This window comes from Castanea sativa, chromosome 6 (genome assembly GCF_040712315.1).
Source record: "Castanea sativa cultivar Marrone di Chiusa Pesio chromosome 6, ASM4071231v1".
Classification (NCBI taxonomy): Eukaryota; Viridiplantae; Streptophyta; class Magnoliopsida; order Fagales; family Fagaceae; genus Castanea; species Castanea sativa.
The window spans coordinates 49,635,458-49,756,406 of record NC_134018.1 but is presented as its reverse complement, the minus strand read 5'-3'; the positions used below and the strand labels follow the sequence as shown (position 1 = coordinate 49,756,406).

Genomic DNA, 120,949 nt, shown 5'->3' with positions numbered 1-120,949 from the left:
TATACTACCTCAACAAAGGTAGAAAATTTTGTGTTTCCACTTTCCAATACCCGGCAATGTCTCATTTGTCATGCCCCATCCGCATCCTGTCAGATATCTAAGGAATCATTGTCATTCTTAACCCAGTTCGTTTTGTCTTCAGTTAACACGCACCCTAATGACATTTTGTGTACACTGATATTTTAAAAAAGAAGAAGAATGTTGGTTATAGAAAATTGATATGAAAAAAACAGACTGATATATGGTAATGTGTTTTCTCCAGGTCATCATGCTCCAGAGGCCTGTGTGGTTTGTGGAAAACGTTTCGTCTCCAAAAAAGCTCTGGGTGGTCACATGAAGCAGCATCCCGAGCGTTCATGGCGGGGCCTGCTTCCCCCAACTGGTGAGCCTGCTGCTGCAAGGAATGGAAACACTACTGCTCCTTTGCTGATTGATTTGAATCAGCCTGCTCCTGGGGAATAGATATTGGCAATGATTACTATGGGATCTGTCTACTATAGTACTACTGCCTTTTTTGGTTGTTTTATGGTTTGGTTTTCTCTTCTACTTATGTGTAGGCTATATGAATAAAAAACTCTCACATTGTGTGTTGTTTAGCTTCGTCAAAAGATTGTATCCCCTAGTAAAAGGACCTGTTATGTAATGCTTGCGATTATCATAGTGGTATGATTATTAAGAAAATTGCAACATGATTATTAATGGCACGGTTGGGTGTGTTTCTATTTTTTTTTTTTTTTGGTGACAAAGCAACTGGGAATTGAGTAAGGATCTGTTATATAATTCTTGTGATTATCTTGATGGTATGATTATCAAGAAAATTGCAGCATGATTATTAATGGCATGGTCGGGTGCGGTTTTACCTTTTCGGTGATAAAGCAACTGGGAGTTAGGTATACTCCAAAGTCAGAAAGTTTCACCCCTCTTTGTTCTATCAATGGTACATTTTTTTTAAATTATGCTTCTTAGTGACGCCCATGTTTGAACCCTGAGAAAGTGTGTAGGAAATGGGGAAAGATCGTGAAAGTGTAAAAATCTCGTGCAGGCCTATTTACATCGTCAAGGGACAAATATTTCTCAAAAATTCTTAAGCAGTAGCACTAGTATATATATATATTAGCTTGTCAACAAGAAGACAAGTTTACATTCTCACCGCAACACTTTCATTTCATAATGGGTCCAACTTCATAGTACAATTTTTTTTTTCCAGGTCCTTTGTTATGGCCCTAGATTTATCCTTTTTTTGCACTACTTTGCCAACTAGGACTGGGGAAAAAAAATGATACTAAATAGGACTTTGAAAGGAAAAAAAAAAAACTTTAAAAAACTAATGTTTATGTGCCTACTTTACCTCCTCAACAGTTGGTTTCCGAATTTTACCAATTTCAAAAAGTAAAAATGACTACATGAAATTTTAGAAGCATTCATGGCATTGAGTTGTAAATAGCTGTATACAATTTCATGTGTATTGTTATAATCTTAATAATTTTACATTACTTTATTTTTCTAATTTATTTTAAAGATTCAAATTACATGTTTAAATTGTGTGTATTTAGATTAATCCCTTGATTTAATTGTTATTAGCTATGAATTGATAATTATTATTTTTACTTTAATGCTATGAAATATATATTTATAGTTAATTGAGATTATGGAGAAACCCGAGCTCGTATAAAGTTACATTTTATATTAGATTGTGTATGACAATTACTTTAGCCAATAGTCATTTATTTATTTTGTTATTAGGATCAATTAATATTTCTTAACTTAATTATATCTTTTAATCTTGCCCCCAACTTGAAATCCTGACTTTGCCAATATATATATAGATTGGCTTATATACATATAATATATATCATCCATATCAAGTGAGGTATGCTTGACACCAGCATATTGAAGCATAGCATCAATTAATTGCATTCTTTTAATCATTTAGAGAAATGTTCATGGCGCAAAAAGGCAAACCATCAAGATCTAAATGAAGAAAGCTCTTCATCATCAAGAAATACTGAAACTGCTGTCAGTTTGTCAAGAACTTGCTTCATATTCTGGAAGTAGACATCAATGGTTTATGTACCTTTAATTTACTTATGAAGGCTCATCACAAACAATCTTGGCGAAAGGTCCAATAAAGGAGTATTGCCAATGGTGCTATATCATGGTGAAGTGCAAGGTTCAAATAAACAAGAATGTGGAGGCTGATTCTCATAGATGAGTGTGCAAGGTTGACACGTGATTTCCATGGATGGCGTACAAGAGGCCCATGGATGACATGTTGGTTATGGAAGAAGCCCATAAGGTAAGGGGGGGCAAATAAGACTTTATCAAAGCTCACATAGAGGCAGAAACTCACACATGAAGGAGAAATTGTTGGGAATATAAGTGTGAGTGAAGTTTTACATTGGATAATAATGAGACTGGAGAGTGGTTAATCTATTAATACTAAATAACCAAAACCATTGACTTTTTGTTGACTTCATGAAAGCTTGCCACATCAGTTTTGCAAAAATTTGAATGGAAGGGACATGTCGTGGGAGATAATCCTGGAGTCAGGTTTAAGGTTGTGAAGGTATCCAGTGTGTTTCTGCTTGCTCTCTTTATTTAAATGATACTTGTAGGCTGTAGCAGCTATTCAGTAAGATTGAATTTTGTGAGCAAGTCTTTATTAGCTACTGTAGAACCTGGTTCTGTTTGTCCTAAAGACATGAAATTTTGGAAAGTTAGGGTGGTAATATTTTTAACCGAGGCTTTTTCCCTATGGTTCTCATGTTGCTCAACTTGGGATACTTTGTCATTTAATGTTTTTACTTTGGCATGATAACGATATGTTCTTATTTCAAATGGGTTGCCAGCTTATCATCCTTAGTACAATTTGAATGGAACTTCATTTTTATATTTTATAAAATTTCCACTTTGGATCTAAAAAATTTGGTTATATAATGCTGCCCAAAGTTGTGGCCAGTTGCAGGTGACATTGTTTTAAAGCTGTAGATATTTATATTAGGAGAAATTATACAGTACTCGTACTGGACCATGTCACTTGTTCATCATTCCACTAAAAGACTCCCACCTGTTTAATTAAAATTGCTAAATTAATAATTAGTTTCTTTTTAATTTTTTTTTCTAACTTAACAATTTAATATATGTGGGAATTTTTAAGTAAAATGGTGAATAAATGACATGATCCACTATGAAGATGTTATAATTTCTCCTATTTTAGTGGGCTTTCTTGTCGCAATTTTGGGATTAATTTTGGGATTTGCAATATGCTAGTATGACAATTCTCTTTAGAAAAATAAGACTAAAATGTTAAGTGCCTATTGATGGGGATCAATTAAGTGTAACCCATCCTTAGTTGTTGTCCATGACCTGACCACGTCCAAAGAAAGCCATCTAAGAATGACAGAATGCATGAACAATGCCCATCCGTTAATAACTATGTGATCCAATTTGAAGGAAGTTCTCCATAAAGGACTATATCCATAGATGATTAGATCCATAGAAGACCAGATTATACTTTGTCAATTCTACAAAAAATCCTCCAAATGTTCCGCATAAACAAATCACGACACATTGCTCTTAATACATGGAAGGAATTCCTTGTACTTCGCTCCACATACCCCATTTTCTCCATTAACCACCAACATCACCCACGATGGTGGTGGATCCAAACAAGTAGACCGACGTCTAACTCTCTATAAAAGGGGCAAATCTCATTCACCCAAGGTAAGTTCTAACCATTCACTATTTTCTATCCTTGTGTTCTAGAGAGAAAACTAACTTAATTATTAGAGAGCTTTTGGCCGGGTTACACCGGTCACCTTTGACCATTCTTTCTTTCTTTTCAGGACTTACAGCCATTATCGTAACCCGAAGTATTTCAGCCTACTGATTTTTTTGTATCATCACCTATAATTTTTCAAAATGTAATTACAACTTCTCATTTTGATTTTGATATATGTTTAATATCTACCTTCCATCCATTCACGTCAATAATGAGAAAACTCCTCAGAATTTGTAGTCTTCTTGGTAATAGTCGGCGTTGTTTCAGTACCTGAGATTATTATACTTAGCCTCTTTCCAATCTCTGTTGCCCCCTAACACCATTTTCCTCCCCTAAAATCAAGACCCCAAACAAGATGTCGATTGACAAAATTGTCTTTGAGAACTCAATCACTACAAACCTCATCAGCACCAGGTATTATCATTACAAAAACCCAAATCTTCAAGGTCATGATTCACATTTAGCAAAATCCCAAAATTTTCCTTATCTTTGATTGCAAATGATTCCAGCTCTCACAAACGATTTGCTCTTCCATAGCAGGACATGGTGGATGGATCGAAGGGTTCACCCCTTTCCCATCCAAAAAGTTTTTATATTTGTTGAGTTTTACTTTACAAATGATGTGTGTGTTAACATTTACAGCTTGATTGGGAGAGAGAAATAAGAGAGAATGGGATGCAAATGAAAGAATTTATAAGCCCATTTTTAAGCATTTAAAATTAAGAGGAATTAGAGAAAATGTAACGCATATTAATGAATTTTTTTACTGAAGTCACTGTAATATCTTTTCTTCATCTTCTTTTTGTTTTTGTTTTTTTTAAGTAGATACTTAAAATTAATTTAGGGATGACAATTTTGTCCCGCCCCGCTGAATCTACCCCTCCTCGCTTTGCCCCGTGGGGGTTTTCCCCGCCCCGCAAAGGTGGTGGGGTGGGGATAGACAAGATTTTAGTCTCGCACCACAGGGTGGGGTGAGGATGAGTTTAGAGTTTTTAGACCCACCTCACTTGCCCCGCCCCCGCCTTGTGTTGCTAAGGGTTATAATTGTAAATTATTCATACTCTAAAACCCTCCTATTTAAACAAACAAATCAATATTAACTTATTTTATTCTATCTAATGTGGTTCTCTGCCTTATTTTGTTATGTGTTATACTATGCGGGTTATTTTTTATTTTTTATTGTCTTGTTAAACACTTAGATATATTATTCAATTTTTTCCTAAAATTAAATTGATTTGATGGGATAAATTTAGTTGTAATTTCAAGTATATTTTTATTAATGAAATAGGTTTCATTAAAAAAATTGTATTAGTTGTAGGGTAAATTAACATAAAGTAGAGTTTTACGAGGTGAGGTGAGGTGAGGTGAGGATTCCTGGGGCCCCAAGGGGTAAGGATAAGGTGAGAAAGTTTTTCCCGTCATGCGGGGCTAGGCGAGGATGGGACAAGACAAAACCATGCGGGGCGAGGACGAAGACTCCATCCTTCGGCCATACCCCACCCCATTGCTATCCCTAAAAATTATAATTCTATTTTCAAAAAATGGCAAAGTGATAATGTTGTTATAAAAAGATGGTTTGGAACATTGTTGATTTCTAAAGCTTACCTATTGAGCATTTTTAGTCTATAATGTTTCAAACGAGCATTATCAGTCTCTAACCTAAATCTAGGCCTGTCCACCCAGACCCGGACCTGATCTAACTGACCAGACTCGACCCACCCGCGACCGACCCGTGAGCTTTGATGGTTAGCGGCGGGTTACAAATCCCAAGAACCGAGTCCGGCAGGTCGGTTGGCGAGTTCTCTCCTCTAAAACCCGCCTCAACCAACCTAATAGAAGACTTACAAAAATTTGTCGCTTCAAGGATTTTTCGGCACATCTTTGGTCAAATTACTCTAGATCTAACGAGAGTTATGCCGGATTAGGGGAGATCTTAGCCAGATGTAGTGGATATCTCACCGGATCTGGCAAATTTTCACCTGAAAAAATCAATTTTGACGGATTTTTCCACTGTGGACGACTTGACTGGAACTAACTACTTTCCAATGCCGATCCGACCGCTCCTATCCAACTCTCTCGCTGGTCGGCGGCAGGTTGGAACGTCCTCCACCCGCTTCTGTCGGGTCGGTTGCGGGTTAGGCACAAACCCGACCCGAACTGACTTGTAGATATAGAGTCTGTTTGGATAGAACTTATTGCTGAAAACTGAAAATTGAAAACTGAAAACACTGTACAAAAATAATTTTTTAATGTGTAAAAATTACTGTTCATCCCAAAAAGTACTGTTCATTGGCCTAAAATCACTGTTCATGGCCAATGAACAGTGACACATGCGCGTGGAAAAAAAAAAAAAAAAAAAACGGCCAGACGTGGACGCAACTGTGCTATCCAAACGCCCTCATAGACTATATCTAAAACAATGAGCATTTAGTTTTTAAAAAATAAACTTACAAAATATCGTATCGAAGCCTATGTATGTTTAGCTCTTTTACGCAGTTTAAACCCATATATATCATAGATATAGAAAATAGTAATTTCTACTACTCAAATTGATATTCATCAATCTAAAAACAACAAGCTAAAAAAATATTATTATTATTATGCAATGAAGTAACTAAGTATAATTAGAGTAACTTACAATTTATATCCCTAAAATTCAAGACTGTTTAGATTTTACACTTTGAAATTTCATAATTTAAATTTTATTTCCTACATTTTAGAGATATTTGGATTTTACTTCCTAAAATTTGAAGTTATTTGAATTTTATACCTTAAATTAAAGGGTATAATTTGCAATTTACCCTTATAATTTGTCAATTTTTTTCTTTAAAAAAAAAAATCCTTAACTCTTAACATTTTTTTTTTATTAAAAAAATAATAATAATATCAGGGAGGGAGAAATTGACAAGTTTGCCCCGTACCCAGTCGCAGGCGTTGATTTGTGAATCTATTGGGATTGGGATTGGGATTGGGATTGGCTGAGTTTAGTGATTACTCTCAAATCTCAATTCTCTTTTCCCAGTGCAAGCTATAAGCAGACTAGCAGTGAGAGTGTGTCTGTGTGTGTGTAAGGACTAAGGAGAAAGCATGAGTGGAGAAGAGGCGGCGGGGCCCCCAGGCCCAAAGGCCCTACGTCTGCTGTATTTCGTTGGCGCTGGATGTAACCAATTTCTCATTTTCCCTTTTATCTTACATTTATATATTTAGGAGTAATGAAATTGCTGTTGTTTGTGTTTTTTTGATGAAATTGTTTTTACTTTCAGTCATATGCACGGCTGCAATCAACAAGTGGCGAGAGCTGGAGCGAAAGGCAATCCTAAAGAAAGAGCAGCAATTGCCTCCTACTCCAATTTCTCCTGATACGGTACAAAAAGCCGTCGATTAATCATCCCAACTCTTGTCTTTTTTTTTTGGGTTGTGGTTTCGGGATCTAATAATAGTTCACAATTTCAATTTATGTCTTTTCACCGTTGTATTCTGATTATAACATATGATTATGATGATGAACTGATTTGAGTATTTTACTTATTAGTCAACATTTGTAGCTTTTTTTTTTTGCTGTTTCCTTAGCGTAGAGGACACTGTGTGGCAGTGTCTCCGAGGTTAGCTCTTATTCTATTTTTGTAACGATCAAAGGAAAAGAGCTTGCCATATCTGCCTTATATTCAAAAGGATACTCAATTAAGGTTCTTTGTTTTTGTTTATAAAACTCATATCAACCCGCTATATAGCCAATGGTCTAGAACACTGAACACACAACACACAGCTCAACCAATTCATTCAATATTTTATCAATCTAGGAGTAGGAATCACACTTACCGTTATAATTATTGGCTTCACTTTTTTGGTTAATAATAGTAATAAGAACAGCTAATGAGCTATTAGCTGAAAGCCTAGATGTGAGGAAAGAAAGACACTTACCCTAGATGTATTAAAAATCTAAACTTTATCTTTAAAAAAAAAAAAATGAAGTTTTCCCTGTTTCTAGTTAAAAACAATGTCAAACATTAACAACTAGAATGAAAATTTTTAGAAATCTATGACAACTCCAAACATAAGGGATTTGCATTTTACATCCTAGGACAACTCCAAACATGATTCCATAATAAAACCACAAGCAACCATGCTAAGATCTCAAACTATACACGAGTAATATGAAGAACTGAGACATATCTGTGAGATTTAGGATGGAATTTTCCAATATAGCCATTTTCAAACACAAATGGACAGCAAACATCTCTGGTTACAGCTTTTGAGAGAACTAAAAAATGTCTATACTAAAAAGTAATTATTGTCCCTTCAAAAAAGAAAAAGAGAGAGTAATAACTGTTGTAAAAAAGATAAGCTGCAAAGGCTTTGCCAGTTCCTTCTAGTCCTACAAAACAAAAATTGGTGCCTACTCTACCAGACTACCCACCTTCTGAATTGTTGACTTTGTTGGCCACTCAAATCTACTTCTATTGCAAACGAAATCTATGGCAGTCAAGGAGAACTTGTGCTCTGCACAATCTCAGCAAAGTGAAAATGAATTCAGACAATCCTTATATTATAGTCATAATCAATAAAGACAATGTCATCCAAGAAAAATAAAGATACCAATGGTTATTGATGCTGAAGAGGGAATGAGAGGTCCCTTTTCTTCGTAAGGTCTATCACCACGTCACGGTAGAGATCAGTGGCTCCAATATGTCTCCTATAAGTATCAACTCGATTCCTGACACCACATAAGTTTTCCTTTTCATCTTCATGAAGTATATGCAAATTTGTTTCCGCAGATTTTGTACTGGCATCTTCATGCTTTCTTGAAGATTGCTTGTTTCTTTTCATAAATCCTTGGATTCCTTTGTCTTCTGCCTTTGAAGTAGACAGGAGACCAAGTTCTGCTGCTTGATGCCTCTCATTACCCACTTTCTTAGGCTTCAAGCAATCCTTGGTCCTTATTCTGTAGGGTGAATTATTCTGAGCTCTGAAAGTTGTGGCAAAACAATCTTTCATGGGACCAGGAAAAGTAGATACTTCAAGGAATTTATTTCCTGCTTCCTCAAACTGCACTGGATTTGAAGACCTGATGAGTAAAGCAGGACTCGACGCTCTAATTTGCTCAGAACCAATCTTCATGTTCTTATTAGTCCCCCTTAATGTTCTTGGAGATTGAAGCTTGCCATATCTTGATCTCTGTAAAGCTCCATCAGGGTTATTACCAGTTCCACCTTTAGTCAAAGTACTTTGTAGACCTGAATGAAACTGTTGACCTTGATTCATCATTGGCATCATTTGAGTTTCCTGTCAATTAAAAACAAAAGAAATCTAAAAAACATAGCATATCTTTTTTAAAAATGACTAGTTCAAAGAGAAACTCAAAATGATATCCACTGTAATCAGTACCAAAAAAAAGCAAAAACTAACCGCATCAAAGAATCCAATCTTTGGTGATGGCCTTCTAAGACCCGAAGGCCTAGTCTTTCTCGAAACATCTGAAGGATCAGAGTTAATTTCTGCTAAAATTTTCTTGGCTTGAATTGAGGGACTTTCTTCCTGACCTTTATATGCAGCATGGGGTTCATCAGGTTGATGAGTCTCCATGCCTGATGCGTGAAAGGTATTACTGTCAAATAATACCTCTCTACAAGTAGTATCAAAACTTGCGTTGGAGGTATTTGGTCCTTGATTCACAGGGATTGACAATGATTCCAAGGAGGAACCCTCAATGGAGCTAGCAGGTGATGTACAAGAGGAAGAATTTGACATGGATAACAAGCAAGTAGGGTAATTGGAATATTCCAGCTCAGTTTTGTTTGTTGTGGTATATTTTGGAGGAGTTTTGTAGGTAGAACCAGTGGCCACCAAATTGACATTAATATTACCAGTTGTCCTCAAAGATTTTGGAGGAGGTGTAATAGATCGACGTAAACTAATTGATGATTTGCCCAAAGGAGGCTTTTTTGTACGAGTCAAACAGTGCCCTGTAACAAATCCATGAACTTTTACTTCCAAATCAAAGCCAATGAAAAAGTCAATTCAGTTTTGAACAATGTGATATTGCTGGTAATCCTCACCAGATGTGGCTTCCACAGATTGAGTTTTCAATTTGTCATGGTTTGCACCCAAAGAAGCCCTTGAAATTTGGCTACCCCGCTCTGATATCTTTGGGGGCTTAAGAGATGATGATAGATGCAGTTCTTTACTTCTAGCAGCATGCTTTGGATTGAATTCTCCACTCCCAGCACCATGCTTTAATTAATTAAAGTCAGTTCTATAATATTTTTTTTTTCAAAAAAATTGTTCTTGGTTAATACTATTGCATGTTCACCTATGCATCATCCGAGGTCAAGGGTCACCACCTGCAGATCCCTTCAATGACTGCAAAACTTACCATTAGCATCAGCTATTGCCCATTTTGTTCTAAACTTCTCAGATAATGCATAGGTGAGTAGCATATGCAACAGTATGAAAAATGAAACTAATTCAATCTAAACAACTAATACATACCTGAACTTGTAGGGGAACAGAAGACTCACTTGTGACCCTCTCTAATCCATGCCTGGTGATGCTTTTTCCTCTGGAAGGCAGCGTGGGTTTCACCTGAAAATATCAAATACAATATGTCCTCAAAGATAAAGTTTACCATCATCATATGCATGACTATAATGACAATAACTTACCCGAATTTGAGAAGAAGCATCCACTTTTGTTGAGGCTGAAAAGAATCAGTTAGCAGAAGCATATTTTTAGTTTTTACTATTATCAATGGACAAAATAAGAAGGCAAATATATTCTAAACAGAAAACTAGTGACAACCAAACAACGCAGTTCAAGTACAGAGAATGAGGATTAACTATGTAATGCACACATGCTCTAGTTCAAGTACAAGTGGCAGGAACAAATACTTTTTTACAAAATTCTCACCAAGCATGTACAAATATTGGCCTATGAGCTTTAGCTTAAGATGCACCTCCTCCTCTTGTATGTTCTAAGTGGAGGGTGAGGTCCGTGGATTGAAACTCATTGGGTGCATGTGTAATGTATCAATAGAAAAAAGGAATAAAAACTGCAGTTTACTTACAGTGGACATTTTTCACGCGTCTTCCTCTTTGTAAATTGGAACTAGAAGTTGCTACATTGGATACTTGAGTTGATATTTGTGCAGATGCTCTTATATCTTCAAACAGATCAATCTCAAGGCTTGTTAGAGGGGAACCATCACTTTCTACTGTAGAGTTTGATTCAACAGACCTCCACATTTCTTCAATCCTAGGCGTTGGGTGTGACTCATGAGGCTTCTTAAATCCCTTATTCATCATAGACAACTCCTCTGGCTCCAGAACTCCTAATCATCCATAAAATAACATTCTTAAGCAAAGATACTCAATAAACCAGAAATATATACTGCAAGGCAATATTGATAGAAAGTTTATATAATCATTTCTCTTCTAGAAATTAAGTCTACCTGCACTAGTGAAAAATGCACTATCCCAAGCCAAACTTTTGCGCAGGTTACATTCACCAGTTCTACATGTCTTTTCAGCTTCCAAGGACTCAGAAGGCACAACCTTTTGTTCCCCATTCCCAATTGTGTCAAGTGAATTTCCCATATCACTTAATTTAAGAGTCTGAAACAACTCTTCCGGATCCAGAACTCCTGAGCATGTAGAGAACATGTCTATATCTTTTTTTATTTTTTTGGGTGCAGAATATACAGGATAATCTTCACCAATAGTACTCAAAAACCAGTTTTTTCATCTTTGTAAACATACCTGGACTAGTGAAAAAGGCACTATCCCATGCCAAACTTTTGCGTAAATTTAACTTGGTGTTTGGTTGTGAAGATTCCTGGTCTTTAGGACTCCCGGTCTTAAACCCCATAAAGCCATCAACTTTCTGTCTAGCATCTGGAGCTGCTGCTAATTTTTTGAGTTCAAGCAAAAATTGGTTTCCAGTTTCAACAGAAGGAGAAATATGGAGGCAGGATTGACAAATAGATAGTATAAGAGCAATAATGAATTACTGACTATCACGAAAACTTTCTCTGTCCTTTCAACTAAGCCATGTTGGGCACCTATTTTTTCATTCAGCAAACAGACCCTCATGCAATAATACAATAATCAAAGGAAAAGGCACCGGGAATTAGAAAGTTGTCCCAACATATATTACTAATCAACCATAGCTGTAATTCTTGTTGCTCTTGTCAAAGCTAATCAGCTAAATGTTAAACTCACATAATTAGCCAAAAATATTGAAAACCCAAGTTAGCCGCATTTGATAGATTCAATATTTTACACAAAACTATGATGAAAACTACCACCATTATCAAACTAGTGATTAGTTACAGAGAAAGGTTTAATGAAAGAAAATAAATTGAATAGAATTTCCATTGTTTGGACTTTGGACCTGATATACCTGATATATGAATATGACACACACACACAAAACAAAGCAGATTAATAAGAAAGAAAGAGAGAAAGAAAATTGTATACAGCAGAAAGTAGATACCATAATATCCAAAGGCCCTTTAAAATCAAAAGAAAGATGGAAAGAAAGAACCACATATGGTTCTTTTCCTTTATGATTGTGTGTGTAAGAGTGAGTGAGGTAGAGAGAGAATGAGACCTGGGAATTGACGTTCTTGATAACTATTTTCTAATGCCATAACAAATAATTGGAGTTCTTCTTCTGCTTCAAGATTCTTCTATTCTTGAAAACTATCCATTGAGATTTGAGAGTGACATAGAGACATTAAAAAAAAAAAAAATTGTGGGTTGAGAGGGAAAATTTTAAATTTTTAGTCAAAGCAAAGTTGTAATTTTGGTAATAGAAATTAATGAATTGAGAGTGATTAGTGGAGAGGTATGAAACGGCTATTATGAATTTATGAATGATATATACGTATTTGTCGTTTCTTCTAAAACTAATGAGTGGCGGGTAAGCTCAAGTATTTGGAGCTTGAATTGAATTATGGGAAACGTTTTCGCAGAAAAAAAAGTGACACATATAGTCAACACATAAATAGTGACTATGGAGTATGGTCTACAGCTCTACTTGTATCGTTGTGAAATGTTTTCAGATGGAAAATATTTTCATCATGACTAAAATGAAACGGATACTGTTCACGTTTTTTTTTTTTTTTTTATTTATAAATTGGGCCAGTTGTATTAATATTGCAGGGATTGTATAATGTTCAAATCTTCCATGTGAATTGGGACTATAGTACGAGAAAATCTAAACCTTCTTACATGCACTAATTCATATATTATTATTTTTAGACTTTTGCGTTGTTTGGTACGAAAAAATAACACAAATCAACCAAACCGTTTTCAGTTTTAATGGAAAACAATAGAATTAATATTACATCCTTATAGACCATCACAAATAAATTCCATAACGCAAAAAGCTCTTCTATATGCAATTTCTCTCTTTGACCACTCTATCCACTAAACAACCACTGAATGTTATAAATTGGTCGTTGATTTTTTTTTTCAAATGACATTTTTAACTCAAATCAATTGTTTTCCCACTTAAGTTTTGCTTATATTTTGAATTTGGGAGACTAATTTTCAATTTAAGGCTTTCAAATTGTTCAAAAAAAATTGTTTTCCAATTTGGGGTGTTTTCGTGAATGAAAGTCTTTGTTCATGTAATTATTTGGAATTATAAAAAATATTATGCTCTGTTTGGAATCTTTGGATGTAGGGGGAAAGAGAGTGAGTAGAGTAGAAAGAGACAGAGTAAGTTAAACTTCCTTATTTGGATGTTTTTTAAGGAATGAGGGGGAGAGATTTAGAGGAGTTTTAACTACTTCTAACCCCTCATTTTTAATTCCCCCCATTTGGAAAGTTTGGAGGGAGAGTAGAGTACAAAAATTATTGACCACATGAATTATCCAATTTACTCTTACCATGTTAACAAAATTACAAACTATGTTCAAACAAAAAAATGGACAATAGGATATTTTGATAATCTAATTGCTGAATTGCATGTTCTTTACGCTCTTAATACATATGTCAAATTTTATGTCAATAGGATATTATTTACTATATAATCTATAAACGTATATTTTATGCATAATTTTAAATTACAAAAACTTTCAATTTAAAAATGTATTGATGACATAGCTATTGATTTTTAATTTTTTTGAAATTTTGCAAACATGGAGGATATAAGAAGAAAATGTAATCTAATAATGGATTTGTCAAAATTCACCTTCAATAAAAAGATATTGAGTGAGTTTGTAGCCTAAGGCTACAACCGATTTTGTAGCTAAACTTTGTCCTAAAAAAATTCTGTAAAACATTATTTCTCTCAAATTTCTCTCAACTCTGAAGGCTTCGCTAGCTCTCTCTCTTTTTCATATGATTTCTTCCTTCTCAATAGTCTCTCAACTCTTCACGCTGGCTCTCTTTCTCACACACACACACACACAACTTCTTCACTCTCAATTGTCTCTCACACCTAGCTTTCTCTTTCAGAGGTAAACTCCGTTTTTCTTTATGTTTCATGGGTTTCTTTTGAGTTGAGTCAAATAACTATGTTCTTTAAATTGTGATTTTATTGGGTAATTTCTTATTAATTGTGATTTTATGGGGGTAATAACATATTAACATGTTATTTTGTAGGTGGGTTTCGGATTTGAGGACTTTTTTTACTTAAATTTTAAAGTTTCAAAGTGTTGCTCATAACGTGTTTGATAAAGTGTTTGAGTGAGTCTAGATTGTGAACTTGCAAAAATTTGTATATTGTAGCCATATATGGATCTATGTTTCTTGTTTATTTTTATCTAAACACTTGCAATCCTATTAGTTCGTGATATATGGATAAACTATGGTTAAACCTAGGCTTTGTGATTATTTTATGGTTAGGTTTTTTATTATTGGTTTGTGTTTGTGATTTTTATTGCATAATTTCTTGTTATTTGTGAATGGGTTTCTGATTTGGGTTTTTTTTTTTTGATAGAATTTTAAAGTTTCAAAGAGTTGCTCACAATGAGTTTTGATAAATTGCTTGTTTGATTGTGCATAATCAAACTCACATGAGTTTGTGCAGCGATTGGTTTCTAAAAGTGTGTTTATATTATGATTTTAATGTTAAATATTCTTTCTATTTTTAATTTTTTCATAGTTTATATTGTGATTCATAGGGAACATGGTTTGTCAATTAGTAATGGTGATACTTTTATTTGTCTCGTAAAATTGTTGATTCTGGATATAGTACATACTGCACAGTTGAGTTTCTTTGATTGTGTGCATATTCTAGCATGTGCACACACACATGCATTCAACATGTCTCTGTGTTTGCATGTTCTTCGTTGCTTGATTTTAGTTTCAATCATTACTATAACCATGAAGTGGCATTTCACTAGCAAGCCAAATACTTTCTAAGCTTTCTTTTCTCTATTCTTATATAATAGATTACACACTTTGTACTTAGAATCAATGAGTCATTAATAAAGCAAAGCAGAATTTATCTACTATATTATTCATTAACTTTCCGAAATGCCTTCAAGTTCTTTAATTATTCATCATTAGTTCTTATATCTTCAATTACATCTAAATATGGCTATGATGAAAATTTTGGAAAATTAAAAAAATCTGTAAATAGACTAGTATTTTTGACAAAACACTTTGAATTGTAATAACTTTGCTGTCATGGGAAAATTTTATTAAATGGACAGACAAGAGAATAAAAAGAGATGTGTATTGCAAATTTGGGAATGGAGATGTGGATTATGGGATTGGAAATGAAGACGTCTAATGGCAGTTGCTTATGTAGGTTGTCTTGTAACCTATTGGTTAATACTTCGAAGGAGGCCTCAAAGGAGGCAAGTAACTTACTCAATTAGTAGTTTGAGGTTAGAAAGACAAAGCGTTTGTAACAAACTAATGAGAGAGTTAATTGGAAATAAAATGCAAAATATATTGGCATGGATGTTGTTTTCTCTTGTTTTTTAAAATGCAAAATATCTTGTCCTCTTGGCCAGGTAAATGTTGGACTAGAATGTGGAATTGGGATGGAAGATTATAATGATTGGGAGGTGGGAGATGTTCTCGAGGCCTTCAGTTCAAATGAGAAGAAGCGAACACCTGTAAAGGTATCAGCTTCCATGACAGCTGAATTTGAAGGAGTAGGAATGGAAGAGTAGAAAATCTTGTGGCCATAATATTGGTTTCTAAGGCTTGGTTTGGATACAGCTAAACGCGTCCAGCGTTCAGAGTTTTCTAACCTTTTTTTTCATTTTTTTTTTCTACCGCGTTCCAGACAAAACGCACTGTATGCACTGTGCGCACACTGTTCATGCACTTTTCAACAATTTTTTATTAAAAATAAGTCCTGCAGTACTATTCATATATTTAAAAGTTATTTTGCTACAGGATTTTCAGTTTTCAGTTGTATCCAAATAGACCCTAAATATTTTTTCTTGAGGAATCAAGTGTTTTCTACCTCGAATGGTCCGATCAGTGAGTTGACACTTAGCTGATATGAATTTGGATAAATCCTACTGTTAGGATTAGTGTCCTTAAATCCTATTATATGATGCTATGTATGATGTTATGTATGACATTATGTATGATTTAATATTGTGATTGATAAAGCTATTTTATTATTATCTAAAATAATGGTAACATGAATATGGGACATTATCATATAGTCCATGAGATGCATTGTATGTGATTTATGTGAAAAGTCACAGAAGATGTAAATCACAAGTTCTTTGTAAACTCAGAATTTATAGTTCGTAATCAGTGATAAAATTGGGCATTTTATCTGCGAAGACTATAACGTATCAACTAAGATGATTTGTCTTGATCATGGAAATGGAGACTTCTAGTTGATATGTTGATATGTTTTAAGAGTTAAGACATATTGAACAGGACCGCTGTGAGATTTATTATTCTCCTAACGACTGTCAAATGAATAATAAATCTCACGACTTCTATTTACATGAACTCTTAATCCTGAGAGAATAATGGACCTGATCATGAGGTGTAAGTTGCTTTGATATATCATGAGTGAGATCTAAAGTAACGATCAAAACCTCAGTATGTTGGGCAGCCACATTTAGTGTTGATGGATATATTCCCAAGATGAAATCCATAGTCTCTTGATGGAGATATAAAATATTCCCTTGAAATAAGTTTAATGGGTTCAATTATTCAGAGAGTTAGGTCTAACCACTTTAGTAAAAAATTACTAAAGTATATATTTATGAAATTGGATTTCATAAATATATAATGAATAACTTTAAAGGATTGAACCTGATACTCAAGAATAAGATGTAGTAATTTACAAAGTAGCAGTCCACATTTATGACTTTGTGCTACTACGAATATTTTATGAAAGGGTTGCATGTATAATAAAGTCTTTGGATATAATTTATTAATAAGGCCTAGAGTGCAATTATATTTATATAATAGTATTAAATATAATTAATGGTAACTTTGGACTTGTCAAGAGTTGACGGAAAAGCCCAAGGCCCATTGGAGCTAATGTCTTATTGGTCCCTTTTGGTCCCACTCCAAGCCACACTAAAGCCCAATTGGAAAGGCCCAATAGGTCAGCCCAATTAGATAATCAGTTAGTTATAAATGGAGAAATATACAGAATTTTTCATTAGAAAAATAAGAAACGGTATGTGAGAGAGTGTGAGACACACTTTCATTCTCCCCTTGAAAACTAATTGAGAGACCACACATCTTGGGCGTAAAGTGGAATTGAAGTGAAGATTAAAAGTGTTCCCAAATGCTTCTAATCTTTGTTTTGAATTTCTCCACACCAAGGTATGTCATCTTGTTCTTAAATTCTGAAATTTACATAGTGCACGTTATCAATCATGAATGAAATAGATCCTTATTTGTTACTTCTGCTATGTGTTTTGTATGAGACACAAAACCAGAATTTTTCCTTCACCCACTACTTGCAATTGACTGGAATATTGATGGCAAGGACTCAACCTTATAGTGATTTGGTTTTCGTTTGTATGCTATCATGTTGTACATAACACTAGATTTCAGCTTCTTTTTTGTAAAGAGGGAACATTATTAATTCAAGTTGTAAAATTTCGATGTGAATGAAACATGTAACAACTATGTTGGAAAAAAAAAAAAAAAGTTATAAGATTCATTTTGATGCTCTTAAGCTGATGCATCATTTTTCACTCAGGTCCAAGCAATTGTTCAAAGTGTTTTAAGTGAAAGAAAATATTGTCCAGTTTCAATGTAACATAATACATTAGCTATATTTTGATGATTTTCAATATAAAAACTAAAAGGTGTACTCCATTTGTTTTATTTTGTTTATTGGTTTATGTTTGGCCCAAGTTAACCCAATTTCCTCTTGATTTTTTAAGTAAAAAAACACTCAAAATACTTTTTTTTTTTCTTATTTTAATTATTATCAATTAAGGATGGTTTTTTTTAGTATAAATATATATATATATATATATATATATATATATATATATTTTTTTTTTTTAAACATAGACCAATGTTGATTATTTAATTCGAATTAGGAAAAAAATATCCAAAAAAAAAAAAAATTGCACGTTATACTCATAATTATTTAATTTAACAAATTAATCATAGACCAAATTTTTTTTTTTTTTTTGGGTCTAAAGGAAATATATATTAAAGCTAACTGAAGGAAGGAAAGATAGGACAAAGCCTGTTACAACAAGAACCCATAGAATCTGCCTCAACCAAGGAGATCAACTCCAATGGAGGGTTAGAATGAACAATAAAATCCAAAGATTGACACAATCCTAAATTAGCTAAACAATCCGCACATCTATTAGGTTTCTGGTAAATATGCTTCACGCGAACCTCAGGGATCTGGCTAATTAAGAGACCACAATCATCTAGCAAAGGAAAGATCATAAGATTGCGATATGAAAGGCTGTTAAGGACATCCAATGCCTTCACATCAAGCCCTATCATGACAACATGAAAATTCATTTGGTGGCAAAGCTGAAGACCATCACGGAGAGCCCATATTTCAGCAACAAAACTATCAGCTCTTCCAATTTGCCTTGAGAATCCTATCACCCAATTACCAACCTCATCCCTTATCAAGCCACCCCCAGTTGCTGCACCTGCCGAGCCCCTTGATGACCCATCAGTATTAAGTTTCACCCAACCCGGATCTAGATATTCTCATCTGATTTGTTTGACCACCAAGTGATTACTACGAATTGTTTTCAAGGCATAGAAAATAAATTCCTTAGCTTGCATGGTTATTACCTTGGGTAGGAACGGATTAGCCCTCTTGTTGGCAAAAATAGCTTGATTTCTCTGTTTCCAAATCATCCACATTGCAAACGGAAAAAGAAAGTTCCAAGGAATACCAACTGCATTTTGGGAAGACTTAAGGTTAGAGTTAGAAATCAACCAATCTCTAATGCCCTGAGAGAAAAAAGAAGGGTTCAGACAATTGGTTCCAAGTTTCTACCATATCAGTTTAACCAAGGTACAGTCCCGGAGCGCATGAGTGAGGGATTCTGAGGCAGCCTGGCACATCGGGCAGGTGGTGTCAAGAGGAATTCCTCTTTTTGCTAAAACCTTCTTGACAGCAATACTCTCATTAATGCATCTCCATATGAAAATTTGAATTCTAGGCAATTCCAAATCCAAGAACCAGCAAAAGTGCCAGCTTCCACCAGGTTTTCAACAATGAGGTAAGCATTTCTCATGTCAAAGCTCCCTCTTGGAGAAAACTTCCAAGCCAACTTATCATTGTTTCTTGCTATAAGAGGAATTGGAATTGCTTGAATTACATCTCTGATCTCCGAAGGGATATTGAAAGGAATCTTTGACCAGTCCCATCTCCCCAGCGAAATCACATCTTTCAGCTTAAGATTGGTCGAGTCTTGAGGAAGGGGACCCTGAATGTGGGCTCTAATAGGGCCAAGATTAGACCAGCAGTCAAACCAGAAATTAAGTTTGCTCTCATGGCCTAGAATCCACTTTATCCTTTTCTTAAAAGTGTCCTCACCTTTCTTTATAGCTTTTCAAATAGGGGAACTTGAGAGTCTAGCTTCATTCCTCGAATTGATTCTCTGAACCTTGGCCCAATGAGCATCTTTCTCCTTGTGAAGCCTCCAATTTAGTTTGGCTAGGAGGGTTATATTCCTTCCCTTAGCCGATTGCAACCCAAGGCCTCCCATCTCCTTAGGCTTAGTTACAACATCTCATTTAACCCAATGCATTTTCCTCACATGGTCCGAAGATCCCCACAAAAAATTCCTATTAACCCTATCTATGCCCTTAAGAATCTTATCTAGAAGCGAAGCCTACTGCATGACATAGTTAGGTATGGTGGAGGAAGAAGCATGAATAAGCACCAACCGGCCAACCATGGAGAAAAGATTAGCTTTCCACCCCGCCAACTTTTTCTTAACTTTGTCAAGCACACAATCAAAGTCATGCTTACGAACCCCTGTATGCTTCAATGGGAAGCCCAAATACTTGCCAAGATTGGATGTAGGATTGAAACCAAGAATGCTTGACAAATGGTCTCTTTGATCAGGATCCACATTAGGCAAGAAAAACACACGAGATTTTGCTTCACTAACCTTCTGCCCGGATCAAGAACACAACTCATGATGAGATCAATACGCTTGTCTGGAAAATTGAACTTGAAGAGCATTTCCTTGATAAAACTCCACTCAATCCTATCATAGGCTTTCTCTAGATCAATCTTGATAGCCATATACCCCTTCTTGCCCTTTGCTCAACCAATGGTGTGAATTAGCTCTTGAATTATGATAACATTATCCGTTCCTCTTCTACCCGGAATCAACTCTGTTTGGAGGGGCGAGACTGTTCTCGAAGTGAGGTCTAAGCCGAGAAACAATGACTTTGGAGATGATCTTGTAAATAGAATTACAAAGACTAATAGGCCTATAGTTCCCAAAAAACTCCAGACCTTGGACTTTGGGAATAAGAACAATAAGGGTTTTATTGAGATAATCTGAAACTTTTCTTTCAAGAAAAACTTTCATTACTTCCTTTTTTCACTGAATCCCCCACTATGAGCCAAAACCGCTAGTAAAAACCAGCATGCAATCCGTCCGGACCCGGGGATTTTTAAGGCTTCATAGACTAAAGAGCTTCTTTAATTTCCTCCACAGTAACCGTGGCATCCAAAGTAAGCTTTACTTCCTCAAACAGACACCCTTGCCACTGGTTTACATGACTTGGGACCCTCGCTGCCTCCAGAAGGGAAGTGGTATATAAGGAAACAAAACCCTTCCTAAAATGCTTCCTCACTTCTCTCCCATCTGTGATCCACAACCCTCTCTCATCTTTAATTGAAGTTATAAGATTTCTTTTCCTCCTGGCAAGAGTGAATACATAGTAGAAGGAGGTATTGCGGTCCCCTTGGATCATCCAGTTAATCCTAGACTTCAAAATCCAAAGGTCTCTCTCTTGATCAAGGATAGAATTAAGCTCAAGATGCAATTGATTTTCCAAATTGATTAGGGAGGAGCTCAGGAAGTTGGAAAGGGCTTTCTGGACCTCATAGATTCTAGCTAAAACTCTCCTTTTTTTGTGATGAATGTTGCCAAAATGATTCCTATACCACAATGTAGCCTCTTTGGAAAAAATATCTATAGAATCCACTAAGCTTCTATTACTACTCCAAGCCTTAGAAACAACACTGGGAAAAGACAAGTCAGACAGCCAGAACTCTTGAAATCTAAAGGGCTTGTTAGGAACCTAAACCCTAGCAGGAAGGGCTTCCATGAGCACAATGCAGTGGTCATAGTGGCAATGGGGAAGGTGGGTAACTTTTGCATCCTGGTGCAGCACACACCAATCCGGGTTCATAAAAAATTTGTCTATTCTTTCCAAAATAAGATTACTAATATCTCTCTTATTAGTCCATATATATCTAGGGCCAGTAAAACCCATGTTAACCATATTACAATCATCAAGACAGTCTTTGAAGGCCAGAGAACGATTAACATTGACTCCCCTACCTCCAAATTTATCTTCATCAATCAGAGGCTCATTAAAATCACCAGCCATAACCTATGGCTTATATGAAGTTCGGCAACCTTTGAAAGGTTATTCCACAAAATACCTCTTTTTTCACTCTTAGGACTAGCATAAATAGCAGAAAAAGTCCAAGAAAGGTTAGAAGCACGCACCTTCTCTTCAACATGAATTTCCTGCTCTGTTCTGGCTAGCTCCTCCACCAATACAATATCAGTATTCCACAGTAACCAAAGACCACCCGAGAGACCAATAGTTTCTGTGTGAATTACCCCATCAAAAGTAACCTATTCGTGATCTCTTTTGCTCTAATTCCTCCCAACTTCGCTTCCATGATCACAAAAATGGCTAGATCATGCCTCTGAGTAAGCTCATGAATGTAATTTTGAAAGGCAGGCTTCAGTGCCCCTCTACAATTCCAAATTAAAAAATTCACGGTGGACGAGCAAAAGAGAAAAGACCAAAAATCAATCAGATGAGGGAACTTCAGACCCATCCTCCAAATCCATACAAGCAACTTCCACCTCCTCACAGCCTGACCCCTCACTGACACAAGGGAAGGAGGGAGCTCCAAACCTATCGTCACCATCCTCTAATTTGGTGAGAGCAACGAGCTTAGCTGAAGAACACAAAGACTTCCCCACTGTTTCTACACTGATATCGGCTTTAAGAGCACTGCCTTTGTCACCGTGAAGCTCTAATCCAGCTGTGGATGAAGCCGTGAACTCGAAGGAGTTTGAAGGCCCAATAGTATCACGGTTGGGAGAAGAGACACAGTCAGAGGAGAGAGAGGTGATATTCACAGCAAGAAGTTTTGACAATGGGTTGTCGACGTTACTAGTTTTTGCTTTAGATGGAGAGCCTCTAGCTAAAGCTTTCTTACCCTTCACTGAGGACGGCATATTCTTACTCGCATGGCCTGATGGGCTTGGGCTTGTGCCACTAAATTGGGTTGAGCTTGTAATTTTTTACTTAACATTCCCCAACTTGTTACTAGACGGGCCCGAGTTAGAACCTCCCACATACCCGCTGGGTTTTAAAGCCCATTTTGCTAACCCCTTCTTGGAATACCCTCCATCATTAATGTTGACATCTTTCTGTGGCATACCCTGAGTACCCGTGGGACCACTGCTCGACGTGTTCACCCAGTCCAGACTTCTTGGAGGTGGTTGAAGTGAGGAATGCCAGGTGGCTTTCCTTGTGCTATCCATACTAATACCTGGCTTGGTCCCCTTCCTCCCGTACATCCTTTTTCCCACCACCATCCACGGACCATACGACCCATCCACCTTTGGTGACTCACCCACATCCACCACAACATGCACTTGAGAAGATGGCTGAGCATCATGTGAATCTCGTGGCATGTTAGAACACATGGTCTAAGCTTCCTCCATCGGGATTGGTGGCTCTCTTTCCTTTCGAATGGTGTACAGACACCCATTCACCTTATGCCCAAGCCTTCCACAAGAAAAACAGAGACTGTGAATACCTTTGTAGGTCACTCACTACCCACTCGAAGTGTCCAATACAGATAGTATTCACCAACGGTTTATTGACATCAACTTGAATGCAAAGCCTTGCATATTTACCACGAGCTTCCATGGCCGTGTGGGAGTCAATCCTTAAGACCTTACCAATAGACTCCCCAATCTGCTTCAAAACCTCTGCATCGTAAAGCTCAATGGGTAATTCACAAAGACGGATCCAGACAGTAATGACAGACACATTTGCCATCGACGACTTGAAAAAAGGCTCCCATGGTCTTATAGAAAGAAAGTGGTCTCCTATAAACCACAAACCTTTCATAAGAACTGCATCAAGGTCCTCATTAGAAAAGAATCTGACCAGAAAGAAACCAAACCCAAAATCCACACAATCCATTCTTTCCGATAGTCTCCACAGTTGGCTAAGTTTAGATTTTAAGTAAGCAAAACCCACTAACCTACCGATGAGCTTGACAATGATGGCTCTCGACCAAGGACCTCTAATACGCAGCTTCGTTTCCTTAGAAAGCCTAACATTCACCTACCCAACCCGATTCCGATTAGCATCCTCCTCATTCTCACCATCAGACTCCACATCTTCATCCATAAGACTCTCAAACTCAAAAGCTTTCACATACGCTCCTGGTATATCACCTACGAGCTTATCCTTGAAGGTACCTTCGAAGAAAGTTCTTGTGTTATGGAATCCTGGAAAGGGAGAACCCTCCCTAGATCCATTATTGAAATCAGCGTGGTGAATATCCTTCACCTTTTTATTACTTCAGGCCAGCTCCACTTCCTCTTCTCTAGAGAGCAAACATGGTTTCATATTGCTCATTTCCATCATAGAACAATGTTACAAGTCCATTTTCAAATAAGGGTAAATTTGTCTAATATTTAATCATTTCCTCTTCTTTCCATCATAATTTTTAAAACATTCAAATAAGAGGAAAAGCTAATTATTTCTCCTCTTACTTAATTTTAAAAACATCCAAACAATGTGTAGGATAACAATTCCTCTCTACTCTCCTCCCAACTACACTCCTCCCCTCTACTCTCCAAACTTTCAAATATAGCATTAATGTTTTAGATGGGATTTACAAGACTGGAAGAGAAAAAGTATTTAACTATTTATTACAAGAGATGCCTTCTTTTTTTGATAAATCAAGAGATACCTTATTGAGAGTTACATTTGGGGAAACTAGAATAAACTGATTGTGACCTGTCTTGTAATGACTAATGAGAGAAGTTCTGATAATTGCAAAAGAGAGGAATCTGAAGAAGGTGGTCATCCTCCACTTGTATGAGGAAAAGGAGCCATGATACGTAGAAGAATTAGTCACGCTGATTGGACAGCCAAAGCTGTGATGCACTATGCCAGGACTAAGATCAACAAATTGCACAAGGTTTACTAGCATATGTTGCTCAGTAACTATAACATGGAACTTTTAATTTTGGTTAATTTTCTTATCTGACTCCGGAAAAATGCTTGTATAAAAAAAGTGAATAAAAAATAAGGTAGGTGTTGATCATATGTCACTTGGATCTCTAATTTATACTGACATTTATTTTTTTGGGGGGTTTAGTCATTATAATGTTTACATGCCCCGTCAATACACATAAATGTTTAAGGCTTTAGGTAGAAAAGGTTTGGGCCTAAAAATAAATTACTGCTTTGTTTGGACGAACTCATTTCACCTCCAGCGAGAATGTACAACTTTTTATAACACTGCATTTTTAAGGTGCAGTTATACAACTAATACTCATTCACAATAAGCAAATTAGGCTAAGAATATATGATCAAGGATGAGAAGATCTTCCCTCAATTAAGTTTATCGTTTCAGGGCCAATCAGATATTGTAATGAAGTACTATTTCCACAAAATTGACTGTAGTACAATTGTCACATATAATAGAGAAGAAAAAGAGGATTTAACTTACCAAGTTGTTATCATGAAAATGCTATCTGATTACATAAAACACCTAGAATATAATTTACATACTTCTCTAATCTATTTTTGCAGTAACTAATGTTATTATAACACTTTCAAGATAAACATAAAATCTCATGAAAGCATCAAATTCAGTGTGACGGGCTCTCACTGTGATCCATCAAATATCCCAAAGCAATGCTGATGCTTGAAAAGCTAAGCTCAGCGACAAAACCAAGTTATCTTCACCATGGTTTTGACAGTGATAATTGTAATATAAAGAGAAATATGAGACCTGTTTGATAATAAGAGGACATGACCCATACCCAAATCTTATAGCCGCCAAGGATAACAATCATTTGGAAAGGTCAGTTAACATTTCTGTACAATGATTACATCATTACATGGATCATGCAAAAGCTTACAGAGCAAAGCAAAATTACTCATCTTGGATAAAAACAAAACAAGAAGAAACCAGAGCAGAATAATTAAGAGATAACCACATGAATTAACAGTCTGGGTTACCTTCTTCAGCAGCTCATTCAGATAATTATGCGCTATGCATCATCATCATCAATATCATTACATCCACCTTTTCTTTTCGGCATCTTCACTTCCCCTATAATAAAATTTATTTCAATAGGTATGTAAACATATAGAAAACCACGTCTAAAAGTTATAGAAGATAAGAAATTAGATATGAAAGTGCACCACATGGTAGAATTCAGTCCAAAAAAGCAGCAGATTTCAGAAGCTCATTAGCTCATCATTCTCTACATCATGATAATAATGTGACTAAATTTTATGCTCGCAATCAATGTATCACAACCCTTCTCCATTTTCCAGGTTTGGGACCAACCATGAACAAAAAATGACACTAAAAACACAAGCAGAGTTGGTGTCTAGGCTCATAAATTGGTGCACCACCACACCCCCCCCCCCCCCCCAAAAAAAAGAGGGAAAAAAAAAACCAAGAAAAAGTAACAAAATGTAAGGAAGTTAAGCAAAAGGCAATAGTAATCACAGAAGTCTATTCAAGCACTGATCGCATTCTCAATGGTTATAGTAACAGTGTAACAGCCACCAAAGAGACCCCCTTAAGAGCATTCTCATAAGAGTTGTAAAAATTTTAGCATTTAGCATCTAAAAACCTAACTTTATTGCATTTAACACATCACTTTACAATAACCCTTAAATCAAAACTTCTATTTTTTTTACCATTTGATTTAAATATTCTTTTTTATTCTCTCTCTCTCTCTCTCTCTCAGTTGAAGAAAACATTAAAAAATTATAACATCTTGCTACAGTGCGCTTTCAAAAATGAAAGATCACCATAGCAAGATGTCAAATTTTTTAGCAGATGACATCTTTATTGTAGGTATGTTTTTATGATTTAAGGTGTTAAAAATGCTAAAAAATAGCATTTAGCATTTTTAACACCTTTGATGAGAATGCTCTAATTATATAAATTTCTCCATCACATAAAGAACAGCCTATCCAAATTGTCCGGAGATCCTTTTTCCTTTCACTTTTGTTCCAACTGTTACAAGGTATAAAATGATCTCTTTCCTCTCTCCCAATTTAAACACTTTCAACTAATACCCACTCGAGTCTAAGTCTAGCGGACAGCTATATGGAGTTATTATTAGCTTTCACCCTTTCAGAATTGAAAATGATAACCAGTGGTACTTAAGCAAACATGGGAGAAATCCAAAACATCATTGATATCAAAATCTGATTCAGATGTAGATATATACCTGAAACTTTCAAACTAGATTAACTTCAAGAGAGGCAAGATCAAGTTGCATCTCATGGTCCTGGGATGTGTCCATTGGAGAAGCTTTGAAGAGAGCAGATGGAGTATAGTTAAGCTGGTAATTTACTACCGTTGATCCAAAAATGTTGAACCTTCCAGCACTACTATAAGCAATTTCTGCATCAGAAGACTTCTTAAAAACCACTCTAGCACGGCTCATATCACGATCAACTTCTGTTTCAGATAACTTTAAGGGTCCAAACCGCCTAAACATCTTGTTCAGGTTAGTTTCTGAAGGAACAGAGTTCACCTCGGAGAAGTTCATAAGAATTTCAGCCGGTGAGTTCTCATCCACATAGCCAACAGGTTTCTCAGCTGCCGCAGCATCGTAACCTTCTGAATATCGCTTCCTGGAATATGGCCTACGGTTCACTTGAATGGGTTTAAGTTCAACAGGGACAATTTGATACTCTCTCTTTTTGTTTTTACGTGAAGGCTGCTCTTCAGAACCATTTTGGATGACCCTGTCTGTCCAGTAAGTATCGCTCATATCCTCAAACTCAAATGTTTCAGGTGACCCAGCAACAGCATGAGATGCTTTTTTTCTTTTACCGCTGACTTTATCAGTAGCCAACAACTCCCTCTCAGAATATTGGCCTGATACTATCGAATTCCTAAAATCAGAGAAGAAACTAACAATAACATTCAAGAAACCGTATCCTTTCAGGGGATCTTGTGCAGCCATCTGAAGTTGTGATAGCAAATCATCTAGTGATGAATACTCTGTTGAAACAATCATCCTCCCTCTTTGGGCATCCTCAGAATCTTGGAAGGAAACATCAGCTTCATCCCCAGCAGTTATATCATAGTTTCCATCTAGCTTCTGGAACTTCTCACTGTTACACTTCAGGATAGAAGAAGACCCAGTCAGTTGGCTTGCAACTCTCCGGATACAGTCACCAATTTTAAAGGATGGCTTGGGGAAAGGAGGTGGTGTCGTATTTGAAACTCTTGCAAAGGAAATAGTTTTTCTCCCTTCTTGTGGCCCATAGTCATCATGGTAATCTAAAACCTTCCGTTTTTTGCCAGAGGATGGTGAAACCATAGTACCAGTGGTGTTTTCATCCAACAAATTATCATCATCTGGAGAATCTATCGCCCCACTCATTAACTCTGACAAGCTTCTCTCTTTCTTTTTGTAAAATACACCATCCTTCAAATTATGTTTACGTTTATTGGAAGGGCTGTTACGGCTTTTCAAAATTTCCTGTCCAGAGGAAGTTAGCTCATCATCCTTATAAAGAGTAGTGGCATGCTCAATCACATTACTCGAATGCATTCTCTCCTCAGAAACTGAAGTATCTGTGTCATTTTCCAACAACTGTCCACAAAATTGGAATTCAGGCAAACTACAGTATCCCTTTAAACGATAGAAGGCCAGCAACTGAGCCTTGGCTATCATGAGCTCCAACCGATCACTGCCTCCAGATGGGAAATGTGCCAAGGCTTTTGTGTATTCAATTAATTTATCAGGTTCAAAGAAATCAGCACTTGCAGATCTGTCCACTCCATCTCTTGTACTTGATTCTTGCCGGATCCCAGTGTTCTCAACAACCTGGAATTTAATATTGTCATATGCATCTTTTGGTATGCAAGAGCATGCTAGCCCAAACTCTACTCGTCTTGAGACTTCTTCCAAAGCACAATCAACAGCATGCTGAAATGATTCTGAATTGCTCTGCTTCTCTATGTGGGAGAAATGTGTTCGAAAGGGCTTTAACTGAGATGCTTCATTCCAAGCAAATGTTCGATCCCCAAAATATGCTACCAAAAAACAGTCCTTTTTCTGATGTTTCAATGCCTTCTCAGATGAATCCGATGGATCAAATATTTGCCCGGGCCACCATGGATGACTCCTCACTTTACCCCAGACTAAATCTGATACAACAAACTCACCTTCATTTTCTGGTGGCAGCTGATAAGTAGCTTGATGAACTGTAACAGTACCTCCTAGATTCAGAGCTGTAGGTTTAACAAATTTCTCATCATCGCCTTTTGACTGTTCAGTATCAGTATTGTCTTCCTCATCTTCAATTTCCTGCTCTCCATGAAAACCAACATGTTCAGCTTCCATCACTTGACCTTCAACTCCAACCTGAGGCCCAGGTTTTGAGTCAACCTGAGCAAGATCACCAGCCATGCTCCTATTTAAGCACTCTTCAAACTCTACAGATCCCGGTACTTCAATGTTAGAATTTAAAACCTCCTCAGTGTCCAATGGAGCAATGACTTGGGTATCTGTTTCAACATTTGGATTAAAAATAATATTTCCATCCAATGCTGCCACTTCAGCATCAGCTTCAGCAACTACTTGAGTTTCCTGGTCTGAGGATGTTGCATCAGCACATCCCATGCTCCTGTCTAAGCACTCTTCAAACTCCACAGATCCTGGTACCTCATTGTTGGAATTTATTACCTCCTCAGTGTCCATTGGAGCAATATCCCCTCTGTCAATGACTTGGGTATCTGTTTCAACATTTGGGTTTAAAAGAACATTTCCATCCACTGCTGCCACTTCAGCTACTACTTGAGTTGGCTGGTCTGAGGATGTTGCATCTGCACATTCCATGCTCCTGTCTAAGCACTCTTCAAACCCCAAAGATCCTCCTACTTCAACGTTGGAATTTGAAATTTCCTCAGTGTCCGTTGGAACAGTTTCCCCTCTGTCAATGACTTGGATATCCATTTCAACATTTGGATTTAGAAGAACATTTCCATCCACTGCTGCCACGTCAGCTTCAACTTCAGTGACTACTTGAGTTGGCTGGTCTGAGGATGCCACATCTGCACATTCAGCATTGGCAACCTGTTTTTTAACTTCAGTCTCTGGCCCTACATCAGAATCAAGCTGAGAAAGACCACCAGCCACACCCTGTTCTAAGCATTCTTCAGACTCCAATGGTTTATCTTTTTCAGCAGACCCTGGAACTTCAACATTGGAATCTTGGACTGCTTCACAGTCCACCAGAGCAGTTTCTGAGCAAGACGATTTCATCTCAACGGTGTTTGGAACTTCAACATTTGGAACTGAAACCTTGTCATCCTTAGCAACAGAATCCACAACAATAACTACTTGAGTTGATGTTGAATCTGAAGATACATTCCCATGACTTGCAGTGCTCATACAAATTGTCTCAACCTTTACTGAATGTTCAACTTTTTCTAATCCTGCATGTAAACAAACTGGCGCAGAATCAATACCATATTTGTCAACTTCCATCTCTTGCCCTATATTTGAATTAACTTGAGCAGAGCTTTTGTCTATGCATTCTTCAAGCTTAAAGTGCTGGTCTGATTCAGAGTTCAAGGGACCCTTATCTTCACCTCTAACAACTACTTGATTTGACAGATGTGAAGATACTGGATCAGAAGATACATGGCTGTGATTTTTAAAGCTCCCACCCACTTTTTCAACCTTTTTCTGCTGTTCCTCCACTGAACAAGTAGATTTTTTGTCAATAGCAACAGTTTCCATTCCTTCAACTTTAGAATGCAAGACATCTTCTTTATATATTCCTACAACTTCACCTGTAGCAGAACCTTTGCTTTCTTCATCCAATGATTTGAGATTTGCAACATCTTTTTCTGTTCCTCCACAGGTTGTCCTTACCATTGAACTTTGATCTCTTCCAGAACTAGAAACAACACCTTCCAGATCACTAGTGCCAGAAGCATCAACTTTGGGATTCAATCCCTCCACACTGACTGCCACTGAGGATTTTTCCTCAACAACTTGGGTCTGTAAACTTGAATTTTTCACAATTGTTGAAGTACATATAACATTAGCATTAATTCCAGGATTCCAAACTTCATCACCCAAAACACCAACTTTTTGTTTCTTCAATTTATTGGTTGCATCAACCCCATCCTCAGCCAACTCCCCACCTTGCTCAGCACCATCCACAACCAATCCTCTCTCTATATCCACAGCAACAGAAGAATCCCCAACACCATTTTCAATTATAATAGCATTCCTTGGTTTATCATCCGAAACCCCAACTTCCTGTGAACTCCTATCCTCAATAGAATCACCTCCATCACCAACTGCTTCCCTACCTGTATCTGCACCCTTCTCAGCCATTTCTTGCTCTAAACCCTCCTCCCTGGCAACCACAACAATTTCCCCTACATGAACAACTTTTGTTTCTTCACATGTGGAACCCACAACTGGCAAAGAACCACTAACCCCACTTACAATTCCACCATTTCGATCTTTGTCATCCAAAGCTCCGACATCCCGTGATGTCACATCATCAATTCCATTATCACTCCCACCCATTTCCTTCCCTCTTTCTACAGCACCCTTGACTGCTCCTCCCTCTATATTTCCCTCCTCCCTCACCACAACCCCAACCTCCTCCACTGTGTCAACTGGGGTTCTTTCCTCTATGGACTCCACTACCCCTGAAGACCCTTCAACCTTAGTCTTGCTTCCAACATTTGACACTTCCTCACCCTTTAAACCCAATTCACTAACTACACCATCTCCCTCCAATGATTTAACACCTCCCTCTAAGCCCGTCTCTTCCTCGACCACCCCGCCCCGTGCTGCCTCCCCATCAGTACAAACACCATCTACATACACATCAGAACCCAAAACCCCCACCATAATATCATCATCCCCATTGCAACCCCCACCATCCTCTACCCCCTCAGACAAAGAACCCTCAACTAGTTTCCCACTAGCTACATGCTCACTAACTATCACAGTAGTAGCAGACTCAGAAACACTTTTCACACAAACATCCATGTCCTTGTTCTCATCCATAAAAAAAGTATCTGGGTCAATTTCAAAACCATCAAAAACAGCTTCTTTGACAACAAAATTTTTAAAATTTTTCACAAACTCATAAACCCTAATGACAGAAATGTACAAATCTAATCATACAATCAACAAAGATGATAGATTACGTAAAGCTTAGCATAAAGATTCAAACTTTATCAGAAAACAAAACTAGTTGAAGGGTTAAGATTGTTTTAAGTACCTTGTCAGATCCTCTGGAAATGAAAACTCACTGGGTTTGGGGTTTAAACAGAGATAAAAGAGTTCGGAGAGAGAGAGAGTACTGGGCAAAGGTGGGTGTACTTTCTCACACAGAGAGAAAGAGAGAGAGAGAGAGAGAGAGAGATCTAAAAAATAAATAATAAAAAATATAGTAATAGTAAAAGAGGCCGAATATAATGCGTCCTTGTCCTTTTCTCTTTCCAGTGATTGGTCAGCACTTACAGCTTTGTTAAATTTTCAAGGGAAGTGCAGAGGGGGATACTTTGTGTTTCACAAACAATAGATGACAGTCCAATAGTGTGAGACCACGTTTTGGGCACCAACCTTTGCAAGGGAAAATGGCTGTCTTGTTTTGCCAACGTGGCATGAAGTCAATGGGTTTCAATAAGACTTAGCTACGTGTCAAGTTAGAAGACTTATGTCTTTACCTGGGGTAAATTTTCAAGTGTGCCGAGAGGAGTTTATCCAAGACCATAACTTTTACGGTTTTACCTTATTACTTTCGCACATACCTAAGTCATGTTAACGGCTGTGTTTAATGCAATGGTTAACCGTTAACAATTTATTTTTAAAAAGTTTTAACATTACTTTTATGGCAAATAAAAAAAAATTAGTTTTAAAATATTAATTATTTTTTTTCCATCAAAAATTTCTTTAAATAGATTATTAACTATTATTTTAAGAGTATTTGTTCTGTAATTATATATATTTTTTCTACCATTTTTCCTTTATCATTTATAGTTTTTTTTTTTTGGGTGGGGGGAAGTGGGTAAACTTATCATTTACAATTTCTTACATTAGAGTTATGGCATAAAAAAGTTGTGGTCTTACATTTTCTAATTTCTTGAGATTAAAAACTTCTATCTAGTTCCTTTGTAAGATATGTATCATGCTTGTGTTGTCTCTCATGCATAAAAGCACTAAAAACAAGCCAAACTCATCCCATAGAGTAACTACATACCATGCAACATGTGATTAATTTACAGGGGAGCAATTGCATAAGATAATTTTCATTAGTTGAAGAAGTGATATAGCCTGTTGTAGCATCTTGCCCCTGCTTGTTAGTTTGTTATTGAATGCTAGTCACAAAATAAAAGGCATACTTAGGTATGACAATTGAAAATCAAATTAATCACCTCCCTTTCACTTATGGCATCTTTAATCTTATTGCACTTCAAGTGTCACTACTTCATTAATAACTTGATTTGGAAGAATTCTAAATAGGTTTATTTGTTTTTATCAAACGCAAATTGATATAGCTATTTAGAGACACATTTGCCACACACTTTAACACAACTTGCACATCTGTTAATTTATGTTTGGATTACATCAACTTCACATGAAGACCACCACTGATACTTGTGAAAATTAATTCAATCACCATTTAATACATGTACTAGTTATGATAAGGTGTGTACAAGAGTGTGTGTCTCTGAATGTTTTTCAAAAGCCACAAGTGCATATGGATAGCAGGTTCCATGTGACATTCCATCCATTGAAGCACACTAGCCACTTTTGCTTTCACGTTACTTGCAGCATCATGTATGACTAGTGGATGCCATCAATCAAGCCATAGACGTATGTTCTTGCCAACACCCATCATAAAACATAGAAGGGACCTTGCTAAATTTATGAGTTTACTCCATCCCCTGAGTGCAACTTAGGTGAATTCTTACATTCTACAAGCTCCTTCTTTTCAATGAACTTTGCTTCATTTAAAGTTATCCAAATTCAGCTCACTTGTGTAAAAATATTCCATATATGTTTCATTATGACTACCTTATTCTAATCCTCAATCCTTTTCAACCTAAACCATCGTTTTTTCTCCTAGAATATGCACTAGATTCAATGCCACTTTTATTTTCTACCAGCGGGTGTTCAATACCAATCCAAAGGAACTATTAGTCTATTACGCTTCAGTTAAATGGCTATGACCTTTAGAAATACCAGTTAAATGGCTATGATCTTCTTTAGAAATATGCAAAAGAGTACAAATAAATTAAGATGCTATATAATTATGAGGAAACCAATTAAACCCTCCTAGTAAAAGGAGAGGGTAGATCAGAAGACTACCTCTCATACCACATGGAGTACACACATATTATGAGAAAGTAGTCTTATGAAAACGTTTTATAAGATAATTTTCTCAACAAAATATACGCGAGTTAATTCTAAAAGTGATATTCTGTAGTAAGAAATTACAAGCTTATGCACTTAATCTTCCTAAAACAATTGGTACACCCAAGTACCTTATTGGTAGAGCGCTTTCATTGAATTTTAGAATTATAATCGGTTTCTTCCCATTTGGTGATACTGTAGCATTAAAACTTACTCTTTTTAGGATTTGCAACTAAACCATAAAGTTTTTTTTTTTTTAAATTAAAAAAACCATAAAGTTTTTTAAACTCTTCTTGAACTTTACTTCTAAAAACTGAAAAATGAAATATCACAAAAACTTGCTTAATTTTTGCTACAACCGGTCGTGTGGTGAGTTATGAGTCACCACTCACAACTCACCACATGGCTAGTTGTGACAAAAATTATGTAAGTTTTTGTGGTCTTAGTATGACTCATTGCTCCTAAAACCTTGATAGAAGATTTGTCACCACCTAAAAATATCTATCAATCCTCAACAAGACAACAACACACAAATTTATTGGGCACAAAATCCTTCTAATTATGGTATTAATCTGCTGGAAAATATTTTCATATTGCATTTATAAACTACATTAAAACAAGATTGGGCTCTAAACTACCTCATAGAATGAGGATTTCGAATGACTCTATTTTTGCTAAGTAATATATATACTGGCATACTGCTTTTACATGTTGGTAATTATCAAATTAAATTAAATCGCTTGGCCATGTATGTGAAAGAAATTACCTTTCTAATCCATATAGGCTATAATCTGTTTTTTGAGAAAAGTTTAAAATTGTACCAAAATGAGCAATTGGGCTAAGTTTTTCTCTCAAAAGGGTGGACTCTCCTTTGGACCCAACTTTTTTTTGGGTAGTGCCACCAAACCTAATTGAGTGTATTTAACATTAAGATTGTGAAAACCAGGTTGGGCCTAAGATCCAGCCCATTTGTGAAATTAGATGGGCTGTAGGATTTGCATAAGGTTCACCAGTGGAAAATTGTGGCTTTGAGGCTGAGCCCTGGGATGGCCTTTCAGGGCCTTGAACTTGCTTAAGTGAAAGGGTTGTTCAAGAAATTGGGCCCTAATTAATTGTGTCGCTCGTAATGGTTTAAAACGTAAGGGTCTTTGACCCGTATTGTCCTCTATTTCTTGTGGTTGCCACTAATTGATGGCTACATTATTATCGAAGAGAGCTGAAAGACCGAACTGAATCACTGATGAAAATGTTAATTGATAATCCAATTTCTTGTATATCAAAGCACGAATTACAACTTTTCCTCAATTTATTCAATTTCATTTATCTTACAAATTAGTTATACGTCTAACGAATTATAAGATTTTCTTCTCCATAATTAAATGAAACAAAAATAACTAAGAATTAATACACAAATCTTAAAAAAATAAAGAGACAAGATTTTGATGTGACAATTTAACTATGATAATCGACCGTTAGTAATAGAAAAATAATAATGAATCCATGTGAAAATAATATAGCTGATCAGTCCATCTTATATTCAATTTCTAAGAGTTTTATTGCAAGTTTGTTGTAAATAGTTGATATAGTGCTTGTTGGTAGATGTGACAGTTGAATGGAACTTATGATGACAGTTTGTAAAACTCTTGATGTGTGTAGTAGCATTACAAAACATTAGGTCAAGAGTCTAATCATTCATGTCATGTCTAGCAAAATGTGAAAGTCCATCCAAATTCTACTAATTTCTGGAGCCAATCCTAGGTTAGATGATAGATATGATCATGATGAAGTATTACGGAAGCATAGTGGTCTTTGTGCTATAGTTTCAAGTGATAGGTGTCAAGCAGAATAAATACACCGAGTGCATGTATTGTGAGTGCAACTTGCCCATATAAATGTAGATTCTATGCGCAGAATCCAAAATATGAGATCTGCTTTTACTTTTATACAAGAGGAATGCATAAGGCGCTTTCAAAAAAAAAAAAGAGGAATGCATAAGGCCAATGTTTAGCTATAAAATTGGTTATAACTTAAAATTACAACTTTACTTAATAAAATAAACATTATTGCATGTTTTGAAAATTTAACCGTTAAAATGTATGTTCTTTTCACTCTTAATGTACATGTCAAATTTTATGTTAATTGGATATTATTTACTATATGATCTATAAACTTATATTTTATGAATAATTTTAAACTACAAAAACTTACAATTTAAATAGTTTATTGATGACATAACTATTTATCTTTAATTTTTAAGAAATTTTGCAAGAATAGAGAATATAAAAAGAAGATGTAATCCAGTAATGGATTTGTCAAAATTCATCTCCAATAAAAAGATATTAAGTAAAGTTGTAATCTAAAATTACAATCAATTTTATAATTAAACTTTGTCCAATATGTAATATACTAGTCTAATTTCACATAATCCATTTTGTTCTCTCCCAGATCATTGTCATATTTATCAGCTAAGTGATGGGAGGTCAACCTTCTTAACTTTGTGCTTTTTTTTTTTGATTGGATGATTAACTATTGTGTTTATTCTTACTCACCGGTCACCACAGTTATTAATTATTTCTTTACAAGGGGTTGATTCAACCACCTAAAAAACCGTTGAGCAGTCATTTCCTAGCATTTTTTTTTTCTTTCTTATCATTGTACTTATCAGAATTCTCATGGTTGTTGAGACAAGGTCATAGCTAACTCTTTTTTTTTACTCATTTTGGTTATGTTTAATTTGCACTCTTTGATATTATAAGTAGATATGATTGCACTAGATTGATTATGCCTTGATGCATGGAGTTGCTCTGTTGCAAAGAGAACATGATACTTTTTTTTTTTAATTTTTGGTATTAGGAAGAGCTGGAATACCATAACCACAAAAGTCTCCCAAAGCAATTCTATATTTCCTCAGCAAAAATTAACTAAAGTAAAGCCTAACTAGAGGAGAATTAAAAGCAATAAGTTTCGTAACCTTTTTTTTTTCCACAAAGGTTTAGATGAAAGACATCTATGTTATGATTCGTACACAATAAAGTAATATTTTTATGGTTAACACATATGATATTACACGAATCACAATTATTATCTAAAATTTTGTAGTCATGAACTTTTGTGTCTCTACGTTACTCAACTACAAATATACGAATGCTTGCAGAGTATTAGATGTGTGTGAGAGAGAGATGTAATTAATAATTATTTAAAGAAGCAGGCTTTATGTAGCAAAGTTCACTGAATCCATCAAAAGAAACCCATCAGATATGGGTAATCACAGGTACACATGGACTTAGTTACATTTTTCTTAATGGTTCACAGCTCAAGCTTAGATGTTAGAGAGAGAGAGAATGAGAATGAAAGAATCTTATAAAGCTTGCATCTAATTAGAATAAGAATAAAAAATGAAAAAAAAAAATCGGAAAGAAGAGCCACAACAGATCAGATAATAATGTTGCTCTGAGCAGCCACCACCTTCCCCTTTGTTATTGCCAACTAAGCGCCGTTTTAGCCAACCTTTTTGAAGCTCTCTCCTGCGCCAATTGTACCTATTCCACAGCCAAGCAAACTGTCCTTGTAATATCAGTTCACATTTATTGAAATACTGCCTCAAAGGCTCAAACTCAATGTGCCAGATAATCTAACATAGCAAATTAACCCCCGTTGGAAATCAAATTACCATCCCGCATTTCAAAAAATGTAATAATTATTGCGCACAAACTCATGACTTGAAATTGAAATCACGATTTTTATACACAAACTTTTTTTTTTTTGCCTAGTGCAAAAAAATGTTTGTGTGCAATAATGTGTGTAAGATAAACACTACTTCTAAGGAAATTATATTTTATTTCTTATTCTTTCAATGGTCTAAAAGAATTTGATTCATAAAATATGTAGGAGGCAAAATCCAAGAGATTTGTCCTTCATGTAAATGTGGCTAAGCTTCTATTGGTCAAATTAACCCTATAAATATATATTTTTTAATTATTATTTTATTTTTCTAGTTTCCAAATAAAAGCAAAATCCTTAAATAAAAAGACGTTTTGGTCCACTAAGCCACGTGGGTTCGTGAAGGGCCAGTTGGCAGTTGCTGAACCCAAATCAAAGACCGACAGGCTCACGTGACACCAATGATTTCTTCTTGATTTGTTTTTTAAGACATTGACTTGACCACTAGGTAGTGTTACGGTGTGGAGCAAACACAGCATAAATCAATGCGTCTTACCTGTGTTAGGAGCAATTGATGCTGGTTTTGACATGATGGCTGGGACCGTGGCAATGGGGCCCGTTGTAGTTGGCGAGAAGATGTGAGCAGGTAGGCCCATTGTCTGTGATTGATGGTAATGATAATAAGGGTACATGGGCATCAATGTGTTCGCACCTACCATAGCTTGCCCTGGATACACTTGAGAGTAATGCCCATTCATATAGGTCCCTCCATTGTAGCTTAGCTTCTGTGTACCATTAGAGACAAATTAACAACATCCCTAACATGCTCAACCCTTTAATTAACCCAAAAAAAAAAACAGCACATTAATTAGTTCTTAAAACAATAACTAGGACAATGTAGGACATTGGTGTGAGTTTCCTTCATCGATTGATTCACAAACCAAAACATTAGATATTAGGTGGTCCAAATTCAATTGTATAAGATCCACTTACATGGTTGTAATTGATATCAGTAGCAATGTATGTAGGAGAGTACCTGAAAATAAGGTAATCAAGGAAATCATAACATAAGAGATTGTCAATTTCTAAAATGTACATATAAATTATTTCACACAAAATCTAACTCACAACAGTAACTATCTCATTTATGGAATATATGCATATTATACGGGCCCACAGTATATGACTATAGAGTGACAAAATGTATATCTTATACATAAGAAACCTTCTACACAAAACCCATCCATAAGTGGACATACCCATAGAAAGGAACGGGCTGATGATGGTGATGCTGATGATGATGAAAGGGTGAAGGCGGTGTCCCCGCCGGATAGTACCACTGCACGTGATTTGCCGGTGCAGCTGACGTGGCCCTCGGTCCAACGTTTGATCCTTCATGATGTAAATCAAGCAACATTAGACCTCCATGATGGTCACATTTATAAAAAAGTGCAATTATTATTAATATTTTCCTCTTCAAACCTTGCAATTGAAAGAAGAATAGGAATGAAGTTTCCCATTTGGATTTTAGATTATCATTTTCTTATTAGTTACTCATTCTATATCACACTAGATAAAAATTGGTAAAATGACATATATTCTAATAAAACAAAATAAATATAACAATTTTTTAGAATGTTGTTAATGTCTATTCGTTTGGATTAACCTTTTTCCTAAAAATTTAAAGTTGACAAAAATACATTTATACTTTGAAAAAAAGAAACTTTAAAAATAAATTAATTAATAAAAAAAAGCTAATCCAAATAGACTGTTTTATTTTTATTTTTTTAGTTTGGGTTAAGCCAAACTTACATGTCTCATATTGATTTAGGAATTGTATGACTATTATTGAATTTTATTTTGTTTTAATAAAATGTAAAACTTTCTGACATAATGTCGAATATGACTAATGTGTAATGAATACCTTGTTGAGGAGGAGGAGGAGGAGGAGGTGGGGTGGAATTAGAAGACCTTGGGCGCCTGGCTCCAAGTGAAGCCAAGTTGCAGTTAGCTCTGCGGCCATTGATGATGGGTGTGGCCTCCTCACAAGCCTTTTTAGCTGCTTCAGGCTCCTTGAACGTAACCTACAAAAAAAAATAAAAAATAACACAGATACAATTAATACCATATATATGTGACAATGACAAGACACCACCATGCACAAGAAAAAAAAAATTAACAAAGATCTACCAAACAAACACTTACGAATCCATAGCCCTTGGATCTGCCAGTGACCTTATCAGTGATAATCACAGCCTCCAAAATCTCACCGTACTTCTCAAAGTGTTCTCTCATGGACTCCTTCGGAGTTTCCCACGCTAAACCTCCAACAAACACTTTGGTTAGTGTTGTGTCTCCAAATTGCCCCATAATATTGTTGCTCATAGTCATATTCTCTCTTCTCTACACAACCCAACAAGTGAACAAAATGACTCAAAGATTAATACCCAACAGGTGAAAAATTGTTACAGACTATGTATATATATATATATATACACAACTCAATAACTCAGCTAAACATTAGTCTCAATTGTCTGTGTTTTTTTTGAGAGTGTAAAGTTTGAATCTTTGTCTGTGTTTTTGACAGAGAGAGAACTGAGAGGCTGGTTCTGTGGGGGAGAGGAGGGAAGGTTTATAAGGGGAAGGAGTGAAAAGAAAGTACAGGGTGTGGTTGGAATAAAAAAATGAGGGAAAAACATAGAGACAGAGAGGCAGACAGATAGACTTGGCGTAAGGCTATGAGTATGACCAACGTGATCACACACACGCTTCTTCATCTTCCATTAAAAAAAAAAAAAATTTGGTCGTCAATATTTTTGTCAAAGTAATATGAAATGTCATTATATTCGTTGTATTTATTAGTCATGTTGTTTTGGATTAAGTTGCATTTGTATTTTTGAAGTGGGAGATACGGTTATAAAAAGTAATTAGCTTTTATTATAAATAAAATATTAATATGTTTCTTTTTAGTATGTGCCCCATTTAATAATATGGAAAAAATTTTAGGTACTTTCGGAGTATGAAAATATGATACTTCTTCATCTCACATTAATGGTAGACTCCGTCATGAATTTAATGAGTAGATCTCACCATGAACGTGAGAGGAGAGACTACCATTCTCCATGCTCTAGAAATACTTAAGAAATACTCCAATAACATGTTACTTGATGAAGTATAATATAATTTTATCTTATTTTATTTTATTTTAAAATCAATACATTATTAGTTGGATTAACTAAAATCTAAATTAAATTAAATTATATCTAACTAAGCATTCCGAGGTACAAGAAAGTGACAAACTCATTTTAATTGTCCATTCATTTTCCCTTTGTGTAGTTATGTGAGATTCAAATCTAAGACTTGCATGGTTTTCGTCATACTCCTACCCCACCCCTAATTGACCATTTATAAGTTCAAAACGTATCAATAATCCAGATGCCTAAAATTTATGAAGTTTTTAGGTCAATATATTTTGCTTATACATGGAAACATATAATGTTTTAACGAATTGAAAAGATCGAATCATGGAATGATTATTTTAACATGAACCCTTTTCTCTTTGATTACTTTTCATTTTCTAATGCAACCATTTAGGTTTTAGCATGAATGAGGGCTGGAAATAATATATAACATATGAGATCCCCTTGCACCTTTTGGTGATTAATATTCTACTGATGATCAGCAAAATCTTTTCTTTTTGGAAAAAAGTTAATAAATATCCTAAGAATATTAGTTTAAGTAATTTTAGAAACTTTTTATAAAAAATGCGGCTTTTTATATTTTCCATAAAAATTGTGTTAAAACTTTCTTAAAATTGTTTATTAGCAATTGTTCCAAGGGTAATTGTTGTAAGGATACCTATTAATATGACCATTTATTTTTAACAAATTTCATGTAAATTTTGTTCTTTCACTCATTTAACTTCCTTCACCTGTACATTTCCTCAATAAATTGTCACTTTCCACTTGTTTTGCTCTTAAATATGCTGAGCTAGATATTGCATCTTTTAAATTTGGCACTCATTTGCTTGTTGGTACTCCTGCACGTGCTTTGATTTTTTCTTATCGACAATTGTCATGAATTCATCATAATCTTACAAACAATGCTAACGTTTCTTATAAAGACTAATTAATCTGTGGACATTGACGTGTGGTGGCACAATGTGCCATAGTACTAATCACCAGACACTACCAAAAATATTTAAATGAATTTAAACAGAAAGAGCAGTTGCTAGCTGTGACTAGGCTGGAAATGTTTGTATTCATAGAAAAGAAATTGAAGTGTGTAAGGAAAAAAAAACTCCCAGATTTCCAAATAATTCTTCAACCATTCCCTTTCAATGGCAACAAAAATTATGAATGCAGGACTTAATTTTAGAGAATACAAAACTAAACAACTTGTGTCCAGTGCATTAGTGTACTAAACACGTTGGGATATGAATATGCATTCAAAAGTGGACATAAGTTCGAATCTTAACGTGTTCAGTGCAACTGATGCATTGAAAATGATCTCAACCCCACAAAATTAGAATAAAATTTTATTTTATTTTAAGCTAGACATTGCTAGAAGCATGCAAGCTCCATTAGTCCATTTATCTCACAAAGAAGTTAAAGAAAAAAAAAATTTAAAAGAAGCGGTAAAGAATGTATTTCCTTCATCCCAAATTTTTTGACTATTTAGAAAAAATGTAATTTTTTAAAAGCATATCATTAATATATTATCTTTTAAATCATAAAATATATAACATTTTTTCTTATAAATTGTTACAACAAATAAAGGAAAAATTATTTTAATCATGTTTCTCCTTATTAAAAAAAAAAGAAAACAAAAAAATACCACTGAGTTACATGATTCTTGACATAAAATTGATATTGTGAATTTAATCTTTCAAATAAAGAGTTATAAAATTTTAAGTAATGGCTTAAAAAAATAGTAGTATCAATATTTAGATACAAGGACAAAGTAGTAATTAACTAGACGAGTGCAGAGCAGTGGTAGACTGGTAGTAAAACCGTACATTAAAAATTTGTGGGGTCCCCAAAAATTAACGAATTTAACTTTCGCGTTGTGTAGTTTTAGAATGGTGGTCGGCGAATACGTTAACGGCCCATAGTTTCAGAAACGGCCACGCGCTGAGAAGATACCTTCTTGTGGAATATTATCAGCCCAACATCATCAACATGATTCCACTTTCATTATATAGCCAATTATGGCGTGCCACAGCATCTGTGCTGACGAGTATTTGAGGTACAAGATGACTAATATAGCCAAATGACCATCTATTCAAACAATCTAGCACACCATAGTCTTAATTTTTAAACTATATAGCCAAATAATCATCTTTTCAAACTATTTAATAAAATATTACTTTTTTTTGAATTTTAGGGTTCAAAAAATATAATAAAATTAACTGAAAATATACTAATTTTAGACTAAATTTACTCTACTCTACTCTATTCTTCATTTCTCCCTCCCTCTTCCTCAATCTAAATAGACTATTATATTAGTTACTATTAATATTGAGTTTTGCCTAATTATCGACATTAGTAATGTTAAGTTCTATGTGTATATTTACAAAACAAATTTCCCAAAGAAGTGGCAAAATAGGCATAGTTAACGTCAAGTTCCAAATTGAACTTGACATCAGTAATAATGAGTTTTAAAATATGGGTATTTTGCTACATAGTTTAAGAATTGGGCTGTTTGACTATATAGTTCAAAAATTAAGGCTAAATTGTCATTTTTCCTAGTATTTGATATAAAGTGCTTGTTTGAGATTAATTATAAGTTAACTTATTGCTTATTTTTCATATTATTTAGCAGTTTCATGTGAATCATATACTTATTTTATTTAATTTTGTTTATTTTTCCTATTATTTGAAAGTCCTTATGAATCATGTCCACAAAATTATATTTAAGTTTTATCTTTTAAACAAAAGCCAAATTATAAAGCCAATTAAGTTGTGGCATGTCTTAATGTTTTTAAGAGAGACATTTAGAGTTTTAATATTTTCTTCTCCAATTTAACTATCAAATTATAGAAAAGGATAACAAAATAAAATAAAAGAAGGGGAGAAGAAGAAAGGTATGGCAAAATATGTGTTAACAAGTAATTGTTGTTTGCAAACTGTAGTTTGTTTCCACGTTCAAGCAAATTTCTTGTATTGTATTGTAGGCAGCGAAACAGTCAAAGTCAGATTAAGATACTAGAGACTCTGAGGTGCATCATCCTCAACATTACTTACCTACCTCTGCTTGATCACGTGGACCCTACAACTCAGTGTGGTACTACTGGGTCCCACTTTGAATGTGATTTAGTGACTCAGCAACTGACATATTATACTACTGTGCGAAAAGAGTCGAACAACCAAGCGTCTGTGCCTCACGCTCCAATTTGGTCCAAATTTGGCAGTACATGCATGCATATATACCATATGGACCATTCAAATACGGCCATGGCGGGCTCAGGGTGTTCCAGAACAGTAAGGACTAGTAGTGAGTAGTGTCTGTGTCTCGCTACAAATGAACATGAGTTTAAATACATGTTTTCAGTTTTTAAATAATATGACATGTATTTTTTAACACTTTTTCACTTATATGTATTTTTTAACACTTTTTTATCAATATTATATGTATTTTTTCACTTTTTCACCGCACACCCTTGGTGCGATGGTCACCCTCCAAGTACAAGTTTTTATGGAGTGTGGGGGGTAAGGGCCGGGATTCAAGTCTCCAGGAGGGAGTTTCACACACATATACACTTAGATTAGGTTAAAGTAGAATTCTATCTTGTATAAAAAAATAAATAAAAACTATTGTTTAAACACATATACCAAACAGCCCCGAAATCATTCTCACATATTCTACACAATGCTGCTATTTCTTTAAATATTTTTGTACCTTTTAAGTTTTATAAAAGAGAGAGGAAAATAGATATGAGACTTTGTTCATGCACACATTTTGTGCAAGTAAAACTTGGGACAGTGTGGGATTAATGGCCTCAATGAATCTAAGGACTCATGAGGTACATTCAACGAAATGTTGCTATTTCTCCAATCTAATGATCTTGAGGTGATACCTAGGCGATCTTTTCTTATAATTCTTATGCTTATCTTGTATGTGTAAGATAAGAGAAATGTGCACATACATTCCAAGATGTTAAATTATTGATATTTCCAAAAATTTAAACTATTGGAATATAATAAATTTAATTATTTATCTACATACTTCTAACATTCTCCCTCATTTATGGACTTAAACTTCATTTTAATAAATGGGTTCAACACGTGGGATTTTAAATGGGAGATAGAGTATAATTCTTAAGTATTCTTAGAGCATGGTAAATAATTCTTTATCCTCTCATATTCTGGTGAGATCCACTCATTAAATTCATAGTAGGATCTACTATGAATATGAGAGGAAGAAATATTATTTCACTATATACTATGAGAATACCTAAATTTTTTTGAGTATAGAAAACAAGGATTGAACTCCAAACTTTTCACTCCGATACTATGTTAAATTACTGATTATCATAAATTCTAGACATCCATTATAATATTTTTTAAAAGATAAAAGGCTATTGAGCACAACCTATGTATTGAAGTAAGTTAAGTGAGTTCATGATAATTGCTTTTTATCAAAAAGATATTACACAAGAAATTTTTTTTTAAGGTAAGGTTCAAGCCTAAATTTCTTATTAACGACGACAACAGACTACTGAAATTATTAAATGTTTGCACCACATATGTTAAAACTTGATTTGAAATGTCATGGATATATATATCAGTAACAATTTATTACCTCTGAATTTGAAATAGTCGTGACCTTGTTTATTATCTTTAAAATATGATTGTTTGATCATAACAAGACAATATATATTGTCTATAACCACCAATTGTTTAGATATGTGCTAACTGCATTACATATGACTCTGAATTAATGTATTGTGGTAGTCATGTTAGGCAAGATAATAGAGACTTGACCTTTTGTGACTACGAGGTTGAGACTTGAGACAAAGACGATGATGGAACTATTAATTTTGCATTATACTATCTGATTTAGTTGGAGAATCTTCAATCTATAGCATGATTGGATGCACGTTATTCACTAGTTTTTTTCTTCTTCGTACCGCGTACGTGATTAATGGCTCGTTTCAAGGTTTGAACAATTTCGGGCGTAAATTAAGGAGAAAAATAATAATATTTTTCTTTTCAAACAAGATAATTGAAAGAGAAATACTATGTATATAATATTTTTACCGCAAATCTTAAGCAGCACGTTATTACTAACTGTTATAGGCGAACAAAAAAATAATAATTAAGTGGTGGATTCAAATTAGAATCAACAGCTTACCATCTAGTATTTGTTATAAAAGTATCGTAAAAATATTGTGAATGTAATAATTTTCTAATTAAAAATGCTTGCTTATTTCAAAAGAAAAGATAGTCTCATAGAAAACATTTTCTTCGCTCCAGTGAGGGGTGGGATGTCCCCTCATTCTGTGTATTAGTGTAGAAACAAGAAAAAAAATTAGAAGATAAGACCAGAGCAAACATTTCTTATTTTATGTCACACACTCTTGTGTGAGAGAAATGTGATATATCCCTGAGATATTTAATACTTTCTTCAGAGTAAGACTTTACAAGCTAGGAGTGAAATTTTTTTATGATGACCATAATTTATGTAGCATAATCTTTTAAAGTCAAAATTAAGTTATAAATGGAATAAGCCTGTACTAAAAATACACAATCTTATTACTTTTTAATGAACGGAAATTTTGAAAATCTAACTATTAAATTACACATTCTCTTTGTTGTTACCATGCAGAGAATCTTGTATTGATTATATGTGATTTACTATATGATTTATAAATCAATATTTAATGCATAGTTTTGAGTGAAACAGAAAAGTTCAAATATATTTTAGATAAAAGAGTTATTAATCACTTATTATTTTGATATATTGTAAGTTTGGATGGTATAATGAGTCAATGTAATCCTATAGTGGATTCTTCAAAATTATATCCAATAAAAAATTATTTACAAATAATGTAATGTGGATAAAAATTACACTAGTAATACAATCCAATAGTTGTAATAGCACTATTTAGGGTGTGTTTGGATACCGCTTATTTTGCTGAAACTGAAAACTTATTACTGAAAGTACTATAGATAAAGATAAAAGTTAGTTGAAAAATAATTAGGGCTGTAAACGAGCCGAGTTTTGTCAAGTAGTGAATGTTCAAGCTTGGCTCGACAGTAAAAGTAGAATGTTCAAGCTTGGCTAAAGTAGAATGTTCAAGCTTGGCTTGAGCTTGATACGAACCTACAAATAATGTTCAAGCTTGAACTTGTTATAAAGTATAAAAGCTTGAGCTCGGCTTAGCTTGGCTTAGTTCATTACTCAAGCCAAGTTCGAGCTCTATATCAAGCCCAAACTTAAACTCAATATCATATTTTTGAGCTTGTGATCCAACACAAGTATATTATCAAGCATGTATCAAGTTTATTATCTAGCCTATTTGGTTTGGATGAGTAGTCTCAACTTATAATGAATTAAAGTCTTAGAAGGATATGAGGTTGTTTGTCAAGCTCATATCAATTTTATTACCAAACTCATAAATAAGCCTAGGCTCAACTTGTTTTGTTACTTTTATATCGAACATTGGTATTCACGAGCTTGTTCATGAATAATATTTTTTACTCGGGCTCGACTCGTTTATTAAACAAGCTTAAGACTAAAACTTAAGCTTGGCTTGTTTATAAATAAACAAACATGAACAAGCTTTTTATCGAACCAAGCCCGAGTTGTTTATGAACGGTTTAGTTCGTTTACAACTTTAGTTGAAATAGTACAGTGAGATCCATGAATAATACCAAAAAATGATGAATTGTACCAAAAAGTATATAAACAGTAACATGGGACCCAACAAATTTTTAGCTAAATGCAATTTTTTTTTTCAAAACGCAATCCAAATGCCACTTAGTGTTACTTTTATAATATCCCCAAATATCATCAACTTAATGTTAAAATCAACTTAAAATAAACACACTATTTATTATTTAGTAAAAAAAAAACTTTAAATTGAGGGGATTTGACTCCTAAAGCTTTTTTTTTTTTGAGAATGATTTGGCTCCTAAAGCTAACCTCACAAATTGGAGTGAAATGCCGACCATATGGTCATTGTCAACTAATTAATTATCAATCGAAATGAATGGCCATTACATTACTTGGCAGATTCTTCAACTAAAAGACAACCGAACAGTAAAATTTTGAAATGCATACATTTTTATTTTTATTTTTTATTTTTATAATCAGGACTTTCATTAAAGAAAGAAACTAAAAAACAACATAAGAACAATCAGCCTTGCAAATATCAGCAATACCAGCAAGGAGGTCAGATTTATTACAAGAAAATGACCTTCTAAAACTATCAGCCAGCTTAACAGAAGTATGAACTACACCATTACAGTCTCTACTAATCTAACAAAATTTACAACTCATGTTATACATGAGATGTATACATGTATAACATGTGTCCACTGCTATTATATTGTTTTAGATGCGTACAGCAAATAGAAAATATTGTAGGACCTCATATGTCTACGTCTATCTCACGTGGAATTCACATGTACGAGAATAAGTTGTCCAAATAATGCAGTCACCATAATTATTTGATGAAAATGTGGTCTTATCTAACAAGCCTAAATAACAAGCCTTCTCGTACATGTGAGTTTTCACCATGTATATATATGTAAAACAGAGTAGCTATTGTTCCTGTTGTATAATCTATTGCCGTAATTTATCTGACAAGTCAAGTGTAATGTTGATGTTACTTTTTATGACCTTTATCAATTGAACAAACCCCAAATTACAACATAACAAGTTAAAAACAGTGAGAAAAACTTATAATTTTGCGATTGTGCAACACATATTACACACAGCTTAAAAGAAATCAAGAACCAGTGTGGAGAGAGGAGAAAAAGAAGTCAAAAATTTTAAATATGAAGTGTGAGTTTGGCAACCGATTAAAAAGCTAGTTTTTTATTTAAATTATTTACTGTTTACCGGTCTAAACTACTTTTTGTTTGAACTTTATTTCAAATAATATAATTTTCAATTTTTTAGGAAATAAATTAGTTAATTTTTAATTTTTTTTCTCATATTATACAAATAAGCTATTGAAAGTAATAAATTTTAAACGGACAGGAAACTTTGCACTTGTTCACTTTTTAAGCGTCTTTGACATTAATAAATTGGAATTGGTAGTAGTCATCAACTTGGTTTTATAAAACAATCTAGCTAATAAAATCCTACTTTGCTTGAAGTTTGAACAAGTGTGAGTTTGGGAAATAATTATAAGTTAGTTTTTTGGCTTATTTTATATACTTTTTTTTGCAGGTCTCATATTATTATTATTTTTTGTCTCAATTTTATTTCAAATAATCTAACTTTTAATTTTATTTTTAAATAAACTAACTTTCAACATTTTGTCTTATATTATGCAAATAAATTATCAGAAATAAACAATTCGCTAGACACTCCAATTGTACTTGTTCTCTTAAATAAACAATGTATTTATTTCACCATAACGACATAATCTCATATTTACGAAAAGGACAAAGTTTAATTACAACCTTACTCAATATCATTAATATTACTATATATTTTAAAAATCTAACCGTTGGATTGTATGTCTTTTACGCTCTTAATACATATGTCAAATTTGGTGACAATCAGATATTATTTACTATATGATCTATAAGATTATATTTTATGTATAATTTTAAATTACAAAAACTTGCAATTTAAACAATTTATTGACGACATAGCTATTAATCTTAAATTTTTTAAAAATTTTATAAGTATGGAGGATATAAGAAGAAATTGTAATCCAATTATAGATTTATCAAAATTCACCTTTAATAAAAAGATAAAGTAAAATTGTAATTTTAAGATAAAATTAATTTTGTAACTAAACTTCATAAAAATATAACAACTATAATAAAATATAATATTAAAGTGAAACAAACATTTCTGGAAAAATTCCCGTAATATTAAATAAACCAGGTAAAATAAAGACGTAAGATTTTGGTAGTAAGCGCGTGAATCGGCAGTGATATGGGGACAGCGTGAATGCATTGACGCAAGAAGAATAAAAGAGCATGGAGGTGATGCCTTTGTTGTCTCTCTTTCGAAAATGCAAATGCAATACAGTAAGCAAGAACTTTACACTTCGGGTTCAACGAATACAAGATTATATGATAGGCCACGTGAGGACTGCCAGATGTACTGGACTGAATCTCTCTCTCTCTCTCTCAACTGAAAAAACACACTCTCTCTTTCTATGGGGATTATAACGTGGCCAGCTGTTTACCAACCAGGAGTACTTTTGGTGAATACATTACATTCCAGGGTGAGAAATCAAGGAAAAAAAAAAAGAAAAATCACGTTGTGTCAAGTGGCCAGCAACACGGATACGTTGAATTGTAGATACATGTCCGTACTTTAAGGTGACTAGTGGTAATTATTACTAGATATAAGTCATTTTCAAAAAAAGTTATTGCGATGTGATAGAGTGTGAGTCGTGAAGAAAAAATAATAAATTTATAGATAAATAATATATAATTATATAATTTGTTACGTTAAAATTGTGGTAAAAAGTTGTGGCCGTAGCATCGCTCGAGATCAAAAGTAAACCATGACCAAGGTTGTTTTTTGAGTTTTGACCGAGGGAAAAAAATCAGTGCGTAGATTTTTGGCGTATTAAAGGTGTGGTGAGGTCTGGCATTCTCTGGTCCCAAACAAATGAATTTATTTAGTGTAAGTTGAGGCATCTCTAAGGGGTGCTTGTGGTATGAGCTGGACCCTCTCAGGGTATGAGCTGGCGGCCAAAGTTAGAATACATTTTCTTTTCTATTTTTTTGGTAAACAGAACACATTTTCTTGCTTGCTTGCACTTGCTTCTATTAACATGATCCATCAATAATGTCAATGTGCATCTAGTTCCTAGTAGCACCACGATTTGATATGTGTGCATTGTATAGCAGAATCATATCATATTCTTCCACTGCTTTCTGTACTGCATACTCTGTAAATGTTTGTAAAGACTTTACCGTGCAATTCAATTTCTTTTTTAATAAAAATTTTATTTTCCAAGTTTAATTAAAATACGGTTGTACAAACAGGATCATCACAACTTTCTATTTATGTCACTTTATAATGATAGAAGCATCTTATACTATACTCATTGAACCCAATTGGCCAAAACTCGTATGTATTAAAAGATTGATCTATAGGTAATCATGCATAATGACAATTTGTTAGTAGTATTATAGTTTAACTGATTGACATTCTTTAGTATTCTTACAATGGAGACATTTATGGTTGAAATTTATTATATATTCTAGATTAGTTTCTCCTGAATTTTACTTTATCTATCATTGTTGGGTTATATTTGCCATGGTGTTTTGGGGTGCCCAAAAAAAGGAGTAATTCTTTCTAGTTTCCACATGTAGAGAGGACAAAGTGGGTGGTGTTGGGGTTTGAGCTGGCCAGCTCGTGCAGGCAAGAAATGATGGTCACGTCGTGGGGGAGGGGGGGGGGGGTGTGGTTGTGTGTGAGGGAGAGAAACATAAGATAATCACAAAACATTTTCAGAGGTGTATTCATGTACTTCTTCTAATGGGATTCTTCAAATTTGATCAGAGAAAAGAAAAATGAGACCCAAAAATATGATGTGACCACCACACCCCGCTCTTTTTTGTATTATCACATAGACACGTGTGTTTGTATCGTGACAACTTCCTCACTGGCAAACTCATGAGTTTTTTCACGTGCTACTGCGTGTGCCCCTTGTGAAATATGAATAATAATAGTCCTCGACTTGATTGTGAGACTTCGTGTTTGTTTTTGAATGCGAGACAAATATTGTTAGCTGATACCTAATTCATTTGAAGTCTCTTCCAAATGGCTACAAAAAACTTGAACACAAGACTACAAGAGGTTTGCTGATTAACCAGTACAGTAGGGGTGGACCAATTTGATATTACTCAGCTAAGAGTAAAACTGTGAGTAATTTACAGCTTTGTGATATTTCAAAATAATTACAAACTTCATGCTTGTGTTGTTCGATAGCGACTATGATGAACGATGGACCATTAAGAGAGTTTTTAAAATGCACTCTCCCAAGGAAAGTCTGTGTTGCTCAAAGTCAATTTTGAATCAAAATCACTACAATCCAGAATGAGTATTTCGGTTTTCCTTGAAAGAGACAATGTTTCATGTTAAACCTTTGCTGCTTTTATGGCCCAAATCTGATGTTTTGAAATAACAACATATTTTCCGTTGTTTCTGCTGCAGCAGCTCTTATTAAACAACAACAGACGAAGGCTGAGTAAGACTCACGATTAAACTTATCGTATAATCTAGACCAGCTTTCACTCTAAAATTGGATTCTGAAATTGGATAAAAAAAAAATGCTGGGTCCTAAAATCGTTTTTTTCTCTCCCTTCCATAAAACAAGTAAATTAAAATTGCGGTCTCACTCATAAATGAACATAATCTAATCTCCAATCTCACGAGTTATCCCAGAGCTTTCAACTTTACGATGTCAAACTCAAAACGACAAAATGACACTTTTTACACCAGAACTGCCAAACGCCACAACTTGGCAAGTCTAGACTTTACTGTTCTCCGTTATTTAGTATATAAACTAGAAAGTACATAAGAAAGATTAAAAAGATTAATTTGTAGACGGTATTGTCATCCCTTGTCAATCAAATTTAGCTGTAGGATGATAAAGTATTTGTCCTGTAAATACAAGATGGTTTCTTCACCTACTTTTGAATCCCTAGCTTGGTACTTATCATACCCTTATGATGATACTATTGCAAGGAACCGAAATCAGAGACTGAAAATGCATTGATTAGCATTCATAGACCTTCAGAGGCACAATCCTACATTGCCAGAAAGAATGAAAGATAGAATGCCACTTTCTTTTATAATTTTTTTTTTGGTTTTGGTGGGGGGGAGGGTATGATAGGCAAATAGAAAACTTTATCAATCGTCCAAAACAAACAAAACATAAGGGTAGGTCCTCTCATCAAACCTCCATATATTCCAGCATTTGAAATTGTCAGGCAACTCAATTAGATAGATCCAAATTTACAGTGCTTATCAGACTATTAAATCTGTTCTGGTGATGGGACCAATCCTAAACACCCCAACAACCAAAACAGAAGCCCCAGAAATATGTAGTATTTCGAATGAGAAAGATAAATCCACTTTTTTTTTAAAAAAAGCTACTGGTGCTGAAACTAAACAATTTTACCCGCATTAGAATCTGAAAAGATAGTTCTGGAAAATCTAGAACTCACTACTCAATTCCTTGCATAGAATGAACAACCACATGTTGTCCCTGCACCTGCAACATCCCAGAAAACTGGTTATTAGAATTCAACTAGACACTGCACCGCCTAAACCCTCTAAACACCAAACAAAATGCATCATTTTAAGTTTACACATAAGGAGTTATCACAAAAATTTATAATGCCACAAATAGAATCACACTGTTTCTAAGAGAACCTATGTGAAATTGAAATAGTTTCATTTTTATGAGATATAAAATAACTTCAAAATAAAATGAAAATGAAAAAAAAATTATTTCTTGAAAGCAATAGGCACGATAGAAGCAGCCAATAAATATAGGTTTACTCGCTTACAATCTTACTTAGCAGCATATCTACCATCCTGCAAGTAGCTTTTGTTACCTATCTGAACTTTTGAAATGGCCAATATGATTTTAATAACCACGAAAAAACATTTCTACTGCCAGCTACTTCAGTAACATGCTGCGTGTTCTAATTCAAGAACAATCGTAATAAGAAATTAGCCCCTCAGATAAAAAAATAAAAAATTGGAGACTTATGCACTGAAAAAGCCATCTTCTATAAAGCATAGTTCAGTCTGCCATGGAGGTTACAGCAACAAACTAAAAATGCCCTATCAGATGATCTTCCTATCTTGATTAACAAGTCAAACAGAAGGGGAAATAAAATGGGATAATTAAGGTACTGCAAAAGGATGGTATAACCATCACCAAACAATCCCAGACAGGCTTGAGTTCAGCCAGCCAAATCCCCTCCCCCAAAAATATTACATATAGAGAGTAATCAAAATATGTTGTGTGCAAAATTATTACATTTGAGAGAAATTGTACTATGTTATGTATGTGTCAAAATATGCTATGTGTAACATAAATAGATAAGTTACAAATAAAGGTTACTTGTCATTAACGATTTTTGCCAATCAACTTAAAGCCAGAAGAAGTCATTTGAAATAATTAAATGAAACATGGATAAATCTCAGAAACAAGGAACCCAAGAAAAAAACTCATAATTCCTAATTTGCAATTAAAGGGTCCATTACCCAATATTGGTCCCGCCAAAAAAGGATGCTGGGAGGGAAGATCTGGATATGGTCCTAACCTTCAGCATCAGCAAACTGAACACAAGGGAAACATTTAAGTTATCAATTACCAATAATGATGACTTCACCACAAGTATGAAAATCAGAGGAACTAAGAAATATATTTATGTATATAACTAGAGGCCCATAGCAATGTAGTGGCATGTTATGAAGAAGAAAAAAAATAAAATGAATAAGACACAAGTCCCTCTATATACCAGTCAATGAGAAATCTTTTCAGCTAAAATGTCTGCACAAAACCCAAACCACACAATTCTAAGCCTTATGAGTCTTCTCAAAATCACATCCAACGACAGTCCCAAAATGGTACAAATCTAGAAACATTCATTTGAAACCAAAATGTACATCATTCTTCCATGCACAGAAAAATCCTTGAACTGAGACTGCAATATATACCTCATTAAATCATAAAGGACCTAATCTAGAGTTGCAGGACATAATTGCGTGGTGCTATTGTATGGATTGCCAGTGATAAACTACTACTTGTCCCAAAAACTTAAAATATTATGAAATTGTGAATTTAATTATTTTACCATTACTCTAACACTCCCCCATAATATGTGGGGTCCAATCCATGGCTTTTTAAATTTTTAAATGAGAGGTAGAGTGGTGAACTCAAGACCATCTCATTTGATGTTGTACAAATTTGCAACAATGTGAAAGAAAAGAGGATAGAGAAGATCTAAGAGTATTACATGGTTTGGCCACTTGACCAATATCTATGGAACAAGAGCTCAAAAAACTATATCTTCTTCATTCACTTAAACAGTGAAACATTAAAAAAAAAGCCCATTTTTATAATAGGAATTACATACACAAATCAATCACAATTTGATTGATTGCTTCAATCCTATAATTACCTCTAGCAATCAATTTCTTGATTTATTCCAATCTAATGATTTTCTCCAATAATCAATGCATCGATGTGTACTTCGATAATATGGAAAGTAAATAATTTGTTACATGTCCCCTCAAGTCGTGCATGGAATCCTTGATGAAATGCAAACTCACAAAAATTGATTTTTTTGGCGGAAGTACGTCTTCCAAATTTGTTTGTACTTCTCTATTGGAATACAAGAAAGGGGGACCAACAATCAGGAAGGTTTGGAATGAACAATGGCTTCTATGGCCAGAATAATTGAAGGATCCACTTGGATCAAAAACCTAAAATGTGAACATAAGAAAAAGATTTGACAATTATTTTGATTTGAAATAAAAGATCTGTTAGGAGCAGGGGGAAAAAATAGGATTTGAAAATTTGTGGTGTGGTATGAGTTTAATTTAGGTATGGGTCTTGTGATGGTGAGTATGGTTTTAGTTGTTCAGGTCTTGTTGGTTATTGTAGATAAAAATGCAAAAGCAATGACAAGAAGAAGAAAACAAAAAGGCAAGAGAAAGAAAACGGCACAAAATCAACTGACTTGTGTGAGCACTAGTTCTTTGATACCATTTTGAGAATTGTGATATTGTGGGAGACAAAAGAGAAGAGTGAAGATATGAGAGCTTTACATGGTTCGACCACTTGACCTGCATCCACGAAACAAGAGCTCAAAAGGCTATTTTTATAATGGGAATTACATGATTGGCTTCAATTGCAAAATTTTCTCTTGCAATCAATTCCTTGATTTATTCCAAGTCCATGATTTTCTCCAATAGTCAATGCCTTGATTTGTTATTCAATAATATGTAAAGTATCAACTTTCTTACAAATAACAAAATAAGTTACCACTTGTTCCAAAAGCATAAGTTGTTAGGAAATGGTGAATTTAATCATTTAACCATTACTCTAACAGCCAATAAGACTAATCATGTTAAAGAAATGCTACTGATTTATACTTTGAACTTAAAAAATTGTAGCATTAAAGGCTGGGAAGCACGGGTGCGGATTTAGGTTCGGGTGCCGGTACGGTGCAGCGACACGGCAATTTTTGAAAAAGAAGAATATGGGTGCGGCGGGATATGTTTATTAATAAATTATTAAATATATTTTTATTTTTATTTTCTTATATTGCAAAGCATATTTTTTCATATAATGGTAAACATATACCAATTTAAGAGCAATAATAGATAATAAAGTGAATACTGAATACATAACCATTACATGATGTTCAGAAATTAGAATACAAGATCGAAAGTTTGAAACTAAAACTAAATAAATACAGAGATATTTTCCTTTTGCTGGCTTTGAAATCTTGTGTTCAAAAGTTTTTATGTTAAAATGTTAAAACTGGTAGAAGATAAAGAATTGAAGGAAACGGCAGAGCTTTATCTTTTATGACAAAAGAACTAAAGCAACTAAAGCTAAAGATGACGTCAATACTCATTTGTTTAAATGAAAAGAAGCAGGAATTAGATGAAACGATGACATATAGCTTAAATGATGCACATGTTCAGCACGTGGATGATTTAAGTTGCATATATATATTAAACAATTTTTTCGGCCCATATCAGACTGATTCGGAGCCTGTTTTGGACTGAATCGGACTGTATCGGCCCGAATCGGAAAAAAAAAAAATGGCCACAGACGTGCGTGTAGCCACATCCATGGCCGCGTGGCACATCCGTGCATATCGGACTCGGGCACATCCATGCACCAGCCCAATTGGCACACCCGTGCTTCCTAGATTAATGGTTAAATCGAGGAACTAATTAACTATAACTCATGCATGACATTCCTAGAAGAGCATCACAGAAACAATGTATTAACCTACTTAAAGCATGGAAACTATTACAATAAAACCCAAGGCAATAGGGCATTCTTGTCCTCCATGACAAGGATCTCATTCTTTTTTTTTTGGTAGGTGCAACAAGGATTTCATTCATCAGCCTAAGCATGACATTGATATATACAGATGCCAAAAATTATCAAGGATAGTTATTTTCTGTTCACATCTGCCACAATTTTGCCTATTGTTGAGCTACACAATTTTCTTCTACATGCAATCTGTTGAGAAAGTTATGCCTTGTACAGTTGCATCCTTAAAATTCATTTCCTTCTCTAGAAAGCAAAAGAATAGAACAATTGTGATAATTTGAAAGCTTGTTACTGGATACCTATTCAAAATAACATCTAAAGATGCAACCCTAAACAGAAAGTTATGATCGACCCCTTTCTAGAGTTCATGCTACCACTGAAAAGAGGACAGTCTCTTAGCAGGGAAAGAAAAGAGATTGTTCTAAAAGCATTCAACTGCATATCCTACAAGAACTTTGAAGCAAATCTTTGGAAACATGACTGCACAAGCCTTTTCTGTTTCAAACACCATTTTCTTATTCAAAAAGACACTCAAATCTAATTTCTTGACCCCTAAAAACAAACACCTGTGGTTAGCGATGGCAACAGGGCAGGATGGGGCAATGTCAGATTACGGATACCCCATCTTCACCTTGTTTCCCACTTCGGAGCAAGAGAATCCTATGCGGGGTGGGAGCAGGCAGCTCTGGGGTGAGATGGGGTCAGTATACATATAAAAAAGTAAATTATATATATATCCTCACATTTGAGTAAAACCCGTCTCCCTCCCATCATCTCTTCACAGCGATGAAAACCCATAATCCCAAGCAGGGAATTTTTGTCATCCCTACTTGTGGTGCCAATAAGTTATAAATCAACTGGTACTACCTCTTTCCATAATATGCGGTGGAGGGTGAAGTTATGAATTCAAGACGCATTGAGCATGTGTAACTTACCAAATATTTTATATATAAAAAAAAAACCCCACTTATGGTGCACCTTAAACCTTTTCTCCCCTAGAGACCTTATAAACTTTGTCCTGTAGAACAGATCAAACCTCTCATGTCTTAAATCCACATTAAAAATAACATCTAGAACCACAAATGAAATAAATCTTCCCTGCCATTAACATAGCCAACCACCATCAATTGAAAAAAAAAATGAAGCAACGACAAGACAACCACATATTTCTGATAACAGAGAATCCTCAAGATCTCATTGATACAAACATCCTGTAGAACAAAGGTTGAAAAATCTCTTATTTTAGACCTTCGTAGCTAAGGGCCTCTCCTCTTTTTCTAATAAAACTCAGTATTATTTATTATAAAATAAAATTTTTAAAAAAATCAATCTGAGTCTTAGATGATATTCTAGAACCAAGATGGGATTTCTCATCCCAATTAGGGGAGGGAGGAAAGAATTCTATTACATCTATGGCATTAGAAAAGTTCTTCACTTCAGACCAAACGAAACTAAATCACCTTGAAGCACTTCCCTAAGACTAAAATGTTTGATCAACTCAGGCCAATGGTCTATAGCCTAAATGGCATTCCATGCCAGCCTATGGTGAGAGATCACGGGTTCTATTACACAAAGGGGACGTTTGGTTTGTTGTGATGTACCCTTAATGTGATGCACATTTCAATGATGTAACATTAAAGTTTTTAGTTTATTTTATTTTTTCCAACATTACCATAATCTAAGATTACAAAATATATCACATCACCTTAATTTCATCACCTTCTTAAACAGTGTAATGTTGTATTCTTGTATTGAGATTACATTAATGTAAGATTACAATAATGTAATATTACGGTGTAATGTAACATCATGGCAAACAAAATGCCCTCAAAGTGTTTGAGCCACTCCACCATGCAAAGAAGAAGAAATGTTTGATCTAGTCAGGAAAACCGTCTAATGTCTATGCCCCCCCATGCACCAGATCATTTTTGATAAATTGTTATAACAAGTGGGGGAAAAGGGGATTTGAACCACGGTTCTCCTTATAAAGGATACCAATCAACGCCGCTGAGCCACAAGGTTCTTGGCCCCCCATGCACCAGATTGTAATGAAGCTACATTCACGTTGCTGAAACAAAGACTAGCATTTGTCAGCAACTGACAGAACACAGGGCCAAAGTCAGTTTAGCTTAGTTCCCTGAAGCATTAAAATATATCTATCCAAATTAGTCATAGAAAGCAAATTACTCAAATATTTCGCCCTCAAATACACATCATTTAGAACCCTTGAAGCTCCCAAACTATTCCAAGAACATTAGGATAATAATGTCTATTAAAAAGCATGTAATCACAACATGAGAAGAGTTGACAAGATTGTAAACTTTAGTTTTGTTAGTGTAAGAACAAAATTAAATATAAACATACAGCAGAATTTATAAGATGCCTCCAGTCAAAATGGACAACAAGTGAAAATTCTTCAGAGGAGAAGATGATATAAATCAAATTTATAGTCCATTGAATTGCTAAAATGCACCAGTCCTCTTTGTAGCTCTGTAAATTGATTACATGCACCAAGTATCAAGTCATTGGTTTGAGAGCTTGTGAGAGAGTGCAACGAGAGAATTGCTAAGATGCAAATAAAAATTATGATACTAAGATGTCCTCAAATTCTTCAGCGACTCAAGAACAAAGGTCTAGAATAATGCAAGAAAGAGCGAAAATGCTGTATCTAATTCAAGCCTTTATTTACCACAAAATATGTAAACTCATATTCTATAATTCTGTTTTAGACTTGTTCACATACATTAAGGATTTCTTCCATTACTGAATCTTCAATCAACAAAAGATTCTGATATGATAATGAATAAAAACGACAATTCAAGTTTTAGGCAAAGAGGGTCCTACTTTTTTATCTATTTATAGGTAATTGTAATTTATTAAATCTAAAAAGATGTATACAGGAAGTATACAGAGGTTTAGAAAACAAAAGGAAAGGAAAGAAGGAAAGGAAAGCTATAAAGATTAGTGACTTAAGTTCAATGAGTCCAAGAACTCCATCAAAGAGGAGGCTGAGAGAGTAAAAGAGGGCACCAAACTTGAGTCAGCACAGATAGCTCCTTCCCCTCAAATTTCCACTGATTTCTTTCTCTCCAAATGCACCCAGAATACAAGCAGACCCTGCCCCCCATACAGTTCCATACCTACGGCGCCTCATCACTCCACTCCAAGAATCCAGCAATTCATTGACTGAATTCAGCATTACCCAAACATTGTATAATGTAGACTACTAAAACATTGTATAATGTAGGCTACTACATCTTCTCCGTCCACGTTTAGCTATTTCACAAGCAAGAATATGGAGATGACAAAAAAAGTTTGCCTTTCAGCCAAGGTTCCTCTTTGAATGTAAAAGAAGCTAAGCAGGAAATGTTTAATCATATATGCCAAGAAATAAACTATATCTCTGAATTCCAACCCTTATTTAAGTAATTCAATTCTGATTTTTAGAAGAACATCAAATATATGAGTTTTTTTTTTTTGGGGGGGGGGGGGGGGAGTAAGTAACGCACACACAATTACAGAGAGAGAGAGAGAGAGAGAGTTACTTGGGAGTTAATGTAGTTCAATGACGCATGATGCGCAAACTGCAATATGGGTTCACCAGCAATGCAAAAGGAGAAGACAATACAGTAAGCTAATATTCAAGAGCTTCATTTATAAGATCACATAATGCATGGACATATCAAATAAAGAAAATTCTTAAGACTACAAGTTTGTACCTGCGGATTTTGAGCAACCAGGCCTCCAACCGCATCTCTTTTTGCAGAAGAATCTCCACCCCTAGCAGACCCTTTGGAATCACCCTAATGGAATTCATAGTTAACCAATAACGTTATTCCTAATCTTACATGAAAAACTTTATAACTCAAACTTAACCAAACCTAGTGACTTCATAATTAACTGTAGAAAAGTGGGTTGACTTACTTCTAACTGTGACGCCATGATCATCCCAATCCCAATGAAATCCATCATACAAAGAATGAAAGAAAAACTCATTAGATTGAACAGACAGAGAATAACAATACATAATCAATTGGTCTCAATAATTCATATAAATAAAAGTTTTATTATATCCACGTTTCATCCATGTTTTTCGACAACTAAAACATACAAGTCAATAATTCAATTCAAATCAAATCCTTAGAATCAAACAAAATAAAAGCATATACTAAAGAAGAAAAAAAAAACCCAAAATTCATTTACCTCCCTATACCTAGCTAGGTAAACCTTAAGGGGTTCGATATAGTCCTCGAACCCTAACGTGGCCATTGCCCACAACAAATCATCACCATTAATGGTCTTCCTCTTCTCCTTCTGGCACTTATCGCTCGCTCTACACACACACACACAAATCACAACAGCAAAAAAAATTTCAAAACCCTAGAAAATCAAGCAATCACAATTCACAATTCACATCTCAATTTTCTAAACACGAAACCGAATCAAAACGACGAAAGGAACGATTTACAGACTCGCTAGTGATGAAGCTGATGAATTCAGAGACGCATTCTTGCATGGTGTCCTTGGCGTCCTTAGCGATCTTGCCATTAGCCGGCAACGCCTTCTTCATGATCCTGCTTATGTTGGCGATCGGCAAATACCGGTCCTGCTCTCGCACCCCGCCCGTCGAGCGCGGGCTCTGCTCTCCGCCGCTGTCGTGGCTCCCGCCGGCCGGACTCGTCGGAGCCTCCGCCATTCCACGCTCGCCGCAAAAATTCAAAACCCTAAAACAGATCACTGCATTCACACATTCCACACACACACACACACACACACACAACAATAAACCTCAGCAATCCGATTCTATACACAAAACACTCAGATACAAATACATAGGTGTGGAGATGTGAAACCCCTAGGTCCGCCATGGAAGGACATTTAGAGAGAGAAAGAGAGGTTAGAGAGAGAGGAGAGAGGAGAGAGAGAAAGGTACCTGAAGTGGTTTTAGTTAGTTTTGTATTTGGCGCGCGTTGAAGAGAGAGAGGAGAGGAGAGGAGGGAGGTGTTGGATTGGTGGAATTGAAATTTTATTTTATTTTTTATAAAAACAAAAGGATTTTAAGGGGGGAGAGAGTGATCAGACGCTGGAGAAGATAGATAGAGAATGAGAATGAGAATGAGAAAAGGAGACAGTTTGATCAAAGAGGGCGAGCATTTTGGCTTTATGCTTATCACTACCGTTCGTTGCTTCGCTTTTTTTTTTTTTTTTTTTTAATTTATTTAATTAAATTTATTTTCCTTTTTTGAACATGTCAAATATAGGAGAAACAACATTTAAAAAAAAAAAAATCCTATAGTTTTATTCTTTTTTTTTTTTTATGAGAATAGTTTTATTCTTAGAATACTTTAAAATGGGATACTTTAAAGTTTAAATTGTATACTTACACAAATATACAAAAAAATAAGTACGAGATTTAATATGTTCTAAGAACAAAATTATGGGTTTTTTTTAATAATGAACTTTCCCTTAAAATATATTAGTTTGTTCAATTGTTAAAGTTTTCTTAAATAATCTATAGTCTATATATATACATAAAAAAAAATCAATTGGTATTTTGATATGATAGTAAATAGCGTTATTCTATATTCAAAATTTTATATATATATATATATTAAAAAAATCAAATATACATTACTATTTTCTAATTATGCTTTCTACTAGTATCTATTTTGGAAGATTTGTATAATATTAGACTCATTATACGCACTTTGCATGTGTAATAATGTTTAAAAATGATATATAAATAACCGTGCATATATATTTTTACAAAGAAAGGGATAAGGTAACATAGAATAATATTTAAAAATGAGATAAAGATATTGTCATAAGTTTTAGGCTGAATGAAGAAGCTAAAGGAAAAAACCTAAAATTTAGGACCAATAAATTACTCTTTTAATAGTTTGTGTTTTTTTAATTTAAAATTATCTAACTAAAAGATAGGAGTATTTTAGAGAGTTTAAAATTTTGTGTAAAGATATTTTAGTACACAAAATGTTGAAATCCAAATAGAGAATCTTGTTATTAATAGTAGGTGTAATTTTATGTTAAATTTGGGTTTGTTTAAAACAAAAAAGATAGATCCTTATTGCTTTGTGAATTTTGAACCCAAATCTCTTATATATAAGAAAAGCTTTACTATTTTTTTTTTTTAGAAAAAAATGTTTTATGGAATATTAATTGAATTAACTAGAACTCACATATTGGTTCAATTTTTTATCTTTTAATATGCATGTAATATGGTAATGAAATTCAAATGACAAATGGAGGATATGATGCTTGTAATAAAAATATAAAACTCATCTGATAATAATCCTTGTAAATTGTAATTGTAAATAGGAAATTCCAACTAATAATTAGCTAATACCCATAAGAAGAGATAATGTAGCTATCTATTCAATTAGATTTATCAAAGAAGAAGAAGAAGAGATTTAACCAAGATAATGGATAGATATATCCATCACTTCGTATTAATGGAGAGTAATATGTATCATTTGATAATATATATATATATATATATATATATATATATATATATATTTTTTTTTTTTTTTGTAGTTGCACGAGGATAGTTATGGATATTCTCAGTATGATTGCTTTTAAAGATTGTGTTAATCAAATAGGCAGTACCTAATGCTAGGACACAGTTGGGGGGAGGGGGGATTCACTAAGATTGTGTTATGGATATTCTCAGTTTGATTGCTTTTTAAGATTGTGTTAATCAAATAGATATGGATTCTCACTTCGTTATTCTCAGTTTGATTGCTTCAGAGAGAGAGAGAGAGAGAGAGAGAGCATTTTTTTTTTTTTTTTGTTGAGAAAAAGAGAGAGCATTGTTGAATGAGACATCTCACTGGAATCGAATATCTAGAACAATTTTAGGACAAGTCTACACCGCCTCCCACTAACATTTGGGAAGGGTTGACACTACAAGTCTACAACCACCAATATGTAGAGTCAAGGCCACTAAGATGCTAAGCCAGAAAAGTATTGCCATGGAAACAAGAAAAAAACATTCTCAAAATTAGCATACTAAAAAATTAAAATAGAAGATTGTGATTGAGGCAAGCTTTAACTTGGGGGCAAGTAAATCTTTAAAAAAAAAAAACCCAATTCCCTTAAAATTTTAAATAAAATTATTTTGTCCTTACCCAATATCAAAGTCTCACACATCCAAAAAAAATCCCTTAAATGGCTAAGTAGTAATAGAACTAAAGGTCAAAGTCGCCGTACATAACCAACAACAAACCTTTCCTTCCTAACTCTAAGTCCTAACTCCGTCTTTGATTGTGATGGACCCATGTGTGAGTTGGCATGCTAGTTTAAAAATGTTGTGACATTTTGTTATAGGCGTAAATGCAATTTTAGTTTTTACATTTTGCATATTTTCCATTTTAGTCCCTACATTTTCATTTCACAACTTTTAGTCCCTAAATCAATTAACGCGTTCCATTTTATCGTTACTCATTTAACTGAAATTGTTGATGTGACAAAGGAAGTACACTGTTAGTTAAATGCTAACGTGACCAATAAAATAATATTAAAAAATGCCACGTCAACATAAAATAATGATTAAAAAAGACACATAAGCATCCACGTCAACTTTTGATTTTGAAAATTAATTTATCTATTTTAACAAAATAAAAAATTAAAAAACCAAAATTAAAACCTAAAATATACATGAATTCAAAAAGAACACGAAACCAAAAATATTCAATCACATGAACACGAACCCAGAAAAAATAAATTTATCAACAAAAACATAAATTTCCCATCTCAAATTTGTAATTGGTTGCCTTATCTTGTTTCCCTAGATCTCTCCAGCTATGCTCTCGTTGGACCAATCCCGCTGGAGATCACAGACTGTAAGTTCTTAAACAGCTTGATTTTGAGTAATAAATGCCTCTCCAGTTCGATTCCAGAGCACAAACCCATAACCAAACACAAACTCAAATTTAAACATTAACACAAGATCACAAAGACAAATAATCTATGGCTGTGGACGCCGGATTCATCGAGTTTTCCCATTTTTTGAGAGGAACCCATGACTTCTATACTGAAGGGTGTGTTGTTGCCTCTCAAAACCCAGATCAACAAAAACCCAAATCTACAAGGTGAAAACCTAGATCAACAAAAATTATAACCCACAAACACAGACATGGCCACAATTATAAAGACAGAATTTTGGAACCCAAACCCAAAACTCAACCCAGTTTTTTCAACAATTACAAAGAGACAAAACTCAAAGACATTCAACAATTACACAAAGACAAAACTCAAACCCAAATTTTTCCGCCCCAAACACAAAACTCAACCCAGATTATCTTAGGCTTTCTGAGAAACCAAACACAAAACTCAAAACTCAAATCCCAAATCAATGAACAAAACCCAAGATCTGAAACCACAAATAACCATGGATTTAGAAAGAGAGAGAGCTGGGTTTTTGGCCATGGGTTTAGAGAGAGCGGGCTGAGTTTTTGGCTAGAGAGAGTTGGGTTTTTGGCCAAAATTTAGAGAGAGAGAAATCTGGGTTTTCAACCATGAATTTAGAGAATTTAGAGAGAGAGAGAGAGAGAGAGTTGGGATTTCGGCCATGGATTTAGAGAGAGAGATCTCACCTTTAGTCAGCCCCTTCAGCCAAAACCACCTTCAGTCACCTCCACCTTCACCCAAAACCCACCTTCAATCACCTGTACCTTCACCTTGAGCTTGGAGAATTTTGTAGAAAGAGATAGCTTGAGATTTTCATAGAGAGAGCTTGGAGATTTTGTTTGAGATTTTAAGATTTAATAACTTTTATTGTGTTTGGTTGCCCAGAAAGTTTAATAGAATTTGATAAATTAATATTGAAAATTTTATTATGTTTTTTTTTTTTTTTTTGTAATTTTTTAATTTTTAAAATTGATAAATTTATTTTAATATTATTTTTAATGGACACGTGGATCCTGACATGACATTTTTTAATATTATTTTATTGACCACGTCAGCATTTAATGTGTCAACAGTACACTCCGTTTGCCACATCAGCAATTTCTGTTAAATGAGTAACTGTAAACCCAAAATAGAACGCGTTAATTGATTTAGGGACTAAAAATGGTGAAATGAAAATGTAGGAACTAAAATAAAAAATATGCAAAATGTAAGGACTAAAAGTACATTTACGCCTGTGTTATATCTTTGGCGTTGCTCAAGCTAGAATCCTTTGATATTAGCAAGCCACGCAGGCTCATTCACAGCCCTATCAATTTTCTCAAGCTTTATGTGGTTTTATTTGATCCACAAAGTGCAAGATATTTTAGAGCTACTCCACCTAACAAAATTTAAGAAGTGGTGGCATTAGCATTGGACTAGCGTATGAGCTACGAGAAAGTGTTTATTTCTATAGAGCGGGCCTCTCACAAGGAGGGGTGTTAAGTTAAAAAAACACATATTTCATTATCATGTTGGAAGTATACAGAGAAAATTCATACCATACATCAAAGTACTCTCACCAAACGTTCAAATATTAACCAAGGACAACTAATGGCAAATGTAAAAATCCCTGGTCCATCACAACCAGTCCCAGGACTTTCACATGTTTAGACCCTTTATAGACTTGAAATTTACATACTATTGTAGACAGTGGCAATCAAGTCACTCAGTCCTTCCTAGCAATGTGGTCCAATGTGTGCTTGAGAATATCAAAGTGTAGACAGTGGCAATCAAGTCACTCAGTCCTTCCTAGCAAGGTGGTCCAATGTGTGCTTAAGAATATCAAAAGGTAAACAATAAGGCCCCACCTTTCATACAGCATCACATACCGGAAAACCTTCTACAATTGCTCTCTCCACGATCTCTTTCTGTCCCAGAAGAAGAAGAAGGATCATTTTCATTTCCTCTCCATGTTTTTTTTTTTTTTAAAGAATAAGAAAACAAGGGCATATAGAGCTTAAATGATGATCCACAGTTCACTTTCCAGAAGGGTTTTCTTACTTATCTATCCTTGTACTGTTGTACATTCAACAGTTGCACACATAAATACATTTTTATGGACAGTGCAAGTAATGCAGAATACACATGCTCACCTGAATTAATGCGGTAATCATCCCGGGACCATCCTGCATTTAATTCAAAATAAAACAATCATGAAAAAATCAGCATCTTATAGCACCTCAAAGCTCTGAATCTAGTTAAACTCTTAGAAATTCACACCTTGAATTGCTTCTCTTCCCATGATATCTCCTCCCGAGTTTTTGATATAATTGATTCCCAAGAACTTGGAACTAATATTGTCTCCACATGTTGCAAAAGTCTCAAGCTATCTGTAATACAACAGTACATTAATAAAATGATTTCAGCAATGGTACCAAGAACTTTCTTGCAATCTACTATTACTATTGGGTATGGCTTTTGCCACAAGATTAAATTCCAGAAGAGAAAACAGCCTTCATCACATTGTAATTGAGATGGGAAACCATAAGGTATCAAACTGGTGAAAAATGTAATTGGCAGGTTTCAAGTTTTCTGACATTATGACATAAATTAATAACTTTTTCCATGCTGAAAGCAGTAAGTGGTGGTGATCCACAAGTTAGACACAACCTATAGTATAAGAGAGTGGGTTTTCTAAGGAAACACTGTCCATGCTGATAGCAGTAATGGTGATCCAAAAAGTTAGACACAACCTAGAGTATAAGAGAGTGGGTTTTCTAAGGAAAGAGCATATATGTGTTGAGGGGGTATATGAAACTAAAGAAAAATGGAAAAGTGAATCAATAGATAAGACTCATTTCTTGAAGCCATAACATAAAAATAGTATGGTTCATATGAAAATCCTGACCGTCCATTTCAACAATGTTGCACAAACTAAACAGTAAACAGCTAAGCTGTTGAAACTGCGTGATAGTGAAAAATATCAATGCACAGACTGAATGGCATTTTTAGAAAAATGCATAGTAAAATAAGTACAGATGCATTAAAGCCCTCAACTAAAATAAATTTTCTGGTCAAAGCAAAATATAAAAATTATTACAAATAAATGTCCAAATCGTCGTTCTTGGACCATAATAATCAAGCATTTGTAATTCCTATGAGATTGAAACTTGTCCTAGCAACAAGAAGAGAACAGCTGGACATTTACAGATTCTAAAAGCAAAGAAGATATGCTCTGTGCTCACTCAACTGGCAATTGCCATCCCAGGAAAAATTAAAGGAAGTTAAAAAATTTACTTGTGATGAATGCTTCTTCCCAAGTTTCATGCTTTGACCAAGAAGGTGCAACTTCCCGAAATGAGATTCCCTTGCTCAAGCATACTCTACAGAATTGTAAAATAGCAAAATCAAAAATAACAAATTCTTTTAAATAAGCATCTTATTCCCCCCTTCTTATTGATTTAGCTACCCATTAACATTGGGTGATGCAAGATGGAAACTGAACTTGGACAAGTTGAATGCCAAGATATTGCCTAGACTTATCCAAGTGCCCAATCCTCATCCCTGAATAGCACAGATGCTCACTCAACAAGAATTTAACAATGCTACTGGGAAATTTTTTTGGATGCTTCATAGTTGTAATTCTATTAAAATAAATGCGATAGAAGACTCCACTCAAGAGACAATCTGATATTTAATTTCACTCTCAACATGATCTATGGAGATTTGAGAAAGCTTCAAAGTCTTCCCTTGCAAAAAAGATGGAAACATCGACAGTGAGCAGGTTTTTGTGGACGTAAATTTGAATGAGAGATGACCACAATTTGGGACAATGGTGCCAACTGAAATCTTCGTATGTAAGACATAAATTTACAACAAAAAGTAAGTACACTTGAACACAAGAAAAGACTTACTCAATAACTATTTGGCGAATAATTCCAGGAAGGACACCATCACCAGTAGGAGCCGTTTGTACTTCAAAAGCACATGTACCATTGCGATCATTCAAGTAGTCTCCCTTAGCTTCATCAATATCCTGTAAACACCTTCCGTAAAAAAATTATAATTATAAAACTAATACCAAATAGCAGGGAACATACAAGAATACATGCAATCTTGATATTGATAAGATTCTCAAAAGTCATGAGCTATTCTAAGAATATGAAGAGAAAGCAACAGTGACAGCTAATACCAAGCCACCTTGTCATTTAAAACTTGCTTTGATGAGTATTTTTTATCTACAAGTTCCAAGTGGGAAAAGAGAGTGTCAATGTCATGGGCATAAGCATTCTTTTTTTTTTTTTTGGTTTTCCACAGTGTTTCCTCAAAACTTTCAACCAGAGACTAATCACTACTCGCGACGGGTGGGCCCATAACGGGGTAAATCGTTGGCCTAGGGAGTTTTTTTAAAGCGCTGGTGCCTGGACTTGAACTAGGGAGCTCCTAGTTAAACCCAAGACAGCCACTTTGAGACAAAGTGCCCAACCACTTGGCCAACCCCACTGGGTTGGGCATAAGCATTCTAAAAGTATTGGAACCCATGCAAAGCTCCAAAAGACAGAGTAAAGCATAAGCACCCTCTTTTTCTTATGAATAGGACTATCGCTCAAGTGCAAAGACAATATCCTAACTTTTGTACATCAGACATTCTAAGAAACAAAGGTAATCACCTTTCAATTCCCTTAATAAAAAGATTTCCCAATATATTTCCAAAATCAATGATGGTGGTTGTACAATTCCTAGGGAAGGTGGAATAAGTTGTGAGTGGTTTTTATAACTATTCAAAAATGAATTTCGAAACAAGTCAATTAGAGAATTCAAATGATTTGCAGATTATACAATAATTTGAAAAAATGCATTCATTTTTATATATATAATAGACATAGTAGGCAATTCACACTTATTTGAAAACTAGTTGCTGTTAAAATTGTTCTATATAGTCACTACACAAACCCTGATTTTCTAGTTCTTTATTGCATGCCAATTTAACTCTGTAAAAACCAACTTCTCCAACCTGAGAACAATCTCATGATAGTATTCACATAAAGTTAAGTCCAATGACAATTAAATGGTCAAATATGAACCAAAAATAGTTCAACAGCAGGGTTTTCCAATCAATAGAAATAGGAATAAATGCTACTTGGTGAACAATCTCCCACTAAAATTAAACCAAATTTCAACCGAGTTAAGCAGTCACAATTATTGAGCATATCTTAAATTCTTAGCCACTCACCTTTCGACAAACAACGAAAAAGTTTGTCACACATCCTTCAAGTATCTGATCACCATCATTTGACAGCAATAGCTCAGTCACTGAAAAAGGCCTCAACTTTTCAAGAGGCTTCCTAAGCCTGCCGAGAAAAAAAAAAAAAAAAGTGTCTTATTTTTGCATCAACAAATGCAACATAAATTTCTCTTCTTTCCCTCAATTTTCTCACCAACCACACAAAACACACAGCACACTAACCTCACCCAATCCGAGTACTTAGCATTCGCCACGTCCCTCCCGCGACCCACCAAGGCCAAACGAGCACCATTTCCTCGAACCCCAAATGCAGGAACCACATAACTCCCAACATAAACATACACATCAAGAGCTTGACAACCTCTTTCATCATCATCATCATCATCATCATCATCATAACCCACATTCCCAATTCCACTCAATCTCTCAATATTCCCACTAACAAGCGTGGTAACCGATAATTCCTCCCCATCACTCCTCTTCTCCTTCATCGCAATTGGCAACACTTTATTCATCGAATCGTTAACAAGCGCCCGAAATGACCCCATTGTAAATTGTGGCAGTGAATGCATAACCATACTATCGTTTTGTTTGAACAAAAGCTGTGGAGTCGAATTCGATAGAATTCTTATCGACTCAGCTAGCCTTTTCACGTGCCTTTCCCAGAACAAAAGGCACGAGGCATTGTTGTGAGTTCGAGTGGTAGTGTAAGCGCCTGAAATTTATTTATTTAATTAATTTGGTAAGCAAATAGCTACTAACTAAACACAGCGTTTTGATCTGAGAAATTAAGAGGTACCTGGATGTGATTCGAGGAAGGTTGTTATGGGAGGAGCGTCGGAGGAGTGCAGTACGACGCCGTTGCTGAACAGAAACCTCGAACTAGTACTCATTTTCGCTCTGCGGTCTTGACTTGTGATCAGAGAGTCAACTGGAGTCTTTATTATAGTTTACTGTTTGCCATATTTTTCCAAATTGAAACGACGTAGTTTAGGGCTCTATATATTGGGATACAGGGAAAATGAGTATTTGCCCCAAATTTGAAAAATATGAGCAAAATGCCTGTGATTTGAAGCTATTGAGAAAAATACATTTTAAAACTTGCCCCGACGTTACAAATATTGAGTTATATTTAAAAATATATAGAAAACTTAATTTTGAGAATATTAAGTTTTACATATATACATAACATTTGATTTTGAGAATATCAAGCTTTACACAAAAATTTAATTTTGTGAATATTGAGTTTCAAAACAGGGTATTTTTGTTAAATAGTTACATAATTGGGCATTTTGCAACGTATTTTTCAAATGAGGGGTAAATAGTCAATTTCTTCCTAGGATATAAAACCAAAACCTAGAAAATGTTATGTCTTTTTAAAAATTTTATCTCTGCTCTCTCTAATCAGTCTCTCTTTCTCATTTCACGGCGATGCCCACGGCGCCGTTTGCGATCGGAAATGTCGCCGTTCTTCCTCGCACCGCCGTTAACCTTCGGCCACGTGGGGGCGTTTTCTGTCATCCACTTCGGCGTTCAACGTCTCGACCTCTTCTCTGTTCAATCACCAGTGAACTAAGGTACGCACGCACGCACTCAAGGATAACTATAACTACCTAATGCTTTTTAGCTCTTAATTCTACAAATTCCTTTGCTTTCTGATTGTTTATTTGTTTAAACAGTGAATTTGAGAGGCACTAGAAGTAAAAATTCTCTAAATCTGCCTTCTCTACGTTCTACTAATATTTACTGTATTAACTTGCTGAAAATTTTTATATTATTTTTTTAAAAATTCAAACACATGACTGTATTGACCAATGCAACACTAACAATTCCGTCTTTCCGCGAGCTAGGGATAATTAAATTCATATACTTATGTGTTCGCATTTAATTGAAAAATCTAAGATACTGCACCTAAGCAACAAGTTGCGGTTTCGAGTCTAGCAATCAGAAAGTTAGGAATATATGCTCTACTTTCTCATTGAGAAGATTAGGAAACAAATAATTATGATTCTGTAACTTTAAGTATTAGCACATCAGAAGGTTACTCGGGATGATTTGGTGGTTGCAATCAAAAAGGTTCTAAATTCTAATTCTAATGTGGGAATCATTATGCTAGAAACGTATTGCTTCGTATCATATTTTGGTGGAGAATCTGATTTGCTTCTCTTTTTCTTTTCGTTTGTGTCTGAAGCCAACGAGAAGAGGATCGTGAGGTTCCACTGCAAGGATTGTCCCCAGTGGCAGGTTTCTTTCATCCTATATTTACCATTTAATTATTATTTCTAAACAGAAAAAACCTATCTTGCTTTTGTTTTGTATGGCTTTTTAGTATTGAACCCATGATTATCATCTCTAGGAGGAATAGTGGCATTGGGAAAGTTTGAAGCCCTTCACATTGGTCATCGAGAACTTGCAATTCAAGCAGCGAAGGTTGGACCTCCGTTTCTTTTGTCGTTTGTTGGAATGGCAGAGGTGCTTGGTTGGGAACCTAGGTATGGATGTTATGTATCTTTATTGTTCATTTATTTGAATTCTTCTTTCCCAATATTTATGGAGTCGTTATCTATTGCCTTTGTTCTGTGCTTAATTGCTTATTAGGCTCTCACTGTCGAGGTACACAAAATTGGTTTTGTATCATGAGAGAAGTAAAAATGGTTGAGGGATGACTATTTGCATATTTTTTTTGCTTCTATGGTTAATATACAAAGCAAGGAGAGAGAGAGAGAGAGAGACTATGCAAAATCACTAGTATATTCTGTGGTTTTGTGCACTTGTTGGTAATTTTTGACTATTATGGACTGATCAGTTGAGTTGAAACCACCTACTTGCGTCCAGAAAAGGGTTAAGAAGTTATCTTACTTTAAGCTTGACGGGGTGGTGGCTACAACTTTACAAACTTTGGATTCAACACCAGATTATTTAAGAGATTAGTACCAAAGTTAAGATAACAAATTTATTACCAATTCCATTTCAGGGGTTTTCAAGGTCTATGGCATTGGTAACAGACCGATTAATTTTGTTTTTGCTTTGTAGAGGAAGACCAAAAATAACAATAATTGAAGTAGTAAAAAAGGACTTGGCAATTGAAGGTGTGCTGTTTAGTTTTCTTATCATGATCCTGTTCATAGTAGATGTTAGGTTACTAAATTTTGGTGAGAGTGGATCTGAAGATATCTTACAATCATGTGGACAAAAAATATTATATAATTTTCTTGAAAGCTATGCTTGGGAATAAGTAGAAATATAGAGGCTACGTCTTTCCTCAGCTGCTCAACATTTTAATAAATAGTTCTGCTAGAGCCTTTTATAAGCACTTAAAGGGGATCTATGAAGAGATCATGTATCCATTATTTTTTAATGTTGTTTGCTTGTAACTTGTAGGTTGATTCTTATGCCAAACATGGCATTGTTTTCTTTCTGAAGCATACAGATTATCACTATTAAATCTTAGTGATGTAGGGACAGCCCATAGGTTTGGACTGTTTACAGTTGATAATGCTAGTTTATCAATAATGGATGGGAAAATTTTAAAGCTGGTTATGTTTTAAAGGGTTCCTTGGGTTAATATAATCATTTTTACCTCAATATTTACTATTTTTTTTTTCTTCATGTAAGTAGGTCAAAATTTGCAAAATGGAGTCAATTTCAGTTAAAAGTTTCTATAACTTTATGCTAATAATTTCTGGAAATTTCCACTTTTCTTAATTATTATAAAACTGTATATATAATATGGGAAATAAATGTGAGTCATCCTTATGGTTTTGCAAAAATTATGCCTTGCATTTGCAGTGCCCCTTGCTCCTATACATTCTTCCTGATATTCAAGTTCTGAACAATTTCATTGATTAAATTAAAAATTTTAAATTACTTTAGGGCTCCCATAGTTGCCAAATGTGATCGGAGGCGAGTTCTTTCCTCTTGGGCCCCATACTGTAATAACATGATTCCAGCAGAGTTTCAAGTTGAATTTTCAAGTGTTCGACATCTCACTCCTCGACAATTTGTTGAGAAGTTGGCAAAAGAGCTTGGAGTACGTGGAGTTGTTGCAGGTAAATATGATTAAGGATCCAATTGCTATCATTGTGCACCTTTTATGAGTCAAAAGTGCTCTTCATATACGCTGAATTAGATGCCGTGATGGGAAATTTTGACAGGTGAAAATTACCGATTTGGATATAGAGCTGCTGGCGATGCATTAGAGCTGGTGAGGCTGTGTGAAGAGTATGGTTTGGGGGCTTACATTATTGGTTCTGTTATGGACAAGAAACAATATGCCAGAAATATGAACTCCAGTAATTCAAAAGAGAGAGGACAAGTCTCATCAACTCGTGTTCGTCGTGCCCTTGCTGTTGGGGATATGAGATATGTTTCAGAGCTTTTGGGTCGTAAACATCGGCTTATATTGATGGCAAAGGACCAGGATGGATTTACCAGCAACAAAAGTAGGGTGTCAGCTCCGAAGTCTTGTTTGTTAAATTTAGCACCAAAGGAGGGTCTATATGAGAAGTGCTCTCTTTATATTGGTGAGGACAACCTAGTACCATGTAAAGTAGTTATTGACACAAAGCATGTTCATATTGAAATGGATGAGGTAAGTACATGTAATATTGTCGGTAATCAAGACTTGCGGCTCTTATGTATTGAATTTGGTGATTCAGGAACTTGATTCAATTAATACTTTTTTTCTGTATTCGATTTTCTTTCTGTAAAATATGCAGATGAGAAGTTTTATCCACATTCTAAAATGAATTGGTACTTCTGTTGCTGCATGCATGATGGGCAATATGCAATTATTTAGCACCGTATGCAGAATATATACATAGCTAGTTCATCAATTCAGAATTAATTGACTTGTTTCTCAGGTGAAACTAAGATGTTATACATTAATGTAAGGAATTCCTTTTCTAAGTACAGATTAAAGAGAAGTCAAATTATTGTCGGTTTTTGCTGGCTTGGTTAGCTGGAAGTCTTTTTTTTTTGTTTTTTGGCAACAGACCTTGTGTGTACGGGTCCCCTCAGTTGTATCACTGCATCCTAATGCTTCAATACAGTTCTTTGTATTTGCCTCTGCGGGGATGAGGACAAGAGATTCTCACCCTACTCACATTTTTACATTTTAAACAATATTACACATATTTTCGCACATTTTTTCACCTATACGTATTTCAAAAAACTACAAAAATCTCATCTTAAACTACTCTACCAAACACCCCTTAATGTTTAATATGTTATATAAACTTAGAAATGCTTCTTTGATAATCCAGGGTGAGTAAAATGTTTTCTTTTTCAGTGTGTTGTTGCACTTCTGAAAATGTTTGCAGCTAAAAAAATTTTCATCTTAAAACCCATAAGATCCACTGGCAAAAACCCAAAACCCAGCAGATCCACCGCCAAAAAAAACCCATCAGACAGTAGTGGAGTTATGATTTTAGTTCAAAATAATTTTCTCTTGCGAAGAAATATTTTTTTTATTTGGGACTAATCTGTTTGTTTCGACACTAACATTTTATGGAAAGTAGATTATTTTTCAAAAAATATTGTTTAAAAAAGTATCTTATTTTCCTATGTTTGGTGTGTTTGGTATTGAACTTAAAATGAGTTGGAAAACTATTTTTTAACTTTCTTTATTTAGCTTTGTGTGAAATATAGTTGTTTTTCTTATTTAGCTTTATGTGAGATAGGATTGTTTTTCAGAAAATTTTAATGAAAAAAAAAAATCTATCTCATACCAACGTAAATAAGGGAAATTAAGAAAGCGTGTTCATTTGATTTTTTTTTTCCTAGTACTACCAAATACAAGAAAATGCAAAAACATATCTTTAAATAAGAGCTTTCACTGAAACACATAAAGTGTTAGTCTTTTGTTGTTGTTGTTAAATTTCCAATTATTTGTCAATGCTTGATTAAATTTAAAATTTATAATGAAAATTATGGAGTGATTTAATATTTGGACTTAGGAGTGATAGTAGTGGAAAGAAAAAGAGAGATTTTAAACATATATTTTTTTTTAAAAATGATGGTGAATTTTTTTGGTAAATGTTTATAGCAAGCTAAGGAATTTTTTGAATACTCAAAAACTTTATAGAGATAACAAGTTCTCTAAAAAAAAAAGTGTTTTGAATTTCTTTTTAATGATATATCAATATTATATTTGGCCCCTCAAACCAAAATTCATGGTTCCACCCATGCTCGCAATCACGGACTTAAAGTTTTAAAAACATAGGGGGTGTTTGGTACTACAACTTAAATAACAGTTTTCAGTTTTTAAACAATATTACACGTATTTTACACACTTTTTTGCCCACATGTATTTCCAAAACATACAAACAACGTTACTAGAACAACATTACCAAACGGACCATAATGGCAACCACCGGGCGTGAATTAAGCCAAATAGTACCTCTACATGCTCTAAGTGCATAGAGTAGGAGAGAGGTAAGGTATTTACATAGTAATATTTCAAAAAAGTTCAATAAATAAATAAAAATAAATAATGCCATATTAATTGATAAAAAATGTAGATTGTCAAAGACTCCAAGAAGAATGTTAGAATCAAAACATAATTCATAAATTTTGGCACAACTCACCACATATAACAAGGTGAGCATTGTGGTAAAAGTTTATATATTTTTATTTTTTTATAAAAAGTAATGGTCAAGTATTTTGAATTTTTTTTTTAATGATATATCAATAATATTTGGTCCCTCGAACCAAAATTTCTAGTTACACCCATGCCCACAATCATGGCTTCTATTTTGTCAAATATCATTAAGGTTTTAAAAACATAATGCCAACCACCAGGCGTGAGTTAAGCCAGATATTACATCTACATGCTTTAAGTGCATGGGGCAGGAGAGAGGTAAGGTATTTATATAGTAACAGTTCAAAAAAGTTCAATTAAAAAAACAAATAATACCATATAGATTGATAAAAGATGTAAATTGTCAAAGATTTCAAGAAAAATATTAAAATTATAACTAAATTCATAATTTTTGTAACAACTCACCACATATAACGAGTTGAGTGTTATGGTAAAAGTTTATATTTTCATTTTTGGGTAAACTACGTATTTGGTCCTTATCCTATACATTATATTTCAATTTGATCCCTAACATTTTAATTGTGTCAATTTGGTCCCTAACATTTCTTTATCGTGTCAATTTAATCCTTAAGTTATCTTTTGGATGAAAATTAATGGCATGTCTAATGACCAAAATAAAAAATTAACTTCTGTTGATGTGATAGTAAACTAAAATTTTATTTTGGCTATTTGCTATGTAAACAATTTTCATCTAATATATAATGACAATGACTAAATTGACATGACATTAAAAGGTTAATGACCAAATTGACACAATTGAAAAGTTAAGGACCAAATTAAAATATGGTGTAAAGGCTAGGAACTAAATATATAGTTTACCCTTCATTTTTTTTATAAAAAGTAATGGTAAAAGTTGTGTAAATAATTGGTCTTGATTTAACCGATCGTGTCATATGTCCGTAGCACATTTGACAAACCGTATAAAAACCGAACAGCACCTATAGTGTTCTCGACCGTTGTCTTTGAAAATTGAAACTTCCACATATAGAAACTCCAACAAAGCCTTCCATTTATGAAACAATGGCACCATTTCGAAGTGGCGCTTCGTCCCCAACAATCATCTCGCATCCCAAAGTTCACCAATGGCACCTATTCATCCATATAAAACCCAACTCTCAAACCCCAAGAATTCACACCAACGAAACGAGACTCTTCAGTTTCCAAACCACCAAAAATGGCTGATCCTTCTTCTCCTCCCATTAGGGATTCAATCTCACAAGAGGAATTCAACATGTTCCACACCATAGACCGTACCCTCTTCACTCGCTTGGTTTTCAACCTTGGCCGTGACCCTGCTGAGGCCACCCAAGTCATGGCACTTTGGCTTTGGCTCGAGAAAGTTGGTGAGGAAATAGACATGGTGTACTCCAAAATATTGTCCTTGCCAGACACTATACTCAACGCACTAGTCGATGAGTCTGTCATGGCCTTGACTTGCATTGAGAGTGACCAGTTTCGTTTCTCTTCTGATAGCACCTCTGACATGATCCCTTTGATTCAAAGCCTAACAAAAACTGGGGTCTCACTCCGTTTCTTCCATGACAATCGTATTGGCATTATTCGCGGTGTCACTAAGATTATCAATGAGGTTTGCGTGAGAGCCTTCGAGGACATAGTGAAACTTGCACAAGCAAACAAGAGTGCCCAAGAAAGCACTGGCATTGGGTTTGAGTTTGACAAGCCGGTGAACTTTCATAGTGCAATTCTGAACCCCTTGTCTTCTGCTTTGTATTACAACTCTTCTGGGGTTGTTGGGGTTCAATCTCCTAACGTTGGGGTTTCACAGTTTTTGGCTCCTCATGTGCCTGTGAGTGGAGGAGGGCTGCCTTTGGAGGTTTCTCGGGGTTTTGATCCTTATGATCTTTCGTTTCAGAGACAGATTTTGAACAATGAAATTGGTGAGGTTTTGAGTCGCATAAAGTCAAGTACCCCTAGAGATGAGGAAGCGAAAGAAGTCCCTCCAGATGAGAGAACTATTTTCTTGACATTCTCTAAAGGGTACCCCATTACAGAGAATGAAGTTCGAGAGTTCTTCACTAGGTATTCTCTCTCTAAACAAAATTGTTCTTTTAACTTTATTTTCCATTAAAAATGTGTATATATTAGATTCAATTCCCAGGACACCTTAATGATAATTGAATTCAAACCCATTTATTTAAAAAGATAACATTATTTGTGTTACATTGATAAATGTAGTCATTTATTTGAATTCAATTGAAAAACATGTGTTATATTGATAAATAATATGTGTTTGAATTAAAGAATTAAGTGGGGGTTTATTGTATTTATAAACTATTTGACTTATTATTCTTATTTTTTGTTATTTTGAAGGAAATTTGGAGATTTCATTGAAGATATTTTCATGCAAGAGGTTCTACCAGAGGAGCAACCACTTTATGCACGCCTTGTTGTTCGTGTAGCTTCCTTCATTGAAGTGGTCCTTGACCATAAGAACAAAGCGAAATTCTCCATCAATGGGAAACATGTTTGGGCTCGAAAATATGTGCGTAAGAACAAGTCGCCAGCAAAGTCATCTCCATCAGCGTCCCAACCTACTTCACCAGCGGCAGCAGAACAATATTAACTTTGGTTTTTTAAGATATTGTCAATATTTTATAGAGTGGATATATCTGGTTTTGTATTTTATTCTTATTACTTATACTTCGGGTTTTGATTGGTTTGAGTATTTCTATGTAATAGTCATGTACCGGGATATATTATATGTAAGAGATTTTGTAATATTATCTAATGATATATTTTAATATGAAAATGTGTGTGAGAGATTTTGCTTCGATGATTGTATGCTTAAAAAGGTTACTGAAATTCTTTACGATGAGTCATACTTAATTTAAAGTTGAAAACCATAGAAATAGAATAGTCAATATCTAAACAACACTACATGTTTCATAGAAAATTCACGTGTAAAACTAGGTTGCACCGACACCCATTTTTGGCAAAGTACCGGTATCCAACACGTGTTGGACATTGATACCGGTAAGACTCGTCGGACTTTGTTGCGGTGTCTTCTTCTTCTTCTTTTTTTCTTTTTTTCTTTTCCTGCTTCTCTGACACGGCTTTGACACGATAGACACGCCAGCAGTGGAAAAAAAAATCACATATTTTGATAGATGACACAGTGTAGTCAAAGGCGTTTCAGGTGAGCGCCTAGGCGAGGCGAGGCAGCATAAAAGCGCCTCAAGGTCACTGAGGCGAGGCGCCTTTAGTTAGGTGAGCGCCTTTATTGACTAGTCACTCGCTTTGAACAGTTTTTCCAAGCGTTAGGCGAGAGCCTCCGTCGCCTTTGTTTTCTTTCCGTCGCTTTTGTTTTCTTTCTGGTGCAGAGGACTTGGTTTCATTAAAAACAAGATGACTGACTTTTTTTAATATTTTTTTTTATAACTCAATGTTGTCTTTTAGTAACATTAGTGGGGTTTGAGTTGGCAACCACTAATGTTTAATAAAAAGAACATTTTTTAGAATCACAAATAAATAATAAAATATAATATAAGTACATGGGTCTTCCAGTCGCTACAACAGTTGCCTAACAGTACCCTACCTCACCAGGTTTTATTTCTACTTTTAAATTTTATAACATTATTTATTCCTATTTCCTACATGTAATTTTAATATAAAAAGCTCTATTTTTAACTTTTACTTCTCATTCTCCGGACCTCTTTTCTCTCTTATAATTTAAATTCTAGACATAAATGTATTTTATGTCTAAAAATATTAAAAAATATGCTTAAATATAAAATTTAATTAGTTATTTAATTGTCGTACTCACGCCGTGTCGTACTTTTATTTTTAAAAAATTGCCGCACCCCTTATATCCGTACCCATACCCGTGTCGGTGTCGTTGCAATTTAGGTGTAAAAGAAGTTGAGAAGCAATTTTGTAGTGATGATTGACAGCATAAATATAATGCGACAGTATAAATATAATGCTTACTGTTATTATTATTCTTGTTGTTGTTGTTGTTGTTGTTGTTATTTATTTATTTATTTATTTAAAATTGCTTACTGTTAAAAGCGAATATCGACTTTCGCAGTGGCCAATTCATGACTTAAATCTGGCTTTCCCAATTGTGATGGTGTATAATACTAAAGATAATGACATGTGAGACGAATGTTATTATAATCATGTTATGTTAAAAGTATGTCAGGGAAATAAAAAGTGCCCAAAAAAAAAAAAAAAAAAAAAGTAACAAAAGATAGAAACTTGTTAATATTAGTCTCTGCAACTTACACACCTTGTTTTTGGGCATGGCTTTCATCTAGTGACTTATATAAAGCTCAATCAGGTGCTTCGAATCTTCGACTGTCAAATTCAAACTTTAATTTACCCATTTCCCTTTTCATTTCACCTACCCCTTTTCATTGTCATCGTAGAATTCGGCACTTCTACTATTGAATTTGCACTTATTCCATATTCCACTAATATTTTGTTGGTGAACCCATGTTATTATTGGTCAAATTGGATGTTTGAACTTTTTAGAGCTAAAAAGAAGAGAGAGAAAAAAAAAAAAAATCACAAAGGTCTTTAGGGAGGTTGCTTGAAAACCCCAAAATTAACTTCAAGGAGGTCGCTTAGGAAAATCCTTCAATCTGTAAAACACCTACATTATCGAAACTCATAAAGACAAACGATTTATTAAACTCATTATTTATAAAAACAATTACAATCTTCATAATTTTAGGGAGCTTGCCCTGAAGGCCCATTATGGTCCTCAACATTTTGATACTTAAACATCTTGGCACAAATTAGAAAGTAGCCAAAATTCACCACTGCCATTACTACCAACATCCAATACACATTATCAAGTCTTCCATCATTAATATTGTTTGGTAACCATCCCGTGATTCGGTCTACCAAACTTGTAATTGCCGGACTTAGATACAACCCAATTGCGAGTAATAGCGAGACCATAGCAGTGGATGTACTTTTTAGTGACTTTGGAAATTCTTGATAATACAATCCAACTGAACCTGGGAAATGAAATCCCTCACCAATGCCCAAAATGCCTAGTGGTACCACAAGCCATAGCGCTGACATGGACACAACCAAGCCAGGCTGACCCATGAGGTGATGGGTTCGGGCCACATGGAGTCGTTTAGATTCAATTAAGGCAGCCCCCACCAAACCAAACATATTGATGATGTGGCCAATTCCAATACGTTGGAGAGGTGTCAATGTTTGACGAGCTAGATTTCGCCACGTGGGGAGGAGGAAACGATCAATAATAAGGATTGAGATGGCTGTAGCTAAGATGTTGAAGATTAGAAATGATCCAGCTGGGATTTTGAACTGGGGCCCAAGGTGTCGGTCCATAGTTAGTGCTTGGAGGGTTACGAGGCTAGAAAAAATTCCTACTGAAACACCTAAGAAAATTCCAGTAGACCATAATGGGATAATTCGGATTAGGGTTTTGAGATCTTCCACTTCTTCCACGGTACAAAGCTTCCATGATCTTGCATACAAGCCATTTAATTGTCTGTCACCTTCGGTTTTAAGTGCTGCAACATTTAAGAATCTGCAAAAATAAGAATGAAGAACCTTAACCACTTAAAGTGACTATCCCAATTGTCAAGCTTAAATAATTATGATGTTGATGGGAATATCCAGGATATATAATATATTCCTAGTTAATATTGTCATTTACCTGCTACCGCTCATTCTTTTTCCATTTGATTAGCTTATTTGTACTTTTTTTTTTTTTAATTTTTATTTTATTTTAAGAAACAAACACACGGAGATAGGGAAATAAGTTCTTACACAAAGATACACTACAACTCCACTCAAAAGCCATAGTAATTTTTAAGGGAAGTTGGGATAAGTTATATTACACACAACAGACTCTCTTAAGTAACGTGAGACAATTACCCATTTTTATTTATTTATTTTTATTTCAAGTAATTTAGTTAACTTTAAATAAATATTCCAGATTTTAAGTTTTAAATTAAAGAATACTTAGGAAAGAGTTTAATGGTGAAACATGCAGTAAGAAACACCCATACAATACTGATACAACTGTGTGCAAGTATTATTATTATTATTATTATTATTAAATTGACAAGTTTCACATGCAACCAATAAATTCTGAGTCCGCTTTCACATACGATTGTGATTGAAAAAAATGTTCTTAATTTGAATATAACATATAACTAGAGACCTATATTGCATTTATTCATAAATTAAGCAGTTATTCAACAAGAATCTCTATTATATTCTGTTTAATTTATAATATTTATTAAAATTTTTAAATTGACATACCATATTTACCCAAAAAAAATATAGACTTGTATACAGTTAAAATATAATTACAGAAAATAGTTATAGTGATTCATACCTGAAGCTTTTAGTTGGTAAATTGTCTTCCATATTTGACGCCCCAGTGAATTCAAAATAATAATCCTGCCTTCTAAAAGTTTCCAACATTTTCCTTTTTCGAATTGCTGCAACCATGACACGAGCTATGCTCGTGAAAGGGCTTCCATTTGGCTTGACTTGGCGATAAAATCGCTTTCCCAATACAAATAGGACAAAGCTAATAGCATTTGCAATGACACATATTCCAAACCCTAATCCCCAACTCACATTGTCCTGGGTATAGACAATAGCAGTGAAGCCGATTGCGTTAGCAAAATACAAGGCGAAAAAATACCAATTAAAGAAAGTTGCTTGATCATTGGGCTCGTCAAATTGTCCAGCTCCCATAGTTGCAATTGTGAAGCGTGTGCCTCCAAATCCTAGTGAATTAAGCAGCAAGGTCACGTAGAGGACTCCGTATTGAAGATTTGATGGGGTTTCACATGTGTGTGAGCCAACTGCACATCCCGGTGGCCTCAAGGAATGTATTGTAGCCGTTATGGTGAACATGATCATACCCTAAAAAAAAAAATTTAATGAAAAAAAAAAATCGAGTTTAAATTTAATCTATGATAGTCTTTCAATGACCTTTTTTTCCTCGAAAAAGAGATTACACGAAAATGAATTCTTTCTATGTAATTGTGGCCAATAGGCTGTACTAGTCCAAAAATAGGTAAACATGTATACGCACTTATGACAAGTTTAGTTTATGATAGGCGTTCGAATTAGTTTTTGTTGAAACTTCAAAATTAACAAAAATACTAATTTATCTAGAAAAGGCAAAGCTTTATAAAGTTTTACTCAAGCAATTAAGTTAATGAAAAAAGATAATCCAAATACACTTTGTAAAGCTTATTTTTGGAGGTTTATTTTGCCTAAAAAATGAGTTAGACAAAAATATAGTTATATGTAAAAAAATATGAAGTTTAAAATTATACATAAACAAGTTAAAAAAACATATTGATCCCAAATAGCAAAGTACATGCCAAGATTATTTGGTTACAGTAGAGTTACAAATATAGATTTAAAATTGTAGATATGTGTGAGAAATATTCACAAGTGTGAAAATAGTGAAGCCAAAGAATCAAATTAGCATAAATTATGAATACTTAGACTTATTTTTTAACAATTTATGTCCAAAATAAACTGTTTTTCAAAATAAATTATGATATTTCCTAGAGTATGTGTTACTTAACAATGATATGATATTCATAAAAGAGACTATGTATAAATAAGTAAGCAATCAAACTTTATCAAATTAAAATAGAGTGCCAACCACAATTGATAATAGATTATAAAATTAATTTTCAAGATTGTAAATTTTTTATATGTTTTTATTCTTTATCAAATGAGTTATCCAATAAGTCATTTTTAATTTTGTTTTATATTTTGGAATGTTGATATTGTGTAGAAATAAAACTTGTGTATTTATTTTACTTATCTTTGTGTTATTTTGTTTTAGATAGCAATGTTAGGATTTGTTTAATTTTAAAATTATTAAATAAGTATTAATAAATTTAACTGAATTCATTCTTGATATAAGTAGTGAATTCAAAATAATGCATTTTACATCAAGTAATTTGTTGCATAACTTTCCAATTGGCAAATACATGTTGTTTTCTTTACAAAAAAAATAAAAATAAATAAAATACATGTGAAAAATACGGGTCAACTCGACCCGACCCGCAACCTGATTGACATAAACCTGATTTTAACCCGCTTAAAATGACTCATTCTTGACCCGTGACTTGCAACCCGATTGACCCGATCCAAACCCAACCTGACCCGCCCGTTTTGCCATGTCTACCTGTAGGAAACACTATCTATCATATTGTTTGATTCTATTTATTTATTAAATTTTTTTATATAGACTAGCTCTCTCTTTTTGGACTATCCCTCACCTTTGTTGGAGACAACAAAATATCTCTAACTTGTCTTGTCCAAGTCTAGCATCAATCTTATCTCATGTGAGTTTTTTCCCACCCTGAAAAGGGACCAAACAGCCCTAATCCTACCATGCCCCGTTCCATTGCTATCCCTTGTAAAAGTATAATTGTATTATATAAAATATGATAATTTAAAATTAATATACATTCTTTTTTTGGGGTTAAAATAGACTAGTTAGAAAGAGGATAAATCACATATTTTTAAAAGTGCTCATTTAGACTTCTATCAATTTTACTTTTCTTTAAATTAGATATATAAAGAGAAAAGTTAACAGATGTGCTAAAGGTATTAATTTAAGAAGTATTTTTAGAAACTTATTATAGGAAAATAAAAAAGTAATTGATTTTTATCAATTTCTTTTTTATATTTTTCATAAAAATGATATTAAAATTTTCTTATAATAGTATATTAAGAATTACTCTAAGAACACCAATTAACCGAACCCTTAAATGAAATTAGTTGTGAAGTTGCAGCATAAGATTATATCTGCAATTCGCATTCAAAAAGTTATGAGGCGAAAGTAATGTGTTTTTCACCACCATGATATTCTTTTTTGCTTTATAATAAGTTCCATAACTATGATTCTTGAATATTGAAAAAAGAAAAAAAAAAAAAAAAGGGTTCCATGACTAAAGTGCATGAACAAAAAGTTTCGACTGATTATTAGATTAAAAGTTGAAAATATTCTAATAATATAACTCATTAAACACTCCCAAAAAAAATAAAAATCAACATTAATTTATATACCAGTAAGGAAACAAAGGCGAAGAAGGCAACGACAGGGAAAGAGCCCAAGAAAGAGTCAGCAATGATGGCACCGGCAACTGGAAAGAGACAATTGCTACCCTGTACAACATTGGATATTTTTGTAGCGGTTATGCTTTTCACGTTATACTCTGTTATTAGATATACTATCAAATTCGATGCCCATCCACCAGCTGCTAGGGAAAGCCCAAATAGAGTTCCTGCTTAAAACAGTGTACAATGATATATTTAGATCTATTTAGGTAGTTTTATTTACAAAACACAGAGAGATGGAGATAGACCTGTAATGAATGGGAAGGTAATCCAGCCTCCTTGTTTGGACTCATTAGATGCTTGTTCAGCTTCTTTATTGGGTGTAGTCAAGGCATAAAGCTCCCTCTCAGATTGTTGTGATGATTCCATGCCTTCCATTCTTTCTCTGAACTAAATTTAAGCTAAGATGCTATGTAGGAAAGTTTACTTACTCGGTGTCCAATTATTATATAGGAAGGAAGGTCCTCTCTCGCATGCTTTAGGCAATGACTTCATTACCCTTCCCAACCACCCCCAAAAAAGGGACATATTTACCATGGTAACCAAAAAACAAAAAAAAAAACAAAAAATCGAAAAGGGAAATTGAGATGTAAATTTTTTAAATTGAAAATGTGGGGGATAAATGACTCAGATAAGGATATTGGGCCGTGGGCCGCGTCTGAGGACGCCAAAGAGCCCAAGGACAAACAAGTATTGGTAAAGGCAAGTATGTTATCGGGTCGAGAATAAGAGCTGATCACGACAAGTAGGTAATGTTGTCTGAGGAGCCAAATTCCCTCGGGAAACAGAGTGGAAGCCAAAAGTCCGACCACCCAACAAGTACTACGAAGTGGACAACCATACTTGGAAGGAGCACTTTATTCGCCAGGGTCCGGGCCCTGCTGAGGTGCAGGGAGACCGGTGAGCCATTGCTTTCCCAACCCCACGAGGGGCACCAGCGATTCTAGGCTGCCAAGGAAGGCAACCCCACGCAAGTCCATATTCGAACTTGAAAATGAGATCTCACCCTTGGCATAGCTCTTTGTGCATCACCTAACACCACTGGACCACACCACCTCAGTGGTTTGAGATTTGTCCATTTGTGATAAAGATATTTGATTCATTTAATTTGTGATAATATTTGGCTTAATATATAGAGGAGGGCCAAGATTTTGGAGAAAGGAGAACCAAATGAAAATTTTTTTTGGACCGATTCAAATCAGGCTAGAATATATATATACACGCTAGCCTTACGCACTCCGCACAAGTGACGAGGCTTTTTTCTAATTATTATTAGTGTTATAATTTTTCACTTATTATTTAAGATTTACACTTATTTTTTTACAAAAATTGCACATTTAAAACTTGTAGTATGACTAAAAGTATCATAAGGCTAGTTTTAAAAAATAAACACCAAAATATGTTTAGTTATTATTATTATTTTTGATGTGATATGGGCACGTTTTTTTTTTAGGAAACCGTGGGTGGGTTTTTATTTATTTATTATGGGGTAGATTTTTTTTTTTCAAAAAAAGGTGGGATGGTTTTTTTAGGAGAAGGTGGGGATTGTGGAGAATTTTTATTTTTTCACTTTTTTGTTATTAATTTTTGTCGATTTATGGTTTTAACTCTATTTTTTAATAATAATAATAAGTTAATTAAATTAGGAGTGTTTTTATAAGTTAAAACTGTAATAACTAACTATTTATGCATCACCTAACACCACTGGACCACACCACCTCCATGGTTTGTGATTTGTCCATTTGTGATAAAGATATTTGATTCATTTAATTTGTGATAATATTTGGCTTAATATATACAGGAGGGCCAAGATTTTGGAGAAAGGAGAACCAAATGAAATTTTTTTTGGACCGATTCAAATCAGGCTAGAATATATATATACACGCTAGCCTTACGAACTCCGCACAAGTAATGAGACTTTTTTCTTATTATTATTAGTGTTATAATTTTTCACTTATTATTTAAGATTTACACCTTTTTTTTTATACAAAAAATTGCACATTTAAAGCTTCTAGTATGACTAAAAGTATCATAAGGTTAGTTTTAAAAAATGAACACCAAAATATGTTTAGTTATTATTATTATTTTTGATGTGATATGGGTAGTTTATTTTTTAGGAAACTGTGGGTGGGTTTTTATTTATTTATTATGGGGTAGTTTTTTTTTTTATTATAAAAAAAGAAGGTGGGATGGTTTTTCTAGGAGAAGGTGGGGATTGTGGAGAATTTTTATTTTTTCACTTTTTTGTTATTAATTTTTATCGATTTATGGTTTTAACTCTGTTTTTTATTTTTTAATAATAATTGTAAGTGCACAATTACACCTGGCCCCAAGAACAGTTACGGGCTCAGGCCCAATGAGCCTTAAACAATATGAATTTGTAGAGTGTGGGCTTGAAACCCAGGTTAGAAGTGTCTAAGGACTAAACGACAAGTCAAAGATTGCGAACACTTGAAAACAACAAGGAATATTGTAAATCAACCTACTCGGATGTAAGCCGAGAGCTGTTCTTATATTATCTCTTTCTCTTTTTCCTTTTTCTTTTTAGATTACAAAAAAGGGAGCCCCCATTCCTGTTCTAGGTCTCTCCTTAAATACTCCTCTTTGTGATACTTTATACACGTGTTGCCCCAACTTCCCCTTAGCCTAGATATTTCTTTTCTCAATGCCTTTGAATAGTAACTAGAAGTTTCCCGTCCACTGTTCAGGTGTCACTTCCCCATTAATGCGGGCAGGGTGGTAGGTCCAGGGTCTTTAATGTGGAGGTGGCAGCCTTTATCTTTGATATTTCTCTGACATCGGTGCTTCTAGGACATTCAAGGGTTCCCCCTCTTTAACCATTGGTCTTGACCGTGTCATTCCCTAACCTTTACCATGAAGTCCCAGGTTCTCCGGTGTCCGTCCGAAGGGAAATTCACCCTCGGCTAGATCCTCGGATCCTCGGCGTACGGGCCGACCCGTAGTACTAACAAGTTCTAAACCCAAGAGCAGGTCGGCCTTCCTTAGCATGGTCCAGAGGCCCACATTCCCATCATGGTCTTTTTACTCCCCACAATAATAATAAGAAAATTAAATTAGGAGTATTTTTATAAGTTAAAAAATGTAATAACTAACATTTTATGCATCACCTAACACCATTGGACCACACCACCTTGGTGGTTTGTGATTTGTCCATTTGTGATAAAGATATTTGATTCATTTAATTTGTGATAATATTTGGCTTAATATATAGAGGAGGGCCAAGATTTTGGAGAAAGGAGAACCAAATGAATTTTTTTTTGGACTGATATATATATATATATATATATATATATGTACACGCTAGCCTTATGCACTCCGCACAAGTGATGAGGCTTTTTTCTTATTATTATTAGTGTTATAATTTTTCACTTATTATTTAAGATTTACACTTATTTTTTTACAAAAATTGCACATTTAAAACTTCTAGTATGACTAAAAGTAGCATAAGGTTAGTCTTAAAAAATGAACACCAAAATATGTTTAGTTATTATTATTATTTTTGATGTGATATGGGCAGTTTTTTTTTTAGGAAACCGTGGGTGGGTTTTTATTTATTTATTATGGGGTAGATTTAAAAAAAAAAAAAAAAAAAAAAAAGATGGGATGGTTTTTCTAGGAGAAGGTGGGGATTGTGGAGAATTTTTATTTTTTCACTTTTTTGTTATTAATTTTTGTCGATTTACTGTTTTAACTCTGTTTTTTACTTTTTAAGAATAATAATAAGTTAATTAAATTAGGAATATTTTTATAAGTTAAAAATATAATAACTAACTTTTTATGCATCACCTAACACCACTAGACCACACCACCTCGGTGGTTTGTGATAAAGATATTTGATTCATTTAATTTGTGATAATATTTGGCTTAATATATAGAGGAGGGCCAAGATTTTGGAGAAAGGAGAGCCAAATGAAAATTTTTTTTGGACCGATTCAAATCAGGCTAGAATATATATATACGCACTAGCCTTACGCACTCCGCACAAGTGATGAGGCTTTTTTCTTATTATTATTAATGTTATAATTTTTCACTTATTATTTAAGATTTATACTTATTTTTTTACAAAAATTGCGCATTTAAAACTTCTAGTATGACTAAAAGCATCATAAGGCTAGTTTTAAAAAATGAACACTGAAATATGTTTAGTTATTATTATTATTTTTGATGTGATATGGGCAGTTTTTTTTTTTATGAAACCGTGGGTGGGTTTTTATTTATTTATTATGGGGTAGTTTTTTTTTTTTATTATAAAAAAAAGAAGGTGGGATGGTTTTTTTAGGAGAAGGTGGGGATTGTGGAGAATTTTTATTTTTTCACTTTTTTGTTATTAATTTTTGTCGATTTATGGTTTAACTCTATTTTTTATTTTTTAAGAATAATAATTAGTTAATTAAATTAAGAGTATTTTTATAAGTTAAAAATGTAATAACTAACTTTTTATGCGTCACCTAACACCACTGGACCTAGGAGCGGAGGTAGGGGGTCGAGAGGGGGCAATTGCCCCCCCTGACCTCACCCAAACCCCACCCCCTTATATATATATATATATATATATATATATATATATATATATATATATATATATATATATATATCTTTTAGATTTAGTATTTGTTTTGTATAAATCTTTGTTTGCTTTAAGCTTATAATCTTCAACTTTGCAATTGCATGTAATTGTGCTACGGGGCTGTCACTCTTGGCTCTAGTTGTAATATACTCTTCTCGGTCGGTGATTAGTAAGAAGCTCTTTTAACTTTGTATAATAATGACTATATATCGATTGTTTTTTTTTTTTTTAACTTTTACTTGTTTGAAAACTATACTAATAGTCACCTATGAATTATCTTAAATATAACAACATTTATACTAAATCTAGCGTTACGCACAAGGAAAAAAAAAACTTAACACTTACCTTATATTTATATGTTAATCAAATTTTTTGTTTAATTAGTTAAGTATTTTTTTATTATACTAATTAAAAAAATTGAAATTGATTTTCTCTTCAATTCTTTATTTTCATCTTGCCCCCCCCCTAAATTAAAATCCTGGCTCTGCCACTGACTGGACCACACCACCTCGGTGATTTGTGATTTGTCCATTTGTGATAGAGATATTTGATTAATTTAATTTGTGATAATATTTGGCTTAATATATAGAGGAGGGCCAAGATTTTGAAGAAAGGAGAACCAAATGAAATTTTTTTTTGGACCGATTCAAATCAGGCTAGAATATATATATACACGCTGGCCTTACGCACTCCACACAAGTGATGAGGTTTTTTTCTTATTATTATTAGTGTTCTAATTTTTCACTTATTATTTAAGATTTACACTTATTTTTTTACAAAAATTGCACATTTAAAACTTCTAGTATGACTAAAAGTATCATAAGGCTAGTTTTAAAAAATGAACACCAAAATATGTTTAGTTATTATTATTATTTTTTATGTGATAAGGGTAGTTTTTTTTTTTTAGGAAACCATGGGTGGGTTTTTATTTATTTATTATGGGGTAGTTTTTTTTTAATAAAAAAAAGAAGGTGGGATGGTTTTTTTAGTTGAAGGTGGGGATTGTGGAGAATTTTTATTGTTTCACTTTTTTTGTTATTAATTTTTGTCGATTTACAGTTTTAATTCTATTATTTATTTTTTTAAGAATAATAATAAGTTAATTAAATTAGGAGTATTTTTATAAGTTAAAAATGTAATTGTAAGGACACAATTTGCACTTAAACCCACAGTGAGAAAGGAATAGGCCCAAAAAACCCAATACAATGAAATTTGTAAAGAGTGGGCTTTAAATCTGAGTTTTAATGATGTTAGACAACTAGAATGATGGGCTCGATCACAACATTACACTCAAAGAACTGTTTATATGAAAGAAACTTTGTCCTCGGACACAAGCCGATGATGATTTATATTATTTCTTTCAAAGATAGATTACAACTAAGGATGGTGATGTATACAGTGTTCTTTCTCTCCTATTTTTCCTCCCCTTCTCTGAGCGCCTTCCTCTTCCTTTTATATCACCTCCTACCTCTAGATCAGATTCTTGACTAGATACTTGTCCTATCCATCTCCCCTCAAATCTTTGGAGGCAGCTATCAGGCTGAATCCTGATGCTCAGGCCTCACTTCCCCATTAATGCGGCCAGAGAAGCAGTTGTAGAACATTCAATGCGGTAGCGGTGGTAGCAGCTTTATTTTAAATATCCCACTGCCTTTCTTCTTATCTTCTACGTATACCATGCTTACCCTTACCTATAGGATCTTCTAGAATAGTGTCTGTGGAGGTCAACCAGCCTTTCTTCTACCTCGACTTTAGATAGCCGAGAACATATTCCTCCTCAGACCATTTTCTTAGATATGCTTCGACCAGATTATCACCTCTTTACCTTTTAGCATTGCTTCATGAGCTGATATTTACACATCCTCGGATCATTCAGTGTCCTCGAATTGGGCCTTTAGCCTAACTAATACCTTTGGACTAAACCAACATATATCCCAGGGCCTATTGACCCTACAGTCATAACTAACTTTTTGTGCATCACCTAACTCCACTGGTCCACACCACCTTGGTGGTTTGTGATTTGTCCATTTGTGATAAAGATATTTGATTCATTTAATTTGTGATAATATTTGGCTTAATATATAGAGGAGGGCCAAGATTTTGGAGAAAGGAGAACCAAATGAAAATTTTTTTGGACCAATTCAAATTAGGCTAGAATATATATATACACGCTAGCCTTACGCACTCCGCACAAGTGATGAGGCTTTTTATTTATTTATTATTATTATTAGTGTTATAATTTTTCACTTATTATTTAAGATTTACACTTATTTTTTTACAAAAGTTGCACATTTAAAACTTCTAGTATGACTAAAAATATCATAAGGCTAGTTTTAAAAAATGAACACCAAAATATGTTTAGTTATTATTAATTTATTATAATTTTTGATGTGATATGGGCAGTTTTTTGTTTTAGGAAACCGTGGGTAGGTTTTATTTATTTATTAATTATGAGGTAGTTTTTTTTTTTGTCGATCTATGGTTTTAAGTCTATTTTTAATTTTTTAAGAATAATAATAAGTTAAGTTAAAAATGTAATAACTAACTTTTTACATCCTCTTAATATATACAAAGAAAAGAAAATTTTGTGCAAAAGACCTTAAGCCCAAAATGTGGCTCCGTCTGCATGTCACCATGTATAGTCCATAAATGAATACAGGTATCTGTCATCACTCATCACGTTTTATTGAAAGTTATAATTCATTGATTTTCATTTTTCATGCATATGATACTGTCGGCAAGGAACTTGTGACTTTTAAGAGTTTGACATATTATGCTGTCAAAGGAATCATTTGGTAAAAAAAAAAAAAAAAATTAGTACGTAATTTTATTGCATTCAAAGATTAATTGATTCGATTGGATTTCTTTTGAACAGAAAATACGTACTTAACTGTGATAGATTATTTTAATTACTTGGTTTTGTTTAACGAAAAAAAAAGTACTCTCAGGCCTCAGGCACTAGAGTTATAAAGGTGACTTGTCGAGCAAGAATAAATTTTTGGCATTATGTGATGTTTTCATATCGTTTGATTACATATAACATCTTAGAGAAGTGGAAACTATTTAATATTGGGATAGAAAAGAACTTTTTTTTTTTTTTATACAAGATAGAATTTCTACTCTAACTTAATCTAAGTGTATATTTGTATGAAACTCCATTCTAGAGACTTGAACTTCGACCCTTGCCCTCCACACTTCACAAACATATATACTTATAGAGTGAGATTTTTGAGTGTGGTTATATGTATTCAAGTGACCTATTTATATAGACCCTTAAAAAATTGTTTATGTTTGTGTTAGGTTGCTCGTGTTGGTTCATTCATGATAATTTATGTATAATCAATTTCAAGATTATTGGTGTATTTGCTCATTGTAAAAGAGGGATTTATTTTATACTTGAAATAGCTCAAAGAAATCATTTCTAGGTATTTTGTAATCGACTGGTGCTTGATTTGATTAAGATGCTAACTGGTAAAGTTTCTTGTCGTTGAATAAGAAATTTGAGATTCACAAAAAAAAAAATATCAATCTCTATTGGAAATTTGGTGAATTCACAAATATTCATTCATGTTAAGATTAATATTACAAATATGACCACAATACTTTAGTGAATTCACAAATATATAATTATTTCAACTAATTTAAGTGCACAATTATTTTGTATATTTTTAATTGCATGTGGTATTAAATTAGTTTTTACCTTTAGATAGTTTTTGTTTCAATTTTTATTAAAGCAATTAAGCATAAGGAAGAATACCATATTACAAATAAATTTTTATTTTTGATAATAAGTATTTCAAATAAATTGTTTCTTATATGAATTTTATAAAAATAACCATCTACATATCTTTTTATATATATATATATATATATATATAATTACTACACTATTTATAGTATAGATAATTAATAAATACATTTACCCATTAACACATGTAGTGGTGGAACTAGAAATACAAATTTGGGGGGGGGGGGGGTAAACATAAAATAAGATTAATAATTTTTTCCTAACCATACTATACGTATATATCTATACAATGTAAAACAGTGGAATGAGATGATTAAAGATTGCAAGACTTATAAGAAAAAAAAAATTGTCAAGATTTTTGTAACTTAAGTTGCATTTCATGGTGTTTCTAATTGTAGGGTCATGATTTACACCTAAGCCCAAAATAGAAAGGGGATAGGCCGAAAGAGCCCAATACAATGAATTTGTAGAGAGTTGGCTAGAAATCTAAGTTTTAATGAGTTTAGTTAACAATTACAGTGGGCTAAAATCATAATAGGATGAAACTAGAATAGTTTGTATAATGAAAATTGTCCTCAGACTTAGGCCGAGAAGGTTGATTCTTATAGTTCACTCTTTTAAAGACAGATTACAGATATTGTTCTTGAGTATACAGTGTTTTTCTTGTCTCTTTTTCCGACCCCCCCCTCTTATGGGGGACCTTTTATCTTATATAGACCCTTTCAGATGATCCTAGCTTTCCACCTGTTGATCGCGTAGGTCATCCCCCAAGTTCCAGTCCCATCTAGCACCTTCTACGAGTTCTTGTGAGATGCAGCACCCAAGACAACACTGCTCAAGGGTCTTCTCCACATAAATGTGGCCAGAAGGTTTGGTGGGATACATTAAATGTGGTGGCAGTGTCTAGCTTTTCAATCACGTCAATGCCATCCCTCTTCCCAAAGCCCTTTTTGCACAGTAGAGCCTCCTCTGATGGCACATTAATGATGTGATCACAAAATTCAAGGACATGACCTCCGTGGGCCATTAATTGTCCTTCTCGACTAGGCGGGACACATGGCATGATCGCTTTACTCGGAATCCTTGTACCCCACAATAGCTCCTCAAAACTCCAATTAGTTTCCTCTCATCCAAGGAGGGAAACGGGGTTTTGACTTCAAGCAATTAACCTGATACGTGTCTCTGACTCCTAGGTGCAAGAATGTCATTTCGCGTGTCCCGTAACTGTACTTGACGCTTTGGAATCCGTAACGCTTCATTAAATGCTCCAGGCAGCGCCCTGTTCCCCACATCCAACGGTGAGATAAGAATCCCACGGTTAATATTTTTCCTCAAATTTTGGGCGGGATAACTCCCACCCAAAGCCCGCCTCCTATATAAAGTGCCCAAAGAATTCATTTCCCTCATTTTGCACACCTTTGAACTCTCTAGGCTTCCTACATTCTTAGGCTTCCAAGATTTCCTGATTCTTCTCGTTCTCAAGAAGTTTCTGAGGCACTCCTACTTACTTTTGTAAGTTTTTATTATTATACTCTTTACTGTTTTCTCCTCAGCCAATCTTCTCGGCCTTTAATTTCCTGTCTCCTTCCTTTAAACATATCTTTCGCCTCTCTCTAGTTTGCTTAAATGGGTAGATTTAAACATCTCGTAGATTCCCCTGCTGGTATGGAGGGGTTTAGGGCTAAATAACATATCCCCCAAGGAGTCTCCCTTCGATATTGTGCCCTGGGGCAGTGGTATACTGATAGAAACAAGGGGGAGGTTGTCATTCCCATGATTGCCTTCATAGAAGGGGGAATGACGCTTCTTATGGGTAGCGTAACTAGGGATTACCTGATCGCCGATAGAATATGTCCCTATCGATGTGCGCCTAACCTATTTAGGGTCTTGGGTAGCGTAGATGTCCTTAATGCGCACAAGGGCCCGAAGCTCACTTGGCACGACGTCGTTTGGATGTATGAGTGTTATTCATTCGGTGACGTGGGGTATTACCTTAAGTCCAAGTCCTTGGCCATCAAGCTTATCTCATGTCTTCCCTAGTCCAACAAGGGCATAAATGACGACTATTTAATCGCCTCTGGGAGTGGCATGACGGTCTTCACTGTCCAATACGGGAGGGAGAGCTAGGTTGGGGTGCCCTAGTTTTAGGTTCCTCATTGTGAGGCTCAGTTTTGTGATTCTTATCTCTTGTTTTTAAGTGTTTATCTTTCTGACTGTGGGTTTTCTTCTTGGTTTTGTTTACAGATAAAAGGCATGTGGCTCCTAATATCAGATTTGTCAACGTCGAGGATCTTAACAAGGTGCTTAGATTCGAGGTGTTCGTGAGCGAAGACAGGCAACTAAGAGTTGTCCACCTCATCCTTGATTTTGAGCCCTTGTCCAATACCTTCCAGGACGTTGGCAACGCAATCCTTGCAGGCGATCCAAGTCCATATTCAAACATTCAAACTCTTTTATCTTTTCAAGAAATTTTTCAACAAGCTTCTTATACTTTTCAACCAAATTATTGGATTCATTGAGCTTAGCAATCAAATCATCATTTTCACAATGAAACTTGCTCAAATTCTTATGAAACTTCTTAACCTTTTTCTTCAAGAGTTTGACATTTGGAATATTAACAACAACACCCATAGATTCATGTAACATGTCATCAAAATTTTGAGGATTAACACTCATAGAGACATTTTTACAAACACATGGCATGTTACAATCAACAACATCCATAGAAGCATACAAAACACTATCCATGGCAAAACACACAAGGTGTCAAGGATCACACTTAGGTAATGAAACCACAACAAGTGTACCCGCTTTGATACCAATTGAAAGCTCGGATTTGTGTTAAAACACAAGAACTTGTTTAGAATCCAAAATAAAAGATTACAGCTCGGTTGATTTTACTCTAACTTATCTAAGTTTGAAAACAAGAGTAAATGAAGCACAATCAACCGATACTACTCTAGTGCATAAACATGAACAACAAACAATAAAACTAAAGCACAAGAGTAAGGAAAGAGAGATACAAACACAAGATAACACGCAGATGTATTATTGGAGAGGAAACTGAAGATCTCGGCGAAAAACCTCTCAACCGCCCTCCAAGTGGTAAATCGATCCATTAGAGAATAAAGTTGGAGTACACGAATAACAAAAGACTCTCCAAGCCTAGTCTACCCAATGTACTTGAGCCCTCCAAGCTCCTGCTACCAACGGACTTCGCAGAGTCATGTCTTCTCTAGCTTTTCGGATCTCGCAATACGCCCGATTGCATCCACCTAGCCTCACCGGCTTCTCTTGGCAAATTCCCAAAGCTTCTCAAGTTCCAAAACACTCTCTTTGCTCTGAAAATGTGTGAGTTGTTGGAGGTGGTAGTGGTGTTGTTGTTGTTGTTGTTGTTGGGAAGTCCAAATCTTCTGTCTCACTTGTCCTGCTCTACTATATACTCCACAAATAAAAACATGCCACGTGTCCATCTATTTTATTTTTTCCTAAATTTATGTCTTCTATTATTTCAATTACATAAAATAAATAAATAAATAACCTATCATATTTAGGTAATTGAATATGCTACATCCACAACATTTTTACAACATTTTCACAATAAATCACAAGTAGTTAGTTGTTATTGGTTCAAATTTGAACCTAATACTAAGACTACTTTTTTGCTCCAACAATAACAACCAGTGACAACCTGCCACTTAAGATTTGTTGTAAAAATGTTGTGAAAATGTTGTAGACATATCATTTCTCATTGAAATAATAGAAGACATAAATTTAGGGAAAAAAAGAGAGAGGATATGTGGCATGTTTTTATTTGTGGAGGATACAATGGAGTACGGAGAGTGGGATAGAATATTTGGACTCATTTTGGTGTTTCTAAGTAGTTGGTTTGGTGGTGCTGGTGTGAGTTTGGTTTTTGAGGAGAGACATAGATGAATAGAGGAGAGAGAAATCAATACATTTTTATATTATTTGTTTAGTAGTTTATATTATTTTATTGAGTTGTATTTAAAAATAGAAATCAGGATGTTCGGTAAATTGTAAAATGAGATGGTAAAATAGATAAAGTAGGTTTTTTAGGTTGTAAAAAAGAATTTTTTTGGCGTCTTGGAATGCTTTTAGCCATTATCTTTTTCTGCAACATTTGGAATTCAAAAATTCTCTCTTGGTGTTAAAGACTGTTTGTGCGTCATGCATATAGATGGAACCAGGATTTCAACTTAGAGGAGTTGAAGTATAAACAAAAAAATGTTGACTAAATTGCAAACAACACCTTTAAAGTTTTGATGTATTTGAATTTTATATTTTGAAGTTTTAAAATTTGGATTTTACTTCCTAAAGTTTGGGGGTGAAATCCAAACACCTCAAAACTTTAGGAAGTAAAATCTAAACATTCTTAAATTTTAGGGAGTAAATTTAAATTCTGAGACGTCAAGGTGTAAAATTTAAATACAACCCTAAACTTAAAGAGATGTTTATGATAAGATACTTGTATTTATTTAATTTGTGATAATATTGGGCCTAATTTATAGAGGAGGGCCAAGATTTTGGAGAAGGGGAACCAAAATATAATTTTATTTTGGACCCAATTCAAATTAGGCTAGAATATGTCCATAAAAAAGAAACATTTCTGCAAAGGGACCCTTTAAGCTCTAAATGTTGTTCTTTTTTTTTCGATAACAGCCCTTAATGTTGTTCTGTCTGCATGTGGCCATCGTCCTTAAATGAACGCAGGTATCTGTCATCAAGCTTTATTGCAAGTAATAATTCATTGATTTCATTTTTTACGCATATGATACTGTCGGCTAGGAACTTGTGACTTTTAAGAGTTTGACATTATGCTGTCAAAGGAACCATTTGGTAAAAAAAAACAATAGTACTCAATTTTATTGCTTTCAAAGATTAATTGATTTAATTTGTTTGGATTTCTCTTGAACAGAAAAGTACGTACTTAACTGTGATAAATTATTTTAATTACTAGGTTTGTTTAACCAAAAAATAAAAATTACTCTCGGGCCTCGGGCACTCAGCGTGCTTCTCAAATGATCCTAGAGTTATAATGATGGCCTGTTGAGCAAGAATAAATTTTTGGCATTATGTGATGTTTTCATATTGTTTGATTACATATAAAATCTTAGAGAGAAGAAACGGATCCAAAAATTGGATTCTTAAAAAGAATGACAAATTAGAATTTACCCATTTATGGTTTAACTAAAATTATCCGAAATTTGACAAAAATTTACTCACATGAGATTTGACCAAAATTTAAATTGTCTACTTATTATTTGAAATCTCATTATGCAAGTGTTTCGACTTTTATTTTTATTTATTTTTATCTTATTTGATATTTTATTTTTTATGTTTATTGTGTTTTTTGCGGAGAAAGACATAAAAGTTGAGCAAAACTACATTATTTAGATATATTTTTAACAGAAATGGGTTACGAAACTCTAACTGAGCTAACCTCAGGAAAGTAAAATGTCAAATTTCAAACTATAGGTAAATAACTTAAATTTTGGCCAAACCAATAGGTGAGAAAGTTGTAATTTGCCCTTTTAGTTTTTTACTGCTTTCTATCCATTAGAGCATTTCTAGCAACTTGTCCAAATTTTTTTGTCTATTTTAAGATAAGGACTTAATTTTTCTATTTTATACATTTTTTATTCTTAGATTTTATTTTATTTGTAATAATCATTTTTCATTCATTTTTTATTATTATCTTCATGAGAGAGAGAGAGAGAGAGAGAGAGATGTGAGAGCAAGAGGAGAGAGAAAATAAAATAAAATATTGAAATACATAGTGAACAGTGCTATTGTATATATTCATGGTTTACTATAGCAACAATGTATTTTACAAAACTTTATATTGTCTAACGTGGGTGAATTTTGAGGTTTGTTAGTTAAAATGTGATTCTTATTCTATTATACAAGCAATAATGTGAGTACTTTATTATTCGAAGTTGTAAAACAGTAAAACTCCAAAAAATGTTATTTTAGCCCAAAAAACAATCAACATCCACTTGTCTATTCTTAAAAAAAAAAAAATTAATCACTTGCTATAGAAAACACTTACATGCATAAGTTATTATAGCAAGAGGTCTATTTATTTTTAAAATCATTTTTATTCTTACTCCACTCTCTCTCTCTCTCTCTCTCTCTCTCTCTCTCTCTCTCTCTCTTTGCTTTACCCCTCTCTCTGTCTCTCTCTTTCTCTAATCTACCTTTGAGCCTCCACGAAGACAAAAAGAGAAGTCTCCACTAATCTTAAACTGTCTTGATAAGTAAAGATCATGGTAGTGGTTGTAGGTTTGATTTGATCTTCATGGAGCTACTAATTGTTGGGTGTTAGTTTGGTGGTGGTTAGGTTATGAGATTTGAGTTTAGGTTTCGGTGGTTATTGATAGTGATGTGGTGGTGGCGATTGTGGTTAGTTGCCTTTGGTTGGTGGTAGTGGTTGGGTTGATCTGGGTTTGGCTGGTGGGTGATGGATGGGATGATTTCGGTATGAGTTTGGGTGGTGGGTAGTGGGCGGGTTGATATGCATTTAGGTTTGGGTGATGGGTGGTTGAGAGAGAGAGAGACAGAGAAGAAGAGAGAGACAAGTTGTTAAGGATCGAAGAGAAGAGAGAGAGACGTTTAGTTATATTATTCTATATGGAGTAGTTTATACTATTACTTTAATGTGTTGTATCTTAAAATAAGAAATGAGATGTTGGGTATATTGTTAAATGGTGTATAAAAATAGAAAAAATAGCTTTTGGATTGTATATGAATAATTTTTAAGAAACCCATATGCTAATGCTAATAAGTGGGTTTCTAGTTAACTCAATGAGTAAGCCTCTTATCAAATAAAAGATTTGGAGTTCTTTACTCGCTTACATTAAAAACTAATTGATGTTTTAGATTGATGATAAAGAGTAATCACCATGGAGTGGAGTGAAACATAGATTTGAATATAACTCACGATGTTGGTCTAGTGGTTTTTAAGACATTATGAGATTCATGAAGGTTTGTTTGGGTTTAAAATCTCTAACCAACATGTTGGGATAAGATAGATTGGCCCAGATTAATTAATTCAATTACCCAAATTGATTAATTAGGTTAAATTACATGCAAATAGTGGAGGTACCAACAAATCACCAAATAACTAATATGCAGCGAAAAATAAATTAATATAGTGATTTGTTAACAAATGGGAAAAACCTCTCACAAAGAAAAATCCCACCAGGTGAATTTAAGGTCACTCCTCCCACGAATCCACTAATTAATAATCAAGCGGTTACAAGTACGAGAAATCTTACCACTTCCCTGCCCTATCCCAATATACCAATCTATAGGTAAACATTTGCTTTAATACCTAATTGAACTTGATATTGTAGTAGCCTTCTTTAATTTCTTTGTTGCATAAATTAATTTCCATTTTATGACTAACTTCTTTTCATGGATCCCAGTATGTGACTAACTCTACAACAACCATTTGATTGTTGTAGTTGATTTGCAACAGTTTCACAGAGAAACACCAATAAGATTTTCAATGTTGGTGTAAGAGACTTTGCTTTGTTACAAAATCCAAAGGCGTACATGAAACGCAACAATTTCTCTTTCTTCTATTGGAGGAGTCTAGGGTTTCAAAAAGAAAACCTTATGAAGCTTTCTAGGGTTTGGGTTTGGGTTTTCTTTCTCCACCTCCTTATTTAAATAATAGCTTAATAGGCCTTTTAAATAGGCTCTCTTATTCCAATTAGGTTTACACAAACCTTGGATTTTCCTAGTCCTATAAGGATTATGCAAACCCATAAATAAATAGTCTCTAGGAATTAAAATGTTACAGGCTATATTAAAAATCTCATAAGCTCGATAGATCAAGAGGTATCGAGTTTTAATAAATCTTGATAGATCGACAGGTATCGAGAATGTATCAGGACCTGCAAATTCAACTTTTCTTGAGCATTTTTTGATTAATCTTCATGTCTTTAATGTAACCACTCGTAATGATCATCTTGAACCTACTTAGATTTACCCAAATACAAGTAAAGTGCATTTTATCGTAGGATATGCCGATTACATAAAAATATGAACCTAACACAACATTTTAGGACACTCCTGAGTACTATCCATAGGATTTTGAACACACTAAATAAAAACATTACATTATAAATTATATTTATAATTTTAATTACAAATTTATCTAATCATTTAGGAGCATATTTAGTTATCAACTACTCTCTCCGTCCCAAATTGTTTGGCCTACATTCCATTTTGGGATGTCCCAAAATTATATCTTGTTTAAAAAGTCAAATATCATTAATTTATTAGCATTCCCTTTATGCCTTTAATTGATTTGTGGGAGCATTTTTTTAATTAAAAATAAATAAAAACCTAAATTTTGAAATCCCCTATACATGCCATTTTTATTAAAATTAAAAAAAAAAAAAGCCTTCAGAGATAAGGCAGTTAATGATAAATTTGTTTAAGGGTAATATAGAAAATTTCTAACTTTTTTTTTAAAGAGATAAGACAGTTAATAATGTTTCCCTAAATAATGGGTTTTTCTAACTAGGCCAAACAATTTGGGACGGATGGAGGATAATTTTTAATTTTTAATAGCGAAAATATACTTTTTGGTCCCTACATTTTGGGCCGATTCCCATTTCGGTCCATGTTTTGATTTTGCTACAATTCCAATCCCTAAAAACACAAAGTCAATTCTATTTTGGTCCCTGCTATTATCCCATTAACAAAAAAACTCCTATGTGGCAAACAGAGTGCATAGGTGACATGTTAGATGCTGATGTGTCTAATAAACTAATATTAAAAATACCATGTTAGCATCCATATCAACATTTTAATAAATAAAAAAGTCACCTTAGAAAATTAAAAAACAAATAATGAAATAAAGTTTTTTAAAACACCTTAATTTTAATTTTTTTTTTTGCATTTCATTATTTTTTTGAAAGAGCATTGTTCTTCTTCTTCCCTAGAACATGAACTTCATGCTTCATGTTCTTCTCCAAATCATGACAAACCAAACAGGTCAAACCGCTCATAATCAATCTCAGCACAGAAAATTCTAACACATTCAACATTGAAACCTCTAGTAAATCAAACCCATAAATCCAAGAAATAAACTGATAAACCTAGAATTTTTATTGGAAGACAAACACAGAAGAAGCCTAGAAAAACATACACATGCACATTTAAAAAAAACCACAAATACGAAACCAAACTCACTAAGACCCAAACCTGTAAACACAAAATCAAGACCTATAGCCACAATGATCTCCACCTCCACTACCGATCACCCACCCCCATGGAAACCCAGAAACCCAGCAACCTCCAACCACACTTGTAAACACGAATTCAAGACCCACAATCGAAGACCCATGGCTACATTGATCTTCACGACCACAATCCACCCCCACGAGAACCCAGAAAAACCCAACTGCCTCCAACCAAACTTGTACACACAAATCCAAGGCCCATGGCCACACCGATCTCCATAACCACAACCCACCCCAATGGAAACCTAGAAAAACCCAATCAAACCCACTACCACCATCGCCGATCAAACAAGAGAGAGGGAGAGAGAGTCAGGTTGAGAGAGAGAGAGAGAGCGAGAGAGAGAGGACAGAGATTAAGAGAGAGTGAGGGATTGAGCTCGAGAGCTTGAATAAAGGATGAAGAAAAAGAAAGATACAAACACAAACACAAACTATGAGAGAGAGAAAGAGAGGATCTGGATCTAGATTTGAAAAGAATGAATCAAAAGAGAGATACCAAAGAAAATGAAATAGATACAAACACAAACATAGACACCAAGAGTTATTTTCTCAATCTTTAAAATTGATTTTTTTTTTGAATTTTTTAAAAATTTATTTATTTATTTATGAATTAAAATGCTGACTTCTCATTTTTTAAATCCAAATAAATTTTTTAATATTATTTTATTAGCTATGTCAGCATCTAACATGCCACCTATGCACTTCATTTGCTATGTAGGAGTTTTCTGTTAGTGGATTGACGGTAGGGATCAAAATAAAATTGATATTCTATTTTTAGGGATTTGAATAGTAACAAAATCAAAATGGGAACCAAAATGGGAATCAACCCAAAATATAGGGACCAAAAGTGTATTTTTGTCATTTTTAATTATTGTGTGCTTTACTCTTTTGTATAATCTATACCAATTTGTACGAACAATTACTACTTTCTATTTTTTTAATACCATTTACTATTAACAAGCTTGCATCAAATGTGTTCAAGGTTATATTTACTTTTGTTTTAGTATTATTACTATTTGTGTTTATAGAAATTAGAGAGCAGATAATATAAAATTTGGTTGTGGATTTTTCGCAATCTAAAAAATACTCCTAACACTTCATTGTCAAAAACAAAATACTCCTAATATTTGGTTGATAGTATTACTTTACAAAAGAAAGAACACGTGCCTATCATTAAGGAGAGGTTTCATTAGAATGTATCGTAAGACAATCTTTCTCTTTTTCAAATTTACCTATAACATATAACTTCATAAAAGTCATTACAAAAAAACAGATAATAATTAAAACGGAAACAGAAAGTCCTCTAAACAAACATGTGTGTGTCTATATATATAAATATATATATATATATATATTTATATAATGTTTATATTTACTTTTATGTTTATGTTATTCAAACATGTACAATGTTATGTTTATGTTATTTTTGCATGTGAGTGTGCACATGCGCGTGAGTGCGCGTGTGTGAATCTTTTGTTTGTTTGTTTTTTTTTTTTTGGTAGAGAAGTATTTTGCATTTCATTACTTTAGTAATTACCTAGAAACTGTGAATGATGACCATTAGCGGAAAAAAAAAAAAAAAGCAACGAACCTTTACGATCTCCTACGAACTTTTGGTTGGTAAGCTAAAAATAGTCATGTCAAAAAACACTATCCTTAAACATTGCTTCTATATTAGTATTGCTACGAATTAGTCGGTAAGAAACAACTTATGCTGAATCTTAACGTGTTCAAAAAATGTGTGCAAGGTTCTAGTTTGGGAATTAACCTTTTCAAATAAAAATTGATAAAGCGAAAATAGAAAGTCCTCTAAACACACATCTGTGTCTATATATATATATATATATATAATGTTTATGTTTATATCTATGTTATTAAAACATGTACAATGTTATCATGTCCAATGCATGTGAAATAAATAAATAAATGTGTGTGTGTGTGTTTGTAATGTGCATGTGAATCTTTTTCTTGTCCGTTTCATGTGAAATAACTTTTCATATTAATAAAATAAGGCTTTATCGTTGAAACAATTGTGTAATCATATGAGGTAATTTATTCCTCAAAGTCTAGTGATAATAGCAACAACAATAAATTTAGAATTAATTTCAAGCAAATTTTGTGGACTTGGAGGTATTGTATCTTCTATGACTTATTGGGGTTTGAATATATGGATCACTGCCACCTTTATCAAATTGACGAAGTTATGATACTGTGACATACAATGGTATTGAAAGATGATTTTTTTTCACAACATACATCATTTGTGACATTTGTTCGCAAACGAGTGACATTCTTTCTACGAGTCAATAAATATAACAAAAACAACAGTTTAAAAGCATTAGCTCTATGAGTTTATAACCATTTTTTTAAATGTTAAACAACATGCCAATTAGATAGTTACTTCAAATCCAATTATAGGCTCCACTATGTCACAAGCTAAAATTTTGCTTGGGTAATTTGTTGACACATTCAATGGTGCATTCTGTAACTTTAATTAGTAACTCTATAAATTTATCATTTATTTTATTTTATTTTTAATCTCAAGACTATAATAGCATCCGAATGGAAGGTTATGCCAAATGTGATTGTATGCATGCACACTAACTTATTTAATGTGATATTGTGATTGAGTCAGATAAGTGAGTTATATTTTTGTCCATGGATCTTGAAAAAATGTCAAGGAGGATCAATGTGATAACTGATGTTAACATCGGGAAGTGGGAAAACGTTGACAATTAATGTTTAAGAATACAATGTAAGTTATTATTATTTTTCTAAATAGCATGAATCTATGCTATAAATTGCTATTAATCTGTATTTTAAAAGTATAGACATATGTTTGTAATTTCAATTATGTATTCATAATATAGTCAAATTTAGTAGTAGGGTTGTGGATTTTTGTTTCTTTAGAGAGATTCGATGTGACGGTTTTGGTTTAGGTTGATAAGTTGTTTGTTCCTTGGACTTTTAAGTTTTTAACCTTGATTAATTACAATTTATATAGATTGTTAAATTAAAGCTTGAGAATAAAACTACAGTACTAAAAGCGCATACATGATGACATAAAGATGAAGTACAATTCCAACACTTGTATAAATAAAGGTGGTTTCTTCTAGAGTGACTATAGACATAAATGTCATATGTGTAATATGATCAATTTAATAATTACATTTAATAAAAAATGTCAATAATTACATTATTAATAATTATTTTGTGATTAGTTATGTAATATCTATATATGTTTTTTAAATTAAGGGTGGTAGGAATATATATTTCATGCTTAAATCTTAAGAAGGGAAAAATAATTATCTAAATGAAGAACGGAAAGGGTGAAGAATCTGAGAAGTTTTTTTTATTTTAATATGTATGAATTAATGAAACTAACAAAAAAAACTTGTCTCTCCTTAATTAAGGGGATCAACCTAACACCCCAAGGCCCAATGTACAAGACCCAAAAAGAAATCTTGAGCCTGAATGAAGAAGGGCCAAGAGAATTCCACGTGTAAGCTCGATCTAGATTATATGAGTGAAGTATATAGTTTGATTGATTGACGAAAAAGTTAATGGGATAAAAAAGAAATAAAAAGTATTTGGTTGCCACTATCTGTTAAAGTCGGCGAATTCACAAATATTCATTCACGTTAAGACTAATATTATAGTTATGACCACGTTATTTTAGTAAATTCACAAATATTTAATTATTTTAATTAATCTTTATTATATGTGTTATTAAATTAGTTTTTACTTTTTGATGGTTTTTGTTTCTATTGTTCTTAAAGCAATTAAGCATTAGAAAAAAAAAAATACTATATTCCAAATCAATTTTTATTTTTGATAATAACTAATAAGTGTTTCAAATAAAATGTTTGACTTATGAATTTTATAAAAATAACCATTTACATATCTTTTGTATACAATATATAATTACTACACTATCCGTAAGTACTCAAAAAATAAAGGTCTAAGCCCATTTAGATCAGTGGTACATTGTCCTTCAAATCATGCCTAAACAATAAAATTTTTAAAGAGAGTGAGAAACTAATCCAAGTGCAATTCAAAACTAAGTCCAAGTTTAATGCCGAAGAGCCAAGAGTAACAAATAGGCGTGATTTAAACAACAATTGGGGATAATGACCTCTTTGGGCAAATCCAAGGATCAACTTCTTGCATATAAAAATAGTTCAAGTTTTTACACTAGGCTATTCACTGTTTTCTTTCCTATTCTAATGGTCCTAAAAATGTTCATCCCCTTTTTTTGGGGGGTTTCCTTCCTTTTATATCTATTTTTCATGCATCCTAGCTCTCCACTTATATGTCTCGGGGCATTTCTCAGGATACTTGTCCCATCAAAACTCTGGTGAAGGTGGTAGAAATGGCTTCTAGCTATGAAATTATTGTTCATGTGTCATTTCCACATTAATGCAACTGATAATGTTGATGTAGGGCATTGAATGCAGAGGTGGAAGATATATCTTTTAGGAAACTTCCTCCCATCATCCCTGCTTCCATTGTTATCTTTTTTCCTCTCCTTGGGTCTTCACAGGACATCAATTATCCTAATTCTTTTATTCTCCTAGGGTGGGTGGAGTCCTCAGAGCTCGTTTACCCTTTTGGGTCTGGATTAGGCAAGTTAATACTCGGTCTAGTACTCTTTGGTCCTCGGACTCCACACACTATCTATAGTAGTATAGATAATTAATAAATAGATATAAATGCATTTACCCATTAACACATGAAGATTGATTTACAAATCATAAATGCAATTTTGGTGAGGTGGAAGGTTAGTTGCATTAGGTGAGCTTCCTATCCTACATCCTACAAGCCTACACTACTTGTAGGATAGAAAGCTTTCAATAGTACTTTTTTTACCCAAAGGTATAGAATGGAGAAGAAAAAAAAACTTAACGTAAGAAGAAGAAAAAAAAGTAGACAGTGAGTGTTAGCTCAATAATTTTAAAAAAAAATTACCATTTTCTATCTTCTTATATATTTCTTCCTATATATCTAAAACATGGCTGGACATATAGTGAAGAGGAATAAAAATGAACACAACGGGTCTACGTGGTGGATGTGACGACACAGGGATGACAGATTGATGGTCAACAGCCAAGGAGCTCGGATCTACAGTGGACAGATAGATATAGCACATTAGTCATTGGTTCCATTAATTCTAGACTAGGGTTTTCACTTTATGACTAAGTCTAGTGTGGCTTTGCTTGATCTCCGCAAAACGTGCATAAGAAGAATCATTGCGTCACATGTTTAAGCCTTGATCAAGGGACTCCTACAAGGAAAAGAATTCTGGGAGGTGTGTAAAAGGAAAGGGTTCTAATTCTATAAGGAAAGGACTTCATGAACAAAGCACGGAAGTTAAAACCCTACACTACTATAAATATCTTAAAACCCTCATAAATCAAGGTATGCATAATTGGCTCGACTCTGGCACTTTAGGGTTGTGAAAAGCTCTAACTTGACCTTCGGAGGGTTGTTGGCCGGCACCACATCGGTGCTCTTTGTTAAGTCTTCTCTTTTTCTTTTGTAGGTGTTGTTTCGATTTGGGAGTGCGTGCAACTTACTGGTGATTTTTCGGCATCATCATATAGTATTGTATATATAGAAAATGTGTCATAAGTCATTACAAACCATGTTTAATGGCATTAACATTTGAAATAACTTTTTTCCTTTTATTATTTGACTAAACGTATATGGCAGAAGGACATGTAAATGCTTTGACAATAATATGGAATTATAACCCATAAAAACATTGAATTATATATAAACAGAAACATCATAATTTGTTTTGATGATAATAATGTTAGCCAATAATGTTTACTAGGCAGCCAACTCATAAGTCATAACATGTAGTTAAATAAAACGTAATAAATATAAAATATTTTTATTTTTATAAAAATATTCCAACAACCCCCTACTTATTTTTATAAAATCATAGGTACATAATTTCTAGGTTAAGATAGAATATTATGCATAATAAAAGTGTCAATGGCTTGAACCTTCATTTCGTGTTTCAACATTGTTGTTCTAAAGTCAATAGTAAACTAAGTCTTGAACTATAACTTTTTGTGTGGAAACAAGACAATGCGTCACACACACAATATCCCAATACTCTGCCATAAGCTTCTAAGCCAGCTGTGAGAGACTCTTGGTGGAGGTCCTAAGGGTGGAATATAAAAGAAGAGTTAGGAGAGGGAGAGTGAGTCTCATTCAATACCTTGTGTCTCAAGAAGACCAAGATATAACAAGATTACTCTACTTCACTAGAACTCAAGAAAGGAGAAGAGAGCGGGTTTTTTTGTATCTTGGAATGGAGGGGAGGAGGGTTTATATAGTAGTGGTGGAAAAAATATGAATGAAATGACATTTAATGAGAGTTGACAAATGATACCTAGGCCCTATGTCATACTTTGGGGAAAGCTGGTTCATTAAATTTGGGGGTTACTGGGAGTAATGAGCAAGCAAAATGTTTAAAACTTTGATTTTTCCTGTAGCTCTTATAATAGTTTTTAGAGCTAACTTTGAAAAATCATATCTGTCTCAATTCTTATTGGAATTGTCTCATTCGTGTGCTCAAATTGAAGCCCCAAATGTGTACTTTTTGGAAAAATTAACATCGCTCACAAATTCAAAATATTTAGAGAGATATAAAAAAAATGGTGAGTAGAGGTCATTTGTTAGAAAATAATTTCAACACAATTAACATTAATATGTCCCAAATTAGTTTCCAATTAACATTAATAGACTTTAATCACTCCTATTTCAGACTTAATTAGTTCCAAATTTATCCTAATTAAAAAGATAATTACAAAAATTACTCATTGAATAATTAATATTTGACTATCTAATTATTTAAGTATGTGCAACTTTACCATAAAATGTAGTCCTAACCAATCAAATTATGACAAGTCATTAATCTAAAATTGATTATAATTAGGGTAAAATGCAAAACCAATTCACTAAGTTTCTTCAGATTTCATTTTAGTCCTCTAACTTTGCTTTTGTTCATTTCAGTTCTCTAATTTTCAAGTTTATTCAGTTAAGGTTTTTTCATCAACTTTTGTTATATGTTATGGTTAAATTTTCAATTTTATATATTTTTCTTCAAATTTTTTAAATTAAAAAATTCAATTAATGATTGAAAAATATTTTCAAGATTTTTTTTCAAAAAATTTTAACAAAAATTAATGGAAAGGCCTTAAGTGAATAAATCTGAAACTTAAAGAGGATTGAAATGAACAAAAATAAAGTTTGAAGACTGAAATGAAATATGAAGAAAGTTAGAGGGTCAGTTTTGTATTTTAGCCTTATAATTATAACCAATTGGAATCAATTGTTCATATTCACATATGGTCGGACTCAATTTGTGGTAGTGCATCTCGGCTATTAAAACTTGATTTGATTATAACTTTGAATTTGATTGTTCGATTAGGGCTTATGACTAGTTGATTTGATTATTACAACATCAAGATCAATTAATAAATTGAAATTAAGGATCTAGTGGCCACAATTAAGATGTTTATTTCCAAGGTGAAATTTCTAAAGGATTCTGCTCAGTCTAATTGTGCAAAAGGGAAAAGAAGTAGAGCTAGTGTTATGGTAGATGATGATTATGTACCACTTATTGGTGATGATGACAATGATGATGAGTCATCTAATTCTATAATTCATAAGGTACAATAGATGTTCCATAGGGTACAATAGATGATAATAACTTTGTTGTTCCATTATTTGTAATGACTTTTTTGTTCCATTATATGTATGTTTGTTAGTTACAGATGGCACCAGGATGGCTTACACGCTCGCGAGGTGAGGCATCTATTCCGGTGGTCCAATCTACGGTTCAATCTATGGAAACACCTCCTGAGGCAAATCCTCTTGCCCAAAGTTCTTCTAGTACAGAGGCGCAGGCTACCGACGCATTAACTAGCACGACTGGTAATTACATAGAGATTATACTTCAGTTAATTTATTATTGAGATTATACTATTGAGATTATACTTCACTTAATTTAACATTGATAATGTTTAAATAGGATCGGCTAGCAGAAATACTCGTAGAACAACACGAGGTATAGGAGTACGGGCACTTGTTGAAAAAAGTGGAAAGCTGCCAGTACGTATAGCTGCAGAGTATGATACTCCTGCTGGGAAGAATGCGTGCAAGCTTGTCAATCAAATTGGCGTACAAGTGCGAAGTAATTTGTCTAATTACAATGTGAAAAATTGGAAAAATGTTGATGTTGCTACTAGAGATGTAGTGCTTCAAAATATAGCGGTAAATTTACATTGATAACGTCTAACTCGTCTTTGTTTTCACTAAGCATATTAAATTCATATAATAATATTTTTATAATACATATACACTTCATTTTACAGGATCAGTTTGAGCTACAAGGATTCCAACTTGGTAACGAAAGCATTAAATACAAAATGTGGAAGATTATTGAGTTGCAACTCCAACAAGTTGCATCAAACTTATAAAAAGCTTGTAGAATCTCATAGTGCCAACTATGCAAGAAGCCACCCGCCAAAGAATGCCACACTTGAGCAGTGGATTGGACTCATTGATGGGAAATGGACTAATAAGGATTGACTAGTAAATTATTTATGTTTAGATTTTTATTATCCAATGTTTACTATATTATGTTGTCAAATGATTAACTTAATACTTAGATGAAGTAAATGTATACTGCTTTATTCATGAATTAATAAGTATCTTGAATGTTCTTTATTAGGAAAAATAAAAAAAGAACTCTGAAAATAGGAAGAAAAATTTAGGCAAACATAGATGCGGGACAAAGGCACTTGCTGTTAGAGTAGATGAGGAGGTGCATGTTTTTTTTTTTTTTTTTTCATTTTCTTAAACCTCAATATATTACATGTTGTGATTAATTAACTAAATTTATCTAACCCTCGAATGTTAATTAATCAGACAAATAATAATGGCGGTCAAGTTCATGAATTGGCAAAAATCTTCAAAGATGTTTATTTTAATCCAAATACAAATATGTGGATACACCACGAGAATGAAGTGACATATGTATGTGTATCATTCCATCCCTATCATGTTTGTAAAGCTATAACATATGTAGTATTAATGTTGTGATTGTTTGTTTCTTTCTCTCTTTCAAATTATAGGAAACTATTCTCAAAGTACAAGAGGATCATGGTTAAGATCTTAATGCAATTCCCCTTACATAAGAGGAGATCTCAAACTTGGTTTTTAAGAAGAAGTACAGTATTGTAAAAGGACTTGGCATGAGACCTTCTTCTTCTCTAGTAACCACCGCTTCATCTAGTTCTTTGGTGGAGTATATCCAACGGCTAGAAAATGAGATAATTGAGCTCAAAGAGGCAAGAGCTAGGTACCAAGAGGAGCGAGTTAGGGAGCGAGCTAGGGACCAAGAGGCACGAGCTAAGCAAGAAGAGGTCCAACAGAATATTCTTAACTTTTTGAGAAGTAAGGGTTATGATGACGCTCTTACTTATGGGGGTGGTTCATCTTCAAGTTAAAACATTTATTGGTTAGTACTTTATTTTACACTTGAAAATCTATATTTGCTTTCTACAGCTTATACGTTAGGAGTTATGATTTTAATTTATGGTGTGGCTACTCTTAATGCATTGTTAGAAATGTTTCTTATAACATAATTAATGTTTTTACTTTATGATTTTAATGTAGTATTATTTTTATATTTATGCAGACTTCTTATTGGTGGCTTTTAGGGGATTTATTTTTGGCATTACTTGAAGACATATGAGGACATCTTTCATTAGTTCTAATTATATTATGCTACACATTTTGTATTGTTATAAAACATCTTGAGTTATTGTATGTGTTGCAAACAATTATTGTATGGAATGAGTTTGAATTGGATACTTCTTTTATTTTTTACTTGTGGAATGTATAGATCTTTTTTTTATAAATGTGTTGTTGAAATAAATATGTTATTCCAATTTGAGGTTTTAATAATGTAATGACAGGTTACAGGTTAATATCAAAGCTATGCAAAAAATAAAAACATAAAATAAGTTTTAGTGACGAATTTTTTCGTCACAAATATAACAACAAAAAATTGTTTTAGTGACGAAATATTTCGTCGTTAAATGTAGCAAAATTTTGTAAGAAAGGGTTTTAGTGACGAAAATTTTCGTCACTATATGTGCATGGATTTTCCTAAAAAATAGTTTTAGTGAAGAATTTTTTCGTCGCTATATGTACCCTAAAATAGTTTTAGTGGCAAAATTGTTCGTCACTAAATATGATTTAATAAACTGAAGTGTTTTTAGTGACAAAATATTTTCGTCACTGAATAATGTTTTTAGCGAGGAAAACATTTAGCGACGAAACGTTTTCGTTGCTAAAAATTTTTTCTTTTTAAAACAAATCAGACTTTTAGTGACGAAAATTTTCGTTGCTAGGACTTTTAGCGACGAGGTTTCAGCGACGAAATGAGTTTTGTCACTAAAAGTGCGATTTCATTGCTAAAGGTTCTTTGTGATGAAAAACTGGACTTTTAATGACGAATTTTTTCCCCACTAAAAATACATTTTGTTGTAGTGCTCCATGTAAGGTTACATGCAAGTTGCAAAATGGGGTGTCAACACCATCACATTACGACCTAGTGCTTGATCCTAGCTATCATTAGAAATTTAGAGAATTAGCCTTATTCTCAAAGGAACCATTCCCACTTCCATGCTCATTTAGGTGTAACTATCAAGGATGCTCTCATAATTTTAACATCCCACTCATAAGAGCTTTAGATCACATTAAGTGTTTTTTTTTTTATAAAAAAAAAACTCATCCTACATAACGTTATAAGATACATGCACTTACATCATAGGGAGGGATAAGAGTACTTGTACTCAAAATTTAGTGCATGTTATACAAACTACTCTATGATTCGTTCTTCCCTTTGAACCTAGTTCTTGGGATCTCTAGTCCCTACATAGGGTATCCTCATAGGTAATTTATTTTCTTTGGGCTTTAGTCCCATCCTCCTCGATGTACATCTAGACTTTTGACTCTAAATAAAGATTTTCATCATTTCATTTATATAATAACTCAAAAGTCTAGGGAAAAAACACTTTATTTTATATAAAAATATTATAATAAAACAGTGCTAATATAAGATAGATTCATCTTTTTTTTTTTCAACAACATAAATGTAAGCTATTTGCTTCTTCACTAGCTTAAGCTTAATTAGCTTTTTGGTAAAATCATCATATACATGGCCAATGGTAATCACATTCAAATTTTTTTTTCCTCACTATATATTCAATATAGTAGCATACTTTAATGTCTTTATTTCTATAAGAGTAGAAACCACTTTATACATGATTTATCATTTTTTATTTAATATTACTCTTGCTCTTGGTGGTTCTTAAGCACAAAATTTATCCCACTAATTTTTTTTTCACCATTTCTCAACCCATAAATATATGGCTAGAGATGTAGATTTATTAGCATCTACATAGGTTAGTTGTCTTTAACTACTAAGAACCACTTTTAAGAACAAAAAGTTTCCAATAATTTCCCAACTATAAGGAACTTAATATTTTGGCAAAAATCCAAATTGACCCTCTAACTTTCAGTCTTTTTCATATCAGTCCTCTAAGTTTCAGTTTTGCCATTTTTGTTATCTAACTTTCAATTGTTGTTAATTTGATATTCCATTAGACTTCAGTTATCTGCTGCTGTTAAGTGAGCCAAAACGACGCCGTTTTGGCTCTTTTTTTTTCTTCATAAATTCCGGAATTAAAAGAAAAAAAACTGTTATTAAAAAAAAAAAAAAAAATATCGAGAGAGACCCAAATCCCTAACTTAGAGAATTTGGGGAAAAGGAAGAACTGGTCGGCAGTTTGAGAGAGAAAGAGTGAGAGACGGAGTCCGTTTGAGAGAGAGACTGAGTCGGATTGAGAGATGGAGACTGAATCAGTTTGAGAAAGGTACAAAACAAAGTTTCTTCCCAATTCACAGCTTTTGCCTAATTATCAAATGTACTCACAGGTCTCACCTTCTTATTCATGTCTCGCGTGTAGTATTCCCTTCAACTTCAATTGGTTGTTCATGAAATCTGCGAAATCCTTTGATCATGTCCTCCATGACATCTTCAGAGATCCCATGGTTCACAATCTTGAAGAACCCTCATGTCTCTGAAGCATGCTGAATTTCCTCAATGATTTGTTTGTGTCGGAGACCACCTTCATGGATGCCATTGAGGTCAATCTCTGGAATCTGGAGGTGAGCTGAACGGGAACCTGAACATAAAGTCTAAGAAGAGAGTTTAGTAGGTATGACAAACTTCTGAGGGATTTTCACTATCCCATTGTCAACAAATCATTTAACACCCACCTTTGTCATCAAAGACTCAGCTCGATCTTTCTCTCTATCGTTATCCAATGCATCTTGGACTGAATTTGCTGTTCCCCTAAATGTTTTATATTTTATTTATAATAACAGTTTTTTTATTTGCTTTTTATTCTGGAATTTATGAAAAAAAAAGAGCAAAAACGATGTCGTTTTGACTCACTTAACGATAACAGGTAACTGAGGTTTAACGGAGTACCGAATTGACAATAATTGAAAGTTAAATGGCTGAAATGAAAAAGGCTAAAAGTGGGTATGTTTTGGATTTTTGCTTAATATTTTTCATAAAACTTGGCATCATTATACCACACAATTGTATATAATCAAATGCCTACACATTCTCATTTTATTTTTGACACAAATACAAGTGTCTAGTTCATACAAGGGCATCATTGTATCTTTTTTATGCAATTGGAATGCCTACTTGATATGGCACCATTGTTCTCACTTAACAATAGGAGTACCCTTTTTACAATAACAAATAGTATTTCTCAAAAAACTTTTTTTTTTTAATGTTCCTCAATTTCAATACCACTATTTGAGAAAATTTAAATGAAAAATTTGCCACATAAAATTCTCAATTGTTTAAAGGCACATGAACTCTTCTCAATATAGGTTCTTCAAAATAGAAACGCTATAGTTTGTGGGGTTCACAAAAATTCATGGGATTTAAAAATTTTCACGGAAACACTTTTTTTTTTTTTTTTTTGAAGTGCAATAGTGTTTATAAATACTCACTAAGGAGTACATAGAGATGGCTGTTTTTAGAGAAATGACTTAAGTCATTCATTCTCTAAAAATGTTGAACGGGTAACATTCAATCAATCGATAGGAATTCTTGACCTATCGAGACTCGTAAAACTGAATTTTTTAGAATTCTTCTAGTAACCGTTTTTGACGTTTCACATGAACAAAACACAATCCCTTGATCATAATAGAATGAGTTTAGATCAAAATTAAATTTCACCGATGCTATAGTCTTAAAGTTCAATACGGCATGCTTAATATCAAACTTAAACAATATCACAACATCAATATCAGTTTTATCAAACAATAGTTCCAAAACTAAACTAGGCAGAAAATTACTGCAGAATTTTCAAATACCATGAAAATAACTTTCCTTGATTCTAAAACTCACTCAACATGTTATACAAACATGAGATTGAAGACTGCTCTGAATGGAGCTTTATCATTAAAAATTCACATTTCAATTATCATCAGACTGCTTTATATGCTATTAAGGAATATATATATATGGCATTCAACAGCAATTACTCTAGCACATATATATCCAAATAATGTTTGACAAATAAAGGTTTTTAAAAAAAAAGTAAACAGTAATACTTATTAAAACATACACAAAAATAACAATACTAGTGTTTTTTAAACTGATTTTATAATACATTACATAATCAGAATACAACTACAAAAGGCCTAGACAAATAAAGGCTTAATAACATATTATAGTCAATTATAGAGTGAAGACGGTTTAAGTCACAAATGAAAATTAAATTAATTTCAGAATTTTCCATTTGAGTGAACATTCATCATTTAATCAATAATTAAAATATTATTATAATTAAATTAGGAGACTAATTTCACTCTTACACATTATCTCCAACATAAACTATTTAAGCAACACCTTTTATAAGATACATCATATTTCATTCATTCAACTTTAATCATCCCGATTCCGAACAATGCATTGTGATACATACCAGCATGCATCCAAAGAAATTATATGTCATACATAAAAATTAAAAATTGACATATGACCCAAATTATATTATTATATATATACGGATATTTAGGCTATAGCAAAATATTTTAGTTGTTGCTTACAAAATTTTATTCTTATATGATATTAATATATCGAATAAAATAAGAGATACTTTACCGTGATCTCATTATTTGTTGCCTCTTAGATTGCTTTTCATTTGATGGCATGTTGAGATTTCCGCCATCAAACTCCAAGGCTCTAAAATTGAATCTCCATGAAATTGTTATTCCATAGCCACCATTCCATATGCCACCATAAACAATTTATCAATACATATATAACCAATGAATTCAAAGAAAAATTTAGAATGATTTTATTCATGGACAAGAAAAATATATGTAGCAAGTTCTCCAATTTATCAAATATATATATATATATATATATATATATATATATATATATATATATATAATCACAAAATATTTCCAGTAAACATTGTATCATCTCAAATTGTTGTTCCTAAGAAAAGTAATTGATAAATAAACTGAATTTCATTACATTCAACATATCATATAAATAATTAGAATTCACATAAATTAGATTTACCATAAAATTAGATAACAATGGAGAGATATTACCTTGATGATGCTTCAAAGTAGTCTCACAACATTAGAAGCAAATTACCATCAATTCATATATGTTTTTAGATGGCGGGGTTGAGGCGTGAACCAAGTCACTATCTTGAGATAATATGCGCATTTACAAGGTTTTTGGTGTAGTAAACTGAAACATTATGCGTGCTGTCCTTGGGTTACGACAACCCTGTCATCTTCACTGATTATTGCAAGCCTATATGGTTCTTCTTTTGTATATATAGAAAATATGTGTCATAAGTCATTACAAACCATTAAATCTTCTTCTTCTTCTTCTTGGCGGGGCATATAGTGTTGTATATATAGAAAATATATGTGTCATAAGTCATTACAAACCATGTTTAATGGCATTAACATTTGAAATAACCCTTTCCTTTTCCTTTTATTATTTGACTAAATGTATATGGCAAAAGGACATGTAAATGCTTTGGCAATAATATGGAATTATAACCCATAAAAACATTGAATTATATATAAACGGAAACATCATAATTTGTTTTGATGACAATAATGTTTATTACTAGGCAGCCAACTCATAAGTCATAACATATAGTTAAATAAAAAGTGATAATTTTTAATTAATAGAATGATGTGGTGGTTTTTATTGAGTATATGTGATTGTTCTTTAAAAAAAAATTATAGTTCATTATTATTAGATTCAAAGATTAAAAAATTTAAGTGGATAATTATAGTGTAATATTCCCGTATAAATTTAGATACATGACGCAAAATTGGATTCTAATTTTAATTTTTAATTTAAATTTCTTTGAGTTTTACCCCTCTCTCTCTCTCTCTCTCTCTCTCTCTCTCTCTATATATATATATCACACCAACGTACAACATGATAAATACATTTCTTAATTTTTTTTTTAAGTTGACATATCAATTTAAAAAATTTACAAATAAAAATTGTATTACCTTGATATCGTTAAAAAAAAAATTTTGATGAGAATTTTTATTTTATTTGGTGGTGTTATTGCCATATAGAATGATCTATTGTAAATTTATTGTTCCCAACCTTACCTTAAAAAAAAAAAAAGAGGGGGGGGGGGGGTTCTCTCCTTGTGCTGACTCTTTTAAGCTTTCCAGTTGCACTTTCCCCGTAGTGCTTTGCGGATTTTGGTTCACAAAATACTGGCTTAATTATAAGAGGTTACCAAATATTCTTTATGATATCATACTTCAAAGTCGAATCAAAACCATACTTTGCAACTGACATAGGTGTCCAGAATTAAACAATACTTTTCAATTTAGCAGTACACAGGAAAGTCACATACAAAGGAAGTTGAGAAAGTCCTTTCAGGAAAAGGCTCGAATCTTTATTGCTGTTTGTTTAAGTGTAAATCGATTTATTTTTAACTCGTTGGATATATAGTGGAACTTTTAAGAGCTAAAGGTTAACATCCAAAGAATGAAAGAATACCGATAATTTTATTCTACTATCTTAATGTTTTCCACTTTCCAGATTCCATACATAAAAGAAAGAAAAAGAAAAAAAAAACCCAACCTCAGCGTGGTTGTTAAAAAATAACTTAACTTACTTTCAGTACTTTTTAAACTGGATATTTCTTTTTATTTTAATGTTAAACTGCAACTACTCACTAAATAAAAAGTGGAGATTAAAACCTACAACCATTTGTCAATGTATATTTAAAACAACAAAAGATGTCTAATTAAAAAAGTACTGAAAGTAAGTCAAACCTACTAAAGAAAACCCTTCAAATTGTAAACACCTATATTACCAAATGCATAAATACAACTATTTATTAAACTCCAAAGTCACATCTAGATTAAGGCTTCATTTGAGAGTTCATAAAGGAATGGAATGGAATGTATTTAAATAAGGGAAATGAATGAAAAAAAATGGAATGGAATTAAGTAACCTTAATTAGATGTTTTTAAATAAAGAAATGAAAATAAATGAAAATGAATGGAATGTAAAGTAATCTTGTTTGGGAGTAATATGGAGGGAATGGAATAAAATCATTTTATGACAATATTACTATTAAACCCCTATTTTAAAATAAAAGGCTAAATATATAGGGGTATTTTAGAAGTTTTAGTAAAAAATTATTAAATTTAATTTCATTCCCTTCCATTCTTCTCAATTTCGAGGAGAACGAAAATTTGAGATTTTAAGAGAATAGAGAGGAATGAATATTCCTTTCTACCAATTACATTCCTTCTTACTTAAACTTCCAAACAAGGGAATGGACTTTCCATTCCCTCCATTAAAACTCCCAAGCAAGGGAAGGGAATAATATTCTAAAATTATTCTTTTCATTTATTTCTATTTCATTCTCTCCTTCCAAACGAGGCCTAAAGCAACTTCTAAAAACAGTCTCAATTAATCTTCCACATTCTGGAGAGCCAGCACTGAAGGCCCATCATGTCCCTCAACATTTTGATACTTAAACAACTTGACACAAATTAGATAGCAGCCAAAATTCAGCACTCCTATCACTGTTAATATCCAATAAACATTATCCAATCTTCCAGCGTTAATATTATCCGGCAACCATCCCGTGATTCGGTCTATCAAATCCATAATTGCCGGGCTTAGAAATAACCCAATTGCAAGTAATAACGAGACCATAGCTGTGGACGTACTTTTTAGTGACTTTGGAAATTCTTGATAGTACAATGCAATTGTACTTGGGACAATGAAACCCTCACCGATGCCTAT

The 120,949-nt window shown here is 33.7% G+C and overlaps 9 protein-coding genes and 1 pseudogene across 10 annotated transcripts; 3 read left to right on the top strand and 7 right to left on the bottom strand.

Moving 5' to 3' along the window:
* The first annotated feature begins 6,708 nt into the window (after window positions 1-6,708).
* Window positions 6,709-7,312, top strand: LOC142638928 (uncharacterized). The gene is made up of 2 exons (XM_075813005.1): window positions 6,709-6,941; window positions 7,045-7,312. The coding sequence occupies exons 1-2, from the start codon at window positions 6,869-6,871 to the stop codon at window positions 7,164-7,166; spliced, it is 195 nt and encodes a 64-aa protein (XP_075669120.1). The 5' UTR covers window positions 6,709-6,868; the 3' UTR covers window positions 7,167-7,312.
* A 15,899-nt stretch (window positions 7,313-23,211) lies between these two features.
* On the bottom strand, window positions 23,212-23,856 carry LOC142640124 (uncharacterized). Its single transcript, XM_075814219.1, has 2 exons — window positions 23,795-23,856; window positions 23,212-23,605 (listed from the first exon to the last, which is right to left on the bottom strand). Exons 1-2 carry the CDS (start codon window positions 23,854-23,856, stop codon window positions 23,212-23,214), a joined length of 456 nt encoding a protein of 151 aa, XP_075670334.1.
* Window positions 23,857-25,477: 1,621 nt separating this feature from the next.
* On the bottom strand, window positions 25,478-32,146 carry LOC142638308 (uncharacterized). The gene is made up of 3 exons (XM_075812325.1): window positions 31,981-32,146; window positions 26,937-31,774; window positions 25,478-25,798 (listed from the first exon to the last, which is right to left on the bottom strand). The coding sequence occupies exon 2, from the start codon at window positions 31,761-31,763 to the stop codon at window positions 26,946-26,948; it is 4,818 nt and encodes a 1,605-aa protein (XP_075668440.1). The 5' UTR covers window positions 31,764-31,774; window positions 31,981-32,146; the 3' UTR covers window positions 25,478-25,798; window positions 26,937-26,945.
* Window positions 32,147-37,328: 5,182 nt separating this feature from the next.
* LOC142638685 (putative RNA-binding protein ARP1) lies at window positions 37,329-40,383 on the bottom strand. 2 transcript variants are annotated; one of them, XM_075812743.1, is made up of 6 exons: window positions 39,984-40,383; window positions 39,703-39,862; window positions 39,038-39,170; window positions 38,772-38,814; window positions 38,335-38,563; window positions 37,329-37,677 (listed from the first exon to the last, which is right to left on the bottom strand). In XM_075812743.1, exons 1-6 carry the CDS (start codon window positions 40,167-40,169, stop codon window positions 37,658-37,660), a joined length of 771 nt encoding a protein of 256 aa, XP_075668858.1. In that variant the 5' UTR covers window positions 40,170-40,383; the 3' UTR covers window positions 37,329-37,657. The 2 variants fall into 2 exon arrangements, with proteins under 2 accessions (XP_075668858.1, XP_075668856.1); XM_075812741.1 differs by having other exon boundaries at window positions 37,329-37,657.
* A 12,483-nt stretch (window positions 40,384-52,866) lies between these two features.
* On the bottom strand, window positions 52,867-62,163 carry LOC142641737 (nuclear transcription factor Y subunit B-1-like). The gene is made up of 8 exons (XM_075816222.1): window positions 61,958-62,163; window positions 61,497-61,761; window positions 61,228-61,357; window positions 60,949-60,954; window positions 60,744-60,827; window positions 60,570-60,608; window positions 54,210-54,284; window positions 52,867-53,205 (listed from the first exon to the last, which is right to left on the bottom strand). The coding sequence occupies exons 2-7, from the start codon at window positions 61,718-61,720 to the stop codon at window positions 54,264-54,266; spliced, it is 504 nt and encodes a 167-aa protein (XP_075672337.1). The 5' UTR covers window positions 61,721-61,761; window positions 61,958-62,163; the 3' UTR covers window positions 52,867-53,205; window positions 54,210-54,263.
* Window positions 62,164-66,431: 4,268 nt separating this feature from the next.
* LOC142640837 (uncharacterized) lies at window positions 66,432-71,147 on the bottom strand. The gene is made up of 8 exons (XM_075815129.1): window positions 70,977-71,147; window positions 70,400-70,892; window positions 70,166-70,283; window positions 68,847-68,968; window positions 68,230-68,315; window positions 67,213-67,322; window positions 67,086-67,118; window positions 66,432-66,860 (listed from the first exon to the last, which is right to left on the bottom strand). The coding sequence occupies exons 1-8, from the start codon at window positions 71,068-71,070 to the stop codon at window positions 66,804-66,806; spliced, it is 1,113 nt and encodes a 370-aa protein (XP_075671244.1). The 5' UTR covers window positions 71,071-71,147; the 3' UTR covers window positions 66,432-66,803.
* Window positions 71,148-71,552: 405 nt separating this feature from the next.
* Window positions 71,553-74,867, top strand: LOC142640838 (FAD synthetase 2, chloroplastic-like). Its single transcript, XM_075815131.1, has 5 exons — window positions 71,553-71,754; window positions 72,369-72,421; window positions 72,534-72,669; window positions 74,051-74,226; window positions 74,332-74,867. Exons 1-5 carry the CDS (start codon window positions 71,609-71,611, stop codon window positions 74,841-74,843), a joined length of 1,023 nt encoding a protein of 340 aa, XP_075671246.1. The 5' UTR covers window positions 71,553-71,608; the 3' UTR covers window positions 74,844-74,867.
* Window positions 74,868-77,952: 3,085 nt separating this feature from the next.
* On the top strand, window positions 77,953-79,362 carry LOC142640123 (uncharacterized). The gene is made up of 2 exons (XM_075814218.1): window positions 77,953-78,818; window positions 79,110-79,362. Exons 1-2 carry the CDS (start codon window positions 77,953-77,955, stop codon window positions 79,360-79,362), a joined length of 1,119 nt encoding a protein of 372 aa, XP_075670333.1.
* Window positions 79,363-81,398: 2,036 nt separating this feature from the next.
* On the bottom strand, window positions 81,399-86,304 carry LOC142638791 (protein NRT1/ PTR FAMILY 2.7-like). The gene is made up of 4 exons (XM_075812857.1): window positions 86,138-86,304; window positions 85,839-86,056; window positions 83,125-83,663; window positions 81,399-82,308 (listed from the first exon to the last, which is right to left on the bottom strand). The coding sequence occupies exons 1-4, from the start codon at window positions 86,265-86,267 to the stop codon at window positions 81,471-81,473; spliced, it is 1,725 nt and encodes a 574-aa protein (XP_075668972.1). The 5' UTR covers window positions 86,268-86,304; the 3' UTR covers window positions 81,399-81,470.
* A 34,306-nt stretch (window positions 86,305-120,610) lies between these two features.
* LOC142640122 (protein NRT1/ PTR FAMILY 2.7-like) overlaps window positions 120,611-120,949 on the bottom strand; it is a 4,161-nt pseudogene continuing 3,822 nt past the window's right edge.

What these genes read in the sequence shown, in the direction of transcription:
- LOC142638928 (XM_075813005.1), top strand. Translation starts at nt 6,869, where the DNA reads ATGAGTGGAGAAGAGGCGGCGGGGCCCCCAGGCCCAAAGGCCCTACGT. An exon ending in GTATTTCGTTGGCGCTGGAT is followed by an intron (nt 6,942 to 7,044) that starts GTAACCAATTTC and finishes TTTTACTTTCAG; the next exon opens with TCATATGCACGGCTGCAATC.
- LOC142640124 (XM_075814219.1), bottom strand. Translation starts at nt 23,856, where the DNA reads ATGGATGAAGATGTGGAGTCTGATGGTGAGAATGAGGAGGATGCTAAT. An exon ending in GCTAATCGGAATCGGGTTGG is followed by an intron (nt 23,606 to 23,794) that starts GTAGGTGAATGT and finishes CTTTCTGGTCAG; the next exon opens with ATTCTTTTCTAATGAGGACC.
- LOC142638308 (XM_075812325.1), bottom strand. Translation starts at nt 31,763, where the DNA reads ATGGATGAGAACAAGGACATGGATGTTTGTGTGAAAAGTGTTTCTGAG.
- LOC142638685 (XM_075812741.1), bottom strand. Translation starts at nt 40,169, where the DNA reads ATGACTATGAGCAACAATATTATGGGGCAATTTGGAGACACAACACTA. An exon ending in TCCTCCTCCTCCTCAACAAG is followed by an intron (nt 39,171 to 39,702) that starts GTATTCATTACA and finishes TACATCATGAAG; the next exon opens with GATCAAACGTTGGACCGAGG. An exon ending in CAGCCCGTTCCTTTCTATGG is followed by an intron (nt 38,815 to 39,037) that starts GTATGTCCACTT and finishes CCTTATTTTCAG; the next exon opens with GTACTCTCCTACATACATTG.
- LOC142641737 (XM_075816222.1), bottom strand. Translation starts at nt 61,720, where the DNA reads ATGGCGGAGGCTCCGACGAGTCCGGCCGGCGGGAGCCACGACAGCGGC. An exon ending in TGGTTGCTCAAAATCCGCAG is followed by an intron (nt 60,609 to 60,743) that starts GTACAAACTTGT and finishes CCCATATTGCAG; the next exon opens with TTTGCGCATCATGCGTCATT. An exon ending in TGAACTACATTAACTCCCAA is followed by an intron (nt 54,285 to 60,569) that starts GTAACTCTCTCT and finishes CCTTGTGTTCAG; the next exon opens with TTTGCTGATGCTGAAGGTTA.
- LOC142640837 (XM_075815129.1), bottom strand. Translation starts at nt 71,070, where the DNA reads ATGAGTACTAGTTCGAGGTTTCTGTTCAGCAACGGCGTCGTACTGCAC. An exon ending in TTTTCGTTGTTTGTCGAAAG is followed by an intron (nt 68,969 to 70,165) that starts GTGAGTGGCTAA and finishes AGGTGTTTACAG; the next exon opens with GATATTGATGAAGCTAAGGG. An exon ending in ATTCGCCAAATAGTTATTGA is followed by an intron (nt 68,316 to 68,846) that starts GTAAGTCTTTTC and finishes ACAATTCTGTAG; the next exon opens with AGTATGCTTGAGCAAGGGAA.
- LOC142640838 (XM_075815131.1), top strand. Translation starts at nt 71,609, where the DNA reads ATGCCCACGGCGCCGTTTGCGATCGGAAATGTCGCCGTTCTTCCTCGC. An exon ending in TCAATCACCAGTGAACTAAG is followed by an intron (nt 71,755 to 72,368) that starts GTACGCACGCAC and finishes TTGTGTCTGAAG; the next exon opens with CCAACGAGAAGAGGATCGTG. An exon ending in GTGCTTGGTTGGGAACCTAG is followed by an intron (nt 72,670 to 74,050) that starts GTATGGATGTTA and finishes AAATTACTTTAG; the next exon opens with GGCTCCCATAGTTGCCAAAT.
- LOC142640123 (XM_075814218.1), top strand. Translation starts at nt 77,953, where the DNA reads ATGGCTGATCCTTCTTCTCCTCCCATTAGGGATTCAATCTCACAAGAG. An exon ending in GTTCGAGAGTTCTTCACTAG is followed by an intron (nt 78,819 to 79,109) that starts GTATTCTCTCTC and finishes GTTATTTTGAAG; the next exon opens with GAAATTTGGAGATTTCATTG.
- LOC142638791 (XM_075812857.1), bottom strand. Translation starts at nt 86,267, where the DNA reads ATGGAAGGCATGGAATCATCACAACAATCTGAGAGGGAGCTTTATGCC. An exon ending in TACCTTCCCATTCATTACAG is followed by an intron (nt 86,057 to 86,137) that starts GTCTATCTCCAT and finishes TGTTTTAAGCAG; the next exon opens with GAACTCTATTTGGGCTTTCC. An exon ending in TTACCAACTAAAAGCTTCAG is followed by an intron (nt 82,309 to 83,124) that starts GTATGAATCACT and finishes TTATTTTTGCAG; the next exon opens with ATTCTTAAATGTTGCAGCAC.